General features: G+C 39.9%; 1 protein-coding gene across 6 annotated transcripts; it reads left to right on the top strand.

The window, feature by feature from the left end:
* The first annotated feature begins 26,105 nt into the window (after positions 1-26,105).
* Positions 26,106-97,236, top strand: CD47 (CD47 molecule). 6 transcript variants are annotated; one of them, XM_053564476.1, is made up of 13 exons: positions 26,106-26,295; positions 36,991-37,338; positions 47,354-47,452; positions 52,085-52,174; positions 64,053-64,160; positions 65,266-65,358; positions 66,373-66,465; positions 67,966-68,058; positions 89,171-89,202; positions 90,587-90,611; positions 91,236-91,268; positions 92,678-92,707; positions 93,084-97,236. In XM_053564476.1, exons 1-12 carry the CDS (start codon positions 26,250-26,252, stop codon positions 92,704-92,706), a joined length of 1,089 nt encoding a protein of 362 aa, XP_053420451.1. In that variant the 5' UTR covers positions 26,106-26,249; the 3' UTR covers position 92,707; positions 93,084-97,236. The 6 variants fall into 6 exon arrangements, with proteins under 6 accessions (XP_053420451.1, XP_053420455.1, XP_053420452.1 ...); XM_053564480.1 differs by lacking the exon at positions 47,354-47,452; XM_053564477.1 differs by lacking the exon at positions 92,678-92,707.
* The last annotated feature ends 27,374 nt before the right edge of the window (positions 97,237-124,610 follow it).

Genomic DNA, 124,610 nt, shown 5'->3' with positions numbered 1-124,610 from the left:
TCAAGAAAGATATTTGAAACAAATATGACATAAAAGGAGCTATTAAAATTTGTAAAGAGTTTGTAAAAATTGAGAAGCCAGACATTAAAACTCAATATAAAAATCTGGAAAAATATACGAAAAAACAATTTCAGGAAAATTCAAATAAGAAAGATGTGAAAGAGGCTTGAATTTCATTAGTAAACAAAGAAATGCAGGTTACTTAGAATAACTTTTTTTAAAAACACTATAACATTTGTGAAGATTGAAAAAATGCTCAGTGCTAGCAGGAGTTCAATGGAGTGGGTGTCAACCCAGCCTTTTCCAGAAGCATTTTAGAGATGAGATTCAAAAACTTTGACGAAAACCATAACTTTTCCTCATTCAGGTGCTGGAAATTGCTCCAAAAGAAATCATTAGAAACCCAAAGATGTTTCCAGCCGCATTATCTTTAACAGCAAAAATTAGCCTAAATACTGACCAATAAGATAATGGTTAAATAAAGTATAGTGCACATCCTCAATGAAAATTATATGATCATTAACAATGGTGTTTTCAAAAAGTATTTATTGATAAGGGAAAATGCTTATGCTAAAGGAAAATCAGCATTCCAAACTGCTTTTACTGCACAATTTTAGATTTATAAAATACGTGCATACATGCAAGAAAAAAAGCTTGTGGAAGATGCTGAAAAGAGTTAATAGTCACTTTCCCCTATGGGTTTTAGGTTTTTCCTTGTTTCCTTCCATAGTTTCTATAGGGACTTTTCTAGTCTAATAATAAAATGCATTTGTTTGAATAATAGATAATATTTTCAATAGCGAATGGGTACTTTCTGTAACAGAGTGATGCTAGGCCATAAAGTGTCCATGGTAGGGTGACCATTGTCTCAGTTTACCCAAGACTCTCCCAGCTTCAGCAAAGAAAGACTTGTGTCCTGAAAAACCTGTCAGCCCTGGGAAAACTGAGACAGTTGGTCATACTACCTTTTGGCCAAGAGACTCATTGGAGTAGAAAGATTTCCTCACTTTATATTGCTAACAGGAGTCTTGATAATTCTTCTGGTATTCTTATAGAAATGGCTATTGCTTGCAGATTCATGAAGATTTTTAAATAAGTCACATTTTAAAGAGCTTGTTGGAGGCAGAGCAGATTGCATAAATGCTAACTAGGCTGGTTTAGCCACGTATTACACAAGCTCTGAATGTGCACTCAAATAGGTCAGGAAACAAGAACGAGCTCTCGTTTCAGGGAAGAGGAGCCCGTTTATCCCATTTCACTTTTTGTGCTGTGCATATTCTTTCCTTCTGCGGGGTGGGAGTGGCAGGTGTATCATGTTGCCAGAGAAAAACTGGATGCAGGGAAATGCAGCTTAGAGGGTGAGGCAAGCTCCCCGGGTTAGGTCTAAAACCTGATGGAAGAATAAGATTCAGGTTAGAACCATCTCCTCCTACACTTAATCTCCAGGAAGCTTTTCTATGTCTCTGCTTAGGAAAGCATCTTTAAAATATAATAGAATTAGGATGCTGGGTATGCTAATAGCAATCTCTGTGTCACAGAGAAGAGCAGTGAGTGGCAGGTGAGGGGGTGGCAAGGAGTTAGAATGCCTGTGTGCTGGAGGCAAGCTTTTGCCACCTCCCAGATGCCTCGGTACTTTGGAGCAGTCAGCCACTCTCTGTGCCTCAGTTTCCTCACGTATAAAAGGGAGATGCTAAAAGCACCTACCTCTAGTGTTACGCGGATTACACATGTTGATAGGTAATAAGAGCAGGGAGCCGGTGCTTGCAGATGGGCACACAAGTGGTCTATTAGGGAGTGCACCTAAAATTAGCCCCTGGTACAGCAAAGGGAAGGCACAGGATTGCACAGAAGTAGGACTGCACAAAGTGAGAGGTTAAGCCATGAAGAAGTTTCCCCAGAGCTGCAATGGAGATCCTCCAGATCTGTCCTGAGTTGGGGCAAGAGGTGGAGTGGGACTCAAGTGTGGCAGCCCTGAGAGTCACCTAGGGGCTGGGATCTGAAATTCATCTTTGCATTTGAGCCTCTGAGACCATGCTTTGCCCAGCTGCTCTGCTGATGACAGAGCTGGTTGGGACACTCAGGCGAAGGCCCCTTTCCAGAAAATAGGGGACGGATCTGACAGCTGATTTTTGTCTGGGAAAATATCCCCGATGGCCTTGTGAATCTTCCTTACACCCATGCCATTCCAGGGTTCTCGCTCCATCCTACCTTCTTTCTCTTCTTCACTTAGCATCAGCCTTCTCTGGTTTTCTGAAAATTAGTGCTGAACACACCATAATGTGCCACCCCAAGTCCCCTTTAGGAACAAATTTTAAAGCTTTTCTAAAATTTGCTTTAATTTTATTTTTTGAATATGTAAACTTTATGAGGTTCAAAGTCCCAATAAAAACTAAAAAAAAAACTCAACAAACAAACAAAACCAAGTATAATCAGAGAATTCAGGCACTCATCCTGAAAGGCAGAAGCCAGCATAGAGACATTGCTCTAGACTAAAGAAGAGTGAAGATACATAGAGACCAATTGGCTCAAGGAAAAAAAATCTAGCAAGCCAGCTATATAACTTGCTAGATATAAAAAGCAAAGATGACAAAATGCTAAAAATTGTTGATCTAGATTAAGAACATTGTAATATTCTTTGAATCTTTCTGTGGATTTTTGGAAGATTTCAATACTATAAATTCTGGATTAAAGTAAGAAGTCTCTCCTTGTTGAAGTGTCCGGCACTTGGGTTCCTATTTATCTGCAAACATATTAAGATATAAAAGCCTGAGGGAGAGCAAATAAGTCAAACACTAAACCTCTGCCCTAATTTTTTAAACTAAAGCAGGAATTCATAGAGGGAGATTTCCAGGTTTTAACATAAGATGCCCTTTACTTTTCAATAAAATTCTAGATAGAACTATTTATGATTTGTGAGCACTTAGAAAGGAAAGCAATGATTACTAGGAGACAATGTATGCTCATTAAGAAAAGGTCATGCAAAATATGTCTCCTTTTTCCCCCAATGGGGAACATCAAAGACATAATATAATTTAATTACAACAAAGCATTTGAAAAAGCTGATCATACTGGCTTTGTGATTGAAATGGAGCAAGGCAGCTGGTTATTAGCAGAGTGCTTCTCCCAAACTTCATTTCTTCTTGTGTTACGCCTTCATTCAGTATTAACCATGTGTCCAATACTATGCTAGAAAAACATTGCACCCTACTAAAATGAATGAATACAGTAATGCCAACCTAGGCCTTGAAATTTCTGAAGGTGTGGCCTAAGACTATAAGGCAACGGGATCACATGTTGCAAATGCACATTCCTAAAGTCATTTCTTAGATTTACTGAACCCAAATTCCTGGAAATGTGAAGTAGGGATCTATGTGTGTCACAAACGTCCCAGGCAATTCTTTTCCACCCTGAAGTTTGACACCTACTTCTAAAGGTGATTCTTTGTCCTCTATTCTAAAATTGTTAACATTCCAATCAGTGAATTGAGTGAATTCCAACACAAACTTTCCCTGTGAAATGTGTAGATGACTGAAAGTTGGAGGTAAAGCTGATAAACCATATTAAAGAATCAAACTTGAAAATGACCTTGGAAAAGGAGAAAGATGGACTGAAATTAACAATATGCAACTTAATAGGGTTAAATGTTAAGTTCTACATCTGAGTTCAAAGAATCAACTACTTAAATATAAGGTAGGAAAGCTCTGGATTGACAGCAGTTCACTTGAAAAAGATTTAAAGTTCAATGAGAGTCAAAAATGTGATATTATGTCTAAAAAAACTAGTACAAATTTTAGTATGCATTAACAAAAATAAAAATTAGGGACGGGAGGGGCAAGGTTGTATTCATAATGTTCCGCATTGGCAAAGTACATTTATTTGAAGATATTTAAATTCCTATCATTTAAGAAGATATTGTCAAACTACAGTGTGTCCAAGGGAAGGTGACTAGATAGCAAAGTGTCTTAAAACTATACCATATGAAGAATGAAAGAAGGAACAAACAATGTTTCACACAGAAAAGTGAAGACTCAGGTGTAATAATAGCTGACTTTAAAGGGTCGAAGGCTATTGTGTTAAGGAAGGAATAGACTTTCTCTACATGGTTCCACAGAAAAGACCTGAGAGCATTGGGGCTAAGTTACAGGAATGCTATTTTTGGCTTAACGTAAGGAAGAATTATCTGAGAATTAGAGAGCTCTATATATGGAATAAGCTATTACCCTTATGACATAGTGAGTTCCAACAGTAAGTTAAAAATACCTGCCAAAGATATTGTGGTGAGGATTCCAATCAATCTATCAAAGGTACTAGGGTTTCAATGTTTTTGTCCCCTCCAAAATTGTTGTTGAAATTTAATCCCCAATGCAACGGTGTGGCCTTTTGCAGTCATGAGGACTTATATTTTAAGAATAGGATTAACACCTTTATAAAACACCTCAAGACTGATGGGAGCTCCCTCTTACCCTTCCAGGCCTTCTGGCACGTGATAGCACAGATTCCCTTCCCTCCAGAGAATGAAGCAACAAAGCACCATCTTGAAAGTAGACACCAGGCCCTCACCAGACACCAAACTTGCCGGCACCTTTATTTTGGTCTCCCAGGCTCCACAACTCTGAGAAATTCTGTTCATTATAAATTACGTAGTCTCAGTTATTTTGTTATAGCAACACTAAAGGACTGAGACGGGAAGCTTGGTATGAACCAAGAGTGACGATGAGCTAGGGACTTAAAAGAACCTGCTGTAACTGAAATACAAATTTAAAAACAGAAAAAAAAAAAAAAAAGAAAAAAGAAAGGAAAATAAACAAGAAAGCCTAGCTGAATTGCATGAATTACGCAAGATATTTTTTCAAAGATTGCGTCATTCATTTCCACATACTTTACACAGAATGTTGGTTTCAATACTAAGCCTTGAAAGTTCTTATAAGGTTGTATCAGTTATTCATCCCTCCAAAGGAATCAGTTTCTGATATATTTTAGAGGGACTTATGTTGGAGAAGGAAAGAGTCAGAATGACGGTGTCACACTTCCATAGTCTTTTGCCATGGAAGTCTGACCATGTGGAATCCTTGAGTTGACAGGACTTTAATTCTCAAACTTGTTATCCCACCTACGGAGCAACAGCCAGCCCTGCAGCAAGTCGCAATAGAACTTAAGGGCAAGAAACACACACACTAGCGGGTGTTCTGTGGAGCCGTCTGGCACCAAGTCTGAGTCACAATAGGGATAACAGCTATTAATTGAAGAAATCAAGTTCCTCATTTTGGAGATTTCTACACTTAATACCCAAGCAGGTGTGAGGATTTAGAGAACAGAGCAAAAGCAGAAGACACTCAGAAGGAAAGCTGGTCATTGATATGAGAGATAGAGATGAGCTATACTGTGATTACAAGTAGGCAAAAGCTATAAGAAACCATAAGCAAAAACTATACAGAGGGTGGGAAGGGGAGCTCACTGGTAGTCGGGCATAAGCACTGTTGAAGCAGGCGCGTAAAGTCTTGCCATGTTACTGAAGGGCAGAGGCGGAAACACTCCCTGCTGAGGCAGGCTGGGACGTCTTGGTGGCTACAGCCATCTTGGATGTTGTACCTAACTCTGTTCTTTGAACAGCATTCCAGCCTCCAGCATGGATTTTCGTTCAGCTCTTGCTATTGTCCTTATCTCCATGTGAACCTTTCGTAATATCTTTCTGACTTTTCCACTTAGCCAAAGAAAAGAAAAGAATGAGTACTACTAACAGTCTGGGTCACAGCCCAGGCAGCTTATCACAAGCTCAATATGGTTTTGCCACCTCATGTTGCTTTTATCTTTAAATTTTCAAGAGCAATCTGCATTCTCATCTTTAAGATACTTGTATTTGTTTTTATATAAAAATAATGTCCCGATCCAGTGATTAAAATGAAAAAATTTAAAGAGATAGGCCCTACTTTTTCTTTCAGTTGCTTCTTATAATACTTGGCCAATTGCAGTGTAATCCCTTGAGAAATGGCTACTTCAGTTTGAGAAACATGGTTGTACAATAAAGTTACATTACTTGAGGTTATCTCAGTAACTATTCCCTGAAGATCCTAATTAAAGCAGAGGTTTTAAGGAGATAGAAGAATGTGTGTGTGTGTGTTTATGAATCCCATTCCAGAACACTATCTGAATTATAAAAGCCAGAAAATAGTATTCTAGATAATTTAAGTACTTGGTAATGTAATTTATAATAAAATTGAACACATGCTAAGGGAAAAAATGAATTTTAATGTTCAAACCGAAAATCTGCTTATTTGTAAACATTTAGATCTTCCTGTATATTGAAAGTAATTATATTTTGTTTTTCTTTAATAAGGATCAATTTCTGCCACTTTATTGTAACCCTGAAGGAAGTTCCACCACCATTCACATAAAACTCACTAAAGAAATAACAAGAAAAGAAAGAGAGAAGGCAGCAGACATGAGCTGATCCAGCGAGAACCAAGGATAAGGAATTAGAACCCACACTTGGGCAAGGTGAGGAGCTCTGTGTGGAGTAATTGTTTCCATTAGATTTTATTTAAAAATTAATTTTGTTAAGAATTAAATAGTTTGGCATGGTGAAGTGTCATTGGTAGTTATAAAATGTTATTTATTAAAATCTTAATAAGAATTAGATTTTAAATTAAATATTGACTTCCACTAAATTAAATTTAAATAATTAAGACTAACGTTAATGGCGAGAGATTTCAGGAGAGGAGGGAGTTCATTGTGAAACCCACTTCTCACAAAAGTCATATATATAAATAATGTGTTCAAAGATTACAATTTTCCAAGTCACCTTTTTTGGTCCATTGCTACCATCTACTTTCTTTAGAAACTGGTTTGTCTTTCCCAAGTGCTATTACAACCAGCGAAACTTCCAGAGAAACCATTAATGACTGTATACACTAGTTCAGTTCAAAAGCCTTTATTGGATGGTAATGTTTACCTAGCACGGCGATGAAAGAGGACTGAGGCCTCTGCCCTTCTGGAGCGCACAGCCTGCAGGAAGGGAGAGATGGCTGACACAGGGCTACCGTGCAGCGTGATACAGGTGAGAGGCGGCTAGCTGGGAGGTTTGGAAGAGTCTTCACAGATGTGGTGATCTTTGGGTAGGATTTTGACAGATGATTATCAGAAAGGCAGATTCCATGCAGAATTTTCTGTGTGTACAGAGATGTGAACCAACATGGGGTGCCTGACAGAAATTTTTATTTCAGTGGGACTTGGAGAAGTTAGAGGAAATGAACTGTAGCCTGAGTGAGAAAAGAAATGGGATCTCCTGTCTCTCTCTGTGACTTGGGGCCAATTATCTGACCTCTCTGAGCCTCTGTTTCCTCATTGATAAAGTTTTTTTCCTGGAATTGTGGTGAAAATCAAATGAGATAAATTAGTGTAAAATTATGGATCATAACCTGGCCCCTCAGCATGAAAACTGGCAACTCATGGTGTTCATGGGGTTCGACACAGTTAAATATAGGAATGGGGACACCAGTCCCACAGTCTCACAGGATCACTTCAAACGCCACACCCTGCAAATGTCTGTGAACCAGGTGCACAGCGAAGACAGAATTTGACTCAGGTGGAGGAAGGACGGAGGAGGTTGTGTTGCGTGAGTGAACATAAGAGACAGTTATAAACAAGAGGCAGAACCACCCTTTCTCCTACCTTTTTGACACGCAGATGATTATAAAACACACTGTACTTTCTGTAATAAAATAAGCATGTTAGTACTGCCCTTTTTCTTTTCCTGCTAACACTCATGCTGGCCCACCATAGAGCTTGTAGGGATTGCACACAGTTCTCTTCCACTAGCTCAGAAACCCGCTGAACCATGGTGAATGAACATGCCTATAGGAGTGATCCCTGTTATAATGAAACACAATACACTCTTAATAAATCCTCACAGCCAAGTCCAATCAGATATCGTTCTGTTTTGATAATGCAGTCACCTAGAATTCATAGATCTGAAAGTCAATTTCCCTGTACTTTGTCCTTCAAGCTTGCCCCTCCTTCTGTGCTGCCTACGCGGGTCTGTGCCATCATTATTCACCCACAGCACAAGCCAAGAGCCTACAAGGCATTTTTGACCTCCCTTGTCTTCTCCATTCACACTCCATTCATGACCAAGTCTCAGTAAATCTCACTCTTCTTCCTTCTGTTTTTATTGTGGCTTCCTCACTTGAGGTCCTTACTAAGTCTTGGCAGCATAATTATAAAAGCATCTTCACTGGACTCCCTGGATCCAGCAGAGCCATCCCATGCTGGCAGAGAGATCTAATATTATATAGATTCATTTAAAATCTTTTCAGGGTGCCCCATCATCATCCACAAGATGAAGTCCAAACATGGGGACAAGGTCCTGTGTGTTTTGACCCTGCCTTCTTCTATAATCTCAGTCTCCAACACTTTGTGTTCTGATTATACCAAGTTAGTGGTTATTTACCAGAAAAAAAAACTCTTCCAAAAACCTCTGCAATTCCCTTTGTCAGATATTTGCTACTCAAAGTGTGGTCCATGGACAAACAGCATCCACATCACCTGGGAGCTTGCTGCAAAAGCAGGCTCTCAAGCTGCACCCCTGAACCACTGAATCAGTAGCCACATTTCAACAAGATTCTTGGGTGGTTCTTGTACACACTCAAGTGTTAGAAGTTCTGCCTAGAATCCTTTGTCCAGCTTGCTACTTCTCATCTTTATAAACCAAATGCCTCTTTTTACATATTAAGAAAGGTCACCTGCTCTTTATTGTCTTGAAATATTGTGGATAACATACACTGTCTATATTCATAATTTTAAAAATCCATTGTAACTTTCAGTATAATAGGAAAAAGGCAAGTGCTATGAAATAAAACATGCATTTCTATATGTAAACGCTTAGGCACAACTAGACTCAAAGCCATAACAAAGTAATGAAATCTTTGCCCAGAATCACTGGGGATTGACTGATCCAAATAAAGATGGATTCAGGTGCATTCTGTTGGCGACCCAGATATCACAAGCAATGAGACAGTTGGTGATGTGACTTTTCAAGATGGTGAATGACTCTTGGCAAAGTTCCAAAGAGAACGAACACAATATTCATTTGATTCATGAGGGAGTCATATTCTTGGAAAATGCAGTTTTTATTAAAACTGTGCAAAGCATGCTTTATGTTTATATGTGACATGAGTTAGGTTTTAGGTTCAGGTAAGTATAATCAGATTTTTCACTCACAGGAATGTCTGCTGGGACATTCAAGCTTTGTGCCGGAGGCGAGACCATTCTTTGTCATATAGAATTAAACCCTAAACGGCAGGACGTCTAGCATCTCTGGGTTTCATCCACCAAATGCCAGAGCTGTCTTCCCATCAGTGACCACAGTATTGTCCCCTAAAATTTCCAAACTCCCCAAAGGGGCAAGACTTCACTGCTGAGAACCACTGGTCTGCCTGTGCTATAGCATGGACTCTATTTGACCTTCCAAACCTCATGTTGAAATCTGATTCCCAATATTGAAGATGGGGCCTAAAGGGAAACATTTAGGTCATGGTGTGGATCTCTCATGAATAGATCAATGTTCTCTCTGGACTGGAAGGGATACGTTCTCACTATTAGTTCCCATGAGCTGACTATTAAAAAGAGCCTGGCCTCTCTCCTCATAGTGTCCTCTCACACCATGCCCTCTGCATATCCCAGCCCCCTTTCCCTTCCTACCATGGGTAGAAGCAGCCTGAGTCCCTTATTGGAAGCAGGTGTTGGTTCCACGATTCTTGTACAGACAGCCTGCCGAGCTATGAGCCAAATAAAACATTTTTTCTTTCTCAACTGCCCAGCCTCAGGCATTCCTTTATAGCAACATAAACAGACTAAGACAGTCTGATCCACTTTAAAGCTTTCCTCAAGCTGCAGTTGACAAGTCACCCTCTCCACTCCAGGTGCTTCCTGGGCTGTCTCCCTCTGGCTGCTCTCTCAGCCCCCCTGCATGGAGTTCTGGCCCAGCCCCTTGTGATGCATTGCTGTTAATAGAGCAAAAATCTCTCTTTCTCTTTAGTCCGAAAGCACAAGAGTTTGTTGTCTCATAATTTTGGAGGTCAGAAGTCCAAGATCAAGATGCTGGCAGGGCCATACTCCCCATGAAGGAGCCTGTTGTTCTATGCCGCTCTCCCAGCTTTTGGTGGTCTTAGGTATGCTTTGACTCGTGATGCCTTACTCCAACCCTCTGTCTTCACAGGGCATCTTCTCCTTGTCACCATGTGTCCTCTTTTTGTAAGGACATCACTTGTATTGCATATAAGTGCCACCCTACTTCAACATGAGCTTATCTTCTTAACTTTGCCAACTACATCAGGAATGTCTCTTAATCGCCTTTGTATTCTCAAGGAATTGAGCAATCTGAAACTGAATGAATGACTTCAAAAACTGAAACAAAAAAAAGACGACTCTGAGAGCATGTAGATATTTTTAACACTAAAACTGAGTGTTTTCTAATTAACCTGAAGGTAGTATGACAGAAAAAATGGACATTTGCCAATCTTTTTTTTTTTTTCCTTTAAAACTTCAAGTATTCCTGGAGTCTTTATTCCATTTAATGGATTCGATACTCTAGTGTGCCCGGCACTGAGCTACATATTCTTTTGACAATTTCATCAGGCATCCTGAGAAACAGTTAAGTACATAATGGTATATTTAAATATGACTTTATGCCTCTCTAGTGGCATAAAGGAAAGGAGTAATTAATTCTGAACAAAGCATTTGGGGAAAACCAGAGGATAGGATCCATACCTTCCATACCTTCCATATGTAACGCCGTAAAGATTCGTATTTTGAAACTCTCATAATAAAGACAATATGAAGAAATATATGACTTATTCACTGAAGACACTTTTCAAAGTCTCTCAAAAATAATTGAAGGTAGGCATTTCCCCAAAAGTTTATTGTTATGGGTTTAACCTGGAAGCCTTCTGTTAAGTGATTTTGGGGCCCTTCTGAAGTCTTAACATCCCGGTTAAAGCTGATCTTTCCAAATGGGGTGGCTTCTCATAATGTGCTTCTCAGATGGGTAATTTTGAAATTAATATTGTCTTTTTCCCACTGATGTACTGAGTTTGGTACTTCTGCCTTGGGGAAATTTACCACTAACACCATACACTTCTTTAGTTCAAATAGTGAACAAAATAGATTTTGAATATATTTGTACTTTTAGGAGTTATGGGGATGGTGGCTAAAAAAAAAATAAGACCAAAATACTTTCCACACCTGTAATCTTAAAGAATTCAACACATACATTTTATTGTTCTCTGAGTCTATGACTTCTGCCATATCTGAAGTATGTAGCAAACATTTATCAATTTAATACATGCATACATAAATAAAATATTCTGAATTTCCATTTGTTCTGAGCTTCAGAATTTTTATTAAATTTACTAAGCTTTAAGAAAGTAAAAAAATATTAAGGAGAACAACTGGGAAGGATTTTTTTGCAGTCCTAGAGTGAATGCTGTCTTTGAGGCAGGACGGACTCAAGGTCAGGGAATGCTGTGATCTCCTGAACCTTGCACAAAGGTGGCCTTTTTTCTCCCTCCTTGTCTTTGCTGGTTTCATGAGTGCCAGCTGAGTCTAGATGTGCACACTTTACACTTGAATGAAACATTCCCTGCCCTCAGTTCTGGGAGCTCCACTCTGCTGCCTCCATCTGCTACGCCTGATAAAAGCTCATATTTTAAATGTATTACTATCAACACAATCCCAATGTGGTTTGCTGGATTTCCATATAGCAAACAACCCACTGGCAGAGAGCTACTTCTTGGGTGGAAAGAAATTAGGCAGACAGAAGACAGACATATCTCCCACTGAGGAAAGATGAGAGTGAAGAGGGAGGAAGGTGGCTGGAGAAGCGAGGGCCAAAGACCACGCCTGTGTCCTGCAGGTGTATGGAGGCCATCAGGATCCACACATGGCTCCAGGGGGTCCTTGCAGAGGGTGAGTGCGTCCCAAGTGCAGCCGGCCGTTTTGAGTGTGGAGCAGATGTGAAGTTCAAGAAGTTGCACCGCTTTTCTCTGAAAACGAGTTGAATGATCTTAGCCTGGTTGGCTGACAACACTCCATTATTAATAGCCTCCTGGAAACTAAGAGGTATAGGAATTTTCTTCCAGCCCTGAAAGCCTCCTTGGGCACATGCACCATTTATGACACTGTTCCAAGTTCCCCTGCTAGTTTCAGCTGGCACTTGTCTCCTTTGTAGCATTTCTTCCTCCCAGCAACTGATCCCTAGCCGGCATAATCACCAATTGCTTTCGGGAAAGATGGAGTAATGCAGTGTGGAGGTCTCCCTGAAGAACACGATCACAGCAGAGGCCACTGGGGTAGATGCTATTCTCTCCTGCTAATGGAATCACACAATCTCAGAGCTAGAAGGAGATAGTTAAGGAACATCAAATCCAATTCTTCTATCCTAAAAGCCTCTTACATTTTCATTTTCCAAAGTGATTCATTTACCCCTCCCTTTGCCCACCTCCTTTTTATCTGGTTCAGTAGTGGTGGCTCAGTTTCTCCACTTGCTCAGGCTAAAAGCGTTGGACTCATCTGGTCTGAGGGCAAATCCTGCTGGCTCTACCTTTGGATATAGCCAGTGTTTGACCCTTTCTCCCATCTTTCCTACTACAACTCTGATCCAAGATTGTCTCATCTCTCCTCAGGATCACTGCAGTAGCACAATGGCAGCATGGGTCAAGTCAGGCCTGCCACCTGCCTTGGCAAATGAAGTTTGGAACATAGCCCCACTTACAACTTTACCTTGTTAGTGGCTGTTCTTGTGCTCCTGCAGCAGAGGCCTCATGGCCTGGAAAAACATTTACCATTCCTGGCCCTTTATAGAAAAGTTTTGCTGGCCCCTACAATAGCCTATTACATCACTGCTCTGCAAAAAACCCTCTCGTTCAGAGTAAAAGTGAAAGTCTTCGTTGGCCCTGTACGCACTGGACACCCAAGAGCTCTCTGATTCCATTTGCTGCTGTTCTCCCCCTGGCTCACTCTGACCTGGCCACACAGGCCACTTTCCCTTCCCAATCTTTCTCAAATACACCAGGCTTGCTCCTAACTCAGGGCCTTGCATTTCTGTTCCTCTGCCTGAAACGATCTCCACATTGACATCTGCTTGTCTTGCTCACTGTTTACTTACTTTTTACTCAAGTGTCATCTTCTAGGGAACCTTCTCTGGACACCTTCAAAGCGGCACTTTCTCACTGCTTGATTTTTCTCCATACCTTCTATCACCATTTCACATACCACATTTCCCTTAGTTATTTGCATCTACAGCTTTTTCCCATTTCCCTACTAAAATGCAAGCTCCATGAAAGCATGGGCTCTGTCTGTTTTGTTTTCCCAATACCCCCCCGTTTTCCCAATACAAGGTGTTTCATAAATGAACAAATGAATCCTTGGGAGTAGTAATGCTATGGCACTAGTGAAATGTATCAGCATCTCAGCCAGGGTTTCTGCAAACAACCCTGCTTAGGAAAGAGTCACCAGGAACTCCAGGCAGAAATGACCTTTGACCTTGCAAAGGTTTTCCACTTTCTTCTGTTTCTCCACTTTCTTACCAGCATATAACCAGGGTCTGTGTGCTATTCCCTGAGTCTATGGCCATATTTTCTACAGCATTTCAGAATGTATTCTTCTTCCACCTGTCATTATTAAAACACACCTCTCTGGCTTCTGTTACCAAAAGACCCTGGCACATTTCTCTTCTAAGCTGATAAACTCATTAAAGCCCACATATTAAATGAACAATAATGTTTCTACCTTCTGAAAAATAATTTGCTTTTAAACAACTTCCAATGCCAGAGTCCAAAGAGGTAAGTGGTATGGGAATTCCCAGCAGGCACTGCCCTAGGCCAGCTGGGATAGTTGTGGAGATGTCCCCGAAGCAAAATCAAATTACAGCCCATGAGCGTTCACTCTGCCTCTGCAGGGTGAGTCCAGCCCTGTATATCCCCTTCGGAGGTGCATGCACACAGAAACAAACGCAAGGTGCCAATTAGCAGCATGGAGAACATCTTAACTTCATGGAATTAGCCTGTCACTTGTGATATGTGAACACACTTAAATATATTGCTCTTGATTCCTTCCCTCAGTGCCTTGATAGCTTTTGGTCTAGCTTACAGTCCTGCTAGCACTAAGCCACTTTTGGGGGGAGAAAACAGACATTGGATAGGCATACAGCTCAGTCTTAAAAAGGGCAAGATGAAGTGGGGGTGGAGGGGATTATTAGAACTTAAATCACAAGCAGATTTTATTGGGTTTCTGGAGCCATACTTCTCACCCTCCAAAATACAGTTAGGGTTCTGAAGGTGGAGAGGAGGAAAAGGAAAAGACTGAGAAATACAACTTCCTCACCAAAAAAAGACAAAATGTATTCTTGGTTTGCAGACTTTGTGCTGTGCAAGAAACCAGACTTTCTCAGGCAATTCAGTATCAGGGAAGATTGAGAAACTCATCTGGACAACTGAAAAAGAGGCATTTATCAACCAGCAGGTCCGAATGACTTGTCTTTCAGGAACCCTGTGCCATGTTCAGTGGACAACACAGCACTCACACATGCCCCTTGTGCAGGATAGTGCTTACCTTTCCAAGACAAAGCAGGCTAGGAGCAGCCTCAGTTTACCAGAATCTGCTCCAGGTAGTCTAGCCCACGTGGCTGTCAAAAATGAACAAACCAGACATGATTGCAAGAGGGACTTTACCTAACAAATGCAATCAGTGTAACCTGGCTTATTGTACCCTCAATGAATCCCCAACAATAAAAATAAATAAATAAATAATAAAAAAATTAAAAAAAATGAACAAATCATTTCCCTCTGAATTATCATAAATTATAACTCATTCCTCCCCCACCCCACATACTGCCACACAGGCCCCTCTGAATTTTCCACCTGCACGATTGGGTATTGATCCAGCATTTCCCCAGGGAATCCCCTAGTTTCATTCACTTCATCATCTAGACAAAGAGACATAATTGTGTAACCATATGGAAACTTTCTGCATTTTATCAAAAGGGCCTCCTGTAAATGGTAACTCACATGAGATAATAAGTACTTTGATGGATGCACAAAAAAAGGCATTTTGTAAACTGCAGTGAAACCAGGTCCTTAAACAATTTCTAAACTCTAAATATAGAACTAAAGAGATCCTCATGCCACTCTGAAGTGCTCATTGTTTCCTATCAGAACAAAGGTAGAATATGTGCTGCTTTAACATGAGCCTGAGCCCCTGCTGTCCACACAAGAGGCTTCACTTACAGCTGGTCTGCTTCTGTCTCCCGGGTGCTGCCACACCCCCACTAGCACTTGTGACCTGCAGCTAGTATCAAACACTCGGTGGGCCAGAGGACAATTGGGGTTCCCCAAAATTCCCCTATACTGCAGGGGGATCTCTCCCACCCAAGCAACAGGGGAGTAGGATGGATTACCTCAAAGGAGGGCAGGCCACTTGTCTTCCAAGGTCAGACACTAAGTCAGTGGCTCTCAACCTTCAATGTGCGTCTGAATCACCTAGAAGACTTGATAAAACACAGTTCACTGGGCCCTACCTCAAAATGGTTAATAGGCTTGGGGCAGGTCCCAATAATTTGCATTTCTAATAAGGTTCCAGGTGCTATGGATACTCTTAATCCAGGTGCCACACTTAGAAACCATCCTTCTGGCCAGGTGCGGTGGCTCATGCCTGTAATTCCAGCACTCTGGGAGGCCGAGGCAGGTGGATTGATTGAGCTTGAGCTCACGAGTTCGAGACTCCTGTCTCTTAAAAATAGCCAGGCATTGTGATGGGCGCCTATAGTCCCAGCTACTTGGGAGGCTGAGGCAAGAGAATAGCTTAAGCCCACAAGTTTGAGGTTGCTGTGAGCTGTGATGCCGTGGCACTCTGCCAAAGGCAACAAAGTGAGATTCTGTCTCAAAAAAACAAACAAACAAAAAACAAACAAAAAAACCCCACCCCTCTAAGCTCAGAGTTTGTATAACTTTTTATCTTTTCTGCTACTGCAATGGTTCGCAGGGGCAAATCCAGACAGACAGATAAGCCAGGTTAAGACAGACAAGCAGGCAACCTTTCTCATGATTCCAGATATGCACATCTGTCTGACAGTCTGAACTTACTTTATCCACTTCACTTGTAAAACCCACCTGATGGTAGTTTGAGTTCACTGGTCCACGTCTGTGCTAATTCTGACAAAAGTCAGATCAGCATAGAGAAAAGAAGACTGGCGGATGTACTCAGAGAACTCACAAAACATCAATAAACGCATGTCATGAGGCAGTTTCTGGAGTGATTTTGTACAAGCAGCCTAGCAGGGCAGGGAAGGGTGCACCCAGAGAGCCCTCATGTAGGCAGAGAACAAAGTTTTCTCAGCTGACATTCCTGGCTGCTGCTGGTGGAGAATTCATCTGAAACTGGAGATGAAACTTTTGGTTCAAAATGCAAAGAGCTACTCTGTAACTAATTTCAAAGAACACTCATGTGGTCTGGCCTTCCTTCCTTTTTTTTCTTCCCAGAATATTTGCTCCTCTAAGGATATACAAAAGGCAGTCTTTAAAGATCTATTTCTTTCCATACCTTGGCCCTAAAGAGGAACCATAGTGCAGTAAAACGTTGCCAATGGAATTGGGACTAAGAGTAACAGTGAGTTTGTACAGTAGTTTTGGACATTCCAGGGTGTCTGTGTGTCAGGAAGGAAGTGGGGAGTTGCCATGACTGCTGGCAATATCTCTGAAGGGCCAAGCAGGGGTCATTACACACTGGACGTGAATGACACCTTTATTTCTATTCTTGTTATTTTTCCTTTGTAGGTCAGCTGGGGCTCTGCTCTGCCTCTTTCTCATTCCAGGACCCAGGCTAAGGTGACAGCTACTGTCTGGGCACTGCTGACTGCCACGAGAGAGGGGAAATTGCCTGTTAGGTCTAGAAGATCTGGCCCAGATGTCACGCATGTCCCTAGCTCCTGTGAGCTGACTATTGTCAAATTCACGTCCACCAGAACTTCAAAATGTGACCATATTTGGAAACAGGATCTTTGAAGGTGGATTTCATTACGGATCTTGAGATGGTATGATGCCAGGTTTACAGTGGACCCTAAATCTGATGACCGATGTCCTTAGAAGAAAAGACATAGAGACAGAGGAGACCATGTGAAGACAGATGCAGAGATTAGAGTGCTGCAACTCATGTCGAGGAATGCCAAGGATTCCCAGAAGCCACCAGAGGCAGGAAGAACTTTTCTCCAGAGCCTTCAGAGAGAGCGTGGCCCTTTAGCCACCTTGATTTCCAACCTGCAGTCTTCAGAACTGTGCAGGATAAACCTCTATACTCGCAAGCCCACCATTTATGGTGATTTATTACAGAAGACCTAAGAAATGACCACACTGACCCAAGCAAGTCACGCTGTCAAGCCAGATTTCAGGGGGGTGGGCAGGGACAGCCCTACAGTGCTGGCTAGTCTCAGATCCACTCTCCATCTTGCTCTGTTCTACTCTAAGCCTGGAAAGCTACAAAGTAAGGATGGCACAAAAGACCCCACGTCCCCTGTCTTCTGGTTGAGGTTTGCTGAGAGTGGGGATGCAGACAGGGAAGAGACTGAAGGGAGACTACCTACTTTGCCGCCTTGCTCCCCTCCAGGCTGGTGGTGGCTGTGCTCAGCTATTGAAGGCCACAGCTCCTGCTGGGCAGCCCCTCCCTCAGTTTTTCTTTTCTCTTAGAGTTCTGATAACTATTTTTTCCCCATGCTCCTGTAGACCTGGGGTGTGACAGTGGTTGTTAACGTCACCATTCCTTGTTGGCTTCCCATTTCAACACCTAGAGTCCTTTGATTAACCTCTCCTCCATAACTTCATCTGAGTCTGCCATCTATTTTCTGTTGGAACCCAAGAGACACATACAGCATGTTCCTAGGAGGAGAGGGGGGAAACCTTCAGTGGGCACAGTGATGACCTTGCTAAATTGAGAAACAATAGTGGGAAACGCCAGGAGAGAGGCCGAGTACATGATAACTTTGCTTCTGTTCTTCATTCTCCGGCAGAGGAAGAAGCGTGAGCTCGAAAGCAAGATTCAAATCTCAGCTCCACCATTTATCACCTGTGATAGAAACCTCTGAACCCCAGTTTCTTTAAATGTAAGATGGGCATAGCAATGCTTCCCTTATCTGCTGTTGTGACAATTAAGGGTGATAAACATGAAAATAACCAAACTCTGGTAGATAGAATAATGTCCCCAGAGATTTCTAAGCCCTAATCTCCAGAACCTTCTGAATATGTTACTTTACGTGGCAAGAGAGACTGTGCGGGTGTGATTATGATTACAGTCCTTAAAATAGGGAGATTATCCTGGATTACGAAGGAAGGCAATCTAATCACTCGAGCACTTGAAAGTAGAAGAGGAGGCAGAAGAGTCAGGCACAGAGATGTGGCAGAAGATGGGGAGCAGGAGAGATAGGACCTCCTTGGAAGAATGTACGTGCCATTGTTAATTCTAGGCATTTGGAGACTACATATAATGACTCCAAAGGGCCCCTAGATACTGAAGGAGACTCCTACCTGGCAGGCACCAATGAAACAAGACCTCAGTCCTACAGACGCCAAATTCTGCCAACCACCTGGATAAGCCTGGAAAAGAATCCCCCATAGAGCCTCTGGAAGGGAGAGCAGCTCGCCAGATGCCTTCATTTCAGCCGTGTGAGTGTGAGACTGAAACAGAGAAAACAGCTGAGCCCACTGGATTTCTGACCTGCAGAACTGTGAGATAATAAATGAGTGTTGCTTTAAGCCTATACATTTGTAGCAATTTGTTACAGTAGCAATAGAAAATATACATACTAGCATAGCACGGCCTGGGTGCATGGTATGCTGTCTGCTCTCAAAGAGGAGAGGTAGGCACCATACAAAGGGGCCTTCCCAGGACCCAAAACAGTGTGCACTCTCAAAGACACATGCCTGCTATGATTTTACCACCTAGCCTAGAAGCTGGCTTTCTCTGTGCTTTCAAGCTGTCGTGAATATGGGCACCTCACAAGTAGCCTCCGGCAGCAACAGCAGAAGAGTTGGGGAAATGTGATCATCTCCCTGGCTTAGGCAAAGGAAGCCTGTTGTGCACCTGAAACGCAGAGGGAAATTCCCACCAGCTTAAACTATTGTTTCTGTGGTAGGATACCCCTTGCCTAAAACCCTCCATCCTATCACCCTCATACCTAAGGCAGTTTCTGCTTCTAATATTTGCCCCTAATTAAAGCACAGGCTAGCAAGAAGATTATTTCCTGCCATTGGAGATTCTCTTCTGTTGCCCTAAGCCAAATTTCTCTCTCCAACTCCATGTCAATATCTTCCAGCTCCCTACCCATCCAAACCTCGTCCTTGACCAGACAGCATAGACCTTCATTGTTCTATTGCTTTACTTGATGACTGGGGCTCCTGTGCTTGTACAGCTGGGTCAAGTTGCAATAATACCCTAGGAAACTGGGCTCTGAGCCAGGTGTCAGAGGCATGGGTCTCTCAGCACTCAGCCGCCAGTAAAATGCGCAGAAGAACAAGCACGTTAAGGGCACAGACATGTGCATCCAGCGGGAATCAAAACTGTCGACACTTTCCCAGCTCATAGCGCCCCTTCAAGGGCCTTAAGCAGCAGTCAGTGATTCTCTGGATAGTAATTTTTACTGCCCTCCTGGAAGACTAATCTCACCATATAAGATAACTGTAATAACAAGGGCTAATATTTAGTGCATCGGGCACTAGGCAACTGTAAAAATATTAAATAATTAAACTGTCAAGGCAATTGAAGAGTTAATTTCTATTATTTTCATTAAAATCTGCCCTGCTTTACAAACGAGAAAATGAGGGCTCAGAAAGGTTAAGTAACTTGTCCAAGGTTAATAGGTAGCAAGTGGCTTGAACTGTAACTCAAATCTAGGCTGAAGTGACTCTGTATGTCGCATCCTACCCTGTGATTTCTCGTTTGATTCAACGTACTGAGGTCTCTACTAGGCACTATGTTAGAAGTTGGAAATTGTGTTGGTTTACTTTAGGTGACAACTTGGTTGAATAACGGATGCCTAGAGGTACCAAAGCACTATTTCTGGGTGTGTCTGTGAGGGTGTTTTCAGGGGAGACTGGTATGAGTGGTATCAGTGGAATGAGTGGGGAAGATCCTCCTTCAGAGGGGCTCGGCACTACCCAATCAGGTGAGAATCAGTGAAGAACAAAAGGGCATAGGAAGGATCGATTTGCATGCTCTCTTTCTCTCTTGAAGCACAGACACCCTTCTCCTGACCTTGGACATCAGAACCCCAGATTCCCCAGCCTTTGAACTTTGGGACTTGCACAAGCTGCCCCCTGGGTTCTTGGGTCTTCAGCCTCAGACTGAGTGTTATATCAGTGGGTTCTCTGGCTCTGAGGCCTTCAGACTTGAACAGCGAGACTGCCAAATTCCCTGGATCTCCAGCTTCAAGATGGCCTGTTGTAGTACTTCTTAGCGTCCACAATCATGAGAGCCAATTACCCTAATAAATCCTGTCTTCTCTATCTATCCCTCCATCCTACTAGTCCTGTCTCTCTGGAGAATTCTGAAATAAATACATCCAGGACAATTTCATTTTTTCAAAGCTAACACAATAGAACAGGAGACAGATATATAGAAACAAGTATCTATTGACATGTTTTGTAGGCACTATGAACAAAGCAGCACAGAAGCGCTGATTAGACCTGTGGGGTTGCAGAGAGCTATGGGAAGGAGGAAAAAGTAGGAACGAGAAGGGCTTCTTGGAAGAGGTGGTGTTTAATCTTGGCCTTGAAGCATGAGGTGGAATTCCTTGGCTTGAGGAGAGAAGAAAACATGGGGAAGAATATACCAAGCAGAGGGAACAGTATGATTAAAGCACAGAAGCCTGAACATGGAACAGTCCAGGCATGGAGTAATCCAGTGTTGCCAGTACAAAGTGTGCCTGACCATGGAAAAGAAATTAGCTTACATCACATTGGTCAGTAGTGTTAAAAATCTCGTCTGGCTGCAGTGACTCACACCTGTAATAGTAGTACTCTGGGAGGCCAAGGCAGGAGGATCACTTGAGCTTAGGAGTTTGAGTCCAGCCTGAGCAACAGTGAGACCACCACCTCTACTAAAAACAGAAAAACTAGCCAGGTGTCATAGCAGGTGCCTGTAGTCCTAGCTACTTCAAAGGTGAGGCAGGAAGATTACTTGAGCCCAAGATTTTGAGGTCTGTGAGGTTGATGCCTGCCTGGGTACTCTAGCCTGGGTGACAGAGGAAGACTCCGTCTCAAAAAAAAAAAAAAAAAATCTTCATTACTTAAAAAAACATATTCAGAGACACTAACTAATAAAGAAAAGATAATACTCATTAACTCAACCAGCTAATGTTAATAAAAGAAAAACAGGAACTTGATGCTGAGAACCTTTAATGTCAGATCAGCTTCAGAGTTAGTTTAATAGTTCATTTCACAGATATTTACAGAACCCCCCCCCCATGCTAGATACAGTTCCTGACCTTGAAAGGTTTACTCATTCATTCACTCATTCATTTATCCTTTTAACAATCATTTATTGAACTATGTGTAAGGCAATGGAGCTAGCAGTGAATAAAGTGAACAAGACTCATATAGTCTCTCCCCTCATTGAGCTATCACTATTAAATTACTATTAAAGAGGAAGACAGACATACAAACAGATTATTTCAATCTAATATGGTAACTGATGTATATCAAACAAGACTAAACCACAGAGAAGGGCATTTAATTTATAGTGGCATTGTCTTGGGCTTTGGTCCAACTGTGGGATCTCTGCTATAGGTTCACTTAATAGCATGATGTACCTGGCCCTACACCAAGCACAGGACCTGAGTAGTTAGCCACATACAGGTCCAAGCCAAGTCCCAAGAGTACTAGGAGATAGCACTCTGTCTCTCACACATTGCATGGCACACCAACATGGGGCCAAAAATATTTGCTGGATGACAAATTACACATCTGTCAACATCAGATTGCAGACAATATCATATCAATACCTACTATGAGGTAGAACGCACATGTAGTTTGGGGAGGAAGACAAAAGTAGATGCATTGCTGAGACAGTGAGGGAAAGGGGGACTGGTCACGAATTGAGGAAAGAAGCTTGTGAATGTTCTCACTCACCCTGGGGTCAGGAGAACTTCAGTCCAACCATAGGCCCTCCCTGAGCTTGTGACCTAGCCATACTTTCCTCATTTAGAAAGGTGGTAACAGTAATTGTTTGGAGGGTGTGAGTGTATTCCTCTAAATGAGGTGGAAACTGTAACAACTTTGAAGCTGTAGGCTAAAGATTAAGGTAGGAAAAGGCGGACTGGGAAGACAGACACTCACACAAGAGAGAGCATGTCACAAACAACTGTAGGTAAAGTCTGCATCATGCCTCCTCCTCTGTTTCCTCATCTCTAAAATGGAGATCATATGCCTAGGCTATTATGAAGATTAAGTAGTACAGTTAATGTGTACTACTTCTGTTTAAAACCTTCTAATAGGGCAGCGCCTGTGGCTCAGTGAGTAGGGCACGGGTTCCAGAGGGCTGAGGGTGGCAAGTTCAAACCTGGCCCCAGGCCAAATTGCGACAACAACAACAAAATAGCCGGGCGTTGTGGCGGGCGCCTGTAGTCTCAGCTACTTGGGAGGCTGAGGCAAGAGAATCACCTAAGCCCAGGAGTTGGAGGTTGCTGTGAGCTGTGATGCTACAGCACTCAACGGAGGGCGACAGACTGAGACTCTGTCTCTAAAAAAAACCAAACAAAAAACCCCACAAAACCTTCTGATATGTGTACTCCCCTCCCTCTTCACCCAATAAGCTCCTTACATAAACATGAGCTCCAAATCCAAATAAAGATGCCTAGAAAGGTTAAAAGGCAAAACTTTTGTTGGGCAGCCCAATGCAGCCACACACAAACCCTTTCCCTTCTTCCTGCCCCTCTCCTCCTAAGACAAAGACACAAAGGATCTGGCTAGCCCCGCCCAGAAGAAGTTCCCGCCAAAGGGCTATAACCTGCCTGGCAAGCTGTGGAATTTGCCTACTCCCTGCAGCACCATATAAAAGAGGCCTCTAACAACCCCAGGGCAAAAGCAGTGGAGGGAGGTAACTCCCTGCTTTCAATAAACCTGGCCTGAAATTCTCCTCTAAGGCCTCTTCTTTGGATGTCATCGTTTACATCTTTTGCCTTTAAAATGGTTAAATGCTGGAGGAAGAAGCTTAAGGTTATCTCAGAGAAAAGATGGTTAAACCTATGCAGGTTGCTTTGGATTGTATCTCCTGGGATAGGCCTCTCTCATCAAAACATTTCCCAGCTAGATTCCCAAGAGCAGAGGTGGTCACCAGGTAGCCTTCATTCATCTGACATAAGCCCATTCTATTTTTTGCATAAAAATACGTTAAGTCTACAGCTTCAGTAGCTCCCAGTATAAAACAGAGCATCACCCAATCTCTACCTCTGAAGGTTAGGGACAGTCCTTTCTACTCATTCTTCAGCTTTAGGGGTGTTGGTTGGTTTCAGGGACAGCTGACAGCCTTATTTAGCCAACCAGCTGCTCTGTGATACACAATGTCCCTAATGCTCAAAGTCTGGGGGATGATTCTTTTGTATCCATATAAGCAGCAGTTGGAGGAGAATCGATCAGTCCCTTTGGTTGCCTCAGGGTGTCAAGGCAGCCATTCAAATCATTATCACCATAATCATTAACCATTGTTTTAGTGAGATGTCTGCCAGACAATTGTTTTTCTTTCTTTTTTTAATCATTAAAAAAAAAATACAATCACTTTTCACTAGAGCAATGCTTGCCTCAAGTCACATCAATACATTTATTAAACCCTTTCTGTTTGCCCAGTTCAAGGGAAATCTTGGGAGGAAGAAATACTTAAAACACTCTCTGATTTTAAAGAATTGATAATGCTGTGGGGGAGATTTTCACTCAAAACAATAACAGGAAAAAGCACTGGTACAGAGTATCACAGAGAGTGGAAATTTTATTTCCTGGATTTTATTACTGTGGTGATGGGATGCTTAGGAGACTCTCTGGGTATAGGATTTGGAGAAGTGGGCTATTGTGGCGGGAAATTGCTTTCTTTTCCAGCAGGTAAGAGAAAAACAATCAAAGGAGTGGAGAAGATACCCCATTAGAGCAGCCACCAGAGTCTGACATTTTGACAAGAGAGTTCATCAGTTAGGATAAATGTTAAAGGTAGCTTTACAAGGGCTTTTGCTTCAGTATGAATGATGTGGGCTGTGTGATTCAGCGATATATTCAAAGGTCTTGTCCATATTGTGGCTTGAAGCCACATTTCGAACCCATTTTTCAAGCTTGTTAAAGCCAGACAGCGCAGAGGGCTGCGCACGGTGCGGTCACAAGCCACGCTCAATGATACCGCCGGATATCTTAGAAGTACCTGCTAATGCAGGTTCTCAAGGATGCCTCACAGTCCTTTCGGTTTCGGTGTTCACATTTTAAGATGTTTACCACCTGGAATGAAACATGTTTGATTAACCCTGTTCAGAGGATGGAAATACTAAAGAACCAAATGAGAAAGAGGCAAAAGAACCACATGGGACAGAAACAAAGAAGCCAGAGCGGGCTACCTGAGCAGAGCGAGACGAGACGAGGGGCGAGAAAGCTGAGGCTCCCTGTGGGCAGGGACGCGGGCTCCTCCGGCCCTGCACGCGGCGCCCTCGGGCTCACTGTCCGCCAGGGAAGAGAACAGACGTCCCACGCGGACTGCCCTCTGGGGCCGGCGGTGGAGTGCGGGGGAATGGGTGCAGGACCGAGCCTAGGCAGGGTGAGGAGGAATGGGTGCAGGAGCGAGCCTAGGCGGAATGCGGGGAAATGGGTGCAGAAGCGAGCCTAGGCGGAGTGCGGGGGAATGGGTGCAGTAGGGAGCCTAGGCGGAATTCGGGGGAATGGGTGCAGCAGCGAGCCTAGGCGGAGTTCGGGGGAATGGGTGCAGTAGGGAGCCTAGGCGGAGTTCGGGGGAATGGGTGCAGCAGCGAGCCTAGGCGGAGTTCGGGGGAATGGGTGCCGGAGCGAGCCTAGGCGGAGTTCGGGGGAATGGGTGCAGGAGCGAGCCTAGGCGGAGTTCGGGGGAATGGGTGCCGGAGCGAGCCTAGGCGGAGTGCGGGGAAATGGGTGCAGCAGCGAGCCTAGGCAGGGTGCGGGGGAATGGGTGCAGCAGCGAGCCTAGGCGGAGTGCGGGGAAATGGGTGCAGCAGCGAGCCTAGGCAGGGTGCGGGGGAATGGGTGCAGCAGCGAGCCTAGGCGGAGTGCGGGGAAATGGGTGCAGCAGCGAGCCTAGGCAGGGTGCGGGGGAATGGGTGCAGCAGCGAGCCTAGGCGGAGTGCGGGGGAATGGGTGCAGGAGCGAGCCTAGGCAGGGTGCGGGGGAATGGGTGCAGCAGCGAGCCTAGGCAGGGTGCGGGGGAATGGGTGCAGGAGCGAGCCTAGGCAGGGTGCGGGGGAATGGGTGCAGGAGCGAGCCTAGGCAGGGTGCGGGGGAATGGGTGCAGGAGCGAGCCTAGGCAGGGTGCGGGGGAATGGGTGCAGGAGCGAGCCTAGGCAGGGTGCGGGGGAATGGGTGCAGGAGCGAGCCTAGGCGTCTGTTGGTCTCGGAAGAGAAGGAGGGCCAGACACTGGTGCGGAAGTCGATGCTCCGCGGTCGCGGGGGAGCAGCGCCTGGCAGGGTACCTGAAGCGTGAGGGTGGGAGTGAAAGCCAGGAGAGGAAAAGTGGCGATACGACAGTGGGGCCCAGGGCTGTGTGAGAGGCTGGAAGGGAACCGTGCGAAGACTCGGGTGAGGTGCCCCGCAAGCGTGGGAACACAGGCTCAACCTCCTGCGGCAGGCGAGGACACAGACCTCAGAGCGTGGCGGGTGCGGCAGGACGTGACCAGGAAACTGGGCGTTCGCCACCGCCTCGGAGTGGGCATCTGGCCTCCGCGGAGTGGATGGGAGCCGGGACCACAGCCCGCAAGGGGGGGAGATCGCAGCGTCAACAGCCGCGGCGGCGGGGCGGGGTCGAGTGCGCGTGCGCGGCTCGCGCGGGCGGTGGAGCGGGCGTAGGGCGGTGGGAGCGCGCATGCGCGCGGCCGGGCAGCCTGGGCAGCGGGTCCTGCTAGCATCGGGCGGCGGTGTTCGGTGCTGCCAGAAACAGCGTCGGCGGCTGCTCCAGACACCGGTGGCGGCGGCGGCGGCGACCCCGCAGCAGGCGCAGAGATGTGGCCCCTGGTTGCGGCGCTGTTGCTAGCTTCGGCGTCCTGCGGTGAGTACTTGCTCCCTCGCCCCCAGCCCTGCGGCTGATGGCTCTTCTCCCCCGCGGGAGTGTGGGCTGAGCCCCAGTCCTCCCCGAGGCTCCCAGAGAAGGTGGCCGGGGCGACTGCCGCGCGGGCCGGGAGCGCAGACGTGGGAGGGCCCCGCGGGGAGTCGGGCGCCCCCTTCCTTCCTGCTTCTCCTCAGTCTTCCTCTGCCCCCGGAGTGAGAGTGAGAGCGGGTCTCATCTCCTTCACCCCACTCTCCATCGCCAAATGCTCACATCCAGGAAGTCTCCAAACCGCGCACCTCGCGCAGAAATTAACTGTGAAGAAAGAAAAGGCGCGATCGGAGGCGAGGGGGTGGCAGCTAACAGGAACCCCTTCTTTCGCACCTCTCTCCCTTCCGGGAGATTACACGCTTTGGAGTTGACAGAGGGAGGAGGAGGGCCAGGGCCTCTTGCGATGCAAGTGCGCATTTTGGCGAAGTCAACAAGAAGGGGTTTCTGCTGTTTGGCTTCTTTTTGAAAACAAAAGCAAAGGGGAAGTAAAGGACACATTAGTTTAATTTCCAACTCAGCATTTAATCAGATGAATCTTCCGGCCGCGTTATTTTTCGCTGTTGTTTTTAATGCTAGAAATAAGCTTCCTGGCGTGACCCCCTCCCACGCCCCATCGGCCACTTCAATACTTACATTCCAAATTGTACTTTGAAGTTTTCCCTCTTTATTTGGAGGAATCTTTTAAAAGTAATTTAGATTTTGCCTGAAATCATGAAGACTGTAACCTCAAGAAAAAACACGTGTAGCAGAGTGGGATTTGTTGTCTTTCGATGCCTAAGGAGCCTCCCACACCACCTCACCCCACCCCAGCTTTTGGAATCCATTTAGCTTTTTAAAAACGCGTGCTTCATCTGTAAAAAAAAAAAAAAAAATGAGGAAGGAACAGGGACATGCATGGTTGTACAGTGCCTGTTCACGTTTCACATCTGTAGAGCCTTTTGTGAACTTTCTGTGAGATTCAGAATTGCACTTGAGTGCCAGTAACAGCATTGTTACATTTACCTAGAATGCTAAATTAATTGGGTTTTAAAGAGATTATTAGCCTCAATGTGGTGTTCTTAAAGGATTGTGACTTTGAGCTATTTCCAAGATGCCCGTAAGTCCCTGCTTTCCACTTTTTCTCCTCCCCCTTTTTCATCCTGGCATGTTGGAGCTGTTAATAATCAAGACCTCTATGGTGGATGTTAGGTGATGTTTCCTGTCGTCTTCCTTATTATGCTTATTGCCATTACTATCTTTATAACCAAAATAATATTGTTTTCAGGTATCTGTTGTATAAGCAGAAAACCTTCATATTGAACCAAATATAAATTTGTAATACAATATCACTGATTCAAAACTAGTCTGAATTGTAAAAACTGTAAACTGTGTACTATTTTTAAAACGGGGAGGGTCCTGTTTTCAAGCAGATTAGAACTGTTGGAATGGTACTTTGTGGGAGAGGTATTACGTTAGGCCATCTTTAGTAGAAGTTAAGATCATATAATTGGCACTTATTTACACACAATAGTCCCACAGAGTTATAAAATTCCTAATCTGTAGTATTTTATTGTGCTTAGTTAATGTTAACCTGGAAAAAACTCAGGCATTATGCATTTGAGTTCTTTAAATGTGAAATATAAAAGAGGGAATGATAATGTTTGTCCTAAGATAAAATAGGTCCATGTGTGTTTAATATGTAGCTTGAAACATACCGTGTATGAAGCGATGTTAATAGTCTTAGAACAAAAGTAGTTACAAGCCAAGGGATTGGGGACTGAATTTAGAATCCAGAATGATTAAGAAAGGCACAGTTTCATACATTCATTAGTAATGAAGGCTTTTCTTTTTTTTTCAGTTTTACTTGTAAAGCGCTGGTAATCAAGCCATTTCCTAGCAACCTCTACGGTTTCAGTGACCTTTGTGGTAAAAGAAGTTATCACATATACCCATTTCATCCAATTATAGGGAAACTGCAACCCAGTGTAATGGTTTAAGAGATGTGGAATGAATTACTATGTTTCTATCCTCCCTGTGCCCCCCATATTCCAATTATACTTTGTTTAAAAACACACCAACAGTTTTGGTGGTATTCACTAGCTAATAAATAAAGCCTTAAATTAATAACAATAGTGATATGAACTGACTTTTAATGGTAGATTTTTCTTTGTTCAAGGTAAACATTTAAAATCAAAAGTCCACATGATTAAATTTTTTAAAACAATTTTATTTTCTTAGTCTAGTCGTAATTTGGCTTGTTTGAATGAAAATGTTTTCTTTTCTCCTAAAGAATATATTATTTTTAAATACAAGTTGCCATTTTAAGGAAGTAAATGTCTATTTAAAAGTACTTATTTATGGGGCTGTCCCAGCAGTCTAGAAGCAGTGTGTAAAGCATTACGCTAAATGCCTGCCATTAGGACACTTGCTCATGCTGTCATCTGTGTTTTGGCAGATGTTTTATCTTTGCCACTGAGTTGTTAATGGAGATTTGAAAGGCCACGTTCTAAAGATGAAAAATAGGTATTTTCCGCCCAAATGGATAAATATTCAAAGTCCAAAGTAATCACTCATATTACCAAAATTAAATTTGTGTTCCTTAATGTGATTTCAGCTATAGCTAGTACAGGTATTGTTTTAAAATACAGTAATATTCTTTTGGTGATGTAATTTTTCAGTTAGCCATTTTACCTGGCTTGGGTTTTGCTGTCCTAGCTTTTTATAGAAGATAAAAATTTCTCTATTTTCATATCTTATATCTTATATTATATTATAGCTTAATATAATACTCTCTTGGGTTATCATAAAGTTACTTTGTGCACTAGTGAAGATCTTTCTTCTATGATAAAGAAATAAGAATAACAGCATTGGATCAATTTTTTAGACTAAGGTAAAAAAAAAAGGGGGGGGGAGACCCAGGATATTTGATTCTGATATACCTAGATTAATACAATAGAAACTGGTTTTCCCTTTTTGTGGTTACATGAATGTGAAACTGAAATTAGGAGTGACACTCATTTCTGAGTATTTCTTTCCAGATCCATGGGGCAGTTGCATAAGACTTAGAATCTGCTCAATACCAGGGTTTGAGGTTTAGATTAGGAGAAGTAATGTGTATATTTGAATACATATCACATCTGCAGGTTAAAAGGCAATGCAGAGGGTTTGGCAAGTGCATGATCTGTCAGAATTGCTTTTTTCATTTCACGCAAGTATATGAGCTAATGCTATGCTCTAAGCACTTTGTAAGGCCCTCTTGGGCAGATAGACAAATGCCAAACTGTATGCCTCTTAATAACTTAAAAAAATAGTTTATAGACAGTAGTGATATTTTGTTTTTATCCCTTGGGGTGGTTCTTAATATATTTTAAGTGCTCAGTAAAACCACAATTATGGATTAAACTGCTCTGCCCCTTGTAATTCTAAGTTGACCACCTCCATTCTTTTAAGACCACTACTGAATCCAGTGGGGAGATTGCTTTGAGTCAGAACTATATAAAATGTGTGGGTTCCCTTACTATACCCCAGAACTTTATTTTAGTCTCCCTCGAGGAAAGATCTGATTAGATCATCTTTTTGTCCCTAACCTGATTTACTTTGAGACTTTAGGTCTTCATGCTGGGGGCTTGTTCCCAGGGCAGAAACTGGTAGGATTCATTCCTGGCAGGTCTCTACTCATGAGCTTTGTCTAGTGGCATCCATTTTGAGCAGATAATTAACTTCCTACTCCACTGCAAAAAATAGTGGTGTGTGGTTTGGACTCCCTCAGCTTCCCTCCCACTATTTCTAAACAAATCTATAATATCTTAGACAGCCTTCATCTCATTCTCCTCACTTACCCAATTTCAGAAGAATACTTTCTTCCTCTCCCAAGGAAAGAACAACTTATCTACCACTCCTTCACTGTGACTGTCTTGCAGACTTGCTCTATCAACTTAATTCTTAAATCTTGCGTCTTAGATCTTCTTTTTCACTTGCAGACGTGATTAAGTTTCACTCCATATTAGAAAACCCCCCCCACAAGAAAAAACAACATTTTTTGTCCTTGTTCCCACCTCCACAATCTCAGTTGTTACCTTCTCCCTCTGGTTTCTTTGACTGCCAAATTTATTGAAAGAGAATTACTGATGCTTCTTTTCCTCTCTCATTCATTTCCCAAATGCAGCGTGCATCTGATCCCACTAGTCCATTGACATTGCCACACATAAAGAAACTAAAATGATGTCATTTTCAATCCAGAGGCTGTTTTTACTCATCCCACAGAACATCTATTTTGTCTATGCTAAGACATTACCTTTGTCTGTACGGGTATGCTTTGATGCCTCTCCTATTTCTCTTACTTTTTTTTTTTTCATTTATTTGGCTTATTCCCATTTGTCTATTTGCTCCATAAATATTGGTATTCCCCAAGGTTTTATTCTCTGCCGCCTGCTGTATTTGCCATACAATCTTGTTTATGTTCATAATTTCAATTACTAGCTTTATTCTTGGTGATTACCAAATATTTATAGTTCAGGGCTTTCTTCTTAAATCCAGATTCATATATCCCTGGATCTACTGTATATTTTCATTTTATTGTGCTGTAGATACTTTAATATTCAGCTTAATAAATATTGAAAGAATATTCGCCCCAAATCTTTAAGTCTCTTTTCCGTATAATTAATCCACAATCTAACTAATTATACATACCATTTCAGTTAACAGTTTTTAAGTTTACCTCTTTAACATCCTCACCTTCCACATCTGACTTCTGTTGATCACTGTAATTTTTAGGCCATCTCTCCAGTTGCTGTTTACCTGGACTGTTGTAGTATTCTTTTGATGGGTCTGCTTTTCTCCTTTCCCTTCCTGCCCTCAGTCTAGCCTTCATACTCTGTAAATGTTACTTTTTAAAATGAAAATGAATCTAAGTGATTTGCTGTTGCGTAATATTATCAAGTCTGAACTTCTCAGCATGACATTTAAGGAAGCCTTTACAATTTTCTTAACCGTCTTTTTCAACCTCATTTCCCAGAGCTCACCTGAATAATTTTCTATGTTCAGTTCACTTTTTCATTCCGCTGTATACATGTTACTTACTCTGCCTAGAAAGCCCTCTCTTTTCCAGAACATTCCTACTCATTCTTCAAGACCCGGTGCGAACAGCACCCTCTAGGAAGATCATTCTTAGACATATTCATGGGATTTTTAAGGAACTTTTCTACCCAACCATGCATCTGATTTGAATTTTTCCATTAAAATATGCAGCTTCCCAGTTTCGTGACCAAGTATGTAGAAGTGAGAAACAGTAGAAGATTCTCTTGAAGTATGGAAGAAGAGTGAATCTCCTGCCATGTGATCTTTAGATTTCCCTTTCTTTAGATTCATGCTTAAAACCTTTTGCATTCATAAGAAAGGTATTCTGCTTTCTGGACCCTGGGTTAAATCCTTGGAATACCAAATAAAGACATTGTTTTACCTCTGAGGTTAATGGCTCAGTTAAGTAAACAGTAATGATAATGCTTGGGAGTAGGTACAGTGACTTGGTAGGAGGAGACGGAGCAATGAGGAGGAAGGAATACAGTAGAGTGGTGATAGGGAAGGGGAGCAGGATTGAACATTTCAACTGTGCTTCAGCAAGAAGAGCAAAAGTTAGCAGCCATAGCTGCCATTTATTGGGCACTTGCTGTGTATGTGAAAGGTACTAGAATAAGGACTTTAAGTTTGTTTTCTGATTAAATTTTGACAAAGTCCTATGACGTTAATATTGGTAGACTATCAATGTTCACTTTTCATAGATGAGGAAACTGAAGTACAGAGATTAAGTAACTTGCTGAAGGTTATACAGCTAAGATGTGCTTGAGCTGAGTCTTGAACCAGGGTCTGACTCCAGAATGTGCTGTTTACCTATTAGACACCCTTGTATACCCAGTGAACAGTATAAGCCTGTTCAGGCTGGGGGAACAGCATGTGCTAAGGTATGGAGATAAGAGTGCATTTGCATGGCCATGGGATTGCAAGAAGATCATTATGATTGGAGCTTAGTTTGGAAATGAGGGAATACTGGAGGTAGGGCTAGAAAAGATGTTGAAGGACCTCATTTGTATTTGAGGCTAATGTACTAAGAATTTAGCTTGGAAAGGCAGGAGGGTGTTGTTAAAGTATATTAGGGAAAGGAATTTACATTTGCATTTAGAACAGTTATTTTAGGAACTGTGAAAAATATATTGGGGCTGAGATGGAGAAATCTTAAGGATGGAGGCAGGGAGCCATTTAGGAGGTTATGATAATAGTTCAAGGGAGAAAAGATGGGTGTCTTAATCATTCATTCAACAGATGTTGAATTTAGGAACTATTAAGTAAGCAAAATTTTTCCATGGCTAAGGAAAGGGAAGATTCTATTGTGACTTTTAGGTCTGGTTGACTGGTAGATAATAGAAAATTTTCTATTTTCAATAGAAAATATCTACCAGTGAGGATGTTGGTGAAGGGTAGGGAGGGGTAAGTAGGTTTTCAGACATGTTGACTTTGAAGTAATTATAGTACATTCAAGTAGAAATGTACAACAGCCAGTTGGCCATTCAATGTCTGCAGTTTAGAAGAAAGGGAAGGCCTGGTGAAGTTTAAAAATAGAGTACAGGTGGATAAAACCATGGAATTTGGAGAGAACATTGGTCGGGGTGGGGTGCTTAGTATGAAGTCCTTAGAAACATGAACATTTAGTGTGAATCAAGAAATATATTTCAATGAAGAAAGCAGGAGGAAATTCATAATCAGAAGAAAGCAGGAGGAAATTCATAATCAAGAAACACCTTAGAGGCCCAGAGACCAGAGCAAGAAAGGAGCTTCCCACTGGTGCAGGAACTGTAGAAAAGTCAAGATGGAAAGTGAACCTTGCACATTTTATTTTTCACAAGGGATTGTTGGTGAATTTGATAAAGAAGTAGTAGGCATGAAGGGGTGGAAGCCAGGTGACAAAGATTTAAGGTGTGAGTTGGAGTGAAGAGACTCATATACATTGTAATTTTGGGATGCGGGGAAGAGGGGTGAGTGTAAGGGAATTTTCTTTTTAAGTTGAAGAATATAAAAGCACTTTTTTTAAAGACTTAAAGTAAAACACAGCACTCTACAAATGGGATATGGAGACATGAGAAGCTGATACTCAACTAGAGAGAGTCCTTGAGGAGATAGATGGGTGTGGAGGCAGAAATGGGAACTAGGTCTCAGGTAAAGAAATTCATTTTGAAAAGGAGAAAGTGGGAGGGAAAGAGGCATGGATAGTTGGAGTTGCAGGTAAGTTGATAGGTGGGGAGTATTGGAAAGTTCTGGATCCTCCTCTGAAGGATTCAGTTTGAATGAAGACATAGGGAGGAAGGACTCTTAGAGGGCATAGGGTAAGAGGCAAAGGAGAATGATTTAAGAGTTGTCAAAAAGGAGAGAAAAAAAAAAAAAGGAGAGAAAATTTACATGGGGGAATATGTAAAAAGGTAAAAGTTTGAAAGCCCCATGACACTCTCTGTGCTTCCCTAGTAGCAACATAAATTTTCCTAAAAATTTATAAAACTGATTGATCTTATTCACACAGAAAGGAAAACACTTAGGATTTGCTATCGTATAAAGTACTTAATCATCCCCCATATGAAAATTGTGAGCTTCTAAAAGATAATTTCTACATTTTTATCATTGTTTCTCCACATCCTATCCCATTGTTCAGGTAATTTTTTTTTGCGTTTTTAAATTTTCTAAGCTGGACTTGTGGGCTGTGACTACATGGATGGCACCTTTTCTGCCACTTCATAGCTGTTTCCGGAACTGCCGTCTGAGATGGTTTGGGTTGGTGATCTGTATTCACCCATACTGGCACAGTCCAATATTTTGCCATTTGATATAAAGTAATTTTCCACTTTTCTTCGCTAATTTGTAACTCTTAGATTGCTCTTGGTTACATTTTTCTCTTTCTGATTTAGACTGCCATAAGCTTATCTGTTTATTCAGAATTTTCTTATTTATGTTAATTATGTGCGATTTGCTTTTTTTCATTTCACTGTTTCATCAGAAGGCAGTTGGCAAAAGAGAAAACCCCAAATCAGATAATTTTATTAGTTAATAGTTTTTATACATGTTTATGGAGGTCGAAGTTGTAGTTAACAGTTGAAGTGATATTTTTGAACTACCCTTATTATTAGTGCAAAGGTTATTCAAATTATGGCTTATCCAGGTCAATTTTATTTTAAATTTTACTGATAGCGTTTATTGTACTTAAATTGTTTCAGCTGTAAAATGATTTTATTAGAACAGGCAATGCAGTGCAATTAATTTTTTTATTTTTTAGAAAAATCATTCTCTAAACATAAGTTGTGAAGATGTGAAGTGTTCACCAACCACTTCTTGCTTACTTAGAGCCTTCTCAAAAAGTTTGATAGGATAACTGAGCTCTTCACTTGTATCTCTTTTTTTTAAAGGATAATTTTTTAAAAGTAAAACTGTTATTCATGTAGATATAAAATGAACACATGTCAAAGATTTTATTTCACTCGTTAACAAGCAAACCAACAAGAAGTTAAAACCCTTTTAAAAGAACATCAGAAAAGCAGGCACATTTATAGGCAATCAGGAATGCTGAAATGAATTTGCTAATAAATGCAAAATTGGCCAATATTCTCAGGGCAGTGAAATGTAATTATTTTGGGATCTTCTCTCCCACCTGGTAGAAATCAGTTGCTGAACAAAATTTATTTATATGTGTATAGACAACAATGATTTGCATTGTCGTCACTTTTCTGCAACTCACACAATTATAAAATAGCCCAAAGTCAGAGAAAGGCGCAGGCGCCTGTAGAATCAGACCATGCTAATGGATCTGTTAGACAGTGCCCATCACTCCATTGAGAGGACACCCAGTAATCTTTGTATCCACTTCAAAGTCTTTCACCACATTTTCTGCCACTTGCCTGCCTTTGTAATTCTAACATCATTACCCCTTTACTCCCTCCTTGTATACCGCGGCCTCCCCCCTGCAATGCTTCTCTCTCAGGGAAAGTAGTTCACAACTCCAAGGTTTTGAAGAATACAATTTGGAAGCCCAAGTTTTACCTGGGCCTTTCTAGTATTTGGATGGCTAGAAATACTAGAAACTGGGAAGAGGTGAGCTGTGAATGTCCACAGTTTGGTTCAGACTGCAATCCCAGAAATAGAACAGTCTGGATAGTCAGAGAAGGTCCTTAGCATTCATTAAAATGTCAGATTATCCAGTTTTTATAGTATCACCCTACATTCTTACAGCACAGTGTTTAAAGGGCACTTGCTCATCCATTTTCCTCCATTTGCTCACAATTCTGTGAAGTAGCCTAGGGTTTCGTTTTGATCCTCTCCTTTCAGAGAGTAAACTAAGGCACCCGAAAGTGAGTTGCTGCAGGCGGCACACTAAAAAGTGGCAGAGATGGGACTTGTACTCAGATTTTTTGACACTGTCCAGTTGATATTCTATTGCATCCTTGCTTTTAATCCAATGAGCATTTATTAAATTATAATAATATTCTTAGAAAATAATATTCTTTGCCACCGATTTTTACTCCAGTTTATATAAAAGGAAGAATCTTGAGAATGAACTATTAACAAAATTGACACTTTATTTATATTTGTTAGTGCTCTGCTTTTTTGTGGGAAAAGCCAACTAGCTATTTAGATGAAAGAGTTACTAATTGGCTGGAGAATATGGAAGACAACCGCAGTTTCCCCACATTCTTGTACATTTTAGTTGAATGGTGAGTGATTTCATCTAGTTACTTAGACCCTCTTTCGGAGGACAGTCCCTAGTAGTTCATCCTACTGGGAAGAGTTGTTAGGATATACTCTTACTTATTAGCAGGAACTGCTCTTGGTTTCAACCTGTTTCTTACCTTTCTGAGTGGTGTACAGTTTCTTAGAGGAAGAAATACCTGTAATATGCATTTGGGAATTGTTATTCTGTAATATCAAAGAAACATGGGGGTGGGAAAATGCCATTCATTTGTATATAAGCCTTTGTAAAACACGCATATAAAATGTCTGTTGCTGTCTATGTTTTGCCATGAGAAAATAGCCACAGAGAATGTTTTTTTCTCATTAGTATTCTAAGACTTTCCATCCTAGTGGAAAGATGTGATTTGATTCATCTGCTTTACTTTGTATACATGTTGCTGAAGTATAGTAGAACCTGCCACTTTTTTTGGAAATGTAGCATAAGGATAGAGATAAATTTCGTATCAGTTCAGCAGTTTCTATTTAGAAGTATATATTGCAGTTGAGATTGAATATAATATTTGGTTTGATTTTCTGTTCAAAATTTTCCCATGGTAGGAGCAATATTTTTCTACATATATCAGTAGGCAGGAATGATTACTTCAAAGCTTCCAAAGCCAGATACTACCCCTGCGTGTTCCAACACAGCACCTGAAATGATTCCCAAGATGCAAGAATGAATGAAGAACAGTTACGGTGTTGTCTACCACTGTGCAAGTTAATATCAAGATAATTTTTTTTGTGCTTTCTACCTTTCAGGTTTTTTCTTCTCCATTGCTACACACTGCTTACATAAGTGAACAACTGAAATATTGCTCTTGATTCTAAGGATTTAAGGATTAACATACCTAAGATCTTACATTATAGAATTCAATAATTAAATAAAATATTTTTCTTTTTCTTTTTCAGGATCAGCTCAGCTACTATTTAACAAAACAAAATCTGTAGAATATACCGTGTGCAATGAGACTATTGCCATCCCATGCTTTGTTATTAATATGGAGGCAGAAAACACAAATGAAGTGTTCGTGAAGTGGAAATTTAAAGGAAGAGACATTTACACCTTTGATGGATCTTACAATCGTTCCACTCACGACTCTGCTTTTAAGACTTCAAGAATCAACATCTCAGAATTGCTAAAAGGAGATGCCACCTTGATGATGCATCAGAGTAATGCTGTGGCAGGAAACTACACTTGTGAAGTAACGGTATTGAGCAGAGAAGGCGAAACAACCGTAGAAGTAAAATACCGTGTTGGTAAGACTTCTCTAAAAGCTTCCTTTTCATTTGTCCTGTTACAACCTGATCCTATTAGAAAGGAGGTAAAGGGTTGGAAGCTCCTTTGAATCAAAAAGCAGGCTGTTAATAGTAGCTTTAAGATTATGAGTCCTATTTACTAACCCTTCTGCTTTCTGCAGTGACACTCATTTACTATTAATTTGTCTATTGTATGGGTCTCAGGCTTTTGGTTAGACAACTTCTATTTGGGTAGTTGACTGTAGGGTCATCTACTCTGCATTCCTGTTTGCCACCATCAGAAGTGCTTCCCTCCCCTCCCCTCTTTTCCTTGCCATTTCTTGCAGTTCTGGCTGATTTCTTCAGACACATACAAGTACATTCTAACTTTGTGTTTTGAAATCTCTGTTTAGAATCATCAGTCATATTACTGATCTTGAGATCAATCATACTTTGAGAACCTGTGTTCTAGATGAGATCAGAACAGTTCAGGTTGATGGACTATTATAAAATGTCTGCTACCAGACTGAGAATGAGGTGTCCAGTTTGATGAAATGTTTTGACATTGTAGAATTGGGAGTCAGGAGCTCTGAGTTATATCCCCTGTTCAGCCTTTACTATTCACCTTTGCAACCTTGGGCAGTTACTTGGCTGGATCCAAGCGACCTTATCTTCAGAGTGGGGATAAAAGTAGATATTACTGTTTATGTGTTCTACAGAGTCTACTGAGCATCAAATGAGCTCTCATGTGGACAAGTTCTCGGTAAATCAAGGAATGTTGTAAGCGTTAGGTGTTTTCCTAGGATATTTATTTTGTAAGGTATAAAGTTAGTAAAGCTAGCCTAGAGTGATATGAGAGGGATTTGTGTGCAATGAGGAATGGCAGAATGACTCACAGTAGGTAAGGAGAATTCAGACAGTTTTTCTGTTCAGAAATCTTACAATGTAGCTTTTTCTCTTGATATTAATTTGAGCTAAGGCACTTTTTAAAGAATAAATATATATTCACATACCTTTTAAGAGGGATCTAATCAGTCAGTCTGATTTACTGTGAGTGACTGAAGATAGATAATTTAATACTTCCTTAAAAGTTTTTCTGACAAAATGTAGTTTCCATCATGCTAACCTTTGCAGGCACATCCCCACCTCCAATTATACCTAATCTGATAAACACTAATTTGTCTTCCATCTCTGTAATTTTGCCATTTCAACAATGTTTTATAAATGAAATCATACAGTAGGTGATCTTTTCAGGTTGTGCCCTTGACATCTGTCCAAGCTGTTGCATGTGTCAGACATAAGGGTTTTTTACTAAGGAGTGTCCCATGGTGTGAGTATATCACAGCTTATTTAACCCTTCCCCCTTTTGTAAGACATTTTGGTTGTTTCTAGTTCAGTGATAACAAATGAACAATTGTGTACAGGTTCTCATGTAGAAATAGTTTTTAATTTGGAATAAATGTTTAGAAGTACAATTACTAGGTTGTTGTGCTAAGTGTACGTATGGTTTTTAAAGAAACTGCCAAACTGCTTTTTTCCAGAGTGGCAGTTTCATTTTACATTCCCTTTAGAAACATAAGAGTGATCTAGCTTCTTTACATCCTTGCCAGCATCTGGTGCTATGATTTTGCACCCATTGTTTTCTGGGGGAAAAAAAAAAATGTTAAATGACGCAGTACTCTTACTATGCAATACCCGTTTGTTATAGTGAGGCTACTCACCATCATGGGGACTTTGTAGATAGGCATTAGAAACCATTTTCACTAGGTTGTGCTTTCTGGCAGATTACACGGATACAAGCATAAGTGAGAAATAGAAATGACTCAATAGGGAACTGAATTCCACTTAATAGAATGCAGGTAATGGTGACCATTGTGTGTGCCCCTCTTTTTTACTTCTTGAGCAACACTAGGAAAACAGTAAGATATACATGGAAGACAGCAGAATATAGTTTTATATACCTTTGGCACCTATGCATACTATAGTACTATGCAAAGAGCACCAGACTTGAATTTAGAAAGCTGTTTTTTCTATACTGTATCATTTTCTAGCTTAATGAAGCTTGGATGAAAAAAACTAGCCCTCAGATTCTTATCAGTACTGGGGGATATTATTTTCATCACAGAATGTTTGAGATAAATAAGGTAGCATCTCTCTTAGTGGAGATTTATTGAATGCCTACTGTGTGTCAGGCACTGTGCTAGGCACTATGAGTTCTATAATGGCTCAGACAGTAACCCTGATTCCAAGGAAGTGATTGCAGTACCAATAAGAAGAATAAAATGACATTTTATTTGAACACATTCCAGATATTTTATGTATGTTGTGTCTTGTTATTTTCTCAAAAGCTCTAGGAGATAGATGTAGGTCTTACAATTTAACAAATGGGGACGCAAATGAGATTCAAGGTCAGAGTAACAGCCAGGATTTTAACCTAGATATTACTGTCCATAAAACCCAGTATTTTTACCAGTATAATATATGATTTCTGTGAAAACACCTTGTCAGTAACCGAATAGTAAGTATAAATAATAGTAGTCATAAAATTTATTATTCATATTTCTATTTCTATTATTAATGATGCAAAAACTTGGAAATTTTAATTTTAATTTTGTCTAAGATATCAGAGTTTTGATTTAAAGTGTTGAGTTCAGCAGAGTTGGTGATTCCACCTTATCAACATGATTTACACTGTTTATAATGATGACATAAAGGACCCTTATATTAGTTTTCTGGTGCTGCATAACACATACCCACAAACATAGTAGCTGAAAACTATTTGTTTATTGAGTTAGTTAGAGAGAATCATGGACATCCATCTCCCCACACCCCTGCTTACCACCAGGGAGCCCCTGACCATTTATTAGGTCATGGTGGGACTGGATTCTCTGAGCAAAGTCTTACAGGAATAAAATCAAGATGTCAGCCAGGTTGTAGTCTTATCTGGAGTTTAAGGTCCCAACCTCTCATAATTGTGGCAGAATTCAGTTTCTCATGTTTGTAAGACTGAAATCTCTGTTTCTTTGCTGGCTGGATGTCTTTCAGAGGCTTCTCTCAGTTCCTAGAGGTTGCCCCCATTACTTGAACATGGTCCCTTGCACATGTAAAGCCAGTGAAAGAGAATTATCCTTTTGTGAATCTTTCTTAAATACTGAATTTATTTTGCCAGAAAGAGCCCAGACTATCACTTGATTAGGTTAGCCCTCTCTCCCTCAATGATAATCTTCCTTTCTTAAAGTCAACTGATTGGAGACCTTAATTACATCAGCAAACTTCCTTTTGCCAGGTGACATACCATAATAATGGAAATGCAATCCAACATATTCATAGTCTAATACCCATGCCAGGGAATTAAGAATGGCATGTATGTCAGGTACAGGGATTTGGGGGTCACCTTAAATTCTGGGTTTGATTAAATAACAGGACTCTTGCCTGGCAATGTCAACATACCAAAAAAGCCATCTCCATCTATAACATCAAACAAAAAATTGGTTTGAATTTTAGTGTTGTAACTGTTATTGTGATTTTTTGTTTGCTTATTTTTTGGTCGAAACATTCTCTGCATTTGTGGAGGTTTGCATGTGTCTATTTGGAGGAGAATAGTTGATTAAATTGATCTTTTTTCCAGGTTGTCCTATTTTTGTGTACAAGAAAAATGAATGATAAGAAAAATGAGGTTCTGGGTTTTAATAACACTTAAGCATGGAAGCAAAATTTAAACATTCATAGGCCACACCCTCTTAACACCAATTCTTTGCCTTTCCATTAGCAAGAAGTTCATTTCCCTGGGAACCACTCCATCTGAACAAGAATAGGGGAGAGTGATGGACAGAGTTATCATCTATAGTTTGGGGAGAGAAGGAGGATGTGAACGCCCTTGGATTAACATTCTTTCTTTTTTTTTTTTTTTTCAATTTTTATCTGTATAAATTTCTACAAATGAAAGTTTATATTATCGTTAAAAACTTTAGCAGGGCTGGGGAACCTGCGGTCTTTTTTTTCTTTTTTAATTAAATCATAGCTGTGTAAATTAACGCAATCAGGGGGTACAATGTGTTGGTTTTATGTATCATTTGAAATATTTTCATCAAACTGGTCAACATAGCCTTCATGGCATTTTCTAAATTATTGTGTTAAGACATTTATATTCTACATTTAGTAAGTTTCACATGTACCCTTGTAAGATGCACCTTAGGTGTGGTCCCATCAATTACCCTCCCTCGACCCATCCTGCCCCCACCTTTCCCCTCCCTTTCCCCTTTCCCTGTATTCTTGGGCTATAATTGGGTTATAGCTTTCATATGAAAGCTATAAATTAGTTTCATATTAGACCTGAGTACGTTGGATACTTTTCTTCCATTCTTGAGATATTTTGCTAAGAAGAATATGTTCCAGCTTCATCCATGTAAACATGAAAGAGGTAAAGTCTCCATCTTTCCTTAGGGCTGCATAATATTCCATGGTGTACATATACCACAATTTATTGATCCATTTGTGGGTTGATGGGCACTTGGGCTTCTTCCATGACTTAGCAATTATGAATTGGGCTGCAATAAACATTCTGGTACAAATATTTTTGTTATAATGTGACTTTTGGTCTTCTGGATATATATCTCGTAGAGAAATTGTAGGATCAAATGGCAGGTCTATTTTTAGTTCTCTAAGTATTCTCCAAACATCTTTCCAAAAGGAACATATTAGTTTGCATTCCCAACAGCAGTGTAGAAGTGTTCCCTTTTCTCCACATCCATGCCAACATCTCTGGTTTTGGGATTTTGTGATGTGGGCTGATCTTACTGGAGTTAGATGATATATCAAAGTAGTTTTGATTTGCATTTCTCTGATGATTAAGGATGATGAGCATTTTTTCATATGTCTGTAGGCCATGCGCCTGTCTTCTTCAGAGACATTTCTCTTCAATTCCCTTGCCCACCCTGAGATGGGATCACTTGTTCTTTTCTTGCTAATACGTTTGAGTTCTCTGTGGATTCTGGTTATTAAACCTTTGTCGGAGACCTAACCTGCAAATATCTTCTCCCATTCTGAGGGCTGTCTGCTTGCTTTACTTACTGTGTTCTTGGCTGTGCAGAAGCTTTTTAGTTTGATCAAGTCCCATTGGTGTATTTTTGGTGTTGCTTCAGTTGCCTGGGGGGTCTTCCTCATAAAATATTCGCCGAGGCCGATTTCTTAAGTTTTCCCTGCACTTTCTTCTAGAATTTTTATAGTTTCATGTCTTAAGTTTAAATCTTTAATCCAGTGAGAGTCTATCTTAGTTAATGGTGAAAGGTGTGTGGGTCTAGTTTCAGTCTTCTGCAGATCTCTAGCCAGTTCACCCAGCACCATTTGTTAAATAGGGAATCTTTTCCCAACTGAATGTTTTTAATTGGCTTGTCAAAGATCAAATAATGGTAAGTAGCTGGATTCATCTCTTGGTTCTCTATTCTGTTCCATATATCTACCGCTCTGTTTTTGTGCCAGTACCATGCTGTTTTGATCACTGTCAATTTATAGTATAGTCTGAGTTCTGGTAGCGTGATTCCTCCTGCTTTGTTTTTATTTCTGAGTAATGTCTTGACTATTCGAGGTTCTTTTCTGATTCCATATAAAACGAAGTATTATTTTTTTCAATATTTTTAAAGTATGATAGTGGAGCTTTAATAGGGATTGCATTAAAGTCGTATATTGCTTTGGGTATGGACATTTTAACAATGTTGATTTTTCCCAGCCATGAGCATGGTATGTTTTTCCATTTGTTAACATCTTCAGCTATTTCTTTTCTTAGGGTTTCATAGTTCTCTTTATAGAGATCTTTCACGTCCTTTATTAGGTAAACTCCCAAATATTTGACCTTCTTTTGCATTACTGTGAGCGGAATCGTGTCCTTAACTGTTTTTTCAGCATGACTGTTATTGGTGTATATAAAGGCTGCAGATTTGTGAGTGTTGATTTTGTAACCTGAGACACTGCTGTATTCCTTGATCACTTCTAAGAGTTTTGTAGAAGAATCCTGGCGTTTGCTTCATAGAACATGTTGTCATAGAACATGTTGGGTACTATTCCTTCTTTTTCGATATTTTGGGAAAGGTTAAGTAATGTAGGTACTAGTTCCTATTTAAAGGTTGGGTAGAATTCTGATGTGAAGCCATCTGGTCCCAGGATTTTCTTTTTAGGGAGATTTTGTATAGTTGATACTATTTTAGAACTTGATGTAGGCCTGTTCAACATTTCCACTTCATTCTGGCTAATTCTAGGAAGGTGGCATGCTTCCAACTATTGGTCTATTTCCTTCAGATTTTCGTATTTCTGAGAATAGAGTTTCTTGTAATATTCATTAAGGATTTTTTGAATTTCTGAGGGGTCTGTTGTTTTGTCTTTGCCATTTCTGATTGTTGAAATTAGAGATTTTACTCTTATTTATCCTGGTTAGGTTAGCCAATGGTTTATTTTATTGACCTTTTCAAAAAACCAACGTTTTGATTTATTGATCTGTTGTATAATCCTTTTGTTTTCAATTTAATTCTGCTTTAATATTGGTTATTTCTTTTCTTCTGCTGTGTTTGGGATTGAAATGTTCTTCCTTTTCCAGTTGCTTGAGATGTCCCATTAAGTTGTTAACTTCCTCTCTTTCATTCTCTTGAGGAAGGCTTGCAGTGCTACAAATTTTCCTCTTAGGACTGCCTTTGCAGTATCCCAGAGGTTCTGATAATACATGTGTTCATTATTGTTTTATTCCAAAAATTTGGTAATTTCCTTCTTAATCTCGTCTCTGACCCAGCTATCATTCAGCATAAGGTTATTTAGCTTCCACATTTTTGTATGAGTATGCAGATTCCTGTTGTTACTGAAGTTCAACTTTTATTCCATGGTGGTCCGAGAACATTCAAGGAATAATTTCTGTTCTTTTAAAATTGCTGAGATTAGAATTGTGACTTAAGATGTGATCGATTTTGGAGTGTGTTCCGAGGGCTGATGAGAAGAATGTGTATTCAGTTTTGTTAGGATGAAATGTTCTGTAGATTTCTGTTAAATCCGAATGTTAAATGGTTAAGTTTTAATCTAAAATTTCTTTGCTTAGCTTCTTATTGTAGAGTCTATCCAACACTGCCAAAGGAGTGTTAAACTCTCCGACTATTATGGAGCTGGAGGAAATCAAGTTGCTCACGTCCATTAGAATCTCTCTTATAAATTGAGGCGTATTCTAGTTGGGTGCATAAATATTTATAATTGAAATATCATTGTATTGAGTATTATCCTTATTAACAAATATGAAGTGACCATCCTTATTCTTCCTTACTTTGTTGGTTTAAAGCCTGTTGTATCTGTGAATAAAATTGCAACACCTGCTTTTTTCTTTCCATTTGCCTGAAATATAGACCACCATCCCTTCACCCTGAGTCTATATTTATCTTTTAAGGTAAGGTGAGATTCTTATATGCAGCAGGTATTTGGCCTGAGTTTTTTTTATCCAGTCAGCCAACCTGTGCCTCCTTAGTGGACAATTTAAACCATTCACATTAATTCAGAATATTGATAAGCCTGGTAGAATTTTGGGTATCGAGTTTGTTGAAAATCCAGTGGACATTTTTAATCCTTTTGCCACTGTGGAAGTTGGAATTTGATCAGAAGTTTCTGAGTGAGTTTACTTGTGTGGTGGTGGATTGCACTGGTCATTATGGAGGATAGGTCTGAGAATATTCTGGACAGCTGGTTTAGTTATGGCAAATTTCTTCAACATGTGAATGTCATTGAAGTGTTTAATTTCTTCATCATCAATGAAACTTATTTTAGCTGGATAAAGGATCCTGGGTTGAAGGTTATTTTTGTTTTAGGAGATTAAAAGTTGATGACCATCCTCCTCTAGCTAGCTTGAAAGGTTTCAGCAGAGAGATCTTCAGTCATTCTAATATCCTTCCCCTTGTAGGTTATGGTTTTCTTACGTCTGGCTGCTTTCAGAATTTTCTCCTTCATATTAACTTTAGTGAAGTTAATTATGATGTGCCTGGGGAATGTCTTATTCATGTTGAGTCATGCTGGGGTTTTGAAACTGTCTGCTTTCTGAATTTCAGAATCTCTTGGCATGTCTGTAAAGTTCTCTTTCCTAATCTCATGAAGAAGAGCTTCTGTGCTTTGCAAAGCCACTTCGTCACCTTCAGGGATTCGTATAATTTAAGGCGAATATTAGTTTTCTTTGAATTATCTCAGAGCTCTCTGAGAGAATGGTCCAGTTTTTGCTCTCCATTTGTTTTCCTCTTTGAGAGTTTGGGAGCATTCAAAAGCTTTGCCATCAATGTCAGAAATCCTTTCTTCTGTTTGCTCCATTCTGTTACTGAGGGATTCTACTGTATTTCTCAGATCTTTGAGGGCTGCAAATTCTTCTTTCGAAATCTTTGGTGATTTTGTCTTTGAATTTGTTGAATTCTTGAGACAACTTTAGAAATGCTCCTTGAATTTCTAATTCCAACTTTGCCTCTATTCTACTAATCTTATTTGCAATCCAAATTCTGAATTCAATTTATGACATCTCAGCCATCTGTTTATGAATGGGATCTTCAGTTGTGTCTGCCATATCCTTCTTTATGCGGGTTGATCTACTCTGGTTAGCCATATTCCTAGAGTTTTTCCACTGATTCCACCCCATGATTATTTTACACCATTTGGCTAGATGAGCAGATTAGGAGAAAGTTGGTTTGGGGGCTCTTGGAGTAGTGATTAACCAGCCCTTTGCCCAAGTGCTGGGACTGGTGTCTGCACCTTTTCCCCTAGAAAGGACCCATACAGTGCTATGGCCTGAGAGACTGGGGGCCTGCTTGCTGAGGTTGGGTTAAGTTGCTCTGTCTTGTTTTCTCTTGGTCTCTGTCCTACCCTAGTGAATCAGTTACTCTGGGTTGAAGTCTCAGCTGTGGAGAAATAACAGCAATTAAGTCACCCCGCCCTGCCCCCACAGGCAACAATTGGAAAAGGAAAATCAAACCTTCCCATAACCACTCACCCAGAGTACCACTTTGGTTAGTCCTCGGGTGATTGGCCCAGTTCAAGAGGTCCAAATCAATTGTCCCAGTCAGCACCAATCTCAGGAGGGAGAGTTCAAAATGTCTCTGGCAACTAGATAGCAGGGGTCTGCTGGCAGCTCAAGTATGACTCCCTGCAGTGCTCCGTGAGGTCAGAAGGACCCACCCAGCAAATAAATTAGTCTGGAAAGGTTGATACCTCCTTCCCCACCTTGTGCCTCTGTCACACCCAGTCACTGGGAACCCCGCAGGGCTGTGACCCAGTTCCCTCCAATGAGCAGATGCTCCAGGGGATGCTCTGAGTCACAGGGAGATCTGTGTCTCCTCAGCCAGGCCGCTGCTCTCTGCCACTATCTGGTAGGGGGAGGTGAGGCCTGACAACCTGGGGTGCTTAATGGAGGCTGGGGCGATTCACTCAGTTCCAGCCCCACCCCTGATTGATGTTGCTGACACAACAGAACAACTTCGCAGAATTTGTTTCTGTCCCGGCTATATTCCCCTGCAGATCAGATGCTGTTTGAGTTCACAGAAACTGCAACTCAGCCCCAGTCTGTGCTGCTGCCCGTTCTCAGCTGTGTTGGGGCGGACATGGTTAGAGCTCACACTCAGCTGTCAGTTGCAGCCTCTGCCTGCCTGTCTTTGTCTCAGCTATGATCCCCTGAGGGCTGGGTACGTCTTAGGCTCAGTAAAGCAGTCCTCTGGGTTAGCCCCGCCCTGGGAGTCTGCCATCTCTGCTCCCACGTATTCTAGTCCCCATAGGCCCAGGCCAGTACTGCCTCAGGCATACCCTTTACTCACGGGGTCTGTGTTTTCGTCCCAGATCTGTTCTGCCAGTGGCTGCCACCGGAGAAGATTCCAGGCTTCCTCTGGTTACCCAGAGAGACAGGGAGTGTCTGTCTGGAATATCCCCAAGGGTATGAGCCCTATTGTTCCTGCTGCTGTGGCTGCTGCTCTGTGCCTTGGGGGCACTGCCGCTTCTGTATAGTTCCCTCTCAGTTGACCGTCTTCTTCTTACCCCCATGCTGCAGAATCAGCACAGACCAGCAAGAGGCCTTGCCCTGTCCACACCTCTCGAGAAAATGCCCAAGATTCTGGACTCGATGGGGAACAGACTTCCACACCTCGGGGTGAGAGTGGAGGGGAATACCGGGAGTTTAGAATTGCAGGTAGAGACTATATATAGTTTTATACAATTTTATGCCTGGTAGGAGAGTGCCATGGCACCCTAGTAGGGGAAGGGCTTTTAGAGGGTCTCTCCCATGAGATAAAATGGGAGGATGTTTGAACTCTGCTTGCTTGTTTGCGTGGAGAATACTGCGAGCCGTTCTCACGGGGGAGTGGACTTCTATCTGCTTGACAATGGATTTTGTACGTTTTGTTTGTATCCTTGGGGTCGCAGCTCACCTGAGCAGGGTTGATGTGCATTCTTCAGCCTTTTCTCTTGGCTCATCTCCAAACCATCAGCTTACTTGCTAAACTTCTGTCTTTTAACTCTCCTTCTGGACAGGAGCCTCTGTGGAGAGCTAGCTCCAGTTGGCCATCTTCAGAACTCCTGGATTAACTTTCTTAATCCTAAGATAGGAAAAATATCTGATATTATTCTTAGCCCATTTTAAGCTTAATTTATTTTTAGTGTCATAGAAATTCAGAGCTAAAAGGGATCTTAGAGAAGTATTCGTATCTCACTTTTCCTCGGAAAATAAGAGTTGACATCATCTGACAATGCTACCATAACAAATCAGTAGTTTAATGGTCATATAAGTGGTTTTAGATAAGACGATGGGGATTTTTTTCCCTTAGCATCTCAGTTGGTTTTTAAATATCCAATTCTGTGATTCTTAAATTTTCCCCACCATAACAAACTAGAAAGTGCTAACTCACTCATGTCAGTGACCGGAGATAAACTCCAGGAGAGTGCTTTTAAACTGAGAGAATCATGGTCATCAATCTCCCCCCACCCCTACTTACCATCAGGGAGCATATTAAAAGCTTGGGTGGTAGTGAGAAGGGAGAATATGTGAAGCTTGAGAAAATTCTGAAGTGCTTCTGATGAACTTGAGTTAAGAATCACTGAGACAATATTTTTTTTTGTTCTGTAATCCCACTCTGTTTCTGTCATTGAAATGTCCCTTATATTTCTTATTTCTGCATAGAATCTTGGAGTCCTTAAGTGGTCATCTAGTTTATCTCACCATCTAATTCACAGATTAGTTCTGTCATGCCCCAAGTAGTTGGCCATTCAGACTTTTTACCTCTGTGCTTGACATGATGAGACATTATTACTTCCCAGAGGATCATGGTCTGTTACCAGGCAGTTTTGGTTCTTCCTTAAGTCAAGCTAAAACTTGCTACGCTGTAATTTCTCACTCACTGGGAGGGCTTTACTATTTCTTCCAAGTTTATGCTTCTCTAGGATAAAAATCCCTGTTCTTTTGGCCATTGCTCATGGTTTCAGAATCCCTGTTCTAGTCATCTTCCTTTGGAGCTCAACTTGGGACTGCGTTTGTTAATCATGTCCTTGTACCTTCCAAGTTACCATTGTTTCTGTAACTTTCTGACAGGTCTGTCTTCTCTGTATTCCATTCTCCACATGGCTGCCAGAAAAGATTTTAAATAAGTCAGGTAATTTTTCTTCCCTATTAGAAGTCTTCCAACCACTTGTCCTTGTTCTTGGAATTAAATCCATATTCTCTTAAAAAGCTACTAAGACCCACCTGGGCGCAGTGGCTCACACCTGTAATCCTAGCACTTTGGGAGGCTCAAGGCATTGCCTGAGCTCATAGGTCCAAGACCAGCCTAAGCAAGAGCGAGACCTTGTCTCTGAAAAATAGTCAGGCGTTGTTCCAGGCACCTGTAGTCCCAGCTACTTGGGAGGCCGAGTTAAGAGAATCACTTGAGCCCAGGAGTTTGAGGTTGCTGTGAGCTGTGATGCCATGGCACTCTACCGAGGGCAACAAAGTGAGCCACTGCCTCCAAAAAAAAAAAAAACAAAAGCTGCTAAGACTCAACATGATCTTGCCCTAGCATACTCCTCCCATTTGATCTCATGTTACTAAGTTCTCTGCCACCATGATCATCATTTGGTTCCTTGGACTTGTCCTTTGGCGTCTCTTCTTCCCTGTATTCACAAGACAAGCTCCTTCACATCTGAGGCTGTATTCCCGTTTCTCTCCAGAAATCTCTCCTTTCTGCCCAAGAGAGTCTGTTCCTTAACCCTGCTCCTCCTCAAGCTCAGGGCTCCCTGCCTTGTTCTCTGCTGGACTTTGAATAGCTGAGAGAGATACCTACCCATGGTAGGCTTTCAGTAGTGCTTGTAGAATAAGTGTAAAATGAGTGGTCAGACCAGGGGTGTATACCTCTTACTGTTAATAGATTTCTACTAGTATATCCTAAGATGGTTCTGCTGCACAGGGGGAGTGGCCAGTGAAAGAACTTTTCCTTGTCAGCTCATCTTGAGCATGAGATCAGATAGTGGCTGTCTTTTGAGGGTACAGCTGACAGAATTTGCTGTCGGACTCTATGTGGTGTATGAGAGAGACCGATACATACAAGTATTCTTTCCTTGTGGTGACCACCTCCCTATGTTACAGTTTGTTATAGTCCCTTGGTTGGTCCATTTATAGAGGTTCTACTGTTAATGATAGCAGAACGAGTGTAATCCTTAAGGGTTTTGTTCCTGAGCAACTGGAGAGTGGAGTCACCACTACTGAAATGAGGAAAACTGAGAGGGGAGGTTCGGTAGGAGGTGGGGTAGGAGGATATTAGGAGTCAGCTTGGGTCGTGAAAATTTAAGAAGTTTAAGACCCTTGATTCATTGTGTTTCAGTTTCCCTGACCTTAGGAAGTAGTTAATAATTTCTCATATGACAGTTGTGAGGATTTAAAGAGTTAATATATCAACTTTGAACAAAATTGTGAAGGTAGTGGATAAGGAGAAATAAATTGCTTATGCATAGTTATTAAATCATAGAACTTTTACCACATCCTTTGGGCATTACATATAAAAAACATATACATGATTCACAAAATTTTTTCTGATAGGATTTCAGATTGTCTTGAAGTGGAGTTTTGGAGGGGGATATAGGAAGCTGTTCAGGTATATGGTTGAAAATTCAGGTATTGATACAGGATATCCAAAAATATCTATCTCTTGGTAGAGATCATAAAAGCATGGGTGCATCAAAAAAATTGTCTTCCATTCACTTGCTATACTGTTGTATGACTATCATAACCTTGTATTGAGTCTCTATACGTGTAGGGGAAAATGCAAAATTCTGAAAATCTTATTTACCTAAGATAGAGTTTATAACTTTGTACATTCTAGGGATTTATATAAACATTTTTCTAGGATTTAACATTATAAGCCCGAGAAATACATGGCTATCATTATGGAGTGCAAAGCCGCAAAGTCCCTCACCCACTGTTCCTGAAGGGTAGAACAGGGCAGGATTTGAATGAAAAGTGTTGATTTCAGAGAAATGACAGTATTCAGAAGTGCTCTTGCTATAGCACAGCCCCCTGTCCAGGCAAACTTGGGAATGCTTTCATTGTATTCGCTTGGCTTTATTGTTAGGGAAGAAATTTTATAGCTAAAATTACGAGCTTAAGGGCTTATAAAATGCAATTTAATTTTTTTAAGTTCAAAACAAATCTTATTTTAAATCTTAGTATCTTATTTTCCTTTAAATAGGATGTGTAGATATCTTTTCACTTTAAAATTAACATTTGTTAATAAAAAAAAAATAAAAATAAAATAAAATTAACATTTGACTCACTTAATAACAACTTCCTCAATAACCTAAAACCATTCATGTTACTTTACATGTAAACAAGCCTTCTGAAGCCTAACTATTCAGTAATAGGTCTTACTGCAGAGTAAGTTAGTGAAAAGGTAGAACTCGTCTCGCTTGGTCTTAGTCACAGAGAGGGTATGTAGTGAAACAGCTTCTTTTAGGTACTCTGAATCAGTCTTTATAGGAACACATCACTATTGCTTAAAGGTAAATTTTTGGCATTTTACACATATAGATATTCAGAATACAAACATATAATATTAATTGTAGTTATTATTTACTGAGTACTTGGTAAGGGCTGAGAGCTTTGTTTCAAGCACTTTACATGTACTTTATTAACTTTGTTAATAGTTACAACAGTCCTTCAAGGTCTAAGTACTGTGTTACACCCTCACTAAAAAACAGAGCAGCCTTAAGACATTGCCAGGGTTATATAGATTGTTAATTAGAGTAGTTTCAAACCCAACCATTGTAGCCACAGAGCCCTGTTCCCAGCTACTGTGCCTTCTATAAAATATACATTACTGAAAATGTCCTAAGAAACACTTACATAACTATTATTTTTTGTTTCATGTGTAAAATTTGTTATACAAGTCAATTATGTATAATTTGTTTCTTTGTTTCTTATATGTGTGTATATAATAAATATATGTAAAAATCAAGGTCAAGGCTTTAGTTATTTTTATTTTCATCTCCACAATAAAATACATACAATGGAACCTCCATAGTTGACCACCCACCTCCATTGACCACCTTCTTAAGTTGACCTAATTTCCATAGACCAGACATGCCCCACATGTGCATATCAGTATTCTTTCCTTTTGGTGACCACCTCTGTATGTTACAGTTTGTTACAGTACCTGGTAGGTCAATTTATAGAGGTTCTATTGTTAATGATAGCCCATTTGTAGGATTTAAAGTGATAATAGTAAATATTAATTGTGATTTTTATTTTCTTTCTCCCCAGTGTCATGGTTTTCTCCAAATGAAAATATTCTCATTGTTATTTTCCCAGTTTTTGCTCTACTTCTGTTTTGGGGACAGTTTGGTATTAAAAGTAAGTATTTCTACTTTTTATTTATGTTTCAGTTATGAAGTTATTATTTTTAGGAGAAATTATCAGCGAAATACTTAACTAACTTGTGTTAGGAAGTTTTATTGTGATAAATATAATAAGAATATGCAGTTTGAATATTAATAATCTCTTTGAAATATATATATATTTTTTTTTAAGAGACAGTCTCATTTTGTCGCCTTTGGTAGAGTGCCGTGGTGTCACAGCTCATAGCAATCTCTAACTTCTGGTCTTAGGCAATTCCCTTGCCTCAGCCTCTTGAGTAGCTGAGACTACAGGCACCCGCGAGAACGCCCGGCTATTTTTTTGTTGCAGTTTTGCTGGGGCTGGGTTCAAACCCGCCACCCTCAGTATATGGGGCCAGTGCCCCACCCACTGAGCCACAGGTGCCACCCTTGAAATATATATTATTGCCCATATTTGCTATAGTTCTAAGTCCTAAGAAGGAGGTCTTTTAATTTGTTTACTTGTTTATTTTTGTTTCAAAACATTATAGGAGTACAGATGTTTTTGGTTACATGCATTGCTTTTGTACTGCTTAAGTCAGGGCTATAAGCATGCCCATCACTCAGAGAGTGTTGATTATATCTGCCAGGTAAGTTTTTGCCCATCCCCTCGCCCTCCCTCCGCCTTGCTCTATTTCCAGTGAGTTTTACTTCCCTCTGTGCACATTGCTTATTTTCAATTTAATATTAAGTACCTGTGGTGTTTTGTTTTTCCATTCTTTAGTTATTTAACATAGGATAATGGTCTGCAGTGTCATCCAAATCATTGCAAAATGTGTTAATTTATCTTTTTTATGGCTGAGTAGTACTTCATGGTATACATATACCACATTTTGTTAATCCATTTATGAATTGATGAGCACTTGAGTTGATTTCACATCTTTGCAATAGTGACTTGTGCTGCATAAACATTTGAGTGCAGGTTTTTTTTGATGAAATGATATCTTTTCCTTTGGGTAAATACTCAGTAGTGGGATTGCTGGATCAAATGGTAGGTCTACTTGCAGGTCTTTGAGGAGTCTCCATACAGTTTTCCAGGGAGGTTGTACTAATGTGCAGTCCCTCGGCAGCATGTGTATGTTTCTCTCTAAATCCATGCCAACATCTGTTGTTTTTTGACTTATTAATAAAAGCCATTCTAACAGGGGAAAGGTGACATTTCCTTATGGTTTAAATTTGCATTTCCCTGATGATTAAGTGACCCTTGAGCATGTTTTCATATGGTTATTGGCCATTTGTTTATCGTCTTCTGGAAAGCTATTCATGTCTTCTGTCCACTTTTTAATGGGGTTGTTTTTTTCTTGTTAATTTGCTCGAGTTCTTTGTATATTCTGATTATTGGCCCCTTTTTGGGTATAGAGCTTGTGAATATTTTCTCCCAATCTGTAGTTTGCCCGTTTGCTCTGTTGAGTATTTTCTTAACTATGCTGAAGCCTTTAATTTCATCAAGTCCCATTTATTTATTTTTGTTGTTGCTGTGATTGCCATTGGGATCTTTTTCATAAATTCTTTGCTTAGGTAGATATTTAAAAGAGTTTTTTCCTACATTTTCTTTTAGAATTTTTATGGCTTCATGCCTTACATCTAAGCCTGTGATTCGTCTGGAATTAATTTCTGTGACTGGTGAGAGAGATGGATCCTGTTTCATTCTTCTGCCTGTGGCTATCCAGTTTTCCAAGAACCATTTATTGAATAGGGCCTCCTTCCCCAGTGTATTTTTTTTTTCCCCCAGTGTATATTGTTGTCTGAGGCTTTGTGAAAGATCATTCGGCTTTATGTGGATGGTTTCATATATGGGTTCTCTTTTCTGTTCCAGTGGTCTGTGTCTCTATTTTTGTGCCCATACCATGCTATTTTGGTTACTTTAGCCTTGTAGTATAGTTTAAGGTCTGGTAGTATGATGCCTCCAGATTTGTTGTTTTTGCTTAAGATTATTTCGCTATTTGGGCTCTTTCCTGATTCCAAACAAAACATAGGATTATTTTTTTGTAGAATCTGTGAAGTATGACTTTGGTGTTATTTTAATTTCTCAAGAATGAATAGTGGGAATGTTAATATTAACAACACCTTAAATTCATATAGCATTTTAATATTTATAGAACATTTACATACAATATTTTATTTAGTAATCAGATAGTAACAGGCTATCTTAGTGTTAAGATAGAAAGTTATACTTTGGAGAATTTAGATTTTCTTCTTTTATCTTTCCAGTTTGAATTTCTCTCTGTACATGTGTTCAGCCTTAGAAAAGCCCATTTGGAGCCATGTTTGTTATCCTCACCATGCAGTTCTGCAGCCTCCAAGGAAGCAGTGATGAGAGAGCTGTGTTCTATGATCTTGCTTTCCTGTAATAATCATGTAACCAGATTACTGAAGCAACTATTTATGCTGCATCAGATTTAGCATCAACAATATAGAATTGTCATTCCTAGGTAAATAGGTAATATGCATTCTGATTAATGTTTATACTCAACTATATATTTTTTGTATTTTGGTTAAGATCATTTAGTAAGTTAGTGAAGTTCTCAGGTGACAATCTAAACCTTTAAACTTTTAAAATGTAAGAGTTATTTCTACTTTCCCTGTAGTACGCTGAAGATCAGTAAACATTTATCCAGGTAGTAAATAAATATTACTTAATTTATTTTTGTGACCTTTAAAATACTAAAAGCTAGTAAAATGTGGTAGTAGGTTGGCCGCTATAAATATTGTATATTTCATGAATTTTACTTTTACTCAGAAGGTTAAACCACATGTATCTATAGTGATATATAAAAATAATAGGGAGATGACTATGTTCTAAGAGATTTTCTCAATGTATGGCACCATGGAAATGCTTAGTAATTTCAGAGATGTTCTCAACTTTTGTCTGAAAGGATAAGAAAGGGAAGAAAGAGCTGACAGTGGCAACTGTCAAGACTTTTCAACAACTCTTACTTTCAAGACAGTGTCTAGACTTCTTTTGGAAATTTTCTTATAATTTCAGTAAGCCTTTTATATCCAGAAAAGTACTGTTACAGCATCAAGACCTATTCTGTCATTGCAGATATTAGGGAAAGCTTGTAACCATATTGGCAGACCCATGCTTTAGTCATATGATTTGGGCAGGGAAGACTGTGAAATTATTTAGTAGAATTTGTTGAGTTTGGATTGATAGATGTTTGCTGATTACAGCATTATCATTAATGACATTACTTTTAATAGAAGGAACCAGGATTGAATCTGTTCAGTATCATCTATATTTTTATAAATATAGATGACAGTTTTTTATAACTTTAAAAGTAATATATATCACTTTAGAACATTTTATACTATATAGAAAGTTACAGAGAAAAAAGAAAAATCATCTGGATTCTCAAAATCTAGAAATAAACTGTTGGTGTATTCTAGGGAATTTTGTGTTTCCTTTTTTTTTTCTATTCCTTTTGTTACTCTTTTTTTTTCTATTCCTTTTGTAACCCTGTTTTTTAAAAAAAGAAAGAAAACTTTAAATGACTCATATAGTTTTCATACTTGTGCTTTCTGATTTTCCCCCTATGTCTTCAGAAATCTCGTCAGCGCTGCCTGTGCTCTACTTTTACAAATGCGCTATAATTTACTTAACTCTCATCTTGATGGATTTTAGAATGTTTCCAGTTTTTTTTGATACTATGAAAATAACTCTACTAAAGATATGTAAGCCTGGAAACAGGAGAGATATTTTAAGGCTCTAGATGATATACTGCCATAATGTTTCCAGAAACATTGTATCAATTACTATTGCAGATGAAATACCTGTATTTTACCTCACAATCCTGACCGGACATTATTCTAATTCTAAAATGTTTGCCCATTTGAGGGGTGAAAATATTTCTTGTTTTGACTTTCATTTTTGTGTTAATGAGGTTGAATGTTCTTTTTTATATTTTTTCTCCTGGTTCTATTTTAGAGAACATGCTTGTGAACCTAAAGAAATTTTTTTGGCTCAACTTAAAACAAGCAGATGTGGTGTGTCAATGTGTATGGAAGAGGTGCCTCTGTACTTGATTTACCTACGCTGTACTCAGATTTAAAGGTGTTGAAAATAGTAGCTAAACATTTGTGACACAGTTGCTCTTGTGTGACAAGCACTGTTCAAAGAATGCTACATCTGAAATCACATTCATTTCTGCCAAGAACTCAGTGGACTTAGCTACTATTGTTACTCCTGTTTTGTGGATGAGAAAATGAGGTTCAAGTTTCTAACCCACAATTTGCCCACAGTTACACAGCCCTTTGCTGGCAGTACTGGGATTTGAACCAAAACTGTTTACCACTACACTATACTGCCTCCCTGTTTTGAGTTTATTTTGAGGATTTTTTCTTCCATGAAGGGTAAACCTATATCTGTACATACACTAGATAATTAGGTGAAACTGTTATTGGTAGAGCAGAAGGGTGACCTAATTTGTTCATTTATTCTGTGAATACCTCCAGACAGAGTGCCTACTGATTGCTAGGGACTAGGCTGAATGCTCAGAATATGGAAGTGAGGCTCAGATTGCCCTGGCTCTGTAGTGCTCACATTTCAGCCCAGGAGACATGTGTGTGCCTGTCCTGTGCCTTCTGTCGTGTCTTTGCACGGATTGAACCTAACTTTTCTGTTAGTATCTGGTTTATGGCCTGAGCTTTCCACCAAATAGAAAAGCACCTCTCTTTTCCACCTGCTTGGTATGGGTTTTATAAGATCCAGTATGTTACAGCTCTCAAGGTATTAATAGTAACTTAGACCCCATGACTTTCACTTTCCAGATTTCTAGTTCTCTTTAAGTTTTCCTGATTGCTATTATGGTCTATACTTGACAATAGGGGATTTCGCTCAGCGGTTTCTCTGGCTCTGCATGTGAGTCTTTGTGGTCCAAGATAAAACCTTGGCCTTTACTAGGCTAAATTTCATTAAAGACAGCAGGTTATGCCCTTACTTTGAGGAGAAAGACTTTCTTTATACCAGAACTATATCTTGAACTGCATCTCCAGATAGTGCGGGTTCCACTGAGGAAGAAGCCTGTGAAGACTTCTACACTCCCGAAGCCCAGCCAGGACTTGGCGAGCCCTAGGCCACATTTCAAAGACAAAGGTCTTTTCCAGGGAAATGGTTCTAAATATCTTTGCCTTTGGCTTTAACTTTTAACAAACTCTTAAGCGGGATCTCTGTGCTTAGCAGACAGCTCAGAAATTGCTAGACTCAAAAATCAAGCCTTAACTGATAGCATTGCCTTTCAGACACTTTGTGTTCTGAAAGCTGGACTAACTCACAGTCCGCTACACCTCTAACAATTAAGTTCCTAGCTGATTTTCAGGCTTTGTCCTCATTCTTTAATAGGATACCTGGTTCTTTTATCATTTAGATGGTCTCTAACTGGTTTCAGGTGTTGTCCACTTAGTCCTCTAGCTCCGTAGGATTAAGGCCCAACTGTATATATAAAGAACTAAAAAACTGGCTAACATTCTGAAAGTCCTTGAGATCTGCCTATATTATTCTTTTTATACCTTTCCTCGAACTTTTGTCCTATACAGGGAATCATTTCTTTGCACAGAATGGCGAGAGTACAGACACAGCCATGTAAGCTGAAACTCTGTGAAGTAATCTTAATAATGAATGAGAAAAAATGCTATTGTTCTATGACCTTTAAGACTTTCTGTCAAAACATTAAAAACTCTACTTACTACCAGTAATAATTGCATTGCAGTGGGAAATGAAAACAACAGTAAACTGTATTTAGTACATGGTAAATTACATTATTAAAAATATTGAGAATGAAAGTATTTAATCGAGTAGTTTGAACAACACCTATTCTCTTGTATAACTGTGGATCTTTTCTATGTTTTGGTGAATTGTCTTATCTTTTTCCAAGTTTCGATTAGCTTCTACCATTTTATCCTTTGTACTCTTCATGTCATGAATGATTTCCTTTAATGTATTTTTATTTTTGAAGTTTTTTTTGTTGTTGTTTGTTTGGGCTTTTTGCCAGTCACTTCCTGGGACATCTTCCTTCTTTTTGTCAGAACCTCCCTCCTTACTTTCCTCATTTGTGCCAGTAAGTCTGCGCTCACCGAGTTCCTCTGGCTGCATCCCTTAGAGTCTCTTGGGTGGCACTAGTGTCCATCTTCCCCCAGTCAGCTGTTTCTTCTCTCACTCCATTAGTGGTCTGTCTTTTTAATTTCACACTGAGCATTTATCACTTTTTGTTTCCTCACTCTTGTATCTTTCTTGCCGAGTTTCTTCTTTATTTGATTATCCATTATAAAATGTTGCTTGGGTTATTGCTGGAATACAAACAACTCAGTGCTCTGGTGTCTTTGCATGAACTGAATAACAGATAGGCACTGAATAGTCACTAGCAGTCTTCAAAAGAAGTGATGTGATTGATGACTGATCATGGTGCACATCTACTATCGATGTAGTGATCTGTGGACAGAAGAGATAGCAGTGAAGTTGTACTTCATGCAGTTACTCAGTTAATGTATTGTGGTGATTAAAATTAAAACTGTGTTGGGGGGACTTATTTAACTAAACCATGGTTTTTGGAATTCATGACTGTTAGAACAGTACAAAGTGAGGACTACTGTAGTTTATTGCAATGTTGTTCATTCTAGGCATCTTTCCTTTTCTAACTTTCTCTTTCCTGCTCAAGATTATTCAAGGATTTTGGTCAGAGATATTTGGGTAGATGTTCCTATAGAAGTCATTGTTAGGAAATTCAAGGAAAAAAGTTCTCTATCATGACAGCCTTGAGATCCTGTTAGATCCAAGTCCTTGAATCTGGACTTGAGGATCAGCTTAATAATGAATTTTAGTTAGGCCATAAAACCATATTTAGAAGAAGTAAAGAGACAGAGTTTCTTCGTATTAGAAAAATCATTCTGAAGAACTGAAGACATACCCTAACTTGGACTAGGAAATTTGTATCCAAGAAAGTAAGATAACATTACAACAAATATTCTTAACCAAGAATCATTCTATGACCTGGTTCATAGTCCCTAATATTAGGACTTTGTTATTAAGTTTACTGTGTGTTCTATTAAATCATCTCGAACTCCTAGTGCTTCCTTCCCCTTGGTCCTGTCCACATAATCACATTCTATTATTAAATAATGTGATCATGTGCTGATTGTGGGCAGAACTGAACAAAACCATAGCTCAGCATTTTACTCTTTTATAGAAGTATAGTTATTAATCCCTTGATCCTTTCTAAATCCATGCATCTCAACTTGCTCCATAAACTCTGAAATTGTAAAACCATCCATGAGACCAGGAAAAGTCTGGAACTAAGAAAAGGCAATTGGGAGATATCCTCTTCTTTAACACAAAGGCTGGGCTCTTTTATTTCTAGGTCCTATAGACTGGGAACATGATGTTTCATCAGTATTTGTTGTTCAGAGTTGTCTAATCAGAGCAAGTTGGATAGTATATGGAGTTTATTATAAAATTATTTTACTTGACTTCTGGCAAATATCCAGTACATAATTTGCATTAATGTTCATTTTTTTGTATCACCAGTTTCTCAAAGCCTTATATGTGTGTTTTAAATGAATATGGTAAATATTTGAAAGATAGTGATTTAAATAATTTTAAAAATTAAAATTTATGTAAAAAGTTGTCAGATGTGCTTTATTCTGCATTGAAAACTATTGATTTTCAGTTCAGCAGATAACAAATGATTCTAAAGTTACTTCCCCAGAGTTATCAGAAAATAGCACTATAATAATGAAATCCAAACACATTTCCCTTTAAGGTTGATTTAGGCTTAATCTAATATGCGTTGTACTGGAAAGCCTTCCTGTCTCTCTCAGGAAGAGAGATTGCTTGGTAAGGGACCCTCAAAATGTCATGGTTTTGAGCAGGTATTGAAATCTTGGATTTGGGGGTTGTATATGGACTGCAGTCTATATGGCCCTATAGGGCTTGGCACATCCAGTCTGAGAGTATCCTGAAGACTTAACATGATAGATTTAATTTTATCCCCATGTTGATTAGTGATTGTACTAGATATCATCAACCATAACCTACCTTTTATCTTATATGTGCTTTCTGTCAGTCGCAAAGAGACAGAGAACCTTATTTTCTATTTATAACTTTAGCTGTTTCTTCAGGTGGCTAGAGACATGCTTTACTCACGTGGCTTTGCAAGATTAAACACGTGAAGGAGCTTCTTAGTGTAGAACAGACTCACCTTTTTTTTTTTTTTTTTTTGGCCGGGCTGGGTTTGAACCCGCCACCTCTGGCATATGGGACCGGCGCCCTACTCCTTGAGCCACAGGCGCCACCCCAGACTCACCTTTTTAACTAGGGAAGAAGATCTACAGATAATAATTGCCTTCCTCCCACCCCCTGCCCCCAAAAGACAGGCTCTCACCAATTAGGGCCTTTCCAGGCAGGCCCTGTGTTTGCCTTTTGTGTTCACTGTCACACTTAGGTAGTGATTGTCACATAGATTAATAATGCTCAACCAATTACTGTTGAATAAAGTAACCTTCTGCTTGTTCTGGGGTTTAGAACTAATAAAACGGCCTGCCTGGTACATTGTAGGGTACACAGTAAATATTCGTAGAACAAATCAACACATTTCTGAGAAGTCGCTGTAAGGTCTAATTATTTGATGAAAGATATGAAAAGGAAAATTTTAGAATTCCTAATTTGTTCACAAAAATGTTATACTGTCTCACATGATAATTTGATATTCCTGTGTCAGGCATCACCAGGTTATAAGATTTTTGTTTAAAATATAAATAACTCTTTTTCTTCATATGTTTTATTTTGTGTTTTAATGTTAGTAGTTTTAGCTGAAGGAAATCTCTAAAAGCATACAGATTTTTAAGCATACAGACAATTATATAGATTGTCCTGCCAAGCAGGAAGTTTGATAAGAACCTGCTGTTAAAAACGCATTAAATTATTTGTATCTTAATGCTAAGTGTTTGGGGTATTACTTGAATTTATTTTCTTTGTTGCATTTAATGTTTTGATTAATAAGTGGATTTGTCCTTATTTACGTATAGTAAAAGATCACCCATGAAAGGTCCTTGAGATTATTGGATTCTTTGGTGTTTGTATCAGATTCCTTGCCTGTTAACAACTCTGAGAAGATTGGCAGCTGGTCTAGCAACAGGTTCCCTACCCCATACTTGCTAGGGACCTACTGAAATGGGGCCAGTGTGGACAAAGAAAATGAGCCTAAAGAAACTCTTAAGAAGGTCCACTAGTGGCGCCTGTGGCTCAGAGTAGTAGGGCACTGTCCCCATATACCGGAGGTGGTAGGTTTAAACCCCGCCCTGGCCAAAAACTGCAAAAAGAAAAAAAGTGGCATCATTTCCTGGCAGCACCTGTGACTCAAAGGGGTAGGGCACCAGCCCCATATGCTGGAGGTGGCAGGTTCAAACGCAGCCCCGGCCAAAAACTGCAAAAAAAAAAAAAAAAAAAAAAAACCAGGAAGATACTTTTTCACTGGCTGTGATTACGTACGTTGACCCTGCTAATCCAGGTTGAGTATCTTATCTGAAATGTTTAGGACCAGAAGTATTTTGGATTTCGGATTTAGGATGCTCAGATTATATATTTGTTAAAAATGGGTGCTTAGCTTAAGGACAAATTTAAGGTGGCTTCGAAAATAAGTAGTAGTTGGTCCAATCAATAGGAACTAAAACTATCTTCAATATATAGTATACTTTTACTCCAAGGAAAAAGCCATTCTATGGTAGAACACTTGTCTACGTAGTGTTTTTGGTATTTTATTTTTGTTGCTATTGTTGGCATAATTTTCTCCTATAGCACTTCTTCTAAGCCTGAAAAGGAAGAATTTTATATGAAATTCAAACTCCTTGATTTTTTTTAAGAATAACATCAGTCAACCTTTTGCATGCAATTATACTGTACTATAAGGCCAGTTCTTGTTGCTTGATCTTAGTAGCTCTTTCATGTGTTGAATTAAACCCAAAAGAGTCTCTTATCAAAGCTTGATGAATCGTGAGGTATATTTGACAGAACTTCAATTTTACAACCCCTTGCAGAACCTTCAATGTCTATTTAGATAATAATATACATAGGATTAAAATGGAAAATGTGACATGTGTCAAGAGAAAGTTTCTTTTTCTGTGTCTGTGACTTTTGTGACCCATACAATCAATTTCATTCTGCCTAGTATTTGAGCCTAGACAGCGGTTCTCAACCTGTGGGTCAGGACCTACTGGAACCGTATTACAGGGTTGTGGCATTAGGAAGGTTGAGAACCACTGGCCTAGAAAATAAAGAAGCTGTGCAAACTCTGTGCCTTATAAGAAGGCAGAGGTATGACTTGAGTAAGAGTCACATGAGCTCTGAGACTGGATGGAGGTAACAGATCATATAAAATCTTGGGGATCTTTTCTGATTAATGTGGATTTCAGTTATTCAGCTTCAGGATTTATTATTTATTGCTTAGAGAGAGACTAAAATCAAGGTCATAACCTACAATATGGGTAGGTAAGGATTCAAAAAGTCTTCAGGTGCCTATAGTACACCTTAAACATAGATTTTTGTCATGCTCGTTTAGGGATTTACTCGTTGTTTTTACAGTATTTAAGAGGTAAGTTAAATGTTAACTATAACATTTAACATATTTCCCCCTTGTAGCAGTTACCCACCTATTGATTACTGACGTGGAGAATATCCACGTGTGGATGACACACCGCAGAATTTTAGTCACAACCTCTATTTTAGGTTACCTTAAATAACTTTCTTGATGCAAAATTAATTTTTTTTTTTTTTTTTTTTTTGTAGAGACAGAGTCTCACTTTATGGCCCTCGGTAGAGTGCCATGGCCTCACACAGCTCACAGCAACCTCCAACTCCTGGGCTTAAGCGATTCTCTTGCCTCAGCCTCCCGAGTAGCTGGGACCACAGGCGCCCGCCACAACGCCCGGCTATTTTTTGGTTGCAGTTTGGCCGGGGCTGGGTTTGAACCCACCACCCTCGGTATATGGGGCCGGCGCCTTACCAACTGAGCCACAGGCGCCGCCCAATGCAAAATTAATTTTAATATTAACCAACCAAAAAGGTCAATATGTAGCAAAAGAAATAACACTTTAAGACTCATCCTTTGCGTCATTCTTTCAGGAAAGGTACTAGGCACTTGACAATAGAGCTAGCATTAGAAACAATAACATATATGATGAATTCTGTTGAGTCTTTGTAATTTATTTGTATTAAAATATTTTAGTTAACAATTTAAGTTCTTTTTCTTCCTTAGGATTTCACAAAAGTGTGATTGGTCCAATGTTAATTCTGTTCTCTTTCTCAAAACAAAATGTCCAGATTTCCAGATGGATTAACTAATTTTATAGACGGTGGAGCAAAGTTCTCTCTTTTTCCATATTGTTAATTAACCAGTTACTTCCCATTCACATGATGCACACTAGTGATGTGTTGTCATTCTGGGGTGATTTTGCTCATCAGGGGATGTTGGCATTGCCTGGAAACAGTTTGATTGACTGGAGTTTGAGTGACAACTGGAGGCTGCTACTGGTATCTGGCATGTAGTGGCCAGGGGAACTATGAAACAATGTGGAATGCACAGAGGAGCCGCCATATACAAAGAATTATCTAGCTCAAAATGTTAATAATTCCTCACTTGAGAAAGCCCATTTTATAGAACTTCATTCTTTAAAATGTAAGGCAATAAGGCATCACCTGTGAATTCAGTGTCCGTGTTTATACTGCCATGACACGGACCATTTGCTTATGAAAAATATGAAGTGACTTGATGGAATGAAGTTTGCAACTGTGTCTCCCTATCTTATAAATTACCAACGTGGATTCACTTGTGACTGAGATCATAATTCTTTGTTGTTGTTTTTTAAAGCACTTCAATATAGATCCGGTCGTATGGACGAGAAAACCATTGGTTTACTTGTTGCTGGACTATTGGTCACCATAATCATCATTGTTGGAGCCATTCTTTTTGTCCCAGGTAAGATGTACAGTTACTAGGAGGAAAAGTAGAATGTAGGTGAGGGCCTTGGGGAGGGGGGTGTATTCATTTATTCATTTCCTAGGGCTGTTGGAACAAATTACCACAAACTGGGTGGCTTGCTGCTCTGAGCTCATAAGTCTGAAATTAGGGTGTTGTCTAGGCCATGTTCCCTCAAAAGGCTCTGGGGGAGAATTCATTCCTTGCCTCTTCTAGATTCTGTATTAGATGAAGAAATACAATCTTTTTCTTTTCTTTTTTTGGTTTGATCTCCCTCTGCCTTTCTCTTAAAAGGAACTAGGATTGGAACTAGGATTCACCTATATAATCCAGAATAAGCTCCTCCTTTCAAGGTCCTTCACTCAGTCATATCTTTTGCCATATAATGTAATTTTTTTTGACATATAAGGTAATATTCTCAGAATCCAGGGATTAGAACCCACTAATTTCTAGGGATTTACCACCTACTACAGAGGAAAACTTCAGTGGCCCAGGACATGGAATAGAACTAGGTCTGTCTAAAATGGCAGTTGCATCTGGGGGAGGTTTGTGGAGGTAGGAAATAAGGGCCTGTAGCACGAGAAAAGAAAAGCAAATAAAGGCCAGGATTCAGAGGTAGACTGTAATACCCAGCCATTGTTTTTAGAGGAGAATGCAGTTCAGGTATAATATGTAAAGATGTAAATTGGGCAGCTCTGCTGCCTCTGGGACTAGTGGGGGTGTAGGGAGAAAGGAAGTGAATTCAGAGGGCAATTTGAAAGAACAATTAATTTCATTTGGGGCTATATTGAATACAGCAAATGAAGGGAATGGTAGACGATGAGTACAAGGTTTCTCATCTGGAATTCTGTAAGATAGTAAGAAAGAGGTAGAGCCTATCTAAAGTTTCAACACGTTGAGACTTGGATGTCTTAAGTTTGGGTCTTAAATAATCCAAAAGTTGTCACTAATTCTGTCTGAAGCTTTGAAGGAAACATATATTTTTAAACTTTCCAAAGTTTATAAGAGTAGTATTGAGATTAATACATTTAATAAATTATGTTAGCTTCCTGAAGATTGGAAAGTATGTAGGAAAATATTTTTAAATATTTTTATTTATTAACAGGTGAATATTCAATAAAGAATGCTACTGGACTTGGTTTAATTGTAACTTCTACAGGATTATTAATAATACTTAACTACTATGTGTTTAAAACAGGTGAGCATTTGTTGTTACTGCATGATTTTGCCTACAATTTTCATTCATTTAAATATTTTGGTGAAAATATTCTTATATCGTTTTCTTTCTACAACTAAAATAAATATGATTTATTAAAAGATTTTCCAGGCTATTCTTCATGAACATTTCTCCATTCAGACTACTTTTAAGGTTATCCTAAGTCTTTAAGGCATTTGATTATTTTGAAAATGTAATTATCATACATACTAGATACCAGTCAGCATAATTTTAATAGTATAATTAATATCTTAATAATCATCTTCATATTCTAATTTCAATTTTTTAAATTTATAAATAGATCTTAAACACAGTCTTTCTCTTCTTTTGTTAATCCTCTCTGTTAAAAAGACTACTTCTTTTAATATAAAATGGGGTTATAAATCACAAATAGTAGAAACTTTTTTTTAGTTAATAGCAAACCTTGATACTGTAGTTTTAAAAGATAGCATAGATATCCAAAGTATAATTAGTGTTATTTCTACTGTATTTTGAAAATAAATCACTAATATATTTTTGTTATTATTAGAGTCACATCTAACACTTGGTCTTAGAGTCTGTCACTGACTCAGTGTATATCAGAAAGGTATTGATTCATTATAAAATTACAACTTTCCTGTACCAGATGGAATCAGATATTTATGATCACATGTTTGCATAACAGTTCTCTCCACCAGAGTAATTCTTTGTGCATGTGGAGAAGCCAAACATAATAGCTACCCCCACTGCAAAATGCACAAGTGTGGTAAAAGCAGCATCATTCTAAGAATCAGGGTAAAAACTGCCAGTCCAGCTTAGCTGACCATGAAAATAGAAAGCTGCTGAATATGTGAACTTGGAGCTGACTACTTGTGTGGAAGTAAATGGAAAAGCATCTGCCATATGACAAGGAACTCCAGAGTCAGTCTTTGGTCCTAGGGTATTCCTAATTGCACCAAATACGGATAGGAGTGATTGCTTCTTAAATACTCTGTTAAATTCTTTACCTTCCTCCAGCTTTTGGGATTACCTCCTTCGTCATTGCCCTACTGATTATTCAAGTGCTGGTCTATGTACTTGCTGGGGTTGGACTGAGTCTATGTATTTCAGGTAAGAGTCACATCTGCCTGTAGTCCTGATTTGGATTACTCTTGGACAGACCTCTTCTTTCTTCTTCTTCTTCTTTTTTTTTTCTGTCTTTCTTTTTCTTTTAATATTTTCTTAGGGCAGTTTTAGGTTCACAAAAAACTTGAGTAGAAAGTATAGAGAATTCCCATGTAACCTAACCCCCTCCAGATCCTCCTCCTTAGGATCCTCCACCAGAGTAACACGTTTGTTACAAGTGATGAACCAACATTGACAACATCATTATTGCCCAGAGTTCATAGTTTACATTAGGGTTCACTTATGATGTTGTATGTTCTATGCATTTTGAAAACTGTATGAGGACCTGTGTCCACCATTGTAGTATCATACGGAATAGTGTCATTGTCCTAAAATTCCCCTGTGCTCCACCTATTCATCTTGCTCTCTCCCCAAAGCCCTGACAACACTAATTTTTTTACTGTAGCCATCATTTTGCAGTTTTCCAGAATACCTTCTAGTTGGAGTCCTGTATTATGTAGTCTTTTCAGATTGACTTCTTCCACTTAGAAATATGCATCTAACTTTCCTGCGTGTCTTTTCATGCCTTGATCGATCATTCATTTTCGGAGCTGAATATCATTCCGTTGTGTGGATGTCCATGGTTTGTTTATGCCATCACCTGTTGAAGGACATCTTGTTACTTTCCATTTTTTTGTGACCATGAATAAACTTGCTATAAATATCTATGTGCATATTTTTTGTGTGGACATAATGTTTTTTAACTCCATTGGGGTAAATACCAAAGAATACTATTGCTCTATGTTAAGGGTGTGTTTGGTTTTGTTAATAAACTGCCAAACTCTTAGTATCAAAATGGCTGTCTCATTTTGCATTACCACCACCGGTTACCACCACCAACGAATGAGACTTCCTGTTTCTGTACCAACTTGACAATATTTCATGTTGTGAGTTTTTTAAATTTTTTTATTTTTTTGCAGTTTCTGGCCAGGGCTGGGCTTGAACCTGCCACCTCCCGCATATGGGGCTGGCGCCCTACCCCTTTGAGCCAGAGGCGCCGCCCCTGAGCTTTTGTTTTTAAACTAAGTTTTCCTGCAGTGAGAATAGTACTTTCCACATTGCTACAAGCATAATGTCTATATATGTGGCTTGTGGGCTGATTGTTCAAGCAGCCAAACTGCTATGGCTATATTTGTGGAAGAACTTTTGAAATAATAACCAAGCTCTGACTGGCTGGAGCCTTAAAATTTGTACACACTATTCTTCATTAGTCTTGGTCCGTGTATAATAAGGTGTGTGTTATGCAGAGTTGAGCTTTTTTTTTAAATAATTTGGAGTCATTTTACTGAGTTAATAGCAATGAAACTCATATATAGATAATTTTTATTTTTCAATCATTATAAATATAATTACCTTAAAACTTGTTATTATTACTATTATTATCAATTTATTTTAAAATCTTATTTATTTCATTCCCATTTCTAATCCAAAACTTTGTTTTTGCAGCTTGTACACCAGTACACGGCCCTGTCCTGATTTCAGGTTTGGGTATCTTTGCTCTAGTACAATTACTTGGATTAGTTTATATGAAATTTGTGGGTAAGTCAATCGTATTTTTGTTAACCTATGCTAAAAATTTTAGATACGTAACTTGGAAAATGCTTTGTAGTTGATATGTCCATTTTAGGACCTAAGAAATATATTGATACCCCCCAAAATGAGAAAATATAGTTGGAATGATTTGAGAGGAATTAAGGAAGGTAGAAGGCATATAAACTAATGAAAAGTTTGGATTATAACCTAATTTAAAAGAAGATAGCTTCTTTTAAATTACAAATTTATTGTGTTACAATATGTAGATTTATTTTATGTTAAGTAAAAGGGACGATCTTTGAGGAGCCATTTTAATAGGAAAAGTATGTTTAATTGTTGTTTCTATGATAGTGCTTTCTGACAGAGACTCACACTTGCTCTTGTTTTTACACTGTTCATATAAGCACAGATGCCCCTAAGTAGACAAAAATTAAGACGGAAAGTCTGTCAATTTTGTTAACTTAAAGAGCAGTGACCTCCAGTGCATGACTTTAAAACATTTCTTGTAAAAACCAAAAAAATAAGACATTGAATTTTAAAATTTAGGCATTTACTAAATTTAAAATCAAATTTAATTATTTTTTTAAAAGCCCAACCTTTGGTTATAACTTTTATTTCATTTTTTAATTTTTTTTTTTTTTTTCAATTTTGGGCCAGGGCCGGGTTTGAACCTGCCACCTCTGGTTACATGGGGCTGGCGCCCTACTCCTTTGAGCCACAGGCACTGTCCTATTTATTGTATTTTTCAGGACAGAGACTCACTCTGTCACCCTGGGTAGAGTGCCTTGGCATGATAGCTCACAGCAACTTCAAACTTTTAGGCTCAGTCAGTCCTCTTGGCTCAGCCTCCAGAGTAGCTGGGACTACAAATACTGGCCACCACACGCTAGTTTTTTCTGTGAGATGGGGTCCCACCCTTGCTCAGGGTAGTCTCAAACTCCTGAACTCAAATAATCCACCTACCTGGGCCTCCCAGAGTGCTGGGCATAAGCCACTGTGCCCAGCCTTAATAAGAATGGAATTCACTTCATTGTTTCTAACCTTTGTGTTTAATTTGCCAAATTTCTGTAACAGATTTCAGCCTAAATTTTTATTGTTGACATATAGAGAGATGCTTTTAATAATACCTGTTGACATATAGAGAGATGCTTTTAATAGTAACTTATGTACCTTACCTAAGCTGAAAATGTTGCCTATAATCTGATTTATACTAGTCTCCCACTTAGAGGAGAAAAAAAAACAAACCTCTTTTTATTTTTGAAATAAAGTAAAGGTACAAATTAATTGACTAAAAAAAATAGTGTTTCTGCGTTATTTAGGTGAGCTTTATGTGTTTCTACAAAATACACAAAATTTGGGCAGCACCTGTGGCTCAAAGGAGTAGGGCACCGGCTCCATCTGCCGGAGGTGGTGGGTTCAAACCCAGCCCTGGCCAAAAATTGCAAAAAAAAAAAAAAAGAAAACACCACAAAATTTTAATTTAATTTTTTTTTTTTTTTTGAGACAGAGTCTCCTTATGTCATCCTTGGTAGAGTGCTGTGGGGTCAATAGCTCACAGCAACCTCCAGGTCTTGGGCTTAGGTGATTCTCTTGCTTCAGCCTCCCAAGTAGCCGGGACTAAAGGCACTCGTGACAATGCCCAGCTACTTTTTTGTTGCAGTTGTCATTGTTGTTTAGCAGACTCAGGCCGGGTTCAAACCCTCCTGCCTCAGTGTATGTGACTGGCATCCTAACCACTGAGCTTCGGGCAGTGAGCTTTAAATTGTTTTAGTCAAATCATTTCCCATATCTCTTACATAATACTTTCAAAAAAGTTTTGCCTTTATTTCTGAATTTTAGTGACTGATAATTGAATTAGATGCTATTATATATTCTCTCTCTTTAATTGATGCTTATCAGATAAATAATTAAAATTCTTAACCAAATCTACGTATCTTCAGTTTGAGTTCACAAATGTTAATTGTTTCTCAATGAAATTTAAAAATTTCATTCCATTTAAGTCCATACAACACAATTGATACATATAAAACAGACTGTCATTCGTGTGGTAGCTACAGTGAGCATCTGGAGTGTTGATGCATATTCTATTTTTGTTAAGTTTTTCAATCGCCACGTGTCTAGTCCTTGAATCTGACACTGTTGATGTTATTGCTCCCCATGAGTGCCTGAGCATAGTGTGTGGCCTGCAGTATTCACACAGCTCTGGTGAAGTAGTATTAAGTGTCCTTGACAGATGGGCAGCAATTTGTTGTTTATTCCTCACTATCTGGATTACCTTTTACTGCCATCTCCCCTGCCTGCCTTCCACATCTATGGCAAAGAGTAATGATCAACACAATCAGCAGAAGGTCTGGTGGTGATGTTGCAGGTGGGACCCAGCGCCGTCTGGCTGCCACCCCTTACCTTGCTTCCTTGCTTCCATTCCTAATTGCAGATGTCACTGTTCTGACATTAAAATTAAAATGAAAGTGAAATCTTGACAAGTATCTAAAATTATTTTTTCTTTATCGTAGGTTAGCATATAAATACTCTATGTAAATTTAAAGTTTAGTGCAGTTTTATTGACATTTTGAAAGTATCCTAAATTAATTCTTGAAATCAACTTGTCTGATGCCAGACTTCGGAGGCACATCGGTCAGTGAAAGGCGAGAAGAGGCAAGGTACAGGAAAGTTGCTCTTTAGGTAATGTGGTAGACTAGGAAAATTGCTATCTTTTGCTCACACGATCTGACTATAAATCTGAATGTATGTAACATTAATGTCAGAAATTTGAGCATTTATATCAGGAAGTGAAAATTGTAAATGTTTTCAGAATAATTTTTACTCATTGCAGATGTTCTGTTTTAGAAAAACCTAATGACTGTGTCTGGATTTAAACGCAATAAAATTCTCAAATAGTTTAGAAAAATAAAAATCCAAGCTCTCTATTCAAGAGTAGGTGAATCTTGCTATGAGAATTTTAATTTTTATAATTTTCATTGTTTGCAATTTAAATTTGTAGGCTTAATTGTTGTTTTAGAGAATAGGATTTTTACTTTTACTTTTTATTGCCTTCTTTTTTAACTGTATTGGATTTTTTATTCCTTTTTATTGGAAGCATTTTAATGTTATAAAATGAGATAAGAAACTGGGAACAATACCTTAATGTTAGGCCATATAAAAAAGTGTAAGAAATTTAACTCAGTAAAGTTGGGATTGTTGTATGTATAGGAGAGTTATATTCATTATTTTTAAGAGTCAATACAATTTTTTTTCCACTGGCTGGGTTCAGGTTTATTGGTTTTCTGAGGGGGAGAAGGCTTGATGTGAGAAGGATGTGCCCAGTCTTTTAATCCAGCCAATTGGATGGCCATAAGCATGGTGACCAGGGCATCCCAGGGACCAGTCCACTTTCCTTAGTGTCTTTTCCCCAGGTCCTTCCCTTCAAGTGAAGAGGAGAACCTGGTTGCCAGGCTAGAACAAATGCAGCTTCCTTTAAGGGGTGAAGACTTCCTTTTTGTGACAGTTAAGCTTCTGGTTTTAACTAGACCTCCATCAAGGTGGTCCTGATGGAGGACCTCTCTGTCAATGCTTATTTTTTTAACCTATTACCAGTTAGTTCATTATAAGGGCATGTAACAGTGTTTTGATACCAATTGACCTAATAACAGATGGAATGTACTTACCATGACATTTCAGATATTTTAGAATAATGCAGGTGTGGAATAAATATGTAGAATTTACACACACACACACATATACATACAGGTATATTTATAAAATCAGATTTTCCTTTTTAAGTTTGTATAAACCATGTCATTTTTATTATCTATATAATATTCCATTGGTAGATACAGTTAACATTTCCAATTCTTTTTCGTTTTCCTGTTTGTTTATACAAATTTATGGGTTTATGTGGTATTGTATTACATGCATAGATAGCGTAGTGATCAAGTCAGGGCTTTCAGGGTGTCCTTTATCAGAATAACTTACATTGTACCTATTAACCAATTTCTCATCATCCTCCCCATACTCCCCTCTTACTCTTCTGATTCTCCATTATCACTCCACTCTCTATGTCCGTGTGAACACATTTCTTAGCATCCACTTATGAGTGAGAGAATGCTGTATTTGTCTTTCTGTGCCTAGCTTGTTTCACTTAAGATAATGGGCCTCTAGTCCCATCCATGTTGCAACAGAAGACATGATTTCATTCTTTTTTATGGCTGAATAGTATTCCATTGTGCATATACCAATTCTTTATCCATTCTGTTTCTTTATCCATTCATCTGTTAATGGATACATAGGTTGATTGCATATCTTTGCTTTTGTGAATAGCACTATAATAAACGTGTGAGTGCAAGTATCTTTTTGACATACTGATTTATTTTCCTTTGAGTAGAGAGCCAGTAGTAGGATTGCTGTATCAAATAGTATTTCTATTTTTAATTCTTTGAGAAATCTCCATACTATTTTCCACAGATGCTACACTAATTAACATTCCTACTTGTAGTGTACAAGAGTTTGCTTTTCTCTACATCCTTACCAACATCTGTTATTTTTTGTCTTTTTAATAACAGCCATTCTGACTGGGATATTTCATTGTGGTTTTGATTTGTGTTGCTCTAATAATTAGGAACATTGAGCATCTTTTCATATACCTGTTGGCTACTTGTATATTTTCTTTTGCAAAATATATTCATTTCCTTTGCCCACTTTTTAATGGTATTATTTGGGGAATTTTTTGTTGAGTTACATGTATTTGGTTTCCTTGTGCATTCTAAATGTTAGTCCCCAGTTGGATGAATAGTTTGAAGATATTTTCTCCCATGCAATGGGTCTTTTCATTCTGTTGATTATTTCTTTTGCTTCTAGAAGCGGTTTAGTTTAATTAAGTACCATTTGTCTGTTTTTGTCATTGTTGCCTATGCTTTTGAGGTCTTAGTCATAATTCTTTGCTTAGACCCATGTTCAGAAAAGTTTTCCCAAGATTTTATTCCAGTATTTTCATAATTTTGAGTCTTAGTCCCAGCTACTTGAGAGGCTGAGGCAGGAGAATTACTTGAATCTAGGTGTTCCAGACTAGCCTAGGCAATGTAGTGAAACTGTCTCTTAAAAAAAGAAAAAAAAAATAGGTCATAGTGTGAGGTATGTTCCTTGGGTCTTCTATTTAAATCTTTAAACCACCTTGAGTTGATTTTTGTAGATGATAAGAGATGGGGACTCAGTTTCATTCTTCTGCATATGGCTGTCCAATTCTCCCAGCACTGTTTATGCAGAGGGTGTCCTGTCTTCAATGCTTGTTCTTGTCAGCTTTGCAAAGATCAATTGACTGTAAGTAGCTTTATTTCTGGGTTCTCTATTCTATTCCATTGATCTATGGATCTATTTTTATACCAGTATGATGCTGTTTGGGTTACTGTAGTCTTGTAATATAAATTCAAGTCAAGTAATATGTTGCTTCCAGCTTTATTCTTTTTGCTTAGAATTGCTTTGATTATTCGGGCTCTTTTTCTTGTTTCATTTAAATTTTAGGATTGTTTTTTCTAATTCTATGAAAATGATGTTGGTATTGTGATAGGGATTGCATTGAATCTGTAGCTTTTGGGGGGCAGTATTGCCTTTGTAACAGTGTTAATTTGATCCATGAGCGTGTGTTGTTTTTCCATCTGTTTGTCCCATCTTCAACGTCTTTTCATCAGTATTTTGTAGTTTTCCTTGTAGAAATCTGTTCACCTCCTGGTTAAACTTATTCCTAGGTGTTTTGTTTTGTTGTTGTTGTTTGCTATTGTAAATAGATTTGCCTTCTTGATTTCTTTCTCAGCTAGATAGTTATTGGTGATGACTGATCACTGATTTTAGTATCCTGAAACCTTTACTGAATTCATTTATCAAAAAAGTGTTTTAATGGAGTCTGGGGTTTTCTAGATAGAGGGTCATATTATCAGCAAGCAGGTATAATTTAACTTCTTTTATTCCAGTTTGCATACCTTTTTTTTTTTCTCTCTCTTGCCTGATTGCTCTGGTCAAAACTTCTAGTACTATGTTGAATAGGAGGGGTTAAAGTGAGCATCCTTGCCTTGTTCCAGTCCTTAGAGGAAATGCTTTCATGTTTTCCGCATTCACTATGTCAGCTATGGGTGTGTTCTATATGGTCTTTATTATTTTGAGGTATGTTCCTTTTATTATCTTAATTTGTAGAAGGTTTTTATTATGAAAGGATGCTGAATTTCATCAAATGCTTTTTCTACATGTATTGAGATAATCATATGGTTTTTGTTCTTCGTTCAGTTCATGTGATATATCACATTTATTGATTTGCATGCAAACCATCCTTCCATCCCTTGTATTAAACCCACTAAATTACAGTTATCTGTTTGATGTTCTATTGGATTCAATTCACTAGTTTATTTTGTTGAAGAATTTTGTGTCTGTGTTCATTATGGATATTGGTCTGTAGTTTTCCTTTCTTGTATGGTCTTGACTGTTTTTGATATCAGAGTAGTACTAGCCTCATAAAATGAGTTAGAATACTATCCTTGAGTTTCGGGACAGTTTCAGGAAAATTGGTGTTAGTTCTCTTGTTCTCTATAGTTAGTTTTCTATAGTTCTCTATATGTTGGTTGAATTTGTCTGTGAGTCCATTTAGTCCTGGGCTTTTCTTTTGGAGACCTTTTATTACTGGTTCAGTGTCACTACTCACTGTTAGTCTGTTCAGTTCTTCTGTTTCTTCCTGGTTCAATCTGGGCAGGTGGTATGCTTCCAAGAATTTATCTATTTCTTCTAGGTTTTCTGACACTATAATTATTCATAACAGTCTCCGATCGTTATGTACTTCTGTAATAATCAGTTGTAATGTCTCCTTTTTCATTTCTGATTTTGTTTATTTGGTCTTCTCTCATCTAGGTTAGTATAGCTAGGGGTTTATAAATTTTGTGTCTTTTCAAAGAACAAACCTTTCATTTCATCAGTGTTCTGTATTGTTTTATTATTTTCTGTTTAATTTAGTTCTGATCTTTGTTATTTCTTTCGTTCTTCTAATTTGGGGGGGTTGGTTTATTCTTTTCTAGTTCCTTGAGGTTTGTTGTTGGATTGTTATCTTTTAATCGTTCTGTTTTTTTGAGGTAAGCATGTGTAGCTATAAATTTCTCTCAGCACTGCTTTTACTGGATCCAACAGTTTTGGTATGGTGTGTTTACATTTTAATTTGTTTCAGATTTCTTTTTAAATGTCCATCTTAATTTCTTTATCAGTGGTCATTTGGGAGCATGTTGCTTAATTACCATGCATTTGTATAGTTCCCATATTTCCTCTTTGTATTGATTTATAGTTTTATTCCACTGTAGTCTAAGACGATACTTTATATGATTTTGATTTTCAGAAATTTTCTAAGACTTGTTTTGTGGTCTAACATAAGGTCTTATTTCAGAGAATGTTCCACGCGCTGATGATACTAACGTACATTCTGCAATATTGGGTAGAATGTTTGGTAAATGTCTGTTAGGTCTATTTAATCTAAAGTCCAGTTTAAGTTCAATATTTCTCTATTGATTTTCTGTGGCTGCTGTGAGCGGTATCTTAAGTACCCCACTATTATATTGTAGTCTATCTCTTTAGGTCTAGTATTTGCTTTGTGAATCTGGCTGCTTGGTTGTATATATATTTAAAATTGTATTTCCTCTTGTTGAATTGTTCTCTTTACCATTCTATAATTACCTTCCTTCTATAATTACCTTTTTTTTTCTTTACTGTTTCTGACTTAAAGTCAGTTTTATTTGATATAAGTATAGCTATACCTGCTCACTTTTGGTTTCAGTGTGCATGGAATATCTTTTTTTCACCCCCTTTAGTTTAGATGTATCTTTTCAGGTAAGATGAGTTTCTTATAAGCATAATATAGTTGGATCATGGCTTTTTTTTTTTCTTTTTATTAAATCATAGCTGTGTACATTAATGCAATCATGGGGTACAATGTGCTGGTTTTATATATTACTTGAAATATTTTCATCAAACTGGTTAACATAGCCTTTACTGCATTTTCTTAGTTATTGTGTTAAGACAATTATGCTCTACACTTAGTAAATTTAACATGTACCCTTGTAAAATGCACCATAGGTGTGTTGCTACCAATTACCCTGTCTCCACCCTTCCTTCCCCCTCCCCTCCCCTTCTTTTCATAACTCTCCTTCTTCTTGGGCTATAGTTGGGTTATAGCTTTCATATGAAAACTATAATTGGTTTCATAGTAGGGCTGAGTACATTGGATACTTTTTCTTCCACTCGTGAGATACTTTGCTAAGAAGATAACTTTGCTAAGAATACTTTCATGTAAACATGAAAGAGGTAAAATCTTCATCTTTCTTTAAGGCTGCATAATATTCCATGGTGTACATATACCACAATTTATTAATCCATTCATGGGTCAGTGGGTACTTGGGCTTCTTCCACGACTTAGAATTATGAATTGGGCTGCAATAAACATTCTGGTACAAATACCTTTGTTATAAAGTGATTTTTGGTCTTCTGGACATATACCTAGTAGAGGAATTAAAGGATCAAATGGCAGGTCTATTTTTAGATCCTTACGTGATCTACAAACATCTTTCCAAAGGGAACATAGTAGTTTGCATTCCCACCAGCAGTGTAGAAGTGTTCCCTTTTCTCCACATCCATGCCAGCATCTCTGGTTTTGAGATTTTGTGATGTGGGCTAATCCTACTGAAGTTAGATGATATCTCAAAGTGGTTTTGATTTGCATTTCTCTGATGATTAAGGATGATGAGCATTTTTTCATGTCTCTGTAGGCTGTGAGCCTGTCTTCTTCAGAGAAGTTTCTCTTCAAGTCCCTTGCCCAGCCTGCGATGGGATCACTTGTTCTTTTCTTGCTAATACGTTTGAGTTCTCTGTGGATTCTGGTTATTAAACGTTTGTCAGAGACATAACCTGCAAATATCTTCTATTCTGAGGGTACTCTGCTTGCTTTATTTACTGTATTTTTTTGCTTTTCAGAAGCTTTTTAGTTTTATTAGATCCCAGTAATGTATTTTTGGTGTTGCTTCAATTGCCATGGGTGTCTTCCTCATTAAATATTCACCCGGGCCGATTTCTTCAAGTGTTTTCTCTGCACTTTCTTCTAGTATTTTTATAATTTCATGTCTTAAGTTTAAATCTTTAATCCAGTGAGAGTCTATCTTAGTTAATGGTGAAAGGTGTGGGTCAAGTTTCAGTCTTCTACAGGTCTCCACCCAGTTCAGCCAGCACCATTTGTTAAATAGGGAATCTTTTCCCCACTGAATGATTTTAATTGGCTTATCGAAGATCAAATAACGTTAAGTACATGGGTTCATCTCTTGGTTCTCTATACTGTTCCATACATCTACCTCTCTTTTTGTGGCAGTACCATACAGTTTTGATCACTATAAATTTATAATATAATATGAGGTCTGGTAGCATGATTCCTCCTGCTTTGTTTTTATTTCTGAGTAATGTTTTGGCTATATGAGGTTTTTTCTGATTCCATATAAAATGAAGTATTTTTTTTTAGATCTTTAAAGTATGACAGTGGAGCTTTAATAGGGATTGCATTAAAATTGTATATTGCTTTGGGTAGTATGGACATTTTAACAATGTTGATTCTTCCCAGCCGTGAGCATGGTATGTTTTTCCATTTGTTAACATCTTCAGCTATTTCTTTTCTTAAAGTTTCATAGTTCTCATTATAGAGATCTTTCACGTCCTTTGTTAGATAAACTCCCAAATATTTCATCTTCTTTGGCATCTTCCTATTGTGAAAGGAATAGAGTCCCTAAGTGTTTTTTCAGCTTGACTATCGTTGGTATATATAAAGGTTACTGATTTATGAGTGTTGATTTTGTAAACTGAGATGCTGCTGTATTCCTTGATCACTTTTAAGGGTTTTGTAGTAGAATCCCTGGTGTTTTCCATATATACAATCATATCATCTGCAAAGAGTGAATGTTTGATCTCCTCTGACCCTATATGAATACCCTTGATTGCCTTTTCTTGCCTAATTGCAATGGCTAAGACTTCCATTACAATCTTAAAAAGCAGTGGAGACAATGGGCAACCTTGCCTGGTTCCTTATCTGAGTGGAAATGATTTCAATTTAATTCCATTCAATATGATATTGGTTGTGGGTTTGTTGTAGATGGTGTCTATCAGTTTAAGAAAGGTCCCTTCTATACCGATTTTCTTAAGTGTTCCGATCATGAAGGGATGCTGGATATTATCGAAAGCTTTTTTCTGCATCAATTAAGAGAATCATATGGTCTTTGTTTTTTAATTTGTTTTTGTGATGAATTATATTTATAGATTTACGTATATTGAACCAGCCTTGAGACCCTGGGATAAAACCCACTTGGTCATGGTGTATAATTTGTTTGATCTGTTGCTGGATTCTGTTTGCTAAGATCTTGTTGAATCTTTTTGCATCAATATTCATTAGTGATATTGGTCTATAATTTTCTTTTCTTGTTGGGTCTTTTCCTTGTTTGGGGATCAAGGTGATGTTTGCTTCGTAGAATGTGTTGGGTAGTATTCCTTCTTTTTCTGTATTTTGGAAAAGGTTAAGTAATATAGGTACTAGTTCCTCCTTAAAAGTTGGGTAGAATTCTGATGTGAAGCCGTCTGGTCCTGGGCTTTTCTTTTTAGGGAGGTTTTGTATAGTTGATGCTATTTCAGAACTTGATATAGGCCTGTTCAACATTTCCACTCCATTCTGGCTAAGTCTAGGAAGGTGGTGTACTTCGAAGTATTGGTCTATTTCCTTCAAATTTTCCTATTTCTGAGAATAGAGTTTCTTGTAATATTCATTAAGCCTTTTTTGAATTTCTGAGGAGTCTGTTGTTATTTCATCTTTGCCATTTTTGACTGATGAAAGTAGAGATTTTACTCTTTCTTTCCTGGTTAGGTTAGTCAAAGGTTTATCTATTTTACTGACCTTTTCAAAAACAAACTTACTGATTTATTGATCTGTTGTATAATCTTTTGGTTTTCAATTTCATTTAATTCTGCTCTAATTTTGATTATTTCTTTTCTTCTGCTATGTTTGGGATTGGAATATTCTTCCTTTTCCAGTTGCTTGAGCTGTCCCATTAAGTTGTTAACTTCCTCTCTTTCCGTTCTCTTGAAGAAGGCTTGCGGTGCTATAACTTTTCCTCTTAGGACTGCTTTGCAGTATCCCAGAGGTTCTAGTAATTCGTGTCTTCATTATCATTTTATTCCAAATTTTGGTAATTTCCTTCTTAATCTCATCTATGACCCAGCTGTCGTTCAACATAAGGTTATTTAGTTTCCATGTTTTTGTATGAGTATGCATATTCCTGTTGTTATTGAGTTCAACTTTTACCCATGATGCTCTGCAAAGATGCAAGGAATAATTTCTGTTCTTTTAAATGTGCTGAGGTTAGAATTGTGACCTAAGTTGTGAATAATTTTGGAGGATGTTCCATGGGCTGATGAGAAGAATGTGTATTAAATTTTGTTAGGATGAAATGTTCTATAGATGTCTGTTAAATCCAAATGTTCAATGGTTAAGTTTAAATCTAAAATTTCTTTGCTCAGCTTCTTATTGGAGGATGTATCCAACACTGCCAAAGGAGTGTTAAAATCTCTGACCATTATGGGTCTGGAGGAAAGCAAGTTGCTCATGTGTGTTAGAGTCTCTTTTATAAATTGAGACACATTCTGGTTGGGTGCATAAATGTTAATAACTGAAATCTCAACATGTTGAGTGTTACCCCTAACAAATATGAAGTGACCATCCTTATCTTTCCTTACTTTTGTTGTTTTAAAGCCTATTGTATCTGTAAATAAAATTGCAACACCAGTTTTTTTCTGCTTTCCATTTGCCCAAAATATAGATGACCATCCTTTCACCCTGAGTCTATATTTATCTTTTAAGGTAAGGTGAGATTCTTGTATGCAGCAGATATCTGGCCTGAGATTTTATATCCAGTCAGCCAACCTGTGCCTGTTAGTGGCACACAGAATTCACATTAATTGAGAATATTGATAAGCCTGGTAGAATTTTGGGTATGGAGTTTTTCAAAAGTCCAGTGGACATTATTAATCCTTTTGCCACTGTGGCAGTTGGAATTTGATCAAAAATTTCTGAGTGAGTTTACTTTGGTGGTAGAGGATTGTGCTGGTCATATGGAGGATAGGTCTGAGAATATCATGGAGAACTGGTTTAGGTATGGCAAATTTCTTCAACATGTGAATGTCATTAAAGTGTTTAATTTCTCAATCATAAATGAAATTCAGTTTTGCTGGATACAGGATCCTGGGTTGAAAATTATTTTTTTTTTCAGGAGATTAAAAGTCGACGAACTCCCTTTTCTAGCTTGAAAGGTTTCAGCAGAGAGATTTGCAGTCATTCTAATATTCTTCCCCTTGTACGTTATAGTTTTCTTATGTCTGGCTACTTTCAGAATTTTCTCCATCATATAAACTTTGGTGAAGTTAATTATGATGTGTCTGGGAGATGCCTTATTCAGGTTGAGTTTGTGGGGTTCTGAAACTGACTGCTGTCTGTATTTCAGAATCTCTTGGCATGTCTGGGAAGTTCTGTTTGATAATCTCCTGGAATAGAGCATCAGGGCCTTTTGAAGCCACCTTGTCACTTTCAGGAATTCCTATAAAGCGAGTATTAGTTTTCTTTGAATTATCCCAGAGCTCTCTGTGAGAATGATCCCTTTTTGCTCTCCACTTTCTTCCTCTTTGAGTGTTTGGGAGTATTCAAAAGCTTTGTCCTCAATGTCAGAAATCCTTTCTTCTACTTGCTCCATTCTGTTACTGAGGGATTCTACTATATTTCTCAGATCTTTGAGGGCTGCAAGTTCTTGTCTCACTGTGTCGAAATCTTTGGTGATTTTGTCACCAAAGATTCATTGATTTCTTGAGACAACTTTTGAAATGGTCCTTGAATTTCTAATTCCAACTTTACCTCCATTCTATTAATCTTATTTGCAATCCAATTTCTGAATTCAATTTCTGACATCTCAACCATTTGTTTATGAATGGGATCTTCTGTGTGTCTGCCATGTCATTACTTGAGGGAGTTTTTGTGTTGCTGGAGTTTTTCTGCTGATTCCACCCCATGATTATTTTATACCGTTTGCCTGGATGAGTAGATAAGGTCAAGTTGCTTTTGGGGGCTCCCAGAGTAGCGATTAACTAGCCCTTTGCCCAAAAGCTTGGACTAGTGTCTGTACCTTTTCCTCTAGACCTTTGCAAAGGACCTGTATGGTGCTACGGCCTGAGACACTGAGGACCTGCTTGGTGTGGTGGGACTAGGTGGCTCTGTCTTGTTTTCAGCTGGTCTCTGTCTGACCCTAGTGAATCAGTTACTCTTGGTTGAAGTCTGAGCTGTGGAGAAGTACCAGCAACTAAGTCACCCCACCCCACCACGGACAACAACTTGAAAAGGAAGATCAAACCTTCCCACAACCACACACCCAGGGTACCACTTTGGATAGTCCCCAGGTTATGAGGTTCAAATCAATTGTCCCAGTCAGCACCCAGTCTCAAGTAGGAAAGTTCAAAAGGTCACCAGCAACTAGATAGCAGGAGTCTGCTGGCACCTGGTGTCTGACTCGCTCCGGTGCTCTGTGGAGTCAGAAGGACCCACCCAGCAAATGAATTAGTCTAGGAAAGTTGATGTCTCTTTCCCTATCTTACACTTCTGTCACACTAAGACACTGGTAACCCTGCAGGGCTGTGACCCAGTTCCCTTCAATGAGCAGATGCTCCAGGGTTTGTGCCTCCCTGAGTCACAAGGGGATCTGTGTCTCCTCTGCCAGACGCCCTCCCTCTGCCACCAGCCGGCAGTGGCAGCTGAAGCCTGACAACCTTGGGTGCTTAATGGAAACTAGGGCAGTTTGCTCATTTCCAGCCCCGCCCCTGATTGATGTTGTTGCCACTTAGATTCTGGCAGAGTTAGCATTTCTGTCCCGGCTATGTTACCCTGCGGACCAGGCTCTGTTTGAGTTCACAGGAATGGCGGCTCAGCCCCACCCTATGCCGTTGCCACTGTTCTGGCAAGAATTGGCAGCTCTGTCTTGACTGCATTCTGTGTTGGGGCAGATGCGGTTAAAGCTCACATTCAGCTCTCAGTTCCTGCCTCTCCCTGGGCTGGTACTCACACATAGCTCTCAGTGTCTGTTTCTCCCGGAGCTGGTGCTGTTGCCCCGCCTACTTTTGTCTCAACTATGTTCCCCTGAGGGCCGGCGGCTTCTTAGGCTCACTAACTGACTCAGCCCCGCCCTGGAGGTGTGCCTTCTCTGTGCGCGTATTCTAGTCTCCATTCCCGCTGCACCCAGGCCCAGGTGGGTACTGCCTCAGGCATACCCTTTACTCATGGGGCCTGCATTTCTGTCCCAGATCTTTTCCAACAGTGGCTGCCACCAGCCTGGCTTTCTCTGGTTGCCGAGAGAGGCAGGGAGTGTCTCTCCAAAATATCCCCAGGGATGTGAGCCCTATTGTTCCCGCCACTGCCCCTGCTGCTCTTTGCCATGGAGCACTGCTTCTCCCTCTCCATCTTGGTCGACTGTCTTCTCTTTACACCCGTGCCATGGAATCAGCACAGACCTGCAACAGCCCACACCTTGTCCACACCTCTTGAAAAAATGCCCAACCATCTGGACTCCATGCGAGACAAGCTTCCAGACCTCCAGGTAAGAGTAGAGGAGAGTGCTGGAAGTTCAGAATTGCAGATAGAGAATATATACAGTTTTATGCCTGGCAGGAGAGTGCCATGGCACACTAGTAGGTCCTCTCTGGGGAAGGAATTCTGGTTTTTAGAGGGTCTCTCCTATGGGATAAAATAGGAAGAGATCTGAACTCTGCTCACTTGTTTGTGTATAATATACTGCAAGCCCTTCTCATGGGGGAGAGGATTCCCATCCACTTGGATTTCATACCTCTTGTTTAAAATAGGTATAAAATAGGATGGATTTTATACCTATTGTTTATTTCCTTGGGGTCACAGCTCGCCTCAGCAGGGTTGATGTGCATTCTTCAACCTTTTCTCTTGGCTCAACTCCAAACCATTGCTAAACTTGCTAACTATCCTTTAACTCTCCTTCTGGATGGGAACCTCTGTGGAAAGCTGGCTCCAGTCGGCCATCTTGCCTCCACCCCTGGATCGTGGCTTTTTAAAATCTTTTCAGACAATCTATATCATTTAAATGGAGCATTTAATCCATTTGCGTTCAAGGTAAATATCAATATGTGAAGTTTTGTTCCTGTCATTAATTGTTTTGGGGTGGTTTCATAAACTTTTTTTTTTTTTCTATTACTATTTGTCATTGTGGGTTGGTGGGTTTTCTTTTGTGGTGCCATTTGATTTCTTTTTCTTCGTCCTTTGTGAGATTGCTTCACAAGTGAGTTTTATACTTTAACGTGTTTCCATGGTGGTAATTTGCTCTAATGCTTAGGATTACTATGAAAATTTCTTTCATCATCTGTTTTATGGTGACAAATTTTCTCAGGATTTGCTTTCTGAGAAAGAATTTATTTCTCCGTCATTTATGAAGGATAATCTTAATAGGATATAGAATTTTTGTCTGACTTTTTCTTTCATCATTTTGAATATATCGTCCTATTCTCTTCTAGCCTGTAAGGTTTCTGCTGAGAAGTCTGCAGCTTGTGTTGTGCATTCTTGAGCTATGGTGGTACCACTAAATTTTTCTGGGGCAAAAGGGGAAACACGGTCTCAAATCTATAAGAAATATACTGTATAGGTGACTAGATAGATGCAGAATTTCCCCTGGTATTTTAAAATTTATTTTTTCATTTTGACTTCAGACAGTCTGATTTATAATATGATGTGACAAATGACTTTTTGCACTGTATTTGTTGGAGGAGGTCACTGAGCCTCCTATATCTGGATGCCAAAATCTATTGATACCTTGGGAAGTGTCTATCTATTATTTTGTTAAATAGACTTTCTAAACTTTTGATTTCCCGTTACCCTTGGGAATACCGGTAATTCAAATGTTCAGTCTCTTCATGTTATCCCAAACAGTTTGAAGGCTTTGGTTTTATATTTTTCCAATTTTTTCTTTATTTTTGTCTAGATTATTTCAACTAAACTGTCTTCAAGTTCTGAAATCTTTTCTTCTATTTGATATAGTCTATTTTTGATGCTTTTGAATGTATTATTTTCCTTTAATGAATTATTCAATTCCAGAATTTGTTTTGTTGTTTTGTCTTTAAATATCTATCTCTTTGGTAAATTTCTCATTCATATCTAGGAGTATATCTCTAGTTCTTTTTATCAGTTTTCAGATTTCTCTTGCATCTCATTGAGCTTCTTGAAAATCAATATTTTGAATTCTTCAGCTGAGATTTTGAGAATTTCTTTTTGGATAAAACCTATTGATCCCTTTAGGGATGTCATATTTCCTTCCTTTTTCATGTTTCTTCTCTCTTTATGTTGATGTTTGCATATCTGTCATTTCTTTGTCTATTTTAATTTGCTTCTGTTGGGATCGACTTTTTCTTAAAGATATGTCTGTGGTATTGGTTGGGTAGGCTTTTTTTTTTTTCTTTATTTTTGTCTAGATTATTTCAACAAAACTATCTTCAAGTTCTGAAATCTTTTCTTCTATTTGATATAGTCTATTCTTGACACTTTTGAATGTATTTTTTTTCCTTTAATGAATTATTCAATTCCAGAATTTGTTTTGTTTTGTTATGTTTTGCTTCTGGGTACATGCAGTAGTGAAGTCTCTTTTTTATTTCTTTAGTTATAAATAGCATTAGTGGTATCTGTGGTTTCCTGAGTGTGGTAGGGTATGGTTATTAGTGGAGGTTGTGTTTGTTAGTGGTAAAGTTGTGCTGGGGACTGGAATGTCAGATGGGCCCAATCTTCTGTCTTTAGGGATAATAATAATAGGCCAAACATATCTATCCTTGTGCCCCAGGGCAGCATATGCTGGCACCTGTGTTGGCAGTTCCAAGCATGTCATTTCTTGGGCCTCTGGGAGGCTTTGTCAGATGCCAGTTATAGTAGCAGGAGCTGGGCAGGTGAGTGGACTCTTTAGTGTGCCACCCTGGGCAGGTGGCACATGCGGGCAGTTGTGGTAGTTTGGGTAAGATACTTTTCTGGGACCCAAGCCCCAGCTACTTGTGTTGGCAGTAGCTGTGATACCCTGGGCAGACTGGCCTCCAGGTCAGTATGTGGTGCCTGTGGGTAAAAGGCAGTTGAAGTGGCAACAGTAAGATGTTAAGACCCAACATTAGTTTCTCAGGGTGAGTGCTCAGGTGCCCTACATGATAGATTGGGTTGTGCAGTCCCCACAGCCCTGGGCCATATTCTGTCTTGGAGAGGGGTCACCAAAGCTGGGTGACACCTAACTGGGAAGGTTTCCATACAGGCCCCCAAGTGCATGCACCAGCCATGACAGGCAGGAGCAAGGCAGTCCTCAGGTCCCTGGTGGAATGCTTGGGTGAGGGGCAGCAGCTACTGTGTGGAGGCCCTGTCAAAGGAGGATGAGGCCAGCTCAAATAGCAGTGTTTTTCAACCTCTTTTATCTCACAGCACACTTAAACCTATAGTTAAACTTCCATGTGGCACACTTAAATTATGTTGAGCCCCCCAAAAAGAGTAAATAAAAATATATACTTACTGGGCTTTGAACTTCTTTCAAAAATAATTTAATTAATCTTTAAAAATTTTCTCAGCACACCTAAGATCCTCTTACAGCACACCAGTGTGCCACGTCATACCGCTAGTCACTGCGCTAGAGCCTTGGCTAGCAGATGGGGACATACATCCCTCTCATACCCTAGTCGTAGTAGGGCCCACTCTTTAGTTCTATCTCTTGAGCAGACCCAGATGTCCCATCGGACCTGGCTTTCTACACCTAACCCACATCTCAGTCCCAGGCTGTAGGAGCCCCCGCCCTAGCTTGGGGCCAATCCTCTACAGCAACTTAGAACCTGCTCAAGTCCTGGTCTTAATTCTGCTGTTGCCCACTTCCCAGTATCAGCAGCCACAGCCCACACTACACACTTTTCTCAGCCCTAGCTGTGGGAGTCACCCACATTCATACCCCAGTTCTGCAAGCAAAAGCTCGAGATTTTCTGACATCTAAGAGTGGCACTGCTGGGTCCCAGGACACAGCACATTTTGTTACAGGCTAGAATTGAAAATGTCATCTTGCTGTAGCCACTTAGGTTTCAGAAAGAACGTGTGACTAAGGCAAGCTCCCTCCACAGAGCAGTTCCTTCTCCTCACAGTGTCTTGGCAGCTCCCTAAATTAATTCAGGGGTTGGGAGGGCCAAGGTGCTTTTCTGTGGCCTAGATTTCTTGATTCCCCAGAGGAAAAGTAGACCACTGAGAGTCTCTTACTCACCCTGTTCCCATATTGTGGGGCTGGCTTCAAGCAGGCTGCCTCTTTTCCTTTTGCTTTCTAGTTTTTGATGTTTCCTATCACCTTTCTGTTGAAATTATGTGTTACCTCTTGGATTCAAAATGTGATTGTTTATACACTTTTTTAGTTCTAAGTGGGTGAAGTAAGCATGGAATGTGTCTAGTCATCCATCTTGAAAAAATTCAGAGAGGTTTTCTTGCTCATTGTTGAAGAGAAGTAAATATGGGATCACTAAAAACAGTGTTTCTGAAAAATTCAAGACCTGGAAATATATATATGGCATATGGTTAGGATTAGGGGTTTCAGGGAGAGAAGAATAAATCAAGATTCTTTGCAAGAAAGCTCACATGGAATGCCTAAGGCGCTAATAGCTAATTTGTCTAATAGCCAAATATATAGAGAGAGATAATATTCTATAAATTACATAGAATATATATTCTATAATATATAGAATAATAGCCAAATATATATGTAGAATAATATATTGAATATTATATATATATATATATATATATAGCCTTAAGCCCATGGTAGCAGCAGATAAATCATAATCACTTTTTTCTCTATAGGAGAGAATTAAATCAGGTGAAATTAACTTTTCCACTGTTTACTTTTGTAATACTAGAGGGATCGCTATTGACTGGCATCTCTTTGAATCATTGTTCTTTCATAGATCTCTTTTTTCAGAATGGGCTAGCCACATGTGACATCTGTTGGATCAAAGAATTGGAACTTAGAAACTATTCTTTATACATTATTAGGGAAGAAAAGGAATTACTTGGTAGTTCTTCATTCTTTTTTTTTTTTTTTTTTTTTTTGAGATGAGATCTTATAATGTTGCTCAGGCTGGCCTTAAGGTCCTGGGCTCAAGCAATTTTCACACCTCAGCCTCTTGAGTAACTAGAACTATGGGTGTGCCACTACACCTGGCAATATTAATTCTGATCAATTGATTTGTAAGCTAAAAATATAATTCTAAATTCTTATCTCTGACCTTTCCTATTAATCATCTGAAATTTAGATAGCTGCTCAGTTCTCTTTTCCTTTATAGAACATGGATACAGGGCATGGTTTAGCTGACGTGAGTTGTGTATACATGTAACTATCTTGATGGTGATGGCCCCTAACAAAGGTCTATAATTCTGCTTGGTTTATTTAGGAGGCGGCTGCATGTGGTATACCCCAACGTATTTTGCTCCATTCTGCTTTAAAGAGGTTTCCTTCTTGTTTATATGGAAGGACCAAAAACACCCCAAGTGCCTACACAGAAAAGGAGGTTGATTTAAAGCCCATATGGCACTGACAGAGACAGGAATCTCATGAGTACAGATACATCACCAGCCCTCACAGAGAGTGGAACAGCACATGGCCTAGAAATTGGAAGGACCCAGCATCTGCCTAAGGACTGAGCTATCAGATGCCCTCTCAGCAACAGGCATTAGTTGGTGCCATCTGTCAGTGGTAGTTGGAGAGTTTCTCTGCCTTTGATTCTTGCCCTGTGAGCCAGCTAACTCACCTTTCTTTATCTCCTGGTTTTTGTCCGATTCGTGTCTTCTCACAGGGAGCGTTTCTTACTGTAGTTCCGAGCTTTGAGATCCTCCTTGCCTCTTTCTATGTTTCTTTTTTACCTTCCTTTCCCATCTAGTCTTCTTTCTTTTTCTTATCTTCAGATCCGGTGGGAGAGAGAAACTTATCAGGCAGTGCCAGTTGTCCTGTTGAGAGAACCATGTGGCTTCTGGCTTCTGACAGCCACCACAGAGTGGCTGTCCTTGAGTCAAGACTCCTTGTTTCCTGCCAGCTTCAGAAGCTCCAGAGAGTAAGGGTGGGGACTGGTAGTAAATAAGTAGCAAGGAACACACAGAAGTCCTGGGTGCCTGCCTCAGTCTGCTGATAAGAAAATCCAGTGCCGTCCTCCAGTCCAGATTTCAGTGACATTGACCACTCTGTTCAGTAGGATCGCTCTTCCCCTGAATGATTGCTGGTGGATGCTTTTGTACACTGTGTTCGTACAGCTATGATTCTACATTTAGGGCTGGCTTAAGCTGCCTGGGGGCCTCCTGCCTTGGTTTTTGTAAGGAAATTCTCTCTTCTTTCCTACCCAATTAGAGTCATTCTTTTCCCTTTTGTCACTTTCCTCATGCCGTATGTTTCTTCATCTTCATTAACTAATCTATTTAAGAACAGTGCAGAGGGTGACTCAGAAAGCTAAGAAGCAACACGTAGAGGAACACTTTAAACTCAGGGGGTCCAAGTATGTAGTTCGTTATCTATTTGGGGCTTTGAAAACTGGAAAGATGGAGGGAGGGACTGAGCTACAAGGAACAGGAGCAGTGAGCTAAGGGTGGTGGCATAGAAAGGGGATCAGTCACTGCAGGTTCTGTCCACCTTCCCCCTGGGTAGAGTAGGGAGGATGGAGAGCTCATGGTGGGGTAAGTAGGTGACAATGTTTCTCCACCAAGAATTGTAATAAGTGGCTCATTTGGGGGAAAGATGACATGCACAAGTGAGAGCCAACGCATACTTGTTATTTGATGTAAGTGGGTTATTTGCTTCATTTTTTTTAATCAAAGCCTTTAATCAAGAATATTCTGTATTCTTAAATGAACTGTCAATGCTGGACCTCTTAGAGTCTTTGGTACCTTTAGTGTTAGCCCTGTCTATTTTATCTTAAAGTTAAATATTACATTGCCTTAATTAATTTCATTTATTAACTTTGTGGTTTTTTTTATTTATATAAGCTTCCAATCAGAAGACCATACAACCTCCTAGAGTAAGTTAAATTTTATTAAATGCATTGGAAATGATCATTTGATGGGTTAAACTGAGGAATGGGAATAGAGATATTTTGCTGTTTAGTGTAACATCAAGTAAAGAGAATGCTGAAGTCATTTCATTACCTTTGCATGAATGAGTCTAGTTCTATTTTTAAACTGTTGCGTCATTTTAGTACCAATGGGATGGAATAAATGATTCCTGAATATTGTGCTGTCTTCTAACACCCAGAACTGGAATAATGTGTAGGAATAATGGCTATAATAAATCTGCAATCAGAAGGAAGCTAATGCCAATATATTGTCTCACCTGTTGGATTTGTTGATGCACAAATACAGAAGGACAATTTCAGGCTTAAAAATTAAAATGAGATCAATGTATACAGTTATGATTTAATAAAAAAATTAAAATGAGAAGTTTATGTTAAATTTACATAATTAAAACTGACAATTATGGAATACATATAAATATTACTACTAATATCTGTTCTGAGTTATGATTCATTCTCCCATCATAAAAATGTTTTGTAAACTTTTTTTCCCTTAAAACTGTACTTTAGGTTTCACTGTACCTTGGACACCTTGATAACCTTTCTGAGAAAATTCCAAGAAAGGACCAAATTTAGTAGGGCATAAATGAGGAGGAAAAAAGTCTTTTTATAAGTATAAACTCCGTATAGTGACAAGCCTGAGGGCTCGTTTATTGATGTACGATCCGGAAAGGACTATATTGTACTTAGCTTTTTGTAAAGGACCGATGAGAGATCTACCTGGAATGCCAAAGAAAGCCTTCTGTATCTGTGGCTGGAGGTGAAGGTTCTATTTGCTCCCAGGTCTAGCAGACCTGGGTAGATATGCCTAAAGGGAAGAGGTGGGTGGGGTGGATGCCTCTGCCCACAGGTGTTTGTTCTAGAAAGATTGGTGCCTTAACTACGTTGGTCTCAAGCAGCCAACAATTATCAAGTGCCTCTTAGAGATAATAGAAATTCTAACACATTTTTCTCTCTCTGTTACTGAGTTCACTTTGCATGGCTTGAAAATGGGTCTGCTTTGCTTCCATCTCTTGTTTAACTATGTTTTTATTCTTTTGTTGCTATTTGTGTTTGCACGTTAATAATTTTTGAGAAGTTAGGATTTCTTGAACTGAGGGAGACAGGGTGGGGTGGAAAATTCTTCTTAGAAAAAGAATATTAAGAGAATAATACAGTTATTATTAAACTATTAACTAGACTTGGCAAGCTTTGCTTATGGCCTTATTATGGTTTTAGACCATAGGATTTACTGCTTCTTACATAGTTTAAATATTGGCATATATAAGTTTTAGTATAAAAGGATATGAAATAAATTATATTTTGATGTAAATGTATTTTAAATATTTTCCAGAAAGCTGTAGAAGAACCCCTTAATGGTATGTGGTTATTTTAACCTTGATCCATTACCAGATCATAATGTGAACTGCCCCTCAAAGCAGTTAGAATGCCCCATCAATGCCTTAGGAAGAATCTAGGGTTTTGTTTTGTTTTTTTTCCTTGCCTTACCCTCTCTTCTCAGAATTATATGCCAATAATTATGATGATTGCTTTTGTAATACTCTCACCTCTGGGAAAATGCACTGTTTTGTGCCTTCCAAGTAGTTACTTGCCCTAATCAAGTGACATTTGAGCAAAGGGACCGTTGTCCTTTCATTTTGACCAAGATGAAGCGTAATATCCCTCAGTAGAGAAGAATCTCAGTTATTCCAATTTCTGATTTATAAACTTCAGAAAGATACATTCTGTCCCTATGGAGTGAGACCAAAACATCTCACTTTCTTTCTACATAAATCTAGATCTGTATTCCCAACTAAATCTCTTACGTGGATACTTTAGGTATAATCCACAGAAAGACTTTTTAATAAAATGACAGCCTTAAAATCAATTTGGCTGTATAGTTGTAGAATAGTTGGCATATTACTGCATGTTTGTTTATTTAGAAATGACTTCTAATTGTGGAACTTTACTAACTGTCTACTTGGCTTGTTACTAATCCTTAGCATTTAAAGAATCAAAAGGAATGATGAATGATGGTAAGTATAAAATGTGCCTATAATTATAGATTAGATAAAATGTGGACACTGAAAAATGAACAAGCTTCTTGAAAGTATGGCTTTCTTTTAGTAAAAGCAACTCTGTCAAATGATAAAGGTCCACGTTTCTTGATGTATAAAACTTAAATCTCCTGTGCTAAAAATTGCAATACTACTACTATAAAAGCCATATGATATCCTGAATCAGATTCTGATCATATGCCTCACAGAAAAGAGAAATTAACACTTTTTGTAAAACATTTTAGAGATCCAGTATCTGAGGACTGGAAGTTTAAAATGCTTTTTATAAGGCACATAAATAATTTGACATAAATCTTTATCATTTAGGCAGAGTTTCGTTTGCGCTGGTGTTGGTGATCCTGTTGCATCTAACGCACGGGGACTTAAAAGCTCTACTTTTCCAACCAGGAACTTGGTTCGAACTTTTTGGGAGATGATTAAGAAGAGAGACAAAAAGATATTTAGTTATTCAGCTTTCGTTTCTTTTATCTGGATCTGTGGCCTAATAACTTATTATTTTTATTGAATATTTCTTGAGATATTAAGTATTATAAGCATTTGTTTTGGTTTGACCTTAATATGCTGTGATTCTTCAGGTTCGTTGGCATTTAGTAATTATATTTGTTTTATCTTATTGTTAAAAATATCTTTTTACCTTTGATATTTATGCCCATTCCTTGATCATGTGAATGGTTTGCTGTGTATTTTACTGTTTCAAAGTCTGTGACCTACCTGCTCACCTCTGTAGCCATTCCCCTGAGTGCAATTATTTTTTGCATAAGAATGAAAACTGAATGCAATTAATTTTTGCATAAGAATGAAAACTGCAGTCGTGTGTTGGTGAACAGTTTAAAATATTTAGGCTTGTGTTCAACAAGAAGTCACAGAATGATCCCACTTTGATAGCTTTATGTCACAGCCTTTTAAAAGCATGGTTTGTTATATAAGCTGCTGCCCTTTTGTAAAAAGTGTTGGTAGGAATAAAAAGACATTAAAAGGCAGCTGGCATCTAGAACTGTGGTACAGTTGTCCATGTTTGCATTCTGGTGTCCTGTTTTTTAATTTTTATGTCCTTTTCCTGCTGTCATGCCATTGTTCTGTAGTTGTATGAAGAAACTCAACTTTTCTTCATTTTCAGAAAATCAACCTAAGAACCTTGAGAGCTTCTTCCTTTGTTAATTTCCCTTAAGACAGGACTTTTTTTAAACCTACTACATCAGAAGTTATTGTAAGAAGTGTTGCCTTGAATATTTATGTGTTTATAACATATAAAATCTATGATGAAAATTCACTTAATTTTGCTAATATTTAGTGGATTAGAATTTGTTCCCTTTTTATATGTCTTTCTGGTGGGTTTTCCTACTAACAACCACTCGGTACCCCCACAGTGCCTGCCTTGTCAGTGAATGAGGTTTGAGGTAACTTCCTTGGGATCATAGTTCCGTTTTCTCTTTCACCTTCACTTGGTCATATTTCAATTACATTAAATGAATGGTGTAGATCTAAAATGAAAGTGATAAAACATTATTGGAGAATAATCAACATTATTCTGGAAAAAAATCAACATCTCTTCACTTTTCCTCAGCTAATCCAGCAAACAGGAATTATCAGACTATTGATTTTTATTTTCATTTGGCACTCAACTTTGGCTAATGATTTGCCTGGTATGTCTCCGACCTCTGAAGATCGGCTTTATTTTTAGAAATTGTATATCTGAAACTTTTTAATGTATCAAGTTCTTAATGGATGGAAAATAGATATGAATAATGATATGTTCATTTTTCAATTTTCCAGAATAACTGATATGAAGTGATGGACTGTGATTTGATTGAGAGGAATACACTTGTGTTTAAGCACCATGGCCTTGATTTATCGTTGGGGAGAAGAAACCAAGCGAAGTAACCAAGAGAAGGTTGTCATTATGGGAGAAAAAAGTCCTTGACCCTCAAGTGATTGTTACAGTTAAATTTTTATTCAAAGCAACTGTCATTTAGTTAATAAAAGAATTATAATGTGTTGTGTGCCCAATTAAGATCCAGTTTTTGTTATTTTTATTTAATTAGGGCCAAAAGTAGAATGGGCAGCTTCCAAGAATGATGCCTTTAAGATCCTGGGACTTCTGGACTCTAGGTCACCAGTTTAGCTTAGTTCAGGGTGAAAAGTATGTCACAGTAACCTGGTGGTTATCCAGAGCTATCAATGAAAAACAGTGGCTTCCATCAAACCTTAGCAAACTCAGGTTCACAACAGCTTTGTCAATTATAGAATAATTCAGCTATATTATTAGCTGAATAATGTGTCTGCCACTTTGGGGCCAAGGGAAGAGTGAATTAAGTACTGACAGGAATTTGATTGGGCACATGTTGTATGTTACATACGCGTGATGTGGTATTGATGGAGATAGTGGTCTTCATTCTTGGGGGTTGCCTTTCATACATTCCCTGTTCAACATACAGTGTAATAAATCCTTTGCAGATTTAGGATACTTTGATCGACAGATGTGTTTTTCTTTCATTCACACAACTCTTTAAACCCTGTCTTGTCCTGCTGTTATTTGCTTCTGCTGTACAAGATGTAGCACCTTTTCTCCTCATTGAACATGGTCCAGTGACACGGTAACATCAGTTGCAGGAAGGAGCCAGACTTGTTCTCAGAGCACTATGTTCACACTTTTCAGCAAAAATAGCTATGGTTGTAACATATGTATTCCCTTCCTCTGATTTGAAGGCAAAAATCTACAGTGTTTCTTCACTTCTTTTCTGATCCAAGGCATGAAAAAGCAAGATTGAAATTTGAACTATGAGTCTCCTGCATGGCAACAAAACGTGTGTCACCATCAGGCCACCAGGCCAGCCCTTGAAAGGGTGGTTTTATTACTGTTGTATCTGTGTTGCATGATGAACACTCATCACCTTCCTCCTGTAGTCCTGCCTTGTACTCCCCTTCCCCTAAGATTGAAAAATAAAACAAACCCACATTTCCTATCCCAGTTAGAAGAAAATTAACGTTCTGACAGTTGTGATCGCCTCGAGTACTTTTAGACTTTTAGCACTCGTTTTACCTCGTTTGTGGATGTCTGTTTGTATGTGCGTATGTATAAGATAGGCACATGCATCTTCTATATGGACAAAAGTGGGCTACCTACAGGAGAGCAAAGGTTCATTTTGTGCTTTTAGTAAAAACATTTAAAAATAAAGATCTTTATTGGCTGGAATTCTATTTCATGCAAATATTTGATCACTTAAAACTTTAAAAAACTTCTAGGACATTTGTCACGCTTTTTGACTGCTCACCAATACCCTCTAAAAATACACAATTCTTCCTGTTTGTGTAATAAGACATCCATATTTATAGTTGCATTAGTAGTTATTTCTCAGTCCACTGACTGTTTCCATGTGCCTCTTTTATGCTGAATTAATCGTCATATTTCATGTTGGGACCAAGTGGTTTGCCCTTGGCAAACCTAAATTTATGACCTGCTAAGGCCTCTCCAAAAACTGAATACACTAGCAAGACTGCTCTTCTTAAAAATATATATATATTTTTTCCCTGATTATGTATCTGTTCAAAATATTAGCATGTGTAGAGGGAGCTGTGTTCCTTTATACAAAGCTGATGGCTTGTGCTGATCTTTTTCCTTCTGAAAAATTTACATTTTGGTAATATGGTTTGCTACTTTAGAAATTGGTTTTAATGAAAGGAGGAAAAAAGCAGATGGACTTGAAAAAGATCCAAATTCCTATTCTCCATTAAGAAAATCAGGTATGAAAATCTTTATAGTAAAATTTTTTACAAACTAAAATGTTACCTTTTAATATATCACAAACTCATTTATTTGGGGTTTAATCTTGGGTCTCATCCATTCATTGTGTCTTTAATGCTGCCTGCCTTTTGAGGCATTCGCTGCCCCTAGACAGTGCCACCAGAAGTAGCAGGGGGGATGCCAGATGAAATCAACTCTTGCTCATCCTGGTTGTCAGCTTCTGTGGATAACCCACCACAGCTGCAGGAGTCCCCTTGCCTGGGTGTCACTGGGCCAGTTCATTCTTGTTAAATCAGACTGGTAATGGCTCCCAATCTCTGTCACATCAAATTTAAATTGCTAACTATGTTTTGAGCATCATGTTCTTTGTTTGCCCCATAATATGCTCCCTGATCCCAGTTTTTACTATCAGCCCTTCCAGTTTTATTTAGTATATGTTCTCAGAGTGACACCCTTTTTCATTTTCTGGGACAACCCTTCCAGCCTTTTTGGCAAAATCAAATTTTTCTTCTCCTTGGAAACATTCTACTCCAGCCCTGCCCCCATCCCACTGCACCCCCCTTGCTGGCTCTGCTTAGCAGTCCGTCCCCTCTGGCTGGCTGCCTCTTCATCCCTCCTCACCTTTCCTGGTACTCTATGTGTCTATTCTCAGTTCTCTTGGCTTTTTTGTCTTGATCCTTCACTTGATTTTTAACATCCCTTCCATAGTGAGCTTTCTTCCCTCCTGTCATCCTGTAGCATTTTGCAAACATTAGAAGATCAGAACATCAGTTAGATCAGTGGTTTTCAACCCTTTTTATCTTACAGCACACTTGAACCTATAGTTAAACTTCCACATAGCACACTTAAATTATGTTGATCCCCAAAACAGAGTAAATAAAAGAATATACTTACTGTGCTTTGAATTTCTTTAAAAAATAATTTTATTAATGATCTTTACAATTTTTCATGGCACACCAGTGTGCTACAGCACACCAGTTGAAAATCACTGAGTTAGATGATTGAGAGTTTTCTGTATTTAAATTTTTCACCATTTTTAATAGGGTGAGCTAGGGAGATTTGAGGGGTTCTTTTAGGTTTTTTGTTTGTTTTTGTTCTGTTTGAGAAATTCACATGTTCTAAAAACTGTAAAAGGTAATGATTTTTCACTCGGAAACTCTAGGTCCATTCTGTTTAAATTCCTGAAAATTTTAGAATTAAAATAATGGGGCCATCCCATATTTGGGAGCATTGCTCTTTTTAGGATGCTGTCATCAGTTTAGTAAGTGACCAAATTGTGATTTGAGTTAATAAAACTCAAAAAGTTATAAGCTTATTCCTCTCTCTCACTAATAAAAATTAAGCTCTATTATCACATGTAGATTTCCGTGTTTTAAAAATGGGTATTCAGAAGTGTGGGTCTGCAGTGTATGTATGGAAATGCACAGCCCTTTATTTACTTGGTACTGAAAACTGGAGAAGTGATTGTCGGGCAACCCTTTCTATTGTATTTTATTTGATTGAGAGGTTTTTTTAAGGATGTGTCATATTTTCAAAATTACTAACTGCCATCACCCACTGGAGGTCCTTCGTTAAATCATTCTCAGTGGCTAATAGGGATAAGCCAGGTAACTTTGAAGAGATGAGCAGTAAATGGTGATAAGGTTTTTCTGGCCTCAGCTTTGCCAGCTTTCCCGTCAATTTAGCCTTTTGAAAAAAAGAAAGCATTTGTAATAAGCTTCTCTGTAAGACAACATCAGTGGAATCTTAAAAGTGTTGTTATCGTGGTTGGCGACAGAGGAAAACAGTTTTTTGTTTTTATCAAATGGAGCATTATTTACAAAAAAGCCATTGTTGAGAATTAGATCCCACATTGTATAAATATCCATTAACCATTCTAAATAAAGAGAACTCCAGTGTTGCTATGTGCAAGATCCTCACTTGGGGGCTTTTCTGCACAGCGATTAAAGGTGTACTATTTGTCAGTAGCCATTTTTTTGCAGTGATTTAAAGACCAAAGTTGTTTACAGCTGTGTTACTGTTAGAGGTTTTCTTTTTTTTAATATATGTATTAAATCAATTTATCCCTGTTTGAAGCTTTGAATATCTGCAATCTTTGCCAAGGTACTTTTTTTATTTAAAAAACATAACTTTGTAAATACTATACTGTAATATTATATATACTTAATAAAACATTTTAAGCTATTTTGTTGGGCTATTTCTATTGCTGCTGTAGCAGATCTTAGGCACATTTCTGAGAAATTATTAGTGTGTTTTCAGGTTGTTCACAGTCTAGGTAATGATGTAAAGAATGACTTAAAATATTAACTATAAATTCCTTTTATCATACTCAAGAAGTAAACTTTTAATTAGAACGGAGTTGTAATTAAAAGGTTTTTAAAAATCCAGTGTGTTTCATAATTATTTTTTAATTAATTTTTCCCATAGTATAGGGAAAACATCAAATGAGAAAACAGAAGAGCTGGGTTCTGATTCTGGGTGTGCTACTAACTAGCAGAGGACCTGGGCACGCCATTTCCACGCGTCTCAGTGTCCACCCTTGTCTGTGGATTACAATGAGCCTCACCCAAGACTAAGTGTATGGTTCTCAATTTTAATTGGTTATCAGTGAGGACTATTTTGAATGCAAGTAAAAGAAACCTAAATCTAATAAAAATAGGAACTCTTGCTTAACATAACCTGAAAAGTCAGATGTACAACTAGATTCTGGACCTCCAGTTGTAAGGACCCAGTGTCTCACCAGCTCCCAACTGACCACTCCTGGCATGGCCTGCCTTCCCAGGTTTCTAGTGATGACAGATGGCTGACTACAATCTCAAACCTGGTTCTCCCAGCTTTAGGGAAAGTGGAGGCATTAAAAAGAGTGCCTGTCTCTTTCTCAGTAGCTGTGCCGACCCCTGGTTGCACCTCAGTGCTCTGTCAGGGCCACGTGCCGTCCCTCATCCAGTTACCTGGACCAAACATTTCTGGTGCTCTGATTGGGCCGTCCTGACTCCCATATCTAGAGTGGAGTAGAAGTTTGCGGCTCTACCTGTAGCACATAAACCTAGATGGGATCAAGGAACAAAGGATAAGCTCACCTAAAAGCAAAATGCAGGGGTCATTACCGGGTTTTGAGATGTCACTAGATTCTGGAGACAGGATTCCTTCCTGTCGGTGCTGCTTTCCTTCGGGTCTGCACTGCATTACATGTGTGATTGTAGATTATTTGAATGGAAAATAATACATCCTAGGCAGCAAAGTACCACCTTGTTCCTTACCTCATACACAATTTAAATTTTATGCATTTATGAGAACTTTTCCCTCTCAGCAGGAGTAACTAATGGAGTTCACAAAGCATTTAATGGCCTACCTCCTGCACTGAAAGCTGTTCTGTGTAGCACAGAACTGTACTCAACCTGATTGAACTCCCACAGAGGTGTAGGCTTCCAAATGCAACTGGATTTCATTTCTGTGCAGCACCTTTCCACCTCAAGGCCTCAGGTTGACAGCTTTAGAAAATAATGGATTATGGTAACACCACCCAGGTAGGTCATGATGTTGCCAGTAGTTCAGAGATTTAAGCACAATTAGCAGTGTCTGGCATTAGAAGTGATGCTATGTGCCAGAACCCCTATGTTCAGTCTTTATTTCTCTTAAGCTTTATACTGAAGTATACATCCACCAATCAGAGGGAAATGAAGTGTTTAACCTAAATTATGGATAACTGGACTGATTAAAGTGGAAGACAGCATTATAGGCTATATAGAAGTGATAACAAATAGTATTTAATAATCTAATAGTGGATTAGAACTCTGTTTTCTTAGCAAGTATTTATTTATTTAGTCATTTGACTAGAAGGCAGTAACTTTTCAGCTCTGATGATAGCCAGTTCTGCAGGGGGCATCTGTGGCTCAAAGGGGTAGGGCGCTGGCCCCATATGGGAGGTGGTGGGTTCAAACCCAGCCCCTGCCAAAAACTGCAAAAAAAAAAATACTCTGATCATAGCCAGTTGTAAATGATCAGGTATCTTTTCCCAATTTGGATTATGAGAAATGCTTAGTAAAGAGTCCAGTTTGGAAAGAAATGATGTCTAATTATAAAGACTGAAATCTACATGGTATCCCAAAGGTTGGCCATAAAGTTGCCTTACATTTGCCCAAATCATTAGTTGGGGGTAAAAGAAGGAATTCAAGGTTTACCTTTACCTTATCTGTTATACAGAGTGTCCCTAAAGTCACCAAATGGGAAATTGTACCTTTATTTACAAAATACTAGCTCAGCACCTGTGGCTCAAGTAGCTAAGGCGCCAGCCACATACACCTGAGCTGGCAGGTTTGAATCCAGCCTGGGCCCGCCAAACAACAATGACGGCTGCAACCAAAAAATAGCCAGGCATTGTGGCAGACGCCTGTAGTCCCAGCTACTTGAGAGGCAGAGGCAGGAGAATCGCTTGAGCCCAGGAGTTGGAGGTTGCTGTGAGATGTGATGCCATGGCACTCTATCCAGGGCAACAGCTTGAGGCTCTGTCTCAAAAGAAAAAAAAAAAAAAAAAACCATACAATTTATTTATATAATATTCATTACGAACATTTACAGAATAATTACAAAATATTCTCTCATGTTGGCCACCTCTTCATAAAATTTCGTAATGAATATTTTGTAAATAAAAGTACATCTAACTATAATTTCCCATTTTCCCTACATCTCATCTGGCAGCTTTATGAGTGACCTTTGGGACACCCTTTTGTGAGCTATGATTGATCACTGCTGTCCTGAGTGCAAAATCTTATCTCCAAAAATAGGAAATAAAAAAAAATAAACACTGAGGTCTGATGTGGTCTTGATGCCAGATAGCATGCTAGTTTTTGCAGATTTGCAAAGCTGATGCCATTGCTGTCTTAAGAGGCAGACATTGCAACACCATGCTATAGTACTAAGTTTTCCAGGAGCCTGTACTTAAAATAATCCTATTTAATCATAGACCTGCCTTCCAAAAATAAAGCAAACAGAACTATAGTTTTGCTTTCACATTTTGAGGTGCCTGAGAGATTCCTCAGGGCTAAACTTAATATGTTTGACTTTCTAAATAAATGGATTGTTGAAAAGTCTTAAGTGTGTTGTTTAAAACATGGAATATATTTTTCATGGAGTTTTTCTTTTTTATTTTTTTTAACTCATTTTTGTTAAAAATACTGTTTGTTTTGGTGTACATGGTTAAGCCGCACTGTGTGGGTAAAGTTAAGCTCTTGTGACTTCCAGTTATCAGGTCACAAGTTCTGTGGGGAAATAAATCTCTGGCATGTCCAGGGCAACTGGGAAGTACTGAAATTTTCACTGTCCCATTATTACAATCCTACGATGGCTTGCCTCCAGCCCTGCCTCCCCGGCAGCTTGCTCTAGGAATGCTTCTCATTCTCCAGGGAGTTTCTTTTTTTTTTTTTCTGGTTTTTGGCTGGGGCTAGATTTGAACCCGCCACCTCCAGCATATGGGACCCGTGCCCTACTCCTTGAGCCACAGGCGCCGCCCTCTCCAGGGAGTTTCTATCCACAGCTCAAACAGACGTTTTTAGAATGTGATGTTCCTAAGCCTCACGCTTCACTTGTGCAAGTTGCGTATATTTGGTTACCTAAAGAAACCTTTATTAATGTTATCAAGCGTTCAGTTCTCACAGTTGAATTTCTATTTTAGATTTCTTAAATCGATTATCATGGATTCAGAAAAGCTCATGTCTATTCATATGTTTACTTATATCCTTAGCTATCAATGGAAATTGTTCCGGTAACAACTATTACTACATGGAATAGAAAAGATTGCCCTAGATCGTATGTAGCAACGTATTTGAAAGCATCAAGAAACAAATATTAGTTTTTCTCTTTCTAAGGAAAGTTGTTAGAAAGCATGGAAATTTTATGCTTTCAGCTGATCAATAGATGGTAGGGTATATATTAATTGCCTAAAAGAATTGTACTTGAAATTATACCAAAAAAAATTTCAACTTTTTCAAAATCAGCACATTTGGTAAAACTCAGTACTCCTGTATTATTTTTACATCTCTGGAAAAGTATTAAATGCATTCTCTTGGAAAAACACTCAGCTAATCGGCTTTGTTGGAATAGTTTACCACATCGCACTCTTGGGCCTTCTGAGTAGAAATCATTTTTCTTTATGGATAGGCTGGACTTAGCTGCGGAGACTAACAAGCTCTTTGCCTCCTCTTCAAAAGCAACTGGGATTCTCCAAAGGAGTCATGTGATAGAAAGGCCTCAGAACAGATGTTCTCTGAGTGACCAGGCCTCCAGGGAGGCCCCTCGGCTGCTCTAACATGTGCTGATGAGGCCAGCATTGCCAGTGGATCCCCCACCTGAGCCAGTTATTTATTTATATGACTCTGTCTAGTTCCTCAAAGGATTTTAAGTGGCCCAAGAAAGGCTGCTTTCCTTGATCACAGATGAGCGTGGGCGTCTGAGGAAAGCAGAGCCACAGCGGGTAAATGGCTCTGAGCAAAACCTTGCCTCTAACTGCCTAGCTCACAACAATCCGGCATAGAGGTCGAGAGATTCATTTACTCATATAAAGAACAGTTCTTTATTTTTTCCCCTGAGAAGCAAAGCCACCACAATAATTTTCACTACCTACAGAAAAAGAATTTATCTTAAAACAAAATTCCTGAATCAACACATTCCGAGACCCTGGGTGCCATCCAAATCAACCTGGCAATGACTCAGGTGCTGATGAAAACGTTTTATGAGTCTACCTTCTCTCTGGTCCTCCTGGGTATTTTTATTCTTCAAATTGGAGATAAAAATAAGGGCTGCTCTCAAGGTGAGGTGGGAGAGAGCAGCCAGCGTGTGTTCTTCAGAAGAGTCAATAAGATAATAGATTTTTTTTTTAAAAGCTGTTGCAGAGGGTAACTTACAGTTGCAAAGGGCTTTTTTAAAGTGAAATCTTTGCAAGCAATAGTAAAGAAACCTAGAACCCCCTGAGGTGATAGTTAGAGTCCTGTCAGGGATTTAAATCTAATTATTAGCCTGAAAGTAAAGAAGAGAAAGAACCGGCCAAGTGTCAGCCTAGAAAACAATAATAGCCCTGTGGTGTTCAGCAGCGCAGTTATTAGGGCGTTAAGGATAGCATGGCACATTTATTCTTGCCCTTGAAAGAAAGCTGCAAAGCAGAGGCTTCAGTGTTGGGGAATAATAGTTTCTTTTTCCCTGGAGGAGAGGTGCTTCCCATGCTCCAAAATATCATCTCTCCTGAGCACCTGATGGAAGTCGCCACGCTAAGTGCAGGCGCTTAGAGAAGAGCCACCAAGCTCAGTCAGGGCCCATGCCCTGCGCATCGTGGGCTGGGAGACTGGGCACGGTCTGACCTGACTTCGCCTCTGTGTCTTCACTTGTAAAATGGAGAGTAAATGTGGAACCAACGGAGAAAAGGCGCATAAAGTGGCTGGCCCAGCTCCTGGCTCCGTGCAAGCACTTTCTTAAGTGTAAGCCATTTCTCTTTTCCTCTGCTTATTATACATTGGCCCAGGTGGAAAACACTTAGCATGGCAGAGTCTAGAGATGAGCATAACATATCGGGAATATGTATTTTTCTTATGGCTGGCTATTGCCAAAGAGGCAAATAGAGCCCACAATGACTGAGAATAGAAATTAACAAGGACAGCTGAATAGACGAGTTCACGGCTTTGACGGTATTCCTGTCAGGACACCCTCTTGTTCCCTTAGTGAAACCAGAGGACAGAAGGTGACAGGAGGCATCAGGTAATCTTACCTGCTCTTTCCTGGAACACAAAGACAGTGGCAGGGAAGGAGCCCGTTCCTGTACTGCTTGGAGAGTCTTTGGAACGCTATTCTTTCCACCATTACTCAGCTAGTCCATTAATTCATACCAGTGGCTGATTCTCAAGACTTCTGAAAATGTGTGAAGAGCAGGCCCTCCAATCACACTGGGTAGAATATGATTAGGAAGAACTTAGAGCTGTCTTTAGCTTAGTAACCAGCAGAAGCTAAATCCAAGACCATGGGAGTGAAATGGGTATTGAAAATACTGAAGCCTGGGAAATATTTCATAGGTGGAAATAATTCAGTCAAGGGTTTCTGATCAGGCTACCCTGTAATCTGCCTGCTGTCTTCTCTAAAATGATCAGAGTCCTTGTTTCATCAGTTTCCTGTGGCTGTAGAACCCAGAAAAGGCAGTTGGTGACAAGCTGTGAATTGAAAGTGGCTTCTATTTACTTCTTCACCTACTCATATGGCTGCAGAGTGCCCAGCTCAAGCAGGAACAAAGCGCCATGTGGGGCTAACTGGCCCACGTCCCTCAGGTGCAGCAGATACTTGCTTTGTGAGCACCTGATTGGAAGCCCCAATTCATTTTAAGGTGTGGTTTCTATTAAGCCTCTAGTGCGTACAGTATTATATACTTGCCACAGAGAGCAAAATCAAACTGTCCTGATATGTCAGCATTTTAGCTCCTGACTCCCAACTTGGCCAAAGAAGTGTGGGGCATCAATATGTCACATTTCATTAAAAGATGCTTCACTATTTATGTTTGCTTGGTGTTTAGAAATGAAATAACGATACCAGAGCCCTTTCTCAGGCTGTCACCTGTCTCTGAGGGGACACAAAGTGGTGCAGAGAGCCAATCTCAGCACCGTAATTACATCAGAAAAGCCAGCACTCGTGTCCTTCATTAGGAACACTGCCCTTCTGTGCTACAAATGAAGAGGATTTCATAGACACCCTCTCGTCTCTTCCTCCAAACTAATCCCTTCGGGAAATAAAGGTACACTGTGCACCGTGGCATCAGCAATGAATTTTCAGTAGGAAGGTTGCTCTGAGCAGTGAAAAATAGAAATAAATTGATTCTACCCTGGAATTAACTGTGGAACCAGAAAGATAAACACAGGACAACTAATTACATCCAAGCAAGATTAACAAGAATATTGTTCTAAGGAAAGAAAAAATCTACAGTGTTAATGAAAAGCAATATCTTAGTGGTACTAGTAAATAAATATATATCTATATTTAATTAAAAGCAAGACCTAATTATGTCTCACTTCTTAGTGTGCTGCTTAAATCAGGAAAGTCTAGTGATGAATGAGAAAAATCAACTCAGGACATCTTGTCATCTGTGTTTAAAGACTTCCGTGTGTCATACAAGCTTTCAAGATGAGTAGCAGGGAGGAAGCATTTAGGAGTCGCAGGCAAACTTCTTTTTGGCTTGCAGTTGATATGTCTGTAGATCTCCCATCTGAGTATAGAAATCTCCCAGAAGAATTGTGACTGTAAAGCCACTTCCCTGATAACTTTTTCAGTCTGCGATTCTGATGAAAAGATACCATATCAGGCTAATGGAAGTAAAGTTTGTATTGTTATTTATAGATAAATTAATAGTATATTGTTATTTTTTCTGAAAATAAGAGCAATCTATAAATGCTACACACCGCATTGACTTGAGATTTTGTTTCTTCTCAGCATTGCAGGAACACATTAAAGGCCATATGTAGAGAAAAGACAGATTTAGGGGGTTGGGAGGGTTGTTCCCATCTGCTTTCTTTAAATACATTACCACAATTTTCTAAGTTATTTTCTCTTCATCTACCCCACTAACTAAAAACCCCAGGTGAAATTTGAGTTAATCCTCCTTGCTGAGTCTAATGACAGTCTGTTTCTAGAGGATGGGGATAGAGCAGAAAACAGAAGGACTCTCCCTAGAGGGTCCCAGACAGGAAGTGTGCCTTGAAGACCCTGGGGTGCAGCAGGGAGCCAGGCCTCCAGCAGGTGAATGTGCCTGGCCCTTGATTGGATGCTGTCCCTTACAAAATCATTTCTTGTCTCACTTACCAGGAATATTGCCAGGATTAGTGAAAAGACTAGTGATATAACATGTCAAATACTACAAAATCCTTGAAAGAAAGATGTTATGACTTATAAATCAGAGTCGTTTCTTATTTCCCTGTTAATTAATGCAAATATCTTTCTTCCTCATCCCACAAGGTATTTTTTTCATCTTTAATGACGGTCTCATTATTTACTTTTTCACCCAGGAAATAACATTATCAGCAACTATTTAATGAGCACTTATTCCATGCAAGGCACTATGCAAAGACCTAAAAATATGACCAGGATCAGTTAGATACAGTCCCTCCACCACGGGGCACATAAATTTAGTAAATTTCTTACTTTCTCTGAACTTTGATCACCTCATCGATTACATAGAATAGAGTTTTAAGAAATAGTAATACATACTTTCTGGAAATGCTTTGAGGACTACATCAGATAAAAAAATATAAAAACGCTGAGTGATATAATTAGGAGCTCAACAAAGGGTTACCCTTTTTCCCCAATCAAAAGCAGGAAAATTAAAAATAATTCCAAGTTCTTATATTTCCCTATTTCTTAAGGTTTTTTTTTTTTTTAAGGGTGTCGTTGGGTAGAAACTTGAAGCTTCTGATTAAAAAAGAAAATAAAAGGATCTATTTGGGATTAAAAGGCAGATAACAGTTCAGAAATCACAGGACAAACAAATCTTTCTGCCACGCTTTCCCTTCCAGGATATACTCCATGGGGAAGCAGATCCTTCACATATAGTAAGAAGTGTGAGGATTGGCATCTAAAGCTGGAGGGAGAGACCTTTGAGGTGGAGCTGGAGGCACCCAAAACCCAAGGCATCACATTCCCGGCCACTGGTGGGAGTGGCTCTGTGGAAATTGGTGCAGACTTGTGGCAATACTACCTCCAGGGTCTGTTTGGTATGGCCTGATGGGCCCCTGGGGGTATAGGTGACCCCAGACCCTGCTGACCAAATAAGCAATAAACCCTTTTCTGAATGGATCTCGGGTGTGTAAGATAACAGTCGACTCGATCAAGTCACAAAGCTGGATATAGAGCAGCAGCTAAAGTTTATTTGATGCCTCAGTGAAGGCAGTTGAGACTCAACAAGCATCAGCCTGGAAGATCAGAGTGCTTATCTGTTAAAGGTTTTAGGTGGGGCAGGAGAGTGGGGAGAGCTACTTTGGTGTGCTAGGGACTATTGCCAGGTACAGTTGCAGGTAGCTTCCTGCTGAGACCATTCTCTGTGTTATGGTTTAGCCCCCCTGCAGCCATTGTGTCTGCCAATTCCTCCTTCCTTCTGACTGGGTCCCAGAGCCGGTGGTTTCAGCAGAGGTCACTGAACAGCCAAGACTGAGTGCCTGATGCTCAAAATGGAGTGGCCTGTGCTTGCTCCATTTTTGAAGTTCCTCCAGCCAAACCTATCAAGGTGAATTCTGTTCACATCCAGAGGAAAATGAGAGAGTGTTCCAAATCCACCCCAATCCAGTCTTTACCTGCTAAGGTCCCCCATGCTCAGTACTGAAGTTCAGTGGGTCAATCAGTTCAGATCCGAGCTGAACTCTAGAGTGGGCTGGGAGAGGCTGAAGCCAAGCAGCAGTGGGGCAGTGGGGCAGGACACCCAGGATCTCACCCTTTAGCTGTCACTGATGAGCTGTGGCCCCACGTGAGATGAGGTGTTCTGTGTATAACGAGAGCCTTGGCCTAGACACTAGCTCTCCCCAGTGCTTGCTACTCAGCTATTATCTCTCCTATGAAGCTGGCCAGGACTTTAGGATTGCGTTTTTCTCCAACCTGCACCCAGGCAAAGCATGAAAGCAACCTGCAGAAGGGGCCAGCACCTGAGCTCCTACTTCAGGGTGATACAAAGACCCCAGAAAGGAAACTTGGCTGAGAAAAAGAGATCACACCTCAAACTATCTGGCCTTCACCAGCCCCTCAACATCCCCTGAGGATACGAGGTCAAATCAAGGTCAAAGTTAAAGACAGGGCCCTCCAGCTGCAGGAGGAGAGTTTCTCAGAATGCTCAACTCAAGCAGTTCAGCAAGGACTATGTAGAAGAGGGTAGGGGGTTCAAGCAGGCCACAGGCAGGCACATGTTTAATGTAACATGTACATTATTTGATGTACACAAAGTTTAAAAAAAATCTGCACCATTAAAACAGAAGAAGACAAACAGTATAAACATCAGATTCTGCATTTTTTTTTTAAATCTGTCAAATAAAAATGCAAAGGACCTGGCTACGTGGGCCCCACCTCACTCCCCCTTCAGCAGCGAGCTGCACAACTTCTGTCCTTTTGGGGTGGAGTGCAAGCTCCCCAATTCCCTAGGACTCCTTCCACTGTTACTACTGGAGCCTGTATTTTAGTGTTTTGCTTGTAGTAAAGAAATAGTTCTCTGTGCTCATGAATCTACAAAAAGTGAGAAAACAAAACATATATGCCCAGAGGACTGTGTGTTTTACCAGCAAGTGGAGAGAGCGGCTTTGTGGAAGAGAGGAATATTGCTAATGTTTACTATGCAAAGCCCCAGCTTGCTCCACTCATTTACATTACCTGCCTGGCTCCTAAAGGCTTTTTATTTTGTAGCCTCTGCCCGGAAGACTTGGAGGATAGAAACCTGCAGATATGCTGCTGCTATCCATCCAAGCTTTTCTCCCCCAGAGATCATGGTAGGCTTACCCTGGCAGTTGGCTTTGGCAGGAATGCTGTGGTCTTTAGCCCCCCACTTGCTTCATCACCTGTGGCAAAATGGGTGAATTCATCCTTGAGTCTTCAAAGGGGTAAGAGTTTGGGAAACTAACCTTTAGCTTGTTTGCTTGGAATACTAATAATGTGAATGTCTATTACCATCCTCTCCATCTTTAATATAGATAAGGAAATCCAGGCTCAGACAGGCAAATGACTTACCCAAAAGTTGGAATTGGAATACACGTAGCAGCTAGTTTAGAAAGGGATTTAGGAAGGGGGCATTTCCTTGCTCCTGTCCCTAGGGAAAGCAAGGTGCCCTGCCCCCCAACCCCCAGCCCCAGGCCCCCAGCACGTGAGCAGTACTTGCACATAGCAGGCTCCAGTTGTGAGCTGGCTAGCTCCTTCCAGCCTGTGTCACTAGGGCAAAGAGAGAAGCTGGTGGCACCTGCTGCCCAGTGGGATGGCCGCTCCCAACCTGGACTGATTATAAAGAGCTGAGTCCTGGAGTCCTCAGCAGAGCACTGGCTATCTGTAGACAAGGAGGGGCCAGAAGCTCTCCTGTTTTCTGCCTCTGGCTGCCCTGCCCAGTTCCCAGCAAGGAGGATCTGGGGAAGTAGGTGGCCTGTGCTTGCTCCATTTTTGGAGCAGCTCAGCTCAGCTCAGAGGTGGAACTGAGAAGACTCTGCTGGAGTAGTAAGACCAGGATGCATAGAGGGGACATAGATGTCCTAGACAAAAAGTAAACCCAAGTAGTGGCCTTGGTGGTGCTCAGGTACAGCCCAGGGTGTCTTTTCCGTCACAGGCACTCACTCCACCTATCTGATGAACACCTACAAAGTGGTAAGTACCTACACAAACACACGTTTTCCCCACATCCCTGGCTTAAGCCACATCATCTACAAAGATGCCTGTTTGCTGAGCATGAGTCAGATCTGGAGAAAGTCCTGAGAAAGTCCAGAGCCTTCTGCTTTGAACTTGTAAGTCATAGTGGAAGCAGTCAGTTTACCTGCTATGGATGGAATGATTGTGCCCCCTATGTTCATTATGTCTAAGCCTTAATCTCCAGTGTGATGGTACTTGGAGGGGGGATGCTTTGGCAAGTAATTAGGGTTAGATTAGCTCATGGGAGTGGGGCCCTCATGATTAATGCCCTTTGTCATGTAAGGATACAGCAAGAAGACAGCCCTTTGCATGAGGAGGACCCTCCCCAGACATAGGATCTGCCGGCACCTTCATCTTGGACCACCAGCCTCCATAACTATGAGAGATAAATGTTTGTGGTTTAAGCCACTCAGTCTACGACATTCTGATAGAGCAGCATGACTCAGACATCACCCATATCAATTCTTTGGCAATGAATTCACCAAATGGTTGCCTTTTAGAATGATGTTAATTACAGGTACCAGTCATAAGATTAAGTTAAATACTTCCACTTAAAGCATATGCAGATGGAGGCTTACCTGGGTTCCAGGGAAATGTTAAGAAGAATAACAACTTAAGTTTCTATTATGTGCTAGCACTACACTAAATGCTTTAGGTATGCTATTATTTGTTTAAATCCCAGGACATTCAACAACAGGTCTCTGTAGACGTATTTTATCCACAAGAAACGTGAGGCTCAGAGAGTAAAAAGAATGCCCAAGGTCACCCGGTTGGCAACTGATATGGGCAGGTTTCAACCCAGTTCCTCTGGCTCAAAGCCCTGGCTCTGTTCTTCGCGGCTCTACCAAGGAAGACTGTACTGATGAAAGCTTTTCTGGTCTCAGACTGTTGAATTCCCCTTGACTTCTGGGAAGCTGTTTAAACCAGCTGCAAACATGGTTTCTATAACTGAATTCCTAAAGAGCATACCCAGAGTTAACTTCGTGTATCAGCATCTTCTTCCAGATGACTGAGATGTGTCTGCTGATGATAAGACCAGATTAACCTATTTCAAACTGATGGCTGGATTTGACATACTGGGAAAAAATAAAAAGGGAAAAAAGTGTGTAAAAGGATAAAAATCACAGTTATACTGAACACAATATTTTTCCTTAGAAAACTCTCAGATTTAACAACCAAACTATAGATCCAAAGGAAAAAAATAGAAATTACCATTCCTTCTTGATTCTAAGATATGTAGTGTGGCTAGTCTGCAATCAGCATGTGTCTTACAAATCAACACATAGTTTTAACATGGTGGTCTTTTCCCTTCCCCTCTTCCACTAATGTGAGCATCGACCTTCAAGTCAGGAGACTTCAAAAGCTGCAATGAAAATAATTGTGTGTCTTAAAATAAATGGCATCTTAAAAAGAGGAAAAACGAAGTAATAAAAAGTCTGGCCAGAAGAATGCTAATTTGTTTGTATACCTATATGCAATACGGTTTCAAAATATGTTTGTTCAAGGGACAATTACACCAATAAAATAGATGCTGAATATTTTTTTATTTGGGAACATATACTCGAGTGTATTATAATGAGCCCTCTCCACTCAGCTTCAATGTCTTCAATTCATGGCCTATCTTGTTTCTTCTACCTCTGCCCACTCCCTGTCTGCCCAAGATGATTCTGAAGCAAATCCAGATGTCAGGGCATTTCTACTTCCTCAGTAAATGTTTCAGTGTGTGTCTATAAAAACCAAGGGCTACCCTTTTTAAAAACAACCATAACAGCATTATCACTTTAATTAAATGTTCTTAATTAAGAATTCTTTAATACTATGAAATACCCACAGACTAATTGATTATCCTATCATCTCCCTCTGTCCCGATCTCTTTTCTTTTTTGACAGTTTATTTGCCCCAGGATTTTTGCTTGCATTGGTTGTGTTGCCATCGTTGTTAAAGGAACCAGGTCTTCTTGTCTGGTAGTTTCCCACATTTGGGCTTTGGTGGAAGGCATCCCTATAGCATCATTTAGTGTGTTTCCTTTTTTCTTCTACTCCTGGACCTTGGCACTGAAAGCTGGAAGTTTGTGTAAACTTGGTTCAGGTTTTATTGTAGTTCTTTTTTTTTTCTTATGACAGTCTCAATCTGTCACCCTGGCTAGAGTGTCTTGGCATCATCATAGCTCACAGCAACTTCAAACTCTTCTGCCTTAGCTTCCTGAATATCTGGGATTACAGTCACTGGCCACAAAGCCTGGCTAGTTTTTCTATTTTTGGTACAGACGGAGTCTTGCTCTTGTTTAGGCTGGTCTCGAACTTCTGAGCTCAAGTAATCCATCTGTCTCAGCCTCTCAGAGTGCTGGGATTAGAGGCATGAGCCACTGCACCCAGCAGGTATTTTATACATCCATTAGGAAGCACATAATACCTGGCTGTCTGTCTCTTTGGATGTTATTAGCTATTGATGACTGCTTAGGTTATAACCAGCCGTTTTAATATGACTGCTCCAGAATGTACATAAAAAATAGTACCCTCAGCTCACAATTGCCAAGATGTGGAATCAACCCAAGTGTCCAACAACACATGAATGACTAACAATCTGTGGAATGTGTCTACTGTGGAATAGTATTCAACTATAAAATAGATGGAGATTTCACATCTTTTGTGTTAACCTGGATGGAGTTGAAGAACATTCTCCTTAGTAAAGTATCACAAGAATGGAAAAGTATCCAATGTATTCAATACTAACATAAAACCAATAGATAAATAACTACATGCCCACATGAGAGAAAAACACAATTAAATTCATGTGGGGAGAAGGGAGATAGGAACAGGAAGGAGGGAGAGGGATTGGTGTGGTCTCACCTAATGGACACAATGTAAGGGTGCACACACTCTCTGGGGGAAAGGGTCAATTACAACTTGGAGTTTGCCTGACAAATGCGAATGATGTAACCTGATCTCTGTACCCTCATATTAATCTGAAAAAGCAAATAACATACGTAAAAAATAATGAATCTGAGATGTTGGGTATGCCACCTGTTTGGTCATAGGTCCTTTTGATTTTAAGGAAAAACAATTGACCCTGGATTTGGACCAAATAACAGGTCTCTCTAATACAGTCTTTTCTGTAGTACATTGAAAATTTTAAACCAGGCACCCTAACTTTAAGTAAAACAGCATTATACCAACTTTTGTTTTAGTTAAACAAAGAAAGAATAGGGAGATGGAGACTTTTTGCAACAAAAGCATTGTTTATCATTCTAAGTGTACAGCTAGAGCACTGAAATGCCTCACATGATGCCATCTAGCTCTTGCTCAAGAATCCTGTCTTAGGCCAGCAGTTCCCAACCTTTTTGGCACCAAAAGGCACCCATTTCATGGAAAACAACTTTTCCACAGGAGGTGGGGAAGGGGAGGAGACGGTTTTGATATGAGTCTACAAGTGATTGATTTATTCTGTTCTCTGTGCAGTCAAGCCTCTCTGCTAATAATAATCTGTATTCACAGCTGCTCCCCAGTGCATCTGCAAATACACTACAATGCATCTGCAAATTATCACCTCAGTGCCACCTCAGATCACCAGGCATCAGATTCTCATAAGGAATACACAACCTAGATCATGCACACATGTGGTTTGTTCATGGGTAAGGTTCTTGCCTCCATGAGAGGCCAATGCTGCTGCTGATCTGACAGGAGGTGGAGCTCAGGCAGTGATGCGAGTGATGGGGAGCAGCTGCAATGCAGATGAAGTTTTGCTTCCTCACAGCTGCTTGCCTCCTGCTGTGCAGCCGGGTTCCTCATCAGCCACAGAGTGGTACTGATCTGACACCCCAGGAGTGGGGACTGCAGGCTTAGACCATTGCAACTCTTCTTAGACATTTCCATTACTCTTAGCACAGTAAAGGGGTTGTGTCAATAAACAACAGATCTTTCCCTCTGTCTACACAATCTACATTAAAACTACATCCTACAATGAAGATAGAGATTGGAAAGCATCAAAGTAAAGTTCTTGGGAAGCAGACTGATTCCAAATGCAAAAATTAAGACTGTTAAGAGACTGAAACATCATTACACTGTGAATTAGATCAGAAATCAAAGCTTGTCTATACTTGTCACATAATAGGACATCACATGGCCTAGGTGATCAGACAGCCCTTTGGTTGTAACTTGTGATCAGGTTCATCTGGGAAGTAAATGGATGCCTCACAGCGGTCCATCGGGAAGAGAGAAACCCTATGACCTGCTTAAAAGCTGTCCAGGAGCCCTGCCTTCCCTGTTGTGGCCTTGATGGCTCTGCATTTCCAAACATTCACCATCCATCACACCAACCTGATTCAATTTTTCCAGCTTGACAGGAGATACTGTGCTCTCTGGAGCCACAAAAGAGAGAAAATATTCCCTCCGACACTACTGCACAATGAATTTTTCCGCTTCTACATAAAGCCCAGCTCACGGGGCATGTCTTTTTGACTTTTTGAGTGTCCTGACTATGACAGGAGAACTGGGATGAAGACCAATAATGTTGCTGCTATAGCCAATTCATTTCCTAACATTTTTCACCTCTTTCCTTATGGAGAGATTTCAGCTTCAGGAAAAGAAAAAAGATAAGAGGAAAGAAAAACCTACATGATATCCATAAGTTTACCCTTGAGATTAAGTCACTTTTTCAGATGTTATGTTTCCACAACATAAATTTTTGATGCATTCTGCCTAGATTTTAAGATTTTTGGGCAGAAGTCAAATTTTCATCGCTTCTTGGCCTTTGGGCTAAGCTCAAGCACAGAAATCAAAATTTCCCTCCAGATTTTATTCAACACCAACTGTTAAGATTCTTCCTAACACACACACACACACACACACACATGCAAACAAGTAGAAAGTGATTTCTATGACCCAGTTAATTTCCCATTTACTATGAGCATGGAGGTTTTCTTTATTCAGAACATGATCAACTTGGAGGTGTTAGTGTATGAGTTTAATAATATTTTTGTTAACTAGAAAGGAGGAAAGAACTCATGAGTCATGGAAAACCTGAAAAGATTATTCTGATGTTTGTTTATCTGGAACTAAGTTTGCAGGAAAATAAAATCACTGTAGCAACTAAAACTGCACACTCACATTCTTTTGTATGAATTAATTATACTTAACTGCTCTGTAATGTCCTGATTAATTATTTCCTGTTCCAGTCAGTTGATTGTGCATTTTGACACGAAACCTGCATCATGATGAGAATCTTGGGCCTGTTTCTCATCTTACTTAAGGCCCCTGTAGAGCTGATCTGAATGAGTTTCAAGGAAGCCTGGATGCTCCTGGGTGGCCCAGGAGGGCTGTGTCAGACACAGGCAGTGACAGAGGAACTGTATTTTTGGCCCAGTGCATGGAATCACCATTATGCATAGGCAGCAATGAGCTGTGGATTTTAACACTGCACCATTATTGAGAAATATAACTCTCCACCCTGTGCAAACTCTGGTGACTTATCTCCCACCAACAGACTCTCGGCTGTTACAGAGTGACTGGAGCTCTTGAGGGCTGGAATAAAATCATCAGGCAGGTGCCAGAGACAGGAGAAGACAAATGTATCAGCTTCTGATTGTTGTTGTAACAAATCACCCCCAAACTTAGTGGCATAAAACAACACAAATTTATTATCATAAAGCTCTGTATGTCAGAAGTCCTAAAATTAAAATGTCAACAGGGCAGTGTTTCTTTGGTAGGCTCTGGAGGAAAATCTCTTTCCTCACCTTTGCCAGCTTTTAGAGGTCACCACATTCCTTGGCTGCTGGTCCCTTCCTCCATCTCCAAAGTCAGCAGAATAGCATCTTCAAACCTCTGGCCTCTGCTTTTACCCTCACATGGCATTCTCTCATTCTTCTGATTCCCTCTTTCCCTTATAAGGACCATGTCATTGTATGGGGTCTGGAAAATCTACCATCATCTCCTCATCTCAGGAGCCTTAACTTAATCACATCTGCAAGATCCCTTTGCCATCTAAGGTCTGCGTTCACAGGCTTTAGAGATTAGGACGTGGGTGTCTTTGTGGACCATTATTCTGCCCACCACATTGGATATCCAGGTGGGGCAGGACCCAGAGCCTGGACACACTGCTCCCCCAGTCTAGTGCTCACTTAGGCCTGCACAGATACCAGCAGAGGGGTGCAGGAGGTCTGCAGATGTGAGTTCCAATCTTCTCTGCAATCTGATTTACCAAAGCAAACCTGCCTTTTACCTGGTCACAGGCTGGTTTTCATTCAGCCTTCCTTAAACCCTAGAGCAGTTGCTGATGGCCCAAGATACCAAATTAGTTTGTAAGTCTGAATAGGACTGAGGACAGCAGACAGATGCCACCAAGAACCTGAGCCATGAGGGTACACTGGGGTTAAATTCCTAAAATCAACACAAATGTTGAATTTATAAAGCTGTACACCGAATGGGTTATCACAGGCTGCAGTTAGCATTCACACATTGAAAAAAAGACTATGAGAATCCAGAGGGTTAATGCGCTTTGGCACCAAGAGGTCACTGTGTGCAGAGTCCCCATGTCGCCCCTTTCTTCTGACAAGCCCTCTGAGGCTGTCCCCGGCAGGAGATGGATGTATCAGACACAGAACTTGGGGTCTATAAATCTTCAGGTCATGTAACCAACTGCTCTTTCCTCTGATTTCAGGCTCACCATGAAACTCTGGGATAATTGGGCTTCCCGGGGAGCCCCCCACACAGGCAGAGGACAGGCTGTCAATCTCTGCTCTACCTGACAGATAGACTCTGTTTCTCATAGAAAATTAACACGCCCGGTGTGCTGCCTTGCATATATTCATGTTTGGGGAGTTAAGTTAGCATGAGTCAGCACCTCAAAGCTGTCAATCTCCGGTCTGCATGACAGATATATACTCTAATTTCTCATGAAAATTAACAAACAGCTATGCGGGTGGGTTTATACTTATTAATGCCTTATGAGTTTAGTTAGCACGAGTCGGTATAAACACCTATCAACTCAGAGGTCCCTGCAAGACCTGGGCTGCAGTGAATTTTCTAAGATTCTCCTCTGATCAAAAGTCTAATCCCCACCCCACCCCACCCCCTCCTTAACTTTCAACCTTATTGTGGGTGGCATTTTTGCATACCCCTAGGGGACCCACTGACAATGAGTACAATGTAAGAGGCACCCCCTGGTGTCATGCTACCCTGTAGCGCTGCAGCCCTGCCCTGAACAAACTCCCCAGGATCTACTTAAAATCTACTTCTTCTGGATGGAAGTGGAAGACATTATTCTTAGTAAAGCATCACAAGAATGGAGAAGCATGAATCCTATGTACTCAATCTTGATATGAGGACAATTAATGACAATTAAGGTTATGGCGGGGAAGCAGAAAGAGGGATGGAGGGAGGGGGGTGGGGCCTTAGTGTGTGTCACACTTTATGGGGGCAAGACATGATTGCAAGAGGGACTTTACCTGACAATTGCAATCAGTGTAACTGGCTCAATTTTTTTATTGGTAACAATAAAAAAAAAAAAAAATCTACTTCTTCTAGGAAAGCCCTCCACCCAGGTCTTTGAGCGTCCCTGTTTTATGCTTTAGGATGCACTTTCCTTTCTTGTACTTGTCACCCTCATTTGCTGTCCATCTGCCCCACCATGAAGGGGACCAAGTTGGTTTCAGTCCCTCTTAGATGCCCAGTGCCTAGCACAGTGCCTGGCATGAAGTAGGTACTCAGTAAATATCTGTTGAACAAATAAATAAATAGATGCTGCCCCCACTGCCCTCTGTGCTTCTTTTCAACAATTAGAGATGGAAAGTGGACGCTAACATGACAAAAGATTCAGGGGGAGACACTACAAATGAATGAAAAGGTCACATTCAAGATAAGACAGAGAATGCCTCTGTGGAGTTAGGAGCTTGTCTTCCCAGGAGCCATGGAGATGGCTGTCAGGACAGACTATGACAGGACAGTGCTGCACAGTGACAGTACGACAATGAGGCACTCCAACAAACAGCTGGATATTTCTATATGAATGTCCTGCCATTACCACAACTCAACATGTCCCTAAGCAAACTCATCATTTTTTCAATCTCTCTTCCCACGTGTCCTGATTTCTGGGTGTTTTCTAGGCCCCTAACATTGGCATAATTTGAGATGCCTTTCCCTTGAAAATTGACACTAACTAATAAATCAATGGTAATTCTAACATTACCAGTTGCCTTCCTTCCAGGTTCCCTCCTATCATACAGCTGGGCAAATATACATATGGGCAACTGCAATAGCACGTCGAGTTGGCTTCTGGTTTCTGGTCTCTCACCACTGTTTAGTGTCTTAAACACTTTTCCTGAAAGGCAAATGCTCCCTTGACATGTATGAGCTCTACTCCTATCTCCCCACCCATTTCGGAAGGCCTTCAGCATCTCTGTGACTCCAAACCTGCAGCAGACGGGCCTCTGAAGCCCTGCATGTCTTCAGTTTCATCCTTATCTTCTAAACCCTGCTCTTCTCATTTCTAAGTCAGTTCCTCCTCTTCAGGGCAGTGAGATCCTGCCCCCATGCTTATGTTCAGGCTGGATGAATTGTCCTCCCTTCTTCCCTCAGGTGGAGGCCTGATCTAGCTGCATGGCCCAGCTTGAGACCCAAGGCCTTCATGTCACTTTCCTTGATTATTTCAATCCAGGTACAGAAATTGCAGAGAAGTGCCTGGTGTTGAAAACAGACCACAGAGTGCAACCTGTCTTTACAGCTCAGGAAATTGAGCTTAATGACCCTGATGTTCTGCCTTTCTGAGGCCACCACTTTTCCTTACCACCCATCATGACCAGCAGTCATCATCTTCCTTATTAGGAAGCTGAGCCCTAGGAGGACAAGGGACTCTATTAGGCTTCCGCTGCTGAAGCTTCAACATCTCACTCAGTGAAAAGTTTAAAAAGCTCTTAAAAATTAACATTGAAAGATACTCAGAGAAAGACAGACCTATGCGTATAGGGAAATGAAAGCAAAAGAGAAAGAATTTGTCCATGGATATTTCTAGTGATTGCCAGGTGACAAGTGATTTAATTCTCAGGGATCAATATTCTTAATTCTCCCATCTCAATATTCAACTATCAAGTCACCTAGTCTAACGCTGCTATGTTAAGAAGCTAAAATCCCTGGAATTAGAGATCTGGTTGGATGGTGGCCTCCCAAAAGTTATACCCACCTTCTTGACCCCCAGAACCTGTGATCATATTTGGGAAAAGGGTCTTTTCTGTTGTAATTAAGGATCTTGAGATGACCATCCTTAGAGTGGCCCTAACTCCAGTGACAAGTGTCTTTGGAAGGGACAGAAGATGAGAAGACAGAGAAGATAAGGAGGGCACATAAAAATGGGGGCAAAGGTTGGAGCTGGGCAGCCACAGACAAGGAGCATCTGGTGCCACTGGAAACTGGGAGGTGCAGGGAGGGATTGCCCCCTGGGGCCTTGAGAGTGGTGATTTTTAACCAGTGTGCTGCAGCACACTGGTGTGCTAGGAGAGGATCTTAGATGTGCTGAGAAAAAATTTAAAGATCATTAATTAAATCCCTAAGAAGTTCAAATCACAGTAAGTGTATTCTTTTTTTTACCTTTTTTTTTTTTGTTTGTTTTTTGATCAACACAATTTCGGTGTGCTGTGGAAGTTTAACTGTAGGTTCAAGTGTGCTGTGAGATTAAAAAAAAAAAAAGGTTGGAAAATACTGCTTTAGCAGATATTTAAAACCTTGATTTTGGACTTGGGGCCTCCAGCACTGTGAGCAAATGCATTAGTGTTGTTTTACTTTTGCTATGGCAGCCCTGGGAGACCAATCCAGACCGTAAGTGCCTCCACAAAACAGGGCCTGGAAGGTGTGTCTGGCCCCACTACGCTTTCCCCAGAAATGCTAGCGGAGCCCAGGGGCATTGCAAGGCAGTACAATGAGTGCTGTGACAGTATTACAGGGTGCTGGGTGCACCCAGAGAGGCATTTGTCCAGTCAGTGGTGGAGTAGGGGGAGGAAGGGCGATCGGGGACAAGGTCAGGAAGACTCCCCTAGGAGATCTTCTGGTTGTTCTATCAAAAAGACACCAGCACCCAAATGTATAGAACCAACTTAAGTGCCCATCAACGGATGAGTGGATAAAGAAAAGGTAGTATATATAGCCCATGGAGTACTCCTCAGCCATTAAAAGGAATGACATAATGTCTTTTGCAGCAATCTGGATGGCACTAGAGACCATGACCCTGAGTGAAGTAACCTAGGAAGCAGAAACCAAATACTACCTGCGTGGTTATACATGAGGACTAAGCTAGCTGTGGGTACAAACTGTCCAACAGAGGGACTTAATGGACTTTGGAGGCTCAGAAGGGGGGCAGGTAGGAAGGTGTGGGATAAAAGATTACCTATTGGGCACAATGACATTACTCAGGTGAAGCCCAGACTTTACCGCTACACACTTCATCCATGTAATAAAAAATCACTTATATCTCCTAAATCTATTGAAATTTTAAAAAATAGTAAAAGGAGGGCAGAGACCCTGAACTGAGAAGGCATTATCTGGGTAAGGAGGCAGGAGGAGACCCGGGCAGGGGGAGCTGCACAGCAGTCCACTGATAACAGTGAGCCAGTGGAGGAAGGAATGCAGAAGGCTGGGGAGGGGTCACAGGTGTTGGAGGGCTTCACAGGCCCTAAAGAAAGTACAGACTTCTAGAGGTGATTATCATCTGGTGCAGCAGCAGGCATATTTGGAACTGTGTGCACACTTTTTGCTAACCACAATGACTGGGGGCTTTGCGATGGCATCTGGTAGCCTGCAGCCAGTGATGCCTAATGTCTGGCCGTGTGATGGACAGTCCAGCACAATGAACCAAGTTCCTGTCCCTCTCCAAATTGCGAAAGAGTCCCATCCCCTAGAGAAAAACTGCTGAGTGATAATTGAAAACCACTGTAGGGGTTTGAAGAGGGAAGTGACAAGATCAGAATTACAAACAGATCATTGGGGTGCAATGGGAGTTTGAGATTCAGAAAGACAAGAGTGAAGGCTTGAGAAAAATGATCAAGCTGCTGTTCAAGTACCTTCAAGGGTAATAAAGATATGAAGATCTGGATCTGGGGTGAGGCAAGGAGGGGAGGAATGGAAGGGGGAGGCAAGAGGGATGGAGGGAAGGGATTAAGAAGCAAATTCAGAACATGTTTACGTAAAAACAGCAGGATTTTGTATTTGAATAAAGAGTCAAGAGCACATCTCAGATTTCTGGTTTTGAGGTGTCATTGACAGATACTAAGAATAAAAAGAGAGTCACCCCATCATAATTTGAACCCTATTGATATTGAAGTGCCTGTAGACATAGCTAAGCAGAAATGCCCATTTGGCAACTGGAAACTGGTAACATTCTAAGGATGCTGTAAACATTGTTATCTCTGGGGCAATATTTTCTAACAGACTAGCAGAAAGTGGACAATTTGAAACCTAGAAAATTACTAGTCTCACCCGAATGGATTGAATGTTTATAATGTAGAGTCATTTCAGAAGAATTTGGTTCCTTTTAATGAAGGATAAAAGATACCCTTGACCTTAAAATGAAGGGCCTTGTTTGCATTCTGATTAGATAACAAAGGAAGACAACTATTCAGGTGTTCATGGGTCATGCTGTCTCTATAGCAAAGAACTAGGCTGTTCCTCGGAAAACAAATAATTGGAAAAAATGAAGCATTAGATCAGTTTTGACAACTAAGACTAAAGCAAATGTTGACTCGTCTTTTGAAAGAAGAACCTAGCCTGAAGCAGGTGGAATTTCATTTTCTTTGTTATGCTATCTGGAAACTGAGATTTTTCTATCAGCTTATGTTTGACTATAGACCTCACTTCACCACTTCATTTCAATTTAGTCGGAGAGAAATCTCCAGTACCGTTCACTTGTTTAAAAGCTACTTCTAGTGCTTGGGAGTTCCCCAAAGTTCTAGCAGCTCATTTTCACTTCTTAATTTTGTAGCTTTAGGTAAAATCCCTGAAGACAGGGACCGAATCTGCCTGGTCCCCATAGTTGGCACACTGCCACACACATAGTCGAAAAAATGAAGCATTAGATCAGGCATAGGCATCCACTAAACATTTGATTTTAAACAACAACAAAAGAGTTCATTGAGGTGAGTGGGGGAGACAGCATTAGACAACTAACTGCAGCATTAATTCCTGGCTTGCCTTTTGATGAAGTTTGTCGAGGGGAAAACCAGGTAGCTATGAGAAATAATAACTGTAGGATTGATCTATTCTGGGGCAAGGAAGACTTAGTTGAGAGAGAATCATTTGAACTGAGATCTGAAGGCTAAGATGAGTGGCTTTTATGACAGGAAGCAGGAGGAACAGAGGCAAGGGATGATTAAATGCCGTGATGGGTGATACAGATGAGTGATGTAAGTAGGAGATGAGGAAAGAGAGGTTAGGCTGTCAGCCTCAATTTCCTGAGCTGTAAAGGGGGGCTGCACTCTGAGGTCTAAGAGCTTTCAACACCCAGTCTTGCTCCATGCGGCCCTGTATGTGGTTTGAAATCATCAAGGAGTGTTTCAGGAAGGTCTTGGGACTTAAATTGGGATGTGAAGATAGATTATGCTTAAATGGGAGAGGGGTTAAAAAAAAAGAACACATTAGGCGTTGGAACTATTCTGAGCAAAATCACAGGAGCAGCAAAGAGCATGGACCTTCTAGATGCAGAGAGGTGAGATGTGCCTATTCAAAAGGGAAATGAGAGGTTCAGAAATAAAGGAAGAGAGAACAGTTCGACATGATAGAAAATTCTAGGTCAAATAATTTACGGAGCCAAGAACATGTGATCTCATTTAATCTCACAAAACTGAGATTGGGACTGTGCTCTTAATGTAATAATTTTATAAATTAAATGAGAACATTGAAGCACAGAGAAAAAAAAGACATGCTCAAACACAATAAAATCAAGTAAGTGGTGGGGTTGGGTGTGCAGCACGGACAGCCTGCCTTCCCAGCCTTTTCCCGGAAGAGAACAGTGGACAAGGGGCAAGGGTCACCAATGAAAGGCATTTCTTATCACAGTCCTCCAGGTACCTCCAAGCATGACTTAAGCTGTTAGGCTCTTTCTCTCCAGTAAGTTTATAAGCCCTGTGAGCGCAGGAAGAAAGACCCTATTGTGTCTCCTATAATCTCTATAGTTCTAGAGTCTAGACAAGGATTCACTCCTGTGTTTTTATTGGGGAAGAGTCCAAGCTACAATTGTGACTTCCTACCCAGGACCCCCATCTGTCCATGTGCCCCACCAGCCTGGCCAGAGTGGACACCTGAGTCAGAGTCAACCTATGACCTTTCCAACGAAATCAGTCTCTATTATATTATAGTAGATATTTCAATGTATCAGACCCTCTCCACTATATAGGGTCTGAAAATGAGATATTCAGAGGCAATCATGAGTCAGTGGTAAGGACAGAGGCCAAATGACATAGGGAATGAAGGCAGGAAGCAGAAACTATCACAGAAGAAAGCAGAGTAAAATCAATGAAGAATGAAACAAGGAGTAAAAACAGCACGGCTGAGTTACCAACAGAAAATTCCAGCACAGGGAAGGTATGACTCAGAGCAGGGCTGGCTTCATGGGCATGTGATCTGTGCTGTCACACCCGGCTCTTTGTGAAGAGAGACCTCCCACTTGCTGTCATTGCTGTGAAATTTTTAAGGGGCTCTGTGTTTTAATTTTGTACTGAGCCCTGCAAATTATGACACTGACAGTGACAGCAATGATTACTATTTTAGAAAAACAAACAAAGCTAAGCACTTGCACAGACTCCAGATTGGGAAGTATTGTTCTCCTCATCCCTCTCACCCTCAGCCCTCCAGACCCACCAGTCATGGCCAGTGCAGAATACTGTCCACTGCCTCCAGGGCAGTCTCTGACACAAGCCACATCACTTCCATTTAAACCTCCAATGGCCCCAAAGCCCATATAAGTCAATGCCCTATGGACCATGAAGTTGACCCTCTGAAACTCATCTGTCAAAATATTGGAGATAGGTCAAGGACAGGCTTGGAGCAATTCCACTGGACACCTTCTATGTCTCCTTGCAGAGATTACTGCCTGTTTTGGAAAGTTTAAGACACTTGGGTGTGGGTGGAGGGATTAGACCCCAAGGGGCATGGCGGAGGGACGAGAGATAGTGGCTGGAATGAGATGTGAGGGGGGTTGAGGGGGCAATGTGGAGGGGGTAGGTCCTGTTTCCCATAGACCTTCTGCTCTGCTGAGTTGTCTGTGATGTTTGAGGTCAGAGCTAAATCAGAACAGCAGAACAAATGAGCACAGCCTGTTTTCTGCCCTTTTCCTGGGCAGCGCTCAGCCTCTCATTTAACAAATGTTGAACAAATATTTAAAGAACAAAGTTTTAAAGGGTACTGAACCATCGAACTGCAGGGCTAGTCTGGCTTTACTCATCTCTTCTTCTCCCTTCTCCGTCTTTTCTTTCATACCACCCTTTTCCCAGTTCCTACAAAATGTTACCTAATGGAGGTCTTCTCAAAGGCTATTATTTCCTCTGCCTAGAGAGTGCTTTCATTCCCCTATATTTGTGGTCCCATCAGCTGTGGCCACAGTGACAGATTTAGATGGAAAGGAGGGGTTGTCTCATAGGAATGGCAGGTATGAGGCAAAATGGATTTCTTGCTAACCCCAAAAGAAAACCTCTAAGTTTTCAGAAAAAGTATAAAAAATACAAGGCTAGGCACAGTAGCTCTCGCTTGTAATTCCAGCACTTTGGGAGGCCAAGGCAGGAAGATGGCTTAAGGTTAAGAGTTTAAGGTCAGCCTAGGCAACATAGCAAGCCTCCATCATTATAAAAGACTTTTTTTTTTTAATTACCTGGGCATGATAGTGCTCCCGTAGTCCCAGCTACTCAAGAAGCTGAGGCAGGAGGGTCACTTGAGCTCAGCACTTCACCACGCAGTGATCTATGATCATGCCACTGTACTCCAGTCTGGGTGACAGAGCAAGAGCCTGTTTCTAAAAAGAAAGAAAGAAAGTGAAAGAAAGAACAAGAAGGAAATACGACAGAGTCCGAGTTCTCACTATGAGACATCTCCTTGGAGGTCTGTACCCCTCAGGTATGGGGAAAGAAAGACAGAAAGGCAGGAAAGAAAGAAAGAAAGAAAGAAAGAAAGAAAGAAAGAAAGGAAGGAAGGAAGGAAGGAAGGAAGGAAGGAAGGAAGGAAGGAAGGAAGGAAGGAAGGAAGGAAGGAAGGAAGGAAGGAAGGAAGGGAAAGGAAGGAAGAACAGGAAGGAAATACAACAGAGTTCAAGTTCTCATTATGGGACACCTCCTTGGAGGTCTGTACCCCTCAGGTATGGGGATTGCATCTTCCCCATTCTTTCCACACCCTGCCACTCCCAGCAGGGGCTGAGAGCCCAGGCTGAAGAGTCAGCCCCATGTGGGATTCTTCACTTAATCACTTAACGATTGAGTCCCTGGGCATGGTATTTTTTGGTTGGTTAGTTGGTTGGCTTTAGGGGGTTGTTTTGTTTTCATTTTTATTTTTGTATGTCTTAAATTAATTTCTGTACCTGGTCCCTCATATGGAAATTGTGATAATAATAGTATAATACCAACTATAGAGCTGGTAGGATTAAATGAGATAATCAATTACCTGCACCATAATTGCATAAAACATTTTTATTGTTAATACTGTGTCTGACACTTGGTATTATTTTGAACCACTCAACCCAAAAAGCATGTAATAAATGTTCCTTGCATTGAACTGAATGCTGAATCCCAACACTAAGCTCCCATCACTGCACCTTCACCTCTCTCTAACCGCACCCACTCTGATCTGAAGGGAAGAATGAAAAGAGCAATCCAAATTCTCCATTCCCAGATCCCATCAAGTATTTTGAATTGCAAAGGAAAGCAAGAAATTTTCTGATAGAATACTTTACTGTATTTTCTTGAAAGACTTTTAAAATATTCATCTGTGCTACTTAGTAAAAGAGGGCCGGTTTGCTAAGCAGGTAAAAGATATTATGAGCCAAGGAAGAGTGTCAGTTCATGGGGATTTATTGTGTGGAGTTCCTGGGGCCCCAGGGTCGTGATGTTGGCATTTAAACGTTAGCAAGAATAGCGCTGAAAGGAAAGCTGACATATATAAGAATGAGTGGGCCCTGGTGCTGCCTTTTTTTGTTCTTTCAGAAAGATCATAGCT

Source organism: Nycticebus coucang, chromosome 16, assembly GCF_027406575.1.
Source record: "Nycticebus coucang isolate mNycCou1 chromosome 16, mNycCou1.pri, whole genome shotgun sequence".
NCBI classification, from domain to species: Eukaryota; Metazoa; Chordata; class Mammalia; order Primates; family Lorisidae; genus Nycticebus; species Nycticebus coucang.
Note: the sequence above shows the minus strand (reverse complement) of the source record. Positions and strands in the feature narration are given on the sequence as shown.

Bases quoted from the DNA above. Each gene is read 5' to 3' on its own strand.
- CD47 (XM_053564476.1), top strand. From the start codon at position 26,250: ATGTGGCCCCTGGTTGCGGCGCTGTTGCTAGCTTCGGCGTCCTGCG. The intron at 52,175-64,052 runs GTAAGTATTTCT...TGTTTTTTAAAG, and splicing joins GGGACAGTTTGGTATTAAAA to CACTTCAATATAGATCCGGT. The intron at 64,161-65,265 runs GTAAGATGTACA...ATTTATTAACAG, and splicing joins AGCCATTCTTTTTGTCCCAG to GTGAATATTCAATAAAGAAT.